Genomic DNA, 144179 nt, shown 5'->3' with positions numbered 1-144179 from the left:
CCAAGTTTCAAAGTTCCGAAGATTTTGTTTAGGGATTGCTGCAGATATGTTACGTTTATTTGATTTAACACATTTGAGTTAAATGAACGCAAATAAGAAAATAATTTTATTGCTTTTCCCCTGTGAAATGGCTCCATAAAATTGCAATAAAATTATTTTTTGGAACTTGTCAACAGGAAAACCCAAAAATACCAACTATAAAAATTATGTTTATAACTACCTAAAACAAATTGGGTAGGCTTTCCTTCTCATCAATAACGATTTGAGAATTTACTTGTAATTTGGAATGGGAAAGTGGAATTACTAATGAGCTTTAAAGTCATAACTCTAGGGACCGGACATATGACGTCACAGTGCAGATGAGGCAGGATATCATATAAGATCATGTTTTTAGCATGTAAATTTTTAAGAAAAAAATAACCACTGTGAAGACAAAAAAAACTGATTAGTAGTTGGAAATGGGGGGTTCAAGCACAGGCGCAGGAGCCAGGAGCCCGCCATCTTGGATGACGTCATCGGCGGCCATATTGGATGACGTCATCGGCGGCCATCTTGGATGACGTCATCATGACCTTTGACCTTGACCTTGTCAATCTATGCTAATCTATGCTAATCTATGCCAATCTATGCCAATCCGTATGCTAATCTATGCTAATCCATATGTTAATCCATGCTAATCCATATGTTAATCCATGCTAATCCATATGTTAATCCATGCTAATCCATCCGCCATTTTATATTTCTAGAAATTTCCACCAACTTCGAATCGTGACGTCACCGTTGCACTTTTCGTCACGGCCGCCATCTTGGATTCGAATTTTTTTTTCGAACTTTTGAAATTCGATGTAATCATCAGCCGCCATCTTGTTTCGTCTGCTGGTGGCCGCCATCTTGTTTTCGTCTGCTGGTGGCCGCCATTTTCTTTTCGTCTGCTGGAGGCAGCCATCTTGCAACGTCATATAGTTCTGTTGGTCGCCACCAGATAGCAGCAGGGATTATTTTATTTTTTTCTTTAACTAAAATATTTTCAGTGCCGAGGCTGGGATTCGATCCATGGGATGTGAAAACGTCCAGGATGTCGTGGTTACGAGGCGGACACCTTGACCACTAGACCACGAGACCAATTGGGGTATGATGGAATAAATAATCTATATATGCCACGTACTGGCGTCAAGTTTTATGATAAAAGGGGGGAGGGTGTCTTTGCCTTCCCAAATGCATGAAATTAAAATTATTATTATACCATCGCCATCTTTAATTCCAGCACAGACTACCAGATGGCGCCAAATTCAAATATTAGTTAGGGAGTCGGCAGGCAGGTGTCGCATGCCGCCATCTTGGTTCTCAAGTTGGCTGGTAGATGTCGCTAGTATCGCGCGCCAAATTCAAACATTAGTTGCCAGAGGCGCCGCCATCTTGGTTCTCAAGTTGGCTGGTAGATGGCGCCACCGTCGCCATATTTTAGTTCATACAATCGATACCAGATGACGCCACCATCGCCATCTTTAGTTCCTAGTGTTGCTACCAGAGTGTGCCACCGTCGCCATCTTTAATTCCTAAAGTTACAGCCGGAGCGCGCCACCATCGCCATCTTTAATTCATAAAGTCGCTACCGGATGGCACCACTGTCGGCCATCTTTAATTCAAGGTATTGTCGCCGGATGGTGCCAAGTTTGAATTTAAAAACCTACAAGTGTTATGCAATGTGTAACCAGTCGAGATAAGTTTGGAACCTGTAGCCATATTATTATTATTTATTAATGTATGTTTATTAAATATGATAGAGTATTTATAAAATATTGGTGTTGTGTAGAGTCTCTCTCTCTTCTCGTAGTGGCGGAAGACATCTCGAAGGTTTGTTAGAATTTATGTATTAAAGCAATCACTCTAGCTGAGGAGACTAATAACTTATAGTTACAATTCAATAATAGCGGCAATTAAATGTTTTGAAATTAAAGCAAACAACGTAAATGTTAAACACATATTTATTTAAATCATATTACAAACAGCAAGGGGTAAGAACAATCGATGATTTAAAAGAAGTAAATAACGAGTAATAAAATCACATAATATTCACACACTACACATCATAGTGACAAAGGCAACATTAACTCGAGACCCAATACCTAAATATTAAGCATAACTACAAGTTACATAGAGTATAATAAACTCTGAAATACATATTAAAGAGAAAATTGATATAAATAACATTATACTTTGCTCAATAGTTCCAGAAGTAATGAACGTACAGCTACACGGGCAATCTCAACAGTTCTTTCATCACTAGTGTTTTCTGTGGAACATACTTGAGTGGTGTCTTCACTGATCGGACCTAGATGACTGAGATCTCGGGTTCGACTCTTGCGAGATGTAGGAAGGCGAAGCTGACGCCGGTGTTTAGGCTGGACTGCTACTGATGTAGTAGGTGCTGGCGATGTAGCACCCATCTGGGTACAGGCAGTTGATGTCTGTACTGGCGAAGTCTGGCCACATGCAGATGCTGGTGGTGACCGAATAGCTGGTAGGTTGAATGCATGTGCGAAAACCTCTTCAGGTGTTGCAGGGAGAACTGTATCGTCTCTCATCATATTCACACTACAATGTCCATAGCCCAGACAGTTGATAACTTCTAGAGGTGTATCTTGAGGTCCTGGGTTTAAAACCTGTTTCACGTGAAACACAGCGTCACATCTCTCCGAAAAATGTTTTAAAACCCCGTCGATAGACTCACTGTAATCAACAGTACCTAGACCGGGCGTTACACTGGAGTATATCATGTTCGGTTGAAAGTTAGACATCTTGGTTAACTACTTCTGCTGTAGGTCCTTACACCACCACAGTTTCAGCTCGACTGCCATCGCACGAGGCGAGGGTCGTATTTAAAAATATATGTATCACTTGGATAAATATGTCTGTTATGCAATTCCATAGAGTAGAGCATTTATTAGAACAGTCCATTGTTAAAATTGTTTTCAGTTGTATACTATACTCTATGAGATGTTAATTGCTGATTCACTTACGTTTATAAAGTTAGACGTTAGATTTGCTCCTAGCATGAGATGCGATGTCCGTGCTGGTCTCCCCACAATTGATGGAGGTGACGGTCTCTCTTTGATTGATGTAGGAGGTGATTGACGAGATGCAATTGGCAGTGGTTCGACAGCGATGATTGGTGGTAACATTGGTTCACGAGCAGGTTGAATTGTAGGTACATCTCTAAAAACTTGATGTGCGGACTCTATTGGCGAACGATCACGCTCAGGGGATCGTCCACACGGCTCTTCACGTGACCAGCGTCGCCCATGTTGTCTGCAGTACTCGATTTCAAACCAATTGTGTAGAAATGTTTCCTCATCCTCTGCTTCACTTGGTATGTCCTCTAAGGGTATGGTCCTAATACATTCACACGTATTCCGCCACAAGCTGTTGAAATCATTGTCATGGCGTGAAGACATAATAACAACCGCACGAACCTTCAAATTGCTTCTTAGCTTACAAATTTAACTGAAGGGTGTGAAGCGGTAGAGTCTACACAGTAGAAAGCTGCAGGATGTGTACCAATGATGGTTAACGTAGGTGGTGTTGTGAATAAACCCGTCACACTGTTCCTTCCAACTAATAACTGCCTCCGGATCGGTGTTGCGCCGCAACTCGCACCTTACTGAGGAATAGTCTGGTTCCGAGCTTATAGTTTCAGTCGCTGATGCAGCCTTAAGCGCTTCTAATGTTGTAGGGAATGTACTGTCAGGTCTTAGATAATGGACGACACAATCTACCTTGTTGCAGGATGTCTCGATGATGTCCGGAGCCTCCTCGTCACAATCACTGGTCCAGTGATGACCGAAGTTGCAGACCTCTAGTTGAAAGTATCCATCCTCGGTGATGTAGTTCACACGGCGAAATCCCGGCGTTACTTCCGCATACTTTGCAGACGGATCGAACGGCATTTGCTTGAATTTGTAGCAGCAGCACTATACCCACTCGACTATGAGTTGACTGCTGTGTCTAGGGTGTTGATGTCAATTTATACCGTTAGGACCCCCCTCCAGTCCAGTCACATGTACCGTTGCTTCCGTTGTTGTCCCCACCGCCTTGCTGACGCCCTCCAACATTCCAACGCGGTGATCAACCATCCAAGCCCTAAGCATGCTTGCATTGTGTCTTGAGATCGGACCTGGACATGTATTATTGCACGTGTACAATTTATTTATTTCTTTCAATGATGGACAGTCATATTCTGCTTGTACATCTAATATTAGCACATTATGCTTACAATAGCTAGCCAGCCACCGTTTCTGCTCTATTCCTACAACCAATACAGGTCCGGTCAGATGACTTGTCAATATGTTGGGTATTGAAGCATAAGGAAAGAGTCCGTGTTCCCAATGTAAACCATGAAAATTTCTAGTGAGCCAAGCATTTGTTTTTTGATGCTTCCTGGTGAGATATCGCCATTTAAATGGAGGTTGAAAGTTACGTGTTATTACATTTCCTTCTTCATCTGCAATGCTAAGTTCCTTGATAATAAACCCATACTGACTAGAGAAGCCTTGGAGGTTTACACATTTCGTCATGGCGGTCGAGACGAGACTAAGCCAATATCCTTTCTAGGTCAGTATTTTAACAGTTTTGTCTCTTGGGTTATACGATACAAGTCTATCATGTAGTATAATCGCAAAGGCTTGAGTTAAAGCAGGGATGTTCCTTGAAGTTGTAACTTCAATTTTGCAATCTATTACATTTGAAGCAATCCTTTCATCCTGGCGAGATACATCAAACATAAACAGAGTTGCTCTGTCTTTGAAACTTTGAGGAGTCAAAAGCGGTGCACATTGCCGTCCATAGAAACTCGACTGGAAGTTTGCATACATGTTATATGCAAGTAAGTAATACCCATTAGTGAAATTGTTTTCTAAATCAATGTAGGGGTAGCTTTCTGAGTTGAGGTATACTTTGATATTCTTTACGTCGCAGTGATCAAATCTCGATTTATCAGCATTAATGGTGTTATGTCTAGCAGTTTGAAATGCTACGATTATATACCGTGGCTTCTCTGTGGAAAAACTCGATTTCACATTCCAAGAAATTGTTTGAGCATGTGGTAAACTAGGATATGATTCTATGCTCCACGATCTAAAAGCTAGGTCGATATTTTTTCCCTTCTCCACCAGTCGAAGAAGCCGTGTTCTTTGGGATGGTGAAACAGTGATCTGTGGAACAAGCCATTCGAAGCTATTTAGAGTTAGTGACACTTGTTGTGGTTGGACACTTACATCTACAATGGCATTAGTAAATGTATTTGCCAATACTATCACTAGCTCTTGCTTTGCATTTATGATAATATGCTTATAGTCTTCTGCGAATCCGAGCAGATGGTTTAGTGGCACACAAATCTCAAACTGTCCAGCTGCAGTAACAGGAAGGCTGTAGTTCTCTTCGAGACTCCACCCTGACATTTCACTAAGTCCATTTTCATCACTTGTGCGTGACAAGTAGTTTTTCACGGTAGATACAGTCCCCACATCTCGACACTCATCAATCTGAACACCATTCAGCTCATATGCTATCCGACTCATCATATGCATTATTCCATTGTTTATAATTTTTGCATTATCCGGTGCTGTACCATCTGCCTTGGTGAAAGTGCCACGTATGCGTAGAATGCTCTTGGAGATTAGAGTGTAGATATCAGCATTTTGTATTGAAATTCTTACCTCAGAGCTTGCTTCATAGGGACCATGTAGGAATGGCCTATAAGAATGGTATTCACTTTTGGTAATGTCATCATGGTATTGTATCGGCTGTTCAATTTCTAAAATACTATCGGCCATTTTGATTAACTTTATACCCCAAATTCTTAAGTAAGCGTACGTTTACACGTGTTAGTCGCTTGAGGTCTCGTGATCCACTGACTCTAGGTTTCGTCACTCCCCTACCTTTATACAGATTAAAGTATTTCACGCCCATATTTCCTCAGATGTAGACGTAAAGTGATTTGTTCGTTTCGAAAGTTAATTAGGTAACCGTCCTGGTCAACAACCCGCACAATCAGTTCCTGTATTCTCTTGACGGTGACTGGAGTATAAATGAGACTTTTTGGTAGTTCCGTTATTTTATATCCGGGTGGTACAAGTGGAGCAAACTCATGTAGCGTGCTGTTTACCTTTCCGTTGAGAAAACTGTTGCCGACGATATTGGTTGTAATACGTATGACGTTCACTGGAAGGATATTCACAGCCAGTGTTGATTCATGTACTATTCCTTCCTTGTAGATTCCAGCTTCAAAGCCAAGCATGCTTCGTAGAGTATCATTTGCACGAAAATCTATTGCTGCATCACTATACATTGCACACTGTAGTGTGTTGGGGTTGCCTCTTAGTGTGAAGATGATGTTAGCTGGTAGCTTTTGTTTCACATACATCTCAATGTCCGCAATTTCATAACTGCCTGTTGGTAGAATCAGCTCGTGGGACTGCTCTTCACCCTTTAAGATATAACGAAAATAATGGTTTGTTTCATGTACATTAGGAATGCTATTATAGCTGTGAAAGTCGACAAGAGCCATTTCCCACTCTCCACCACTAAGTTCCAATGGAGGAAAGTGTGTGGAACATAGTTCCGAACTGTTTCCCGTTAGTATTAACGTAATCGACATTTCAGGTTATACGATTACGTCTCTCTATGTGGTGCCACTTTCCCTCGTTTTTGAACTGTGAGCCTAAACTCTCACTTGTGTTTCTTATATACAGAGAGCAGAAACTGTATGCATAAATGACCACAGTTCCATGAGTTTATTCTCTGCTGCCTAGTATAGTTGTAGGTTATATTTGATGGATTCAAATATTGTCTTAGTTCCAGGGGTGGAGGTAAATCTCCAAAACTATCGTAATATGTAACATTCAGACCCTTCTTGCTAAAGGAAACCCAATGACTTCCAGGGCCTTCAGAGGAATCTAAATTAATAATAGCACATTCGTTATGCCATGGTTTTCTTGGTAGGTTGTTCCTCATAAACACATCTCTAAAGTAGGGAATTTTTAATTTTTTTATTGCTATCTTTAAGTCTACATTGGTAAGAGGTCGTTTCGGTAAGTTATTTATTATTGTTTCTTGTTTCCCTTCTTCTTGCTTCTTGGTTTCTGCCTTCCTCCTCCTCCCATCACTGGGTAAGGTTGCAAGAAGAGGCCGGACCCGTTTTTTGAAATGTGTGCTAGTGCCTGCATTTTAGCATTATGCTGAGCATTTTGACTTAGCAATTTCACCTGGTTCTTAGCAGTGTTAACAGATTTGGCTATGCCTGCAGCTCCACCAATCAAACTACCTAGCGCAGCCAATGCTGGGAAAATAAAGGGCAACAGTCCACCCTTCTTTATGGGTGCTTTCCTATTCTGTTTTTTCTTCATAGGTTTGTGTCTTATGCCCGATCCAAGTTTACGTTTAACACGCATGATTTTATTTACACCCCAAGCCGCAACTTTCTCCCCGAATTTCGTCCCTGAATTCTTTGCAATTTGCGCAGCTGTGTCTGCTAATATACCATCTGCTATGTGTCTGTCACTTAGATTATTGCTTTGCGAATAGCTAATATCATGCTGCTTGCATGCTTTGTCTAGAGAATTTATGCCTGAGTCACCACGTGCTAGTCGTTTCGATAATTTCGTCCCTGGACCACAGTATTGATATCCTGGCAGGTGTAATTCAATTGGTAGCTTGTTAATAACAGAATTTATTAACCCTCCACCTTTCTGTACCTTCCTTCTTGCTCGAGTCATAACAACGAACTGATAGTATTCTTTATAAGTATGCCTGTTTTATAGGTTTACACTCAGTGTCATGGAGCTCGTAGCACAGAGCGAGTCGTTACCAGTATGCATCACTAATGATGATGAAGTAGATGCTTGTGATTCGCGACATGGGTCTTTATTACCCTCAACTGTTCGATGCATAATCGCAGGCCCATCCAACTGCGGAAAAACGTGTGTACTACTGAGTTTACTAGAGGAACCAAACGGTCTTCGGTTCGAAAACGTGTACCTATACTCGAAATCACTACAACAGCCAAAGTACTTGCGCTTAGCCAATGTTCTACGCTCGGTGGAAGGAGTGGAGTATTTTCCATTTAACGATAATACCAATGTGGTGCCCCCTGACGAAGCGAAGCCTAATTCGGTGATTATTTTCGACGATGTTGCATGCGAGAAGCAAGGCATAATTAAAGAGTACTTTTCCATGGGCAGACATGCCAAGGTAGACTGCATATACCTGTGTCAGACATATAGCTGTATACCCAAACATTTGCTCCGCGATAACGCGAATTTTATAGTACTTTTCCGCATGGACGAACTTAATTTACGTCACGCTTATGATGATCATGTAAACACAGACATGACATTTAATATTTTTAAAGATATGTGCTCATTATGCTGGAAACATGAGCATGGGTTTCTGGTGATTGTAAAGGACAGTCCCCTACTTAAAGGACGATATCGTTGCGGTTTCGACCACTTCATAGTTGTGCATCATTGAAGAATGAACAATAGCGTCTCCAAGTTTGGTGGTGGGAGTCTTAAACGTCAGTATGAGTCGTGTTTGATTCCTACATATGATGGACAATGCAGTGCGGATGGTAAACGTTTGAAACGCGTGGCTACACCTAAAGATCCTGATGATGCTGTTAATAAAAACTATGTTGACGGTATTTCCGGATTGATTACTCATGCCTTAAGAACCATTTCGGATGAGTTGAAGCAATGGTTTACTGGACTCAATAGCTCACTCACTAACATGAGAAGTGTACAATTAGAGCTTACCAACTACTTGCATACTATGGAAACGAATAAGCAGCACTCTGTGGATCAACTGAATAAAAATCTTTCTGAAATGCTAATAAAATTAAGTGACATGTTTACTTCGGTGTTGGAAAAAAAGCTCTTTTCATTTGAAGGAAAGTTGCGTGAATCGATTTTGACTAGTGTTAAAGATGTGCTAACATCAAACTTAACAGATGCTTTCCAGACAATAAGTGTAAGTAGCATAGATAACACTCAGCGGTTTACACAAATGGCTCGCACTGTCGATAGCATGAAGAATGATATACATAAATTACTTTCTCTCATCAATACAGGTTCGAAGCCTGCTGCTCCTAAACCAATAGCTCTACCGAAGCCTGCGACTCCTAAACCAATAGCTCCCCGTACTAAGCCTAAGACATCGTAGGATGTAAAGCTGGGTACACAAGTGCAATTGTCCTCACTGTTATCGGTTCGGGTTTAGAGCTATATAAGACTTCAGTTATCTCGTTTGTCTTCAATTATGTCGCTCCAGGCAGATAAGCTAGACCACGTCATTAAGAATGTGCGTGCTAAATATTTATTAGCAAAACGGGCTCGCCTAGAGCGTAATGAAATCAATGAAGCTATTTTTCAACCAATTACTTCCCGACTTGAAAAGGTAGCACCTGCGCCCATTGTGAAACAAGAACCCTTACAATCTACTTTTAAAAACCCTCAACCTAAGGCTACATCTAGTAGCAGCGATGATGATTTACCACTGAATCTATGGTATAGGAAACATCAGAATTCTGAACCTACTACATCAGATGAATCCAATACCGATGAAGCACAAACATATCTAAGTAATTTTAACCCTAGAGTAAATGATGTCATATATGGAGTATATCGTCGCAAAAACAGATGGTTTATAGGAAATTCAGAAATATTCTTTCTCCCCAAAAGTGAGGTACGTGTGAATGATGAAGTTTTTCGGGCTGCACCTGGCTTATACGAACTACTATTCACACGAGATCCATCTGTATACTCCGACATGGCCTTAAAACAGTATAGACATTTACTTGAAATCACGAATGCATATTTTAAAAATAATAATGCTTTGACTGGACAGTATAAGACATTGGAACATCCAAAATTCGGCATTATATACCACATGTTTGGAGGTATCGGGTCGCAGCGGAAAGGTAGTGGACTAGTGCAAAAAACATTTGATTTGAAGCGCAAAAGAGACTATATTTACTGGGATGATCCAAACGAGTTAGTTTCTCGACTTCGCTTGTTACTGGCTTCACAATCAGCCGGACATAGTGGTCACGATAACGAAATACTCTCTATTCTGGAAGAACTGCGTGAAGCAGGTTACATATCATGAGTAAAGCTGGGATTGCCCGAGAGCTTCATGCTCCTGCAAGACGGAACTACAAACGTCGTAAGGTTATAGTGTATGGTCTTAATGATTTATTTCAGGCAGACCTTGTTGAGATGATTCCATATTCACGAATAAACAAGGGCTTCAAGTACATGCTAACAGTCATCGATGTGTATAGCAAGTTTGCCTGGGCCAGACCTGTACAATCGAAGAATGCAGCCGATGTAACCAAGGCTATGGCAGACATTCTGCGTGATGGGCGCATACCGTCACACCTACAGACAGATCTTGGCAAGGAATTTTACAATGCATCCTTCAAGGCTTTGATGAAAAAGCATGGTATCAATCACTACTCCACATTTAGTAATGTTAAAGCTTATGTAGTAGAAAGGTTTAACAGAACATTGCGCACCAAGATGTGGCGTCAGTTCACAGTTAATGGTAATTACAAATGGTTGGATCTTTTGTCGAAACTTATAAGTGAATATAATTCCACAGTGCATTCTACCACGAAAATGAAGCCTAAAGATGTAAAGGATGATCGTCTGCTTGGGACTGTATTCACCAACACGAAGAAGAAAGATACACGCAAGCATAAAGCTAATGTTGGTGACATTGTGAGAATCTCCAAGCAGAAAGGTGTCTTTGAGAAAGGTTTCACGATGAATTGGAGTTCTGAACTTTTCCGTGTGACACATGTTCGTGAATCGGAACCCAGGACCTACTACCTCGAAGACTTGGACCACAAGCCTATTCGTGGTGGCTTCTATGCTGAAGAGATCCAGCCTACGATGTATCCGGACACATATTTGGTGGAAAAAGTTCTCAAACGAAGAAATGGCCAGTCTTTTGTGAAATGGTGGGGTTTCCCGTCTCAGTTTAATTCGTGGGTAGCAGATACAGAAATCGAGAAGCGCTAAAGGTGAATAACACCTCATTTACATTTTTTTTTCAAGTACTTAGTCATGATTATTGTTTATACATACATTGCATTATTTAAAGTATGATTATCGCACAGTAATTGTCTCATGTCATTTATGAAGTTGGGTAGTCTAAATATATATTTGGCTATTCAATTGTTCTAGCTCCTGTAGCATACGCCTGTTTTGTCTGCTGCGGGAGTGACGTCTGTGCTTGGGAAGAGGCTTTCACAACAGCGCGTGTTCGGGTAGGAGGAAACACACAGAGCCACTCAGGGTATTTGTAAATGTTGTTTGTGACATTCCCGGGCTAATGGAATGTGTTGTGCAGGATATTTAGAGCGAGTTCTGGGGTCTCACAGCATCGCTCCACTAACGTGGTAGTCTGCTTCTAACCACGCTCCTATCATCATGGCTTCCACCAGTGTTTACGCGGAGAGTGTTTGCGATTGTAATTTAAACAGTGTTACGATGGACGATGTTCGGGAATTTGTAATGGATGTAGTACGTCGCTACATAGGTATGGACTTTAATGATATACATTACCACCTTACATCCTCCACCCTCAACATTCTCACTGAGTTCCCTGAGGAAGAGGTATTTATTACCTATTTATATCATGCTGTTATGACCTGCATCGAGGCCGCAAAGGAAGCGCAAGAGGTGAACGAAGATGTGGATGAAGGAACGGATAGTGGCTTGGGGGATAGTGATGAAGACGAATTGTAAATTTGTGTGTACTACGACACCAAGGGTTGTTACAACCAGTCTGACATTCAGCATCCTAGAGACAACATCAGCACTGCAGCCTTGCAGTCATACCTGTAGAACTAGCATCAGCCTTGCAGAGCTAGCACAGCTTCACACATCAGTTATCGTGAGTACTGACAAAAAAATGTCATTATTTCTCTGCAACATTCAGTGCCTCACATCACAAAAGGGGTATGTGGTTAAGCAACTTGCAGCAATGTTCATCGAGGACGGTGATGTATTGAGGACCTATGAATACATATTCAAACCACCATGTGACTGGTCCGAACTAGACAGGCTGTCGCAAAGCGAGAATCGTAAACTGACTTATGAAGTGCATGGACTCTCGTGGAACGAAGGTGAAGTGAGCTTTGACCAAATCTCATCAGTGTTATGTGACATCGTCAACCCTGAAGAAGGAGATGTAGTATACGTCCTAGGAGACAAACAAAAAAGTATCTTTAGTGAACTGTGCAGTGCCAACATTGTTGATTTACATAATGAAAGAAACTGTCCTAGCTTCAACAAACTTTTAAAGACTTATGGAAACCGCCTGGATAAATGTATAAAACTGTATGGCAAATTCCATTGCGCCCATTGTAATGTTCAGCTACTTAAATTCTGGCTATTCGACCACCCATACTACTATGTATAATTGGGTCTCGAGTTAATGTTGCCTTTGTCACTATGATGTGTAGTGTGTGAATATTATGTGATTTTATTACTCGTTATTTACTTCTTTTAAATCATCGATTGTTCTTACCCCTTGCTGTTTGTAATAAGATTTAAATAAATATGTGTTTAACATTTACGTTGTTTGCTTTAATTTCAAAACATTTAATTGCCGCTATTATTGAATTGTAACTATAAGTTATTAGTCTCCTCAGCTAGAGTGATTGCTTTAATACATAAATTCTAACACTACCTTCGAGATGTCTTCTGCCACTACGAGAAGAGAGAGAGACTCTACACAACACCAATATTTTATAAATACTCTATCATATTTAATAAACATACATTAATAAATAATAATAATATGGCTACAGGTTCCAAACTTATCTCGACTGGTTACACATTGCATAACACTTGTAGGTTTTTAAATTCAAACTTGGCACCATCCGACGACAATACCTTGAATTAAAGATGGCCGACAGTGGTGCCATCCGGTAGCGACTTTATGAATTAAAGATGGCGATGGTGGCGTGCTCCAGCGGTAACTTTAGGAATTAAAGATGGCGACGGTGGCACACTCTGGTAGCAACACTAGGAACTAAAGATGGCGATGGTGGCGTCATCTGGTATCGATTGTATGAACTAAAATATGGCGACGGTGGCGCCATCTACCAGCCAACTTGAGAACCAAGATGGCGGCGCCTCTGGCAACTAATTTTTGAATTTGGCGCGCGATACTAGCGACATCTACCAGCCAACTTAAGTACCAAGATGGCGGCGCCTCTGGCAACTAATTTTTGAATTTGGCGCGCGATACTAGCGACATCTACCAGCCAACTTGAGAACCAAGATGGCGGCATGCGACACCTGCCTGCCGACTCCCTAACTAATATTTGAATTTGGCGCCATCTGGTAGTCTGTGCTGGAATTAAAGATGGCGATGGTATAATAATAATTTTAATTTCATGCATTTGGGAAGGCAAAGACACCCTCCCCCCTTTTATCATAAAACTTGACGTCAGTACGTGGCATATATAGATTATTTATTCCACCATACCCCAATTGGTCTCGTGGTCTAGTGGTCAAGGTGTCCGCCTCGTAACCACGACATCCTGGACGTTTTCACATCCCATGGATCGAATCCCAGCCTCGGCACTGAAAATATTTTAGTTAAAGAAAAAAATAAAATAATCCCTGCTGCTATCTGGTGGCGACCAACAGAACTATATGACGTTGCAAGATGGCTGCCTCCAGCAGACGAAAACAAGATGGCGGCCACCAGCAGACGAAACAAGATGGCGGCCACCAGCAGACGAAACAAGATGGCGGCTGATGATTACATCGAATTTCAAAAGTTCGAAAAAAAAATTCGAATCCAAGATGGCGGCCGTGACGAAAAGTGCAACGGTGACGTCACGATTCGAAGTTGGTGGAAATTTCTAGAAATATAAAATGGCGGATGGATTAGCATGGATTAACATATGGATTAGCATGGATTAACATATGGATTAGCATGGATTAACATATGGATTAGCATAGATTAGCATACGGATTGGCATAGATTGGCATAGATTAGCATAGATTAGCATAGATTGACAAGGTCAAGGTCAAAGGTCATGATGACGTCATCCAAGATGGCCGCCGATGACGTCATCCAAGATGGCCGCCGATGACGTCATCCAAGATGGCGGGCTCCTGGCTCCTGCGCCTGTGCTTGAACCCCCCATTTCCAACTACTCTGATTTAGAAAAAATAGCTACCTAAATTATTATTAATACCAATACTAATCAACAAATAAGTATATTATATTTCTTGACTTATTCTATCACTTTAAAAAGTATTCTATTTATATTTTATCCAGGCTACTTGTTCTATTAGAAACAAACACTGATAGTTTTCAGAGCGCCAATTAAGGTTTGAATTTCTTATAAGTAAATATTTTTATCATGAGGTAGTATTATAAAATAAAATAAACTTTTGCATATGTCCTTACATTAGTTAATTAAAGCTTTTTACTAGCGAATTTGACCTGATTATTTATATCTTTGTTACCTGTGATTAAAATGCTCCTACCCAAACGACTTGCCATGGATCCCAGAGCAGTACACATTGCGACACTCCGAATGCTCTAGCTATCAAATCGATTACTGTAGACTCCAAAAAATATACATTTAAAAAGATTAATCAATGTGCAGAAACTAAATTTAAAAGACTTTTACGTATGGTCTTTTAAGTTTCTGTAGTTTATATAATTTTTATTTTATTCCAGAAATTCGGTAAAAACATTATTTCTAAATTTGTGTTGTTTCATCTTGCTTATTTTGCATAGTATATATATATTTTTTTACTTCTATACTACCACATATATAATAGGTGTTGTGAAATTTTTTTATTTGTTACCTTAAATGATACAACAAAAACAAGTTTGTAGGATTCATGTTTGTGGAGCACTGCAAGGAGCTGCTATTTATTTATTTTATTTATCGACTTTGTTGGTGGCAAAGTTAAGGGCATACGCCTTTTCTTACACTTAACCACATTAAACATTTACATTTCTCTACATCATCATTACATATCTACACTAATATTATAAACAGGAAAGATTTGTATTTTTTTGTGTGTGTAGGTTTGTAATGAATAAACTCAAAAACTACTGTGCCGATTTCTAAAAATTTTTCACTATTAGAAAGCTACATTCACCCTGAGTAACATAGGCTATATTTATTGCTAGAAAAGATAAGGAAGGAATCTTTACTAAAACTTTAGTAACGTAATCCAATGTGTAAAAAAATGCCATAAAACATCTTATGTCGCATGCGCTGCGGAAACTATTGATGATAGAACAAAAGTATGTCCTATACAATATTAAAGAACATATCAATAACTACAAAAAACTTTGCGATACTATATGTCCAACTATTATAGTTATGTCACAATAACCACTTTTTACATTTTAAAAGTTGATAGAAATACCGACCAAAATTAGACCATGTTATTCATACTTCTGTTAAATTCCTTATCCAAATAAATCATATTGTTTTCAAGACTGTTTCAATTCCTGTAAATTACTTTTTGAATTGTTCAAATCGGCTATTCCAATCAATAGATATTGCTAAATTAATAAATCATAATTCCAACTATACGAACGACAATCGAGTGCCGAACGCTCGCAGCGACTTATTGCACAGTGAGAAAGACAACAATCGTTAACAACTAGAATGCGTAATATAATTTTAGCTCATACTAATATATCAGCATTCAGTTACGATCCACATATTGATTATGCTCTCAGAACAGCATCCAAATCGGAGCAATGAATAAGGTTTGTCCTAAATGTTTTGCTAAAAAAATGGAATGATGAAGCGAGCGGTATGTGCTGCGCGTCTGGGAAAGTTATTCTTTCTAATATTAAAGAGCCACCAGAACCAATAAAAAGCTTTTGACTAATAATCACACATATTCCGCGCATTTTTTAAATAATGCACGTAGATACAATAGCCTTTTTCAGATGACTTCGTTTGGGGCGAAAGAAATTAGAGAGGGAAATTTTATGCCCACCTTTAAGGTAGAAGGGCAAGTCTATCATCTTATAGGTAGCCTCTTACCACCAGCAGGACAAAGCCCTCAATTTCTGCAAATATATTTTATTTCAGAAGCTGACCAACTATCATTGCGATAAAACATGGCCCCTATGCTAAAAATAGATTTGATTAACGAATTGCAGACCGTATTAAATAGCCACAACATGTACATACGAAGTTATAAACATGGTATCGAATTTAACAACCCTGAAAGTTTAAAATTAATCATTCACTCTGATCGCACACCTCTGGCAGAATACCAGGGCAGATATAACGCTCCTTCCATAAATGATGTGGCCATTCTATTGGTCGACGAAGACAAAGGACCCAGGGATATTGTACTGCATGGTAGAGACGGACAAATAAAACGAGTGTCGGAATTGCACCGCACCTACGATCCGTTACAATATCCACTAATATTTGAATCAGGAGACGACATATATTATGTGACTATTCCTCAGCAGAATGCCTTACGAAATAAGACGGTGTCATGTATTCAATATTATGCCTATCGTTTAATGATTAGGACCAACTGTTTTAGCACACTGCATTATTACAAAGATTTGTTTAATCAGTATTGTGTGGATATGATGGCGAAGATGATTTCAGAAAGGTTAAATTTTATTTGCCGAAACCACCAAAAGCTTAGAGCAGATGACTATATTCATTTGAGGGATGCTTTGAACCAAGACGCAAGCGTAAATGCTGCCAATATAGGTCAGCATGTCATCTTACCGTCAACATTTACTGGGTCTCCGAGGTATCTCCACGAAAAGACGCAAGATGCTATGAACTTTTTCCCGGTCAGCGATCTTTCGAACGGTATGACATCATCGCTCGAGTGTTTCACTTAAAAATGAAAAAAAAAAAAAAAAACCTCATAAAAATAATCACAAAAGACGCGATTTTTGGGCCGGTCAAATGTTATATGCTTACTGTAGAGTGGCAAAAAAGAGGACTGCCGCAATGAAAACATGCAAAATATAGTGTAAAATACACCAAAAACGACACTCACTGCGTTTTTTGACCTGTGCAGTAGTGACGGATTTGCTAAAACACTACTCTATCATGAAGTCCCTCATTACTATACATGGGATAACAATAAATTTTCTAGAAGGAAACGTGGCCAAGACGTAGTTGGACAACCCGGCATAAAGAAGATGCGGCATTGGGAAGAGTGTACAGCATTCATCCTTCCCAGTCAGAATGTTTTTATCTCAGGATACTACTTCATCATGTACGTGGCCCAACATCGTTTCAGGACTTAAAAACAGTTGATGTAATTGTTAAAGAAACTTACAAAGCCGCTTGCCAAGATTGATGTTTGCTGGAAAATGATAACCAATGGGAAATAACTTTGAGAGAAGCTTCGATTTCTCAATGTCCGTTAAAGCTGAGAGAATTGTTTGTGGTGATATTATTATTTTGTTTCCCCCCCCGAACCTCTCAACTTATGGGACACTTTTAAAGACGATTTGTGTCAAGATATCAGACACATAGCCCAACAACAAGGTCAAGATTTTGATGTTTATAATGAAAACAAACTTTAGAGAATTGAACGACAAAAATTTAAGATCCTGATAAACATTTGGTTGAATGTACGGGATCGTGTCTCACGGTTATGGTAGCTGTGGAGATAATTTAAATTGGCCGACAGATATTGAGGGTATCCCAGCCGCAGTGTATTGTAAGCATAATCAGCATGTGCATATTACGCCCCTGTGTGAGTCTAAACTATTTCAACTGCTTATAGTGCAGTGTGCTGAGGCGCACTGCTTCCGTCACATCTTATTAATTACGTGATGTCTTTTTTTGTTTTCTTTCACCTCCTGTATCTTTTTAATAGATCCCAACTCATCAAAAGGGAGGTATATAAAATTAAGATATACATAAGTATTCCATGAATACAAAAGTTTACAACACGTTAAGCTACACAGTACAATATTGAGTAGAGCGTGACCGTAGTCGTCAAACCGTGTCTCTTACAATATGTGTTCGCTACACGGGCGAGAAGTCTTATATGTCAAACAGTACTACCTTAAGGTTAACATTGAATACTTAATTCTACTCCTAACTTCGTACACGCGCGTGTGGAGCGTATAATTTAGTTCGGTTATACAACAGTGGTTACAGACTTTAAAGTACATACGTAAATATTACTAGTGTCACAGAAACGTGTCTTTAATTACTTCTAACAACGTATATATTGGAACAGTGTTTCTGCAGGGGTTGGGCGCATCGCGCACATTTTCATAGTGAGCCTAAGCAGACAATATAAGGAAGCGAGGCACGTTCTACGTTAAGTATACGAGAGACGCAACAGAAGAAAACCCGATAGTGCAAAATGTACATATCCTCCTAAGACGGGAGCGGGCCGGTTTCCCGGCCATGGGCGGCGCCGAGGACAAGAACTAGTATAAATGAAAAAAGAAAAATTTAGAATTTTGAACGTGGCGGCCAAACGTAAGCGAAGGGGAATTCAAGCCACTACACACCAACACTCACCCACCCATGACCGGTGACCGGACGCACCACCCGCGACAAACTATTCGCACTAGAACTATGTACTATCTAAGAACGAGGCGAGCGCGCCCAGCCCCTTTATACTCTAAGGAAATTAGTCCGGCGTAATAACACACACATGCATAGTTACAAGCGACAAGCAAAATCCTTCCGCGCACCACAAGCGCCTAGAGAGGGGACACGTTGACGTCAACACTGGAGGGAGAAAAGGAGGGGTAATACTCCGCTCAAGGGACGGCGCACTCACAGGAGGTGAAAGAAAACAAAAAAAGACATCACGTAATTAATAAGATGTGACGGAAGCAGTGCGCCTCAGCACACTGCAACCACCCTCGCTTAAGGGAGAACACACCCCTGACGAAACAAGTGCTGGAAGGTGTAGACTTCGGCAATCGCATACATGCAGGCGGCCAAACGGGAGGGGGGGGGGGGTACGATGATCTTGAAGAAGACTTCCCGTGCCCGCATCTTGTTGCGCAGGCGGCAAACTAGCGCACTGTGCTCCTTCCTTCGACACGATTGCGTTCCGAACAATGCCGTGGCTCCCAGTGTTAGCGCAGTCAACGACTCGGAGCATGTAGTCGTTGAGTCGGGTATCAGAGTTATCAATATACTCGCCACGCCTCACGTTGTTGACGAGAGATTCAATGAGAGGAGTACGTGCGGTGCGCCGATGGGGGAATAGCAACTGACTCACCCCAAAGGCGCGTCTTCAAGCGTCCGAAGTTCCAGCATCCGGGACCACCAGTAGTAAGCGGCGGCGATGGCGAGCACGGTACTGCGAAGACTGCGGCAAGGGGAAGGGGGGGGGGAAAGCGGCGAAGCGTGGATCTCAGGCGGTGACGTACGAGGGGGGGGGGGCGGGCCCGGCCCTCCCGTAGCAAGTCGGCTAAGGTGATCGGCGATGACAAGTCGAAGCGCAGGCTGGGGGGGGGGGGGAGACGAAGCACACGCGAATTGAGTCGGAGTATCGGAAGGGGGGAAAGAGAACTTCACTGTTCTGGCGCATAAGCGGAACACTAATACACAATCTTTAAGAGAAATCAACAATATTTTACTGCCATATCCATAAATATAGATAATAAACTCTAAAAAGATACAGAAGATACACCAAAGTTGTTTCACAACTCTAACGCACATAAGCCACCAACAAGTATACATTGAAAAAGGATTATAACCCCACACGCCAACCACAAAACCAAGCGTACGTAATAGATTACAAATTTACAAGATTACAAAAAAAAATTTTGGAACACGCGCGTGTACTATACTATAAACGATTTATTGTTAAGCATGATACGCTTTTAAATGGCTAACGTGGCTTTTCCTCAGACGCCCTCGTGTGCCGGGTTTAGCCAAGAGCACCGTGTTGGCCCCCAGAAACCTAGAGATCCTATACGGGCCGACAAAGGGGGGGATAAACTTAGAGCCCAGCTTCCCAATCTTTGAGGGGAGCGCAAAATTGCGTACCAAAACAAGGTCGCCTACTTGAAAATCGCTCGGATGTCTGCCAGTATTGTACGCATCGGAAACCCGTTCCCTGGCCCTTTGCAAATTAATTGCCACGGAATCTACGATAGCTTCGAGTGCTGAAGGGTCCCAAGCCTCATCTACGGGAGGGAGTCCCCAGATATTAAGGAGAGGGTGAGCGAAACTGCGGCCCAAAAACGGGACAGAGGGGGGGAACCCAGTGGCAGAATGAACAGCACTATTGAGGCCTATCGAAATAAATTCAATGTCTCGGTCCCATAGAGTCTGATCTTCTCTGTAATAAGCTGTGAACACGCTTTTTAGGACTTTATTCACCCTTTCGGACATATTCCCCTGGGGGAAGTAAGCGCTGGAGTGAACAGGCTTCATGGCCCACTCCATGCACATGGCTTGCCATTCCGCTGAGCGGAAATAAGAAGCGTTGTCCGACACGATGATAGCGGGGGCTCCCAGTATCTGCCAGACTCGCGTCCGAAGAGCGCGAGTTATCGTAGCTGCTTTGAAATTCCGTAGAGGTAGTAGGATAATGAATTTTGAAAAAATATCAACTAGAACTAATAGGCAATTGTTCCCCAGCGTAGACCGGGTTAACGGCCCGAATATATCGACGTGCACGGTGTGCCAGGGGGCCACGGGAGGGTCAGCGGCATACATCCCTATTTTCCCACAAGAGGGGGGCTTGGAAACCTGACAATCATGACACGCGCGCACGTATTGACGTACGTCGCCGCGTATATTGGGCCAGGCAAAATGAGCGGAAATTTTTTGAAACGTTTTCGAGATGCCGAAGTGACTGCCCAGAAAAGAACCGTGAAAGTATTTAAGGATCAGGGGGCGTAGTGAAACAGGTACTAACATTTTACGCGCTCGTCCCGACTTCCCTGTGTAAAAGACGACACCGTTTTCAAAAACATAGGGTACGTCGGCGCCGGCACTAATTTGGCGACGAATGTCACTACAAAAAGGATCTGTAGACTGTTGCTCTTTAACATTAACGTAGGATTCCGGAAAGATTCTACTTGTATTCACGTGAGCCTCGACAAGTGGGCTAGTGAGCTTATCGTCCTCCGAAAGGTGGGTATCAACAGAAAATTCTTCCGGATTGAACATCTGTGAAAGCGAGTCAGCGACTACGTTTTCAGTTCCTTTTACGTGTCGGATAACGAAATCGAATCGGGATAGGCGGAGGATCCACCGGCCCAACTTACCCAGTTGGTTGGGGTGGTTAAACAACCAACTAAGGGCCTGGTTGTCCGTATACAGGTCGAATTCGGACCCTTCGAGGTAGGAGTGAAACTTCTCTACGCCGAAGAGGCACCCAAGGGCCTCCTTCTCGTATGTACCGAGCCGTTTCTCCCCATCTGACAAAGTTCGGCTGGTGTAGGCAATGGGTCTGAAGGAACCGGCGATTTCGTGACTAAGCACCGCGCCCAAAGCTAGAGAAGAAGCGTCCACATGTAGAGAAAATCTTTTATCGAAATCGGGTAGAATGAGGACTGGGGCACTCGCTATGACTGCCTTTAATTTATTGAAAGCAGTATCACAATCCTCTGACCATGTGAAGGGGACGTGTTTCTTCCGAAGCGAATTCAGGGGCGCGCACAGTCGCGCAAAATTGGGTATAAAGCGCGAATAGTACCCCAATAATCCCAAAAAACGCTGCAGGCCCTTCAAGTTCCGGGGGCGCGGGAAGTTTACTACCGGGGATACCTTGTCCGGATCCATCAACAACGTACCCTCGGCAATCACATACCCCAAGAACCTGACGGACTTTTGCGCCAGCGAAATTTTTTCGGGATTGACGGTGAGGCCTGCACCGCGTAATCGCAAAAAAACCTCGCGCAAATGCTGCATATGTTCACCAAAGGAATTGCTATAGATGATGATGTCATCGATATAGTTGAAGGCAAAAACCATTTTAACGTCTCGCAGAATGTGGTCTAGGACCCGGCTAAGAGCCTGACTACCAAACTTTACTCCCATGGGTATTCTTTTATATTCGTACTGGCCCCAAGGGGTAGAAAAGGCCGTGTAGGGTCTGCAAGAAGGGTCTATGAGGCACTGGTGGAAGCTATTGTTGAGGTCGATAACGGAAAAAATTTTGCTCTTTCCCAATTGTTGTAGGGCCATTTCTACGGTGGGCAAACCAAAATTATCGTTAATTATTTTCCTATTTAAGGGAATAAAATTATGAACAATGCGGTAGTCTACGCCGTTTTTCTTAACCTTTAAAAAGGTAGGGGTGCTGTAGTTGGAAGTTGAAGGAGCTATGACGTCGGCTTTCAAAAGTTTGTCAAGAATTTCTCTCATTTTAGTCATCAGTATGGGGTTAGGCTTAAAAAATTTAGACTTAACGGGTTCCACGTCTTTCAAATAGAACTTGTACGGCTGCAAGTCACATTTTCCAATTCTTTTCGTAAGGACATCCGGGAACTCCATACGGAGATCCTGCAGAATCTTATCCTCCGCGGTATCAGGCGTAACTTGATCGCTTTGAAGCACATAATTACGCGAAAGGGTTTTCGAGCACAAGGGCACGTCGAAAAGGGGTTCAAAACCAAAATTGATTTTACGGTTGGCAACATCCACCCTGGCTCGCGTTCTCCCTAAAAAATCCAATCCCAAAATCATTGGAAGGGAAACGTTAGGCACAATCAAAAAAGAATGCCGCCATGAAAACCTGTCTATTTTAAGATGCAGATTTAGAAGAGACGTAGCATGAAGCAATTTGTTATCAGCCAAGCAAATACTTGTGCGAGCGTGTTCGCTAATAGAAAAATGCCTCGAATGGACGCGTTGTAGGAGTTGTTCAACGAACTTATCACTGACTAAAGAGTGAGTAGCCCCCGAGTCTACGAGCGCCAAAATAGAAAATCCAAAAAGGAACACATTAGCAAAGAGCAGGGAATTTTGCACCGAGAAATTACCGTCAGCACTGGGGCCGCAACGCATCCCTACACGCGCGGTCCTCCGGCGTTTCCCGGACATTGGTCACGAAAGTGGCCGGGGCTGCGGCAGCGGAAACAAAGACGCTGGCTGACGTCACGAACGGGTTCAGTGCAATCAGACACGAGGTGTCCGTATCTCGTGCAATTACTGCACCGATAACGACCGCTGCGGGGCGCCGGCCCATTAGATTCCATAGGTGGAGCAGAAGCGGCCATGCGCTGCGTGACGGGTGCACTTACACTCGCCGCGTGAGTTGCGCGAGTTACACTGGGGCTTCGCGGATTCAGGTCTCTCGCGCGAAAAACTTGTCCTGCGGATGCATGGTCCCCAGACGGAACCACGGCGCGCCTACTCAACCCGGGCGCACTGGGAAATTCTTTCGCATAACATTCATGCGCTACAAGTCTGTTTTGAATTTCTACGCTCCAAGCGCGCAGCTCCAACATGGTGGTGGGGACTGAGAGCATCGAACCATGTTGCAGAGTAGACGGAGATACATTCCCCAAAATGATTTCCACTAAACTTTCCTCCAGGAGTCCGAGATCTAGCGCTTCTGCGAAAAGACTAACAGAGTTTATGAAGTCTGAAAGTGACTCGTGGGGCCGCTGAAAACGGTAAACGAATTTGCGTTTACACGTTTCCAGTACTCTGGGCGGGCAAACCAATTTTAAAACATTTGCCTTAAAGACGTCAAAGGAAGAGCCGGCGGTGATAGCTTCACTGAGAAGCGAAACGTACGCGTCGCTACACTTACTCAAATAGGCTTTGAGAAAATCGGCCTCGCTCACCAGCTTCAGGTTATACATCCTGCTAGCTTCCGCTAATTGCATTAGAACCGCGTCCGGGACATTTCCCTCTAAGCGCGGCAGGGTCTTAAGCGCAGACAGGAACATCTTTTGACTAAATACGGGCGCGGCTCTGGGTTCAAGTGCTACGCCGACAGGAGGGTGTATCGCAGCGGCTGCGGTTTCCCGCATGTGAGCAATTACACGTATGCGCAACTCGCGTACGGTCTCGGATTCCCCAACTTCCAGCCCGTGATCACCCAATTAATCCAACAAATCTTCTCTACGCAAAGTGTAAACCCACCCGACGGCGGGGGCGGCTGAGGAACTGGCCATTACACTACCTATCTAGTGGTCACCTGTTAAGCTAATATTACGTTGCTGCTCACCAAGTAAGCAGAGTGGCGCAGGTTGAAACATACCACGATGTACGTTTACTAAAGCAAGTATCCCAGACCCCTCCCATATAGTCGTGATATTTTCCAACCTGCCGGGGAGGAGCATACGGCTATCAATCAGCATAAATAGAGTATATCTTGGTGTAAGGGTAACTGTGCATTAAGGGATGACCACTAGTCTACTCATATACAAGAAAGATTTCAAGTATCTTTTTAATAGATCCCAACTCATCAAAAGGGAGGTATATAAAATTAAGAATACATAAGTATTCCATGAATACAAAAGTTTACAACACGTTAAGCTACACAGTACAATATTAAGTAGAGCGTGACCGTAGTCGTCAAACCGTGTCTCTTACAATATGTGTTCGCTACACGGGCGAGAAGTCTTATATGTCAAACAGTACTACCTTAAGGTTAACATTGAATACTTAATTCTACTCCTAACTTCGCACACGCGCGTGTGGGGCGTATAATTTAGTTCGGTTATACAACAGTGGTTACAGACTTTAAAGTACATACGTAAATATTACTAGTGACACAGAAACGTGTCTTCAGAAACGTGTCTTTAATTACTTCTAACAACGTATATATTGGAACAGTGTTTCTGCAGGGGTTGGGCGCATCGCGCACATTTTCATAGTGAGCCTAAGCAGACAATATAAGGAAGCGAGGCACGTTCTACGTTAAGTATACGAGAGACGCAACAGAAGAAAACCCGATAGTGCAAAATGTACATATCCTCCTAAGACGGGAGCGGGCCGGATTCCCGGCCATGGGCGGCGCCGAGGACAAGAACTAGTATAAATGAAAAAAGAAAAATTTAGAATTTTGAACGTGGCGGCCAAACGTAAGCGAAGGGGAATTCAAGCCACTACACACCAACACTCACCCACCCATGACCGGTGACCGGACGCACCACCCGCGACAAACTATTCGCACTAGAACTATGTACTATCTAAGAACGAGGCGAGCGCGCCCAGCCCCTTTATACTCTAAGGAAATTAGTCCGGCGTAAGAACACACACATGCATAGTTACAAGCGACAAGCAAAATCCTTCCGTGCACCACAAGCGCCTAGAGAGGGGACACGTTGACGTCAACACTGGAGGGAGAAAAGGAGGGGTAATACTCCGCTCAAGGGACGGCGCACTCACAGGAGGTGAAAGAAAACAAAAAAAGACATTACGTAATTAATAAGATGTGACGGAAGCAGTGCGCCTCAGCACACTGCAACAGTACTGAGTTATATGGTCTCGTGATTTTAGGTTAAAAAAATTGGTTGTTAGTAAAGTCGGTTTACGGACGATAGTTTAACGTGACAACGTCATAACAAAACATTGATGAAATGATTGCATACTTTTATGAATAAAATTGAATCATTTTTATTGAATTATCACTATTTGGTATGGACACAAAGAAGGATTGAAATGAAATCTACAATTTAATTGATAAATTTACTTTTATTTGCACTCATTAATTCAAATATGTTTATTACTTTACCGAAGAGATTATTTGAACTATAACTTTTATACATGTTTGCTATTTAACTTCAAGATCGTCTAGAATGTTTTACGCTTTTTCGCAATTACACATTTAACGACGAAGTTTGTTCGTCGTGAAATTAAACGTAGAATTTAATAAAAATGCCCTAGCAGTTAATAAAATAAGTATTAGTAAGTTTAAGAAAGAATTTCGGCTTTAATCTCCAACCCAGACGCTCGTGGAGCGCTGGGGCCGAGATTAAAATTCGTCGAGAATATTTTACGTTTTTATGTCTTCCAGTGCTCAAAATGATATGCAATTGTGGCCCCGGGCACGAAATGTTATTTATAATTCATTAATAATAACGCTTCTCGCGATAAACAAAGGAAAATATGTATTAACGAGTGCCTGGTTACCACGGAAGCGGGTAGATAGCACGATTAGTTCGGTTCGCGTCCGTCACCGTAGATGACAGCACCGTAGGGGAATAATATTATTTCGTTTTTATAATACGAGTTTATAACAAATACGCATCCCAAATACACCAAACGTATTTATGATGTATCACAATATTTTTTTAAATCATTGTGCAAAATATCCCGGGTTTAGTTTGAATTATTATGTGTAACTGTAAAACACCATTGTTCGTACAAAAGAGGATAGATAGCGCGATTCGTTCGGTTCGCGTCCGTCACCGTAGATGACAGCACCGTAGGGGAATAATTTAATTTCTTTTTTATAATACGATTTTATAAAAAATACGCATCCCAAATACACCAAACTTATTTATAATGTGTTACAATATTTTTTAAACCTTGTGCAAAAGATCCCGGGAGTAATTTGAATTATTATGTGTAACTGTAAAACACCATTATTCGTACAAAAACGTATTTGAAAATTCAATATTACTTTTAAATAACCGTACCGATTGTGCTGAAAATCGGTGGACGATCGTTAAATTACATAATATTAATAATTCAAACGACGAAAACGTGATTGAAAAGTCAAATCGATGGTTGTTCCAATCGAGTGGAAGAGAGATGCGGCACAAGCGTACAATGAGCGTAACGGGACACATCGTAGTGGGACAATGTGCGTTACGGGACACTTTTTCGTGCGTGCAATCGGGTTCATCGATTTATTAGACGCTTTCACGTCAAAAATTAATCTTACACAGGAGTTCTGGAGATTCTGAAGTCGTTTTGCTAATTTATCAGTCAAATCAGGAAACAAAACATCGCAGTAATCAAAGTGCGGCATAATTAAGAATTGAATAAGGATGGTTTTAATGCTGGGAGGGGTGGAAGGGGGAGGGGAGAAAAATGTATAAGCATCATAAGCAATGCACGAAGATCTCTATTTTCTTGCTAATTTGCATTACCTGATCCTTCCAGGTTAAAGTTGAATTTATCATAACTCCCAGGTTTCTCACAACCTAAGAGAACTGAATATGTATTCCTCCAAGCGTCAAGTTATTACGTTTAAAAGAAGTTACTTTGGATATCATGAGAGCAGAGTCGATTATTATGGCCTGTGTTTTGTCAATATTCAACATGAGTTTATTGGCACTTACCCATCTCAAAATAGAAGCAATATCATAATATACAAAACTAATCGACTGATTAATATCAGTTGCTTTGGTATGAAGATAAATCTGAACATCTAAACATCATCTGTGTGCATGTGATATTGGCAAGTAATGAGGCATTTAGGTAAGTCATTAATAAAAATTGCAAATAAAAGTGGACCAAGAATCGAACCCTGAGGAACTCCCGCTTTTACAAGGAGCCAGCAGGACAATTCACTATCAAGGACGACACATCGGCAAAGAACGTTAAGATGGGATTCTAACCAAGCCAAACTCTATGAGAGAAGTTGTAGAGAACTGAAATTTTACTTAGTAATAGGGCATGGTCTGCCGAATCAAAAGCTTTACTGAGGTCAAGCAGCGTTAAAATCGTTAGTACCCGCTTATCAATAACACGACGTATATTATCCATAGCATTAATTAAAACAGTAGTGGTACTGTGACCAGGTCTGAAACCTGACTGGAAAGTATCTAAAAGATTTCCTTTTCATAGGTATGTACATGTTTACTGATGCACCAGGTGTTCAAGAGCTTTGGAAACAGCAGGTAGGATGCTTATAGGGTGGAAGTCTTTGGATTATTCTGGAGATTTAATTTTTGGAATTGGTTTAATAAACGAGTACTTCCATATAGTCGGATATTGACCTGTAGTAAGTGTTGCATTAAAAATGTGCTCCATAACAGATACAACAAATGGTGACATTATATCCAGCATTTTAATTTTTTTTTTTTTTGTCATTACAGACCGCATCACTTTTAATGCGACGCAGGGCCTTCGCAACATCTAAGCACGACATAACCGCACGTTTTCTGTGTGATGCACAAGGTTTGCAGCAGAAAACTTTTGATATGTTACTAAAAAATGTTGATTCTACCACTGTTGAAAAAGGCAGCGTTTATATATTTTTTCTTACATTAAAAACCTTAGTTTCCTAAGACCGAAATTTGCCCCAACCCGAGCAACTTTAGGTTCCCGCAGTACAATACACACTACGTCGCTCGGAACCTTTCACTGGTCAGATCAATTGAGTCAGAGCAATATACCATTTTAATGCTTAAGAATCATGCAACAATCTTTTCTAACGTCTTTTAAGTCGGTCCATTCAGGTTTATGTTATCTGTATTTTCATTCATTTGATAATTATATTTCATAATATGAAACATTTTTCAATTATATCACGTTGAATAATATATTTAGATAAATTTTGTTTGGTTCACTACAGTAATAATGTTTACGGAATGCAATATTGTGGAGCACTCAAGAAGCTATTATTCAAAGTTTTACTTTACGTTTTTGGTGTAAAGCACAAGGTTTGCGGAGGTTAATTTAACATGTAACTAGAAAAAGATGATATTACAACTGTACCAAATCTCAGTTTGGGGTGAATATTTCATAGGTTACAAAACCTCGATTTCATGGGAGCGAAAGTCACCCCAGCCTTTGCAGCTGTAGCACTGTCGCAATACGTACACAACAATGCTACACTCGGATCGCTCTAGCGATTTAATCAATTACTCAAGCCTCTTCAAATATATATCACATTTTAGCTTACGAAATATGCACAAATTTTTTTTTTAACGTAATTATTACATCGGACCCTTTATTTTAATGTGATTCATATTTTTATGTCATTGACTGAGATAAAGAAAAAAACACTTTTTTTATTACTTCATCGATTTCTATCAAACCTTTTATACTAATATTTGGCACATGTTTTAACATAAATGTGTGAAATAGTGTTTCTAGATTATTTTGATGCATTTATGGAGAGGCTATGTTAAAAACTGCGTAAATAAGAAACATTTTAATGGACTGTTGTGAGTCGCTGTCATCTAGGACGTAACTGCACGTTTTCGGTGATACGCTAAATGACTACAGCGGTAAACATTCGGTATATATTTAGCATAGTTGACTCTACCACTGTGCAAAAATTCATCTTTGGGCAAAGTTTTCACAAACTTTTGTTTCCTGGGATATAGCTTTCCTGTAGCCTTGTCTGAACCCAGTTAACTAGCCCCGGGGGGAAGGTCAGTGGGTGGCCCTGAGTGAATAGGCGACCGCCGCACGAACAATGAGTGACGCGACTACAATGACGGACTGCGAGGCCCCTTCAGGGCTGAGCACGAGCGAACAGCCGGTTACCACGGTCGGGAGGTCTCTACGACCGACAGCCCCCCTCCCTCCCTAGTGACGAGGGGCACCAGTACCCGCGGGTATTTCATGCGCTCAAAGGAGCACACGTGCCAAAACCGCTTTCGTCACGGCTCCATCGCCGAGTGTCACCGCGCGGCCAAGACTTAAAAAGCCACAAACCTGTGAAAAATTTGTCCAAAGCTGAATTTTTGCACAGTTGTAGATTTGACTATGCTTAATAACATACCGAAAGTTTACCGCTGTGCGTATCACCGAAAATTTGCATTTAAGTCCTAGATGACAGCGACTTACATCAGTCCATTAAAATGCTACCCATTTGTACCGTTTTTAATTTAGACTGTCCATAAAACTACCAAAATAATCTTGAGACTCTAATACAGCCATTAATGTTGTAAAAAGCATAAATTGTTAATATTAAAGATGTGATATTAAGCGATTAATTCATGACATATTATTTTTTATCTTTGCCACTCAGATAAAAATACTATTTACACCAATTTGAAGAGTCCAATGCGAAAAATGTCCAAATAAATGTTTTTGGTTATACCTTTAGCTTTAAGACAGTATATTTATAAAGAGTCTAACGTAATTAGTTGGCTCATTAAAGCGGCCCGAGCGTTGCAGTGTACTGCGGCCGTACTGATCTATCACGGCCACCGCCGTTCCAGCGCGGCATTGCGACACACTGCGTACTGCGACACTCATTCAACTTGGTCTTATTTAGGGATTACTTAAAACATAGCTAATTCATATGAGAGGGTTTATTTATGTTACATGTAATGAGATATGCATTTTTTTTCTTAAATGAATGTTTTTGATACAATAAAATTAACAATAAACGATTTCTGCTTGGAACTTGTAAATGAAAAACTCTAGAGGACCTCTGGTTTTATATCTGCATGGATTTATTCTGTTTCAAAAATTTATTATTAAAAATTATTTTTTTAGCATAACATTTTTTTTATTTCTGATACATCGTTTTATTTTCGATCAGAACAATGCACAATTTTAATGTAGCCTGTATTCGACAAAATGAAAAATTATATATTTACTTCTTTAAAATCTGTTTACTACATAAAAATTGAATAAAACGATTCATCGTAAATGTACTCTGAGTTTTTTTTTCACTTTTACAACATAATTCCTATAATAATAGGGTTTTTTTTCTCCAGAAAATAGATAAAACACGAGTTGTGTTGTAAAATGTATAGGTAGCATTACATATTAATTTTTTTTAATAAGTTAATGTATTCGAGTGCTGCGCCTAGCTGACGTCGTTGGATTGCTAGTGGCAAAGAGCAGTGGTGGATGTTTTTGCAAGATTTTGACCGTATTTTATGACCCTACCTGTGAGAGGGTGTTCGTACTAGATATTTAAAGTACGTTTATTTAAAACAAAATTATTTTCCGGTTAAACAATTTTTTGAACTTTTTTTTACATATTTAAGTTATTTTTATTCATTTCTGATTTTTTTAATTAAAAAAAGTGTGTCTATTATCTTGGGTTTATGTTTTTAATTAGAGGTTTTTAGTGTAAAACCATCATGGAATCCTACAGTATGTATTTTGTTGGTGTTGGTCATATACATATGGAACTTGACCAAGGTATGTTAGCAGTCGTATTTAGGACATTGACATAATGATCGCTTGGTACATAGCATTAATTTAATTTTTTGTTTTTTGGTTATTAACAATATCATTAGGTTTTTTTGGTTGCTTGTTATTAGATATAAGACTAATCAAAGTCGTGTCTTAGTGGATTTTGGGGTAATTCTGAAGGGAAGCCACTACTCCGAAAAAAAAAAAAAATTAAATTTAAAAGAGTGTTTTAATGTTCAATTTTTTAAAACATATGTTTTTAACCATTCCCTTGAAAGGCATTGTGATTATTCAAGTAGTATACCTACATGTAGTTTACCATTTTAACGAGTGGTTAGGTTAGCTACGTTACGAATTTGTGATATCGTGGCGATGGTCAGTTGGGTTAATTTAAATATTTTGTACAATTGGTTGGATTTGACTAGTTATATTAAAAATATTGTGAAATCAAGTTAAAGGTTGGTTTGGTTATGATGGGTTAGGTTAGCTAGATCAAAAATACTCTAAAATAATGAGAATGGTTGGTTGGGTTGAGTTAGCTACATTAAAATACTTTAAAATCATGTGAATGGTTGGTTAGGTTTGGTTAGCTATTGTTTTTTTAAACTTAATTGAAATTAGTCCCAAAGAGCTCACAGCTCATGCTGGGGGACTATACATACTGGTAAATGTGTAGTTGAGCGGTATCTGCGAAAAAAATTTTCAAAAATCAAAAAATACTTTTATTCAGTGCTATTTAACTTCCTCTTTTCATTAAAGCCAGCGGAGATAAGAAATTCCAAATACTTTAGGAGTTATAGAATTTTTTAATTTTGCTATAGAAGACCTGTGTAATAATTAGAGCGCGCCGCCATGTTTGTTATTTTGCCGTGTGTTCGTGAATGCCTAATTAATTAAAATGGTCGATTAGGTGAGGTCAGTTACATTATAAATACTTTGAAACTAAATTGAAATTAAAAATAATGTGAATTAATTTTAATTATTCTTTAGCTTTAAATTATTTATAATGTAACTGACCTGACCTAACCAATCGGGACAAAGGATGAACAGTAGGAACTGACGTAATTTTTTTTTACTTATTACTTGCGCCAAAATATTCAAATAACAAAGAAAACATTACAATTTGGAACGTTAAAAACTCACCTAAGTTGGAGGCGGGTACATTTCTTTTGCCATTAGCAGGAAATGATGTAGTCGTTCACCTACGTCGCGATATCTCCGACAGAACACGAATTCAGCAAGGTACCCGATGTAGTGATCAACTCGTCGACCATATCGAGGTACATTCTGCCTTACTTCCCGCCAAAGTCTCTCTATTCTTTGGGTGTTCGCCCCTGTGTCGGGATCAACGAAGTTCATACTATGATTTACCTTCAGGTGAAGATAATCATGCTGAGAAAGACAATTATAAGCACGCCAACAGTCGCTTATAATTGTTGTTCTAGGCGAAATGTACTTCTTGATCACGCGCAGGAGCGTTCTGCTAGTACGATCTTTGACAGGAATGAGAAAAATGTTATCACTATTTCTCTCGATTCCGCCAAAAACCCACTGACCTTGGATGACTCGCCCCTTATTATTTTTACGCTTACCAATTTTAGCCTCATCAATTTCGACAACTTTCCCCGGCCCACCCATTTTCCCTGCATTTACTTCCAAACTCCACTTAATTAAAACTTCCCTACAAAAGGACGTCCAATCTACGACGGTTTTCAAGGAAACATTGCAATTCATCTGAATGTAATCTGTATTTGGGTGATGAATCGTTAAAAAAAAATAGTTATCTACATTATCGTTACAACCGAAAGATGACTTTTGGAGAAGCACGTGCCGTTTCTGAAAGATTTTTTGAAAGAACAAGGTACCCTTTTAACTTTTTTATTGGCACGAGTTATTGTTTTCAGGTGACATTGAAAAAAATCGCTGTCCTCGGCCAACTCAATTACCGTCCCACATTGGTCGCACTTTACCTCACTACTCAAAACTCCATGATCAACTAAAAATTCAAAAAAAATTTCCAATCATCACACAAATGCACAAAATCGAATACATCCAAGGAACACCCGCCGCATAGCTGACTATTCCCAGAAACACAGGCCATTTCAAAGACAGAATGTAACACGATAATGATACACAAATTCCCAGAACGACTACAACATCTAATGATCAAATGGCACGGATGACAGTTGTAATTACACATCGTTTTGAACAATAAATGAACAAATAATCACCTATTGGTTCATTTGAATTTTGGCCAATCACACAACTATCACGTGACATCATTCTCCAATAAAAAAAAATTCATACTCGTAAACAAGAAACAATGATGAATGCCGCATGAGTGCACAGGTATTGTGTATAAAATTAAAAAAATTCAATATCTCCTAAAGTATTTGGAATATCTTATCTCCGCCGGCGAATTTAAAGAGCATATAATAAAACTAATTTCTGATTTTTTACATTTCTTATAACTATCACGTGACATCTTTCTCCAATATAAAAAAATAGACACACGTAAACAAGAAACAATGTTGAATGCCACAGGTATTGTGATGGAATTTAAAAATTCGATATCTCCTATAGTATTTGGAACTTTTTATCTCCGCCGCTTTTAATGAAAAGAGGAAGTTGAAGAGCATATAATAAGAGTATTTTCGGATTTTTAACATTTTTTTTCCGCAAATACCGCTGAACTACATATGATGAAATTAAAAAATTCGATATCTCCTAAAGTATTTGGATTTTCTTACCTCCGCCGCTTTTAATGAAAAGAGGAAGTTGAAGAACATACAATAAAAGTATTTTCAGATTTTTAACATTTTTTTTCGCAAATACCGCTCAACTACATATTTACCTAGGTACCTACATACTATGTACAACGTATATACAACATCAACAACAACAACAACATAAACACATGTATCCATATGGTTATCAATATCAAAATAGCCTATACACATACATTATTACGTTTTACCACTCACGTCAAATACTAATAAAAGTAATATCTATGATTATTACAAACATGTTCAGGGTTTCATAAAACTTTTAGTAATATTTAGCAGTAATAGTCATAAGAAATTACAAAATAATAACACATATCATACTCTAAAATATTAATTATAAATAGAACCCTTTCTCTGTCTTTTTTTAATATATTTTTATTATTATTAAACTAATTAATTCTTAAAAATTTTTTTCCTTCTTAATCATTAGTCACTATTGCCATTAATGTTTACATGCAAGTAGATGATCTCTTATTTTTTTATAACTGAGGCATATGATGTTTTTTTATTGAAACTTTTAGATACATCATTATAAATCTTAACTATGTTGTTTCTAACACTATTAATACCAAAAGATGATGTACCTATTACATTGCACTATGTGTAATTTACTCTCTATTCTCGTTTGATAGTTATGAACCTCCGAATTCAGTGTGAACAGTGTATTTAATGATGTAAGACCATTAAAATGTTTATATAGGATAATAATAGATGAGTATTTTCGGAGGTCTTTTAGCTGCAGTATGTCAGTTTCGCTATAAAGTTTGATTGTTGGAGTAAGGTAGTCATACCCATACAAAATCCTAGTAGCTCTATTTTGCAATACTTGCAACTCATGCAGATGTGTTTTGTTTCACCACCCCGAGATTACTAACATGTATCTAAGATGTGATTCTATGAGGAAGCTATAAATAGCTTTCAGTAACTTTGGAGATATCGTGCCTCTTCCTCTGCATTATTTCAATAATTGGTGTTATTTTGGCCTTAATTTTACTAATATGTTTTTCCCACATGTGAGTTTGGAATCAATGACCAGTCCATGATATGTTGTTGATGATACTTGTTCAAGTATGCAGTCATTATAAGTTATACCTAGGTATTTATGTTATTTTTTATATCTTTGTTACTTCATTAAAAATCATATCCTATTTTGTTTTGTTAGTATTCACTGTTAACTTGTTTTCCTGAAACCATTTTTGCAAAATATTCAGATCATATTGTATAATTTGTTTCATATCTACATCAGGCTCTGCAAAATAAAATATACTTGTATCATCTGCAAATATAGACATTTTTCCCATCTTTGGAAGTTTCCCAATATCATTGATATACATAATAAACATAATAGGTCCTAGTACTGATCCCTGAGGTACCCCAATTGTAATTGGTTTGGCCTTACTAAGATGATTATTGCAGTCAACATATTGTTCTCTGTTTTCCAGATAAGTTTGAAGGCACATAAGTGCTTTATTGATTATACCGGCAAGTTGGAATTTCTTTATAAGCAATTCATGATCCACAGTGTCTAAGGCCTTTTTCAAGTCTAGAAACAGTCCTGCTGTCTGTTTTTTTTGTCTATGGCTGTTTGTAAGTTAATGATAATGTCAACTGCTGCATTCGTGGTATTTTTTTTTTTTAAGAAAACCATATTGATGAGTTTAGAATTATTGCTTTTTTTAAGGAATGTGATAAGTCTGTTCTTGACAATTTTTTCAATTATTTTACTAACTGGTGATAGTATAGAAATGGGTATACAATTGCCAGGGTCACTTTTACTTCCCGCCTTGTAGATGGGTACTACACGCGCCAATTTGAATTCTTTTGGTACTATACCAGTGGAGAATGAAAGGTTGATAATATCTACTATCGGTTTGATTAGAGAATATTTACATTTTTTGATAAGTATATTACTTATCCCATCACAATCTGGTGTGTCTTTTGGCTGAACTCATTTATAATTTTATTTACTTCCGCATCATTAGTTGACATTATTTCATGTAAATCTGAATTAGAGTTCTGGTTTGTAATAGTTGTTGGTTCAATGGGCCTACTTTGTATTTTTATGGTTTTTATAGCTGAGGCAATATCAACTGCTACATTAACAAAGTAGTCATTGAAAACCTCAGCTGTATCTTTATTAGTTAGAATTGTATTGTTAATAACAAGTTTTATTTCCTGATTCTTAATACTTTTATAGTTAGATATTATTTTATTTATCTCCCTCCATTTATTTTTATAGCTTGTTTCTTCAGTTTGCCGCCTTTTATTTCATGTAAGCAATAGCAACCTATAACAGTATCCTTGGTGGCTATAATAGCTAGGGGTACCTCTGTTAGCCCATTACCTGCTGTCTGCCGGCCCCGTGTGGTGATTACACGTCAAATGGGTGATCCCTAACAAACTTTTGAAATTACTTACTAACCATCCACATTATTTAAAGTATTCTTAATGTAACTAATTTAACCCACCGGACCATTCTCCAGGTATCACAAATTTGTAAGGTAAATATGTAGTGTAGCAGTATTTGCGAAAAAAAATGTTAAAAATCCTAAAATACTTTTATTATATGCTCTTTCACTTCCTCTTTTCATGAAACCTGGCGAAGATAAGAAATTCTAATACTTTCGGAGGTATTGAATTTTTTAATTTTCATAGTTGGGCGATATTTGTTAAAAAAAAATTTAAAAATTCCGAAAATACTTATATTCTATTCTCTTTAACTTCCTCTTTTCATTAAACCCGGCGGAGATAAGAAATTCCAAATACTTTAGGATATATTGAATTTTTTAATTTTCATCACAATACCTATGCATTCATGCGGCATTTTACAATTGTTTCTTGTTTACGCGTATGAATTTTTTTTTTCGCGACGTAGGTGAACGACTATATCATTTTATACTAATGGCAAAAAAATTGTACCCGTCTCTAACTTAGGTAAGTTTTTAACGTTTCAAATTTTAATGTTTTAGGTATTTGTTATTTGGTTATTGTTGCGCAAGTAATAAGTAATAAAAAATTACATGAGTTTCTACTGTTCATCCTTTGTCCCGGTTTGTTTGGTCAGGTCAGGTCAGTTACATTATAAATACTTTAAAACTAAACAACCATTAAAATTAATTTACATTATTTTTAATGTCAGCTTAGTTTGAAAGTATTTATAATGTAACTGACCTGACCTAATTGACCATTTTAATTAATTAGGCAATCACAAACACAAGGCAAAATAAAAAAATTGCGCCGGTCGAATGATAGCACAGGTCTTGTATTACAAAATAAGAACGGCGATATCTCCTAAAGTATTTGGAATTTCTTATCTCCGCTGGGTTTAATGAAAAGAGGAAGAGAAAGAGCATATAATAAAAGTGTTTTAGGATTTTTAACATTTTTTTTCGCAAATACAGCTACATTACATATTTACCATTTGTAATATATAACCTAACCACTTGTTAAAATGTTAAAAGTACTTGAATTATTATAACACCCAATTAGAAACTGTCTTTGAGTCTTATTGTGTATCAAGTTGTATTTTATCATAAAATATTAAAATAAAGAAAGGAATTGGATGGGTCATTCCATATGAAATCAACACACTAAAATAAAAAAATTTACTTGACCACCTCAGAATTTGATGAAATTTGGTGTGAAGGTTGGCCTCATAGAGATTAAGAAAAGTGCCATTTTTTTTCTTTCAAATATCTCAAACAATTTAAAATTACAGCTAGGTATGTCAGTTTACCAAAATCTACCCAAAAAAAATAAACCAACATTTTTTTTAATCACCATAGATTTTCTCCTAATTGAGTTAAAGAGATGGGAGTAGTGTCATTTTACTTAGTTTTAAATGTTCTTTCTTTTGATGTACAGCACAACATACTTGGTTATAGAAAGTGTTTTTGAGAAATCAAATTCAAAATTTTGATTTTGATTTTCTCAAAAAGTGGATTTTTGAAAATGTTAAAAAAATTCCTATTAATAGTTTATACTTTTGGTAAGTGATTCTCAAAATTTCATAGTGGGAGGCTAATGGGTTCATTGTTTTAGCTATAAAATATTCCCCAAATTGTTGTGAAATTAATTGGGATGCTGTTTAATATGTTAATGCTTAGTTTTTTCTTAATACTATCTAGAATTTAGGTGATATACACTATGAAGAATTAACCAGGAGAAATAGCTATAGATAAGCTGAGACACATTTAAGTTCTATACTTGTATTTGGTGTTATTTTTAATTTACATATTTTTATTAACATATTCATAAATTAAAATTGTCAGTATCAATGTTTTGCAAATTCTTTGTTTCGAATAGCATCCAAATATACAAAACTACGTATATTATTGCTGTGGGCATAACAAGGTTAATGTGTATAATGCGCATCTCTGTAATTTCCATCTTAGAAAATATTTACATGGGACTTAAAATGTACACTGACTTTTACAGGTATTGAGTAAGAATTTCACTAAAAAATTTAAGAATAATAATTGCTGAGTATTGTTTGGTTTTAAAATTTTAAAGTTGTATATTTTTGTTCTACTAGTTAAATAATTGCCCAATGCTATATTTATTTTGTCAATTAAATGAAATAACTACCTTTTTTATGGTTACATTTGCATGATAAAAGTATGGTTCTTTGTCTGTGCTGCATAACTCATGAGATTTCTTTTTCCATGCTTTAATACACAGACATGCCAATGTATAAAATGTGTACCTATATAATAAGCTCGTAATTAAAGTTATTTATTTTGCTGTTGGTCATAAAATATTTCACTAAACTGAGATGAAAAAAGAGGTATTATTTCCTAACCGTATAGTATTAAATAGTGTTTTCAGAATTGTTCATAATATTTTTCAACATAATTATAAATAATGAAGTTTCTAGATTATTTTTGTTGGTTTGCCAAGCGTCTAAGAGAGAAAATTTTCATTAAAAGAAATATTTTTACCTGGATAAATAAACTGCTAAAGCTCATTGACCTTCCTTTTTAATGCAGTATTTACTCATATCAAGTATGTGTACAAAAGTGTTTCTACTTGTATCATTGCAACATTGAATATATATGGCAACGCTGTCCATGCTCTGTCTGCGCTGTTTTGCAGTGAGAGGACAAAATGGTAGTAAAAAGTCACTGACAGTGCACTAGGTACACCCTGTTGGCTGGTTTCTCAGTTAGTGAGCCGCTTTTTCGTGCATGCTGTCAGTTTTTCATAACTTTTGTCTACGTTGCTGTTCGAACAACAATTATCCAGCTATAGAATGGAAGAAGAAACTTAGCTTAGCAAGTATATCATCCATTTGTGGGGATATAAAGTTATTAACTACTAGATATGCATTTTTTAAAATGGTACTATACACTTGAAAGAAAAAAAAACTAATCAAAAAATGTTTAATTTTGTAAAAGGCTGACTTCCTACATATCATTAAAGATTAAAGTATAAAATATTTGTAAAAAAATAGTTTTTAAACATTACATCATAATTACGCGATAGCGACACAAATAAAGACATTTTCATGTGGGTCATAAAGTACCATAATTAATTTTTTAGCATTATTTTGAATATTTAAAGTATGTTACACAAATGAAATATTAAAGTATGTAGTACCTCACTTTAGTAAGAATATATAGTTACAATCTTTTTATTTTAATACACAAATGTTTTATCACCAATTCAGTTTATTATGCATTCTGTGTTCAATTTGAACCACCCTCTTAAGTACAAATTAGGGTTAGGAGTGTTAAAAAAAAAAAGTTTACTTATGGTCCTGTTAATATTCTACAGGTAAATAAATAATTTTGAAGTATTGTTTGCTGCAATAATTTTGTTGATATCCAGCTTCACAAAAATGTTTAACCCCATGAATTTTTGTTTTATTCTAGGCATGCATGCAGAGCCTAGTGCGAAAGTTAGTAGAAACTTCCTTGTTACTGAAGAGACATGGCATCTGCAGCAAGATACTCAAACACTGATGAATCAAGACAAGTAGACTGGGGAAGGTTTGGCCTTAATGGAGGTGACCAAAGAGATGGAGGAATTAGTAATACACCATCATCCGTCCAGAGAGCAGACTCTATGGACTTGTCTGGAGAGGTTCATTATGAACCAGGTGGGCGGCATCCATATGGAACCAATGAAATCTTTGCACAAGAGGCTGTAAGTGTTGCTTGCAACCTCTAAGATTTATTGCTACATTTTTGACTAGAGAAAAAATTAAACTTTCTTTTTTAAACCATCATTTGTGATTGATTGTGAAGTTTTAGCCTATGCCATAGGTAGGAGTAAAATGAAACTATGTAAAGATGTGAAGCCTAACTTGATATTTTGGATTTTTGTCAGGATTCATAGCTTTATTTACTGATGCAAAAAAAGAAAGCTTTTGAGATTATCTTTGTTTTTTTTATTGAATGTTATGAGTTGGTTTGTGGTATGAGTTTTTTATGTTGGTGTGTTTTTTTGTGTTGTGTGTGTTTATATGTAGTGTGTGTTTTATATGTAGGTGTGTGTGTTTTATAGTTGGTGTGTGTGTTTGTGGTTTGGTGCATGTGTTTATATGTTGGTGTGTATTTTTGTCTTGGTGGTTGTGTTTATGTGATTGGTTTGTGTTTAGTTTTGTATATTTGTACGTTTGTAGTCTGTGTTTTGTATGTCTGTTGCCAGCCTTCATGGAACAGTTGGCGGAAGCACCAGCCAACTGGAGAGGGTTCTACGTTCGAATCCTGCATATAATATGAGTGTCTGTGGCTCTTTAAATATTAGTATATTAAGAAAGAACATCAAAAATCTAAAAATAAATTATTGAAAAATTTGTGATAAAAATGTGTAGAAGTGGGTAAAACGTTTGTCGTAAAATTTTGTAGATGGTGTAAAAAGTGGTTTGAAAATCATATACCTTTATAAATTCTAAAATTTATGGTTTAAGACAATGGTTGTTCTATGAAACTGTTAGGCCATGTTAAGAGGTACAGGAAACTCCTTCACCACTAGAATTATAATTTATTTTCACTGTATAACTTCTGTTGTATGAAATAAAAGCATTGCTATTTTTTGTGTACACCTATCCCTCACTTAGCACGACTAATTTGTTCCTACAAATGCCCGTGTTATTTGAAATCGTGTTTTCTGAAGCATTAGTTTCCATAAATAGCAAGGCTAATTTATTTGATGTGTTCCAAAATTGTGTAGGAAAATATACTTTACGTAATATAAATGCGTTGAATAATACTCACACCATTTATCTTTATATGCCTCCCATTACACTTTGTATGACAAATACGACACCCCATAACGGGAGATATGTGGTTATTTACTTTATCGTCAATCGGCTGACTGACTTGCCCGCCTGGTACCTAGTGACCTTCAACTCACGTCGCGTACCTTTCCAAACCATACTTTACTGACAGTGAAACCGATATTACTATGAGGATAATTTTTCACGACTTACCACCTCCGGCTAGCTCAAAATTAGGTGATGAGTGGAACATACAGGTTAGTAGCAGGCCACAAAAAAATTTATACACAATGTTCGATGTATTATCTGTTTGTTTTTTTTTTTTTTTTCATGTAAAAATTTGTAATATCTTTTGCACAAACAGAATAAATATTAATTATATGTACATAAAAAAATATATAAAACACGGAGCCATCGCCTGACCACGGCCTGCTCGGCCCGGTGTCCGAACAACGATCGTTCGGCACGGTGCTCAGCCGTTTACAACCTTCCTTCCCTTTGTGCGGGCAGTAACCTGGGCTCGCTGACATAATTTTCAGCCAATCATGGTGCATAGCAACAGAAACTTCCACGAAATGCTTACTTCTGTTCCCACGATGCAGCAATTTTCTCTCTCTCTCTCACACTCCCGTGACCGTGACTCACACGCCTAGTGTGTGAAACAAAGTCTCGGTCGTGGAAATAATGAAGGAGAATCACGTCAGCATGCCTTCCCACTTAAAGATGCCAGCAAAAAAAAATTATTTCTTCAAAAATCAACTTATGCATTTTAAAATTAAAAACAATAAACCCGGTGAAACACTTTACGTCTAACCTGAAATATGAAAAAAATTTTAACAAATGATTATTACTGGATTACATGAGGAAGGCTGTAATCTGGGTTGTTACAAATTACATTTTAATTTTTCAAAAAATAAAGTGCTTATTCACGTATCACCATCTGGTTCACACCAATCCTGTCAGGCCAATGATTATTTTTTTCATTGCAACACATTCATTTAACAACCTTTTCCACGTGAATGATCTGTTCATTTCTGTTCCGGTATCTAATGTCAAATATATACAACCAACAGCATCAGACTTATATAAACTTTTGGTAAGAGTCCTTATTTTGTACGATTGTGTGCACAGATGACTTGCTTAAAACTAAAGTGCGACCAACATAAGCTTGGCCTTCATGACAATCTGCGCGCTGTAATACTTCTATTTTTTTCTCAAATACTTGAACACAATACATTATGAGTCTTCAAGCACGTACAGTTACCGGCATCTGAATGGGCAGATGTTGCTTTTGTTAGAGTGAATTTCTTGCTACTGGCTAGACTGAGTTCACGGCCTGGTTTGTGCCCAGGCGACAACGGTACAGCACGGCGGCATACGCGCGGACATAAAAACAATTGGTCCTTTACACTCCATAGCCGCATCTTAACTTGCCATAGCTGATGTTTGTACAACAGCTGATAGCGTAGACAGACCTGTGCGCACATCTCTTCCCCCCTTCTTTGACTAACTGAATCCACGGCACATCTTTTGTTTACTGAAGCTTAAACAGACTTCGTGGCATCGTGCTCGACTTTTTTTTTTTGCCTGCCGAGATTTTGTGCTAACTGAAATCTACTGACGTGCTATTCAAGACTGGGGCAGTACAATTCACATAGCGTTAAATGAATCCGCGCAATCTGAAGACTTGCTAAGTGAGAGATAGGTGTACTTCAATTTTTTTTCTTAGTCACCAAAAAAGTAAAATACCAAAACTTCCACTCTTCCCTTTTATCTTTAAAATTCCACATATAATTTTTCAGGATTTTATGAAGAACAGGAAAATTTTCTGAAAAATGATACAGGCAGAGTTGTCTGCACTGTCCCCAGGGTCAAAAATCTTACTACATAACTGGTGAAAACTTCTGTAGGTCCTGTTTTATTACATAATTACTAGCTAATCTGCCAGCAGATTTTTTTGTTTTTGGTATTTTTTTGCACTGAAATGTTTTTCACAGAAGCTATTTATTTTCAGAGCTACAGATGCCTGAAAATTTTTTATCCTAGAAATTGTAGATGCAATTGTAACAATTACGCTTCTAATTATGTATATTAAAAGGAAAGCAGGGTGCATTAAATAAAACTAGAAGATTACTGGTTTGAGGGATCTTCTAATGTGAACAGGGAAAGTAGTAACAGAAGTCGTGCAGTTGTTGACTTCTTGAGTGAGTCTGTCTGTTGTCTGTGGGCACGGCTTAAGTGGAAAAATCCTTATCCCACCAGGCTATAATGGCACAGCTCTCTTGGCACCACATTCCTCACCGTCAGATTTTGGCGTGTGCTTGCAGGCAGTCATATACACAGACTGGTGCTCCAGCCTCTGCATGACCTCCAGTAATAGACCGGCCCTAGAAAGACCAGAGGTGGCCAGATAATTTTGCTGAAAACTGCGGCTTAGCACTGCCACAGCCATCTTACTTGAATTCTGTGGTGGTTTAGAAAATATATACTAAAAGTATTTTAAAAACATACTGATATAAGTATTGTTATATAATGAACAATCTTAATATAGCTTATATTTTTGTGGCCAACTATGTAAACAGATACAGAAGAAATTAAACAAATGTTTAGGAAGGTTAACTCAGTATTATTTTTGTCAGTTTCACCATTTTCTGGTAAACAATATATTTGTGAAACTTGAAATTGTTTATGAATTTTGAAACATCAGGTTACTTACTGTTCAAAATTAATTTAAATTTTTACAATTCCGTATGGTGGTGTATGTATTTGTCATATGTTTGAGTGTATTAAAACTTGGATAAATGTATTTGTATTTTAGTATTTTCGTCCCTGTTAGTTTTTGGTCCAGTTTATCAGATTTAGGTAAATGAAATTTTGTATTTAAACATTTTTAGTTTGTGGCTTAGACTTTTGTATATTTTTTACATATAGTTAAAATTGGTTGACAAATTTCACTGCCTTATATGACATTCTGCAAACACTCGGAAAATATGTACCACATTAAAATATTTTTGTTTTTTATTCTTTATTAAAATAACATAAAACATTTAAGTGTCTGAACCAGGTTTGTAATTTTTATATAAATTATTGTGTATCTATACTTCTACATGTGTTATGAATGAAATTTATGGTTTAGTATATTAAAAAAATTTTCAGGTAAAAGAAATTTCAGAAAAGTTTATTCAAAAACACAGCACAGTATTTACTGTATGTTTCAAATTTCGTTGTTGGAAAAAACTGCAGTAATATGTAAAGTAGAGCATTGATTATCCGAATACAGATTTAAACCAAAACATTGACTAACCAAAAGCATTCCAGTTGGCAAATTCAAATTTGTGTGCCATGTAGTTCCACTAGCGGGCGCTAGTGCGAGATTTAGCTGCAAAAAAGAGAGTCCCTGCTTTAATGTAAAAGACAATTTTGGACTTACTTTCCCAAAATGTGTGTGTGTCTATATATATATATATATATATATATCGGGGTAAAGCGATTTTTTTTGAGGGGCAAAAGTTTGAAAGATATTTGTTATTAAAATTAAACTTACAATTTAATTACTAGTTATATAGTACCCCAGCTGGCAAAGTAGGGTGTGGCCCAGTAGGGAATGCCTGAAACTGCCATTTTGCAGATAGGTGTCTGAAAATAAATTTTTGTAAAATAATAAATTTTTAAATATATTTTAATATTTTGAATATACAGTGTAAACTCTTTATAACGTCACTCAATTTAATGACAATTTCCTTAAAACGTCGAAATTGCTTGACTTTGTTTGGTTGACCTTGTTTTCTATTCAATAATACACTCTATATAGTGTCACGCTCACTCTATTTAATGACAACAATACAGCATTATAAATCATTAAGCAGTACTTTCTAAGTTTCCGAAGTTGATAAGAACTGCAGCTGTGTACTTTTTTTTGTTTGCACGTTATCATTTTCGCAGTTGCTATCAGACTTTCGAACTGTAAACATGGCGACTAAACGATAATCTTTGTTTTTTGACAAACAAGTTTTATTAAGCACTTGATGCAGCGAAACTATTAGAAAAATACTTAATATATAATCAAGGTTATCCGGCAGTATCTAAAAATATCAGTAAAATAAATAAGAAAATACAATTAAAATATTGGAGCAACAAAAAACATCAGACGAAGATAACAGACTATATACAATAAGTGTTGTTATTTGTATGAATATTAATTTTCGTGTGTAAAATGTGTACTGTATTAGTAAATACATATTATTTTAGAATAGTAAAATGATATCTTTTATTTCTCTCCATTTAACGACCACTCTCTATAATGCTGAAAAATGCTTAGTCCGCTAAGTGTCGTTATATAGAGTTTACATTGTAGATGAAAGTTGTGCATAATTATTTAACTACCTTTTATTTTCATAAGCACTCCAATTTTTTACTGTTTTATAACAAAAATGTGTAAAAAAAAATTAAGGTTTTTAGTCATAATTATATAATTTTTACTTAAGCCAGAGTGTTATTTTTCATACACGGGTATTTTTTTGTAAGAATTGAGGTTTTTGAAGTGCCCTTACAAAGTTGTGCTCATTAACAATAAAATTAATTATGTTGGATGGTTAATTTATGATAAATAATGTTCATAACTGCTCTTAGATATTTTATTTTAATTTTGAAGGAAATCAACATTTCCTCTTTGTGTTGCGAGGCTAAATGGGAGATAGCTTACAAACAAATTTTAATGATACCAATCTTTGAGTAGGATTTGAACCCACAATATTGAGGCAAGTTGAGTATGCCAACTGAGATAAGCTTCTAGTCTTGCCCATATTATTTTGCATTTATAAAGTTCTTATAAACACAGAATACAACTTAGTAAATGAGGAGATACTAGGTGCAAAATTAGTGTAAGATGTTACAGTTATTTAGAGTTGTTATGAGATTACATTTTTACATGGATTATGTTTTTATATTAGTTTATTAGAAATAAAATTTAATAATTTTATATTTAAAACTATACTAAAATATATATATATATTAAAAAAATTATACGATAATCATTCTTATGCACACAATAATTGTACAAACTGCAAAGAAAAATGTAGACAAACTGTTTATAGAAAAATAATAAAATGTAACAATTTATACTTATTTGTAGCAACTATGACATTTGCATTTCTAAACATGTACTGTCCATGTTGATTAATAGTCGTCCAGTGCAATAGAATTCGAATTCATGTGAAGCTTGTTATTTTAATGTGATTAATGTAACCATAATAACATATTTATCTTTTTGTCTATCATAGGCTTTTTTATTTACTTATTTTTACTATCCAGTTTTCATGGTTTTCATTATGTTCACTTTTTTCTTAAAAAAAAATTACAACTTAGAACCCAAATTTCATTCATCATTTTCATCGTAAAAAAATCAGTTTGAGCTTTCTTTTAAGTAAATAATGTTTGACTGTTTGCTTTATTTAAATACATAGTGGCAAGAGACTATTAAAACTAAATTTTATAAATAGCTGAGAACATTAATGAATCTTGAATACAAAATATTAATATCTAATCTCACGTTGATATTTTGTGAAAATTGTAGTGTAGTAATTTTTGAAACAATATGTTGGTTGAGGTTTTTTTTTTTTTTCAGGATAGCAACCCATGGTGGAAGTCAAATTTTTTTCTTTCTCAGCCAGTTCTTTTTGGAACTTGGGATGGAGTATTCACTTCGTGCCTTATAAATATTTTTGGAGTTATTGTTTTCCTTCGCTCTGGATGGATTGTTGCTCAAGCAGGGATTATCAATGCTGTTGTGATAGTACTTGCTACCGGTGAGTCTAATTTCAGTGTGGACTAAGTATTGTAAACCAAAAATTTTTCGTTTCTTACACTTTTAGTTGATGGTAGACTTTTTTGTGTGGATGGTATAATATTTGCAGTATTATTATTGTTTAGGCTTCACTCCAAATGTTTCTGAAATTGGAATGTAACTGGATTTTTCAAGTAGGTAATGCTATAATAATCTTTAAACAGTGTTCAAATACATTATTTCATGACCTTGTTCGTTTAAACTTCCCTCATGCCTAGTGATTTCTAGTTTACTTGCATCAATTTGAAAAAAAAAACAGTCTTTTAAAATAAACATTATATAAACATACTTAAATAACGTTTTGTTAATTTTTATAGGCCTATTTGTGTTTTATCTACTTGCTGCTCAGTAATTTTTGATGTTAGAGCATGTCATGGGAACCAGCAAGAAACAAAAACAAACAGTTGAGAATCATAAAGCAATTTGGTGTTTCAGAAAGGGAGTTGACATGCCACCTTTGCATAGTAGTATATACCAGCATGCATTTATCATATTCATTTTAATTGGAGGTGCAAATAAGTGACAACACAACCTCTATGCATTTTACAGATGGATAAAGCTAGCTGAATGCACTTGAAGGGTAGAGTCAAATAAAGTTCAATTAACAAACAACACTGACCTGCGAATTTAAACTTTCCGATCATTGCATAATGTTTACGTAGTGATTTTTATATTTCTGGCGTGCTGATTCCGGAACTGAAGTCATATTTTATCTCTCACATCAGGTTTTTTTTTTTTTTTGCAAAATCTAAATGAAAATATGACAAATATGAGACAGGTGCACATGCAATATTACTATTATCACATGTAAGGAATGTTTATTTCTTATTATTTTAACTACTCTGAACACTCTTGTACACTGTTGTACTTATGAACATATTGTAGAAAAATGTAATGTATTTTGTAAACAGATTTGAAGGGGAAAAACAGCCAAATGGACTAAAATGATGATACTTTATTATTATTGTTGTTGTTATTATTATTATTATTATTATTATTATTATTCGGATTGTAACATGTCCACCAACAGCTGACAGCTGTAGTGGTGGGCACGACATATACATACAAGGACATTGGTCTCTGAAGGTACATACACACACCCCTTGGTTCAGCACTACAGAGGAGAATCCGCAACAGGTAGGTATAACCGCAGTTGGCCAACGTACGCAAGGAGAAGGTGTAATGTACCTGCAAAGACAACAAAAAATAGAACAAAATACAAACATGTATAATTTACACAAAATATACACATAAAATTACCCAGAAACACAAACAGAAAAGTAGACAAAAAAAATAATCTACCAATAAAATTATTCACAATTTTTATATTATAAAAAACAAGAATCCACCAATATATTGAAGCCGAGTGGACACTAAGTCCAGTGGACCGCAGCAGAGGTGAGAGATACGGGGGTTTTTTACATTAAAACCCAACGGCAGTGATATAAGTGTTTTGAAAAGAAGCAAAATGAGAATAAGAATGATTTAAAAATAATATAACAGATTTATTTATCATAAATCGCCACTGGGGCGTAACAACATTAAAGCACGACCAACTCACTCCCGCAGGACGCAAATTTAGGATAAAACATTTACACAACAGCATTTACACATAAATAAAAATATCATAAACAGTAAAGCGGAATTGGTGGCTAGGCACAGGCAGTACTCGGCGTGAGCAATTAACTAAAGCCCGAACGAAAACATGGGTCTCAAACACAAGTGGCAATAACATTTAAACGGGCAACAAAGAAAAGTTACAGCGCAGCCACAACGCGCCAGAAAGAGACAATACATAATAAATAGACGTTAAACTTCACAGCCGAGTACATACCTAGAGACGCAGAGCCACCACCGCAGTGACAGCCTACAGATCAGGACGAACCCCGAACGACTGTGTCAAGACTGGCTGAGGGCCGGGCTTATATAGCCCAAAAAACACATTACAACATAGACCGCTGATGAGGTGGAGGGGAAATTGGAGGGGGAGGTCAAGCTGGAAAGGGAAAGAAGGAGAAGGGAGGGGAAAGGAGGGGCAGGAGACTACTGCTTCAATATTTAACACAAATATATCAATAAAAAAAACTTTGCAAGAATAACTAGAATGAAAAGAAAGTAAACAATAATCCTTATAAGGACACTTATCATGATGTGTAATTTACTTCACAAGTTTGCTCGATAAGAGTTCAAGTATGTTGTTATGATTTACTGCGGGTTCGTAAAGGATAGCCCAATTAATTATTTTTATCACACACAGTTTTATTTATTGCCACTACTTATGTCACAAATAATCTAAAATGGCAAATAATCAAATGCACTTAAACATGTTGCTTCCCCAGTCACTCGTTTTCACACACCGCACACCTCGCTGGGCTGCACCTCGGGCGCAACTCTTGCCGCAGCACCCCTCGTGGGTCTCCGCCGCGGGACTCCGTCGCCGCACTCCGCCGCCGCAGACACTTGCCTTCGCCGAGGATGCCTTGCTTGGAACTTCGCTTGGGACTCCGCCATGCCCGCGACACCATTGCCCAGAAACTCAGCCGCGGGAAAACGTACTCACTCCCTGCCCTGGAACCTTCGTCCAAGGACTTCGCCACTCTTCCACACCCGCGGCACTATCGCCCCGGAAGCTCCGCCGCAGGAAGGCTCCCGCCTGAACTCTCTCTCTGAACTCCACTGACTCTCCGGCCAGCGTCCTCAGGCATATATATAAGCCCCGGCGCAATTCCAGAAGTCACGAGAGCGGCCGGGGCCAGTCGCGTCATTCCTCACCGACACGACGGCAGAAATCTCTCGAAACACATGTCTGCGGCTCGCATAACTCCCAGCTGTCCGGTGTCAGTTACGTGTCAAAGGCAGGGCGCCGCGCGGAGAGTGGGGGGAAGGAGGGGGGAAAGTGGCAATCCTTGTTATCTTCCAGGCGCGCGCGGCGCATATCATAATGTGGCAGTCGCCAGCCAGCTCTGCACCTGCACATTTCCCGGCCAATGTCACTTTCGTAACAATATTGAAATTGCAGATTAATCTATAAATGATATCATTCTTATTATGGAAAGTACATGATGTGGACATCAAACGGCTATGGAATTGAGGAACTGTATTATCAAGAATATAATGAGAATTAATTTTGGAGTTGTAAGAGTTCTTTGCATCAAGGTAGGATCTACGATCTAAGAGAGAGGGTAGGAAGGGTGGAGAAAAATGTTTTAGCTTCATAAAATTGATTAGTTTAATTTGTATACTTAAAATTCTCTCACATCAGTTGATTTGATATAATTCCAAACTGCAGAACAGTATTAAAGTTTTGACCTTATAAGTGAGAAATAAAATAAAGAATTGATTCAGGATTGGTCGTATAATAAGTAATAAATTTGATTAAAGCTAGGGTTCTTGAACTAGAGAATAAATAATCAACATCTTGGTGAAAAAACAATTTAGGATCTAAGAAAATACCAAGATCTTTTACAGAAAAGGATTTAGGTAATACAACATTATCTAATTTATAATCAAAAAGTATAGATTTACATTTCCTAGTAAAATAAATAATTTTTGTTTTGTTAATATTGTTACTAAATTAAGTTTACACCAGTAATTAATTGAATTTATGTCTCTTTGAAGGAGAGTAAAACTATTTAATGTATTAATAGGAGAAAATATCTTCAGATCATCTGAAAATAAAACACCATTAGAGTGGTTGAGAACAGAGGTTATATCTTCGATAAAAACATTGAAAAGTAACGGGGAAAGGGTACCACCTTCGGGAAAACTTGAACTAATATTAAAATTGTTAGAGCAACGTTTGTTGATGGAGACAAACCATCTTCTGTGATTAAGATAACTAGCAAACCAATTTACAAAACTGTCACTGAGACCAATGTTAGATAATTTGTCAAGTAAAATTCCATGATTAACAGTATCGAAAGCCTTAGCTAAGTAAAACAGTTGAACTCTATGCATAACTTGATAATAGACAGGATTAGGAAAAGAAATAAGATTGGTGGTAGTGGACATACAATTTCTAAACCGATGCTGATTAAGAGAGAGTTTATTTTTAATGAGAAATTTACTATTTTAAAAATGACTTTCAAAAAATTTTGAAAAACCATTAAGCAGAAATATAGATAACTAGATAATGCCCGGTATGCATTGCAATGCCTCAATAAATTTTTTTTGTAATTTTTTAAACGTATACTAAGCATCTCTCTTTATCTCTCTAATTCTCTATCTCTCTATGTATATCTCTATAACTCTCTCTATCTTTCTATTTATATCTCTATTCTCTATATATCTTTTTAGCGGACCCGACAGACATTGTCCTGCCCAAATGTACTTTTTGTGAGATATGGATATGGCGGTAAGTATTTCTACGCTGGACATTTTGTATCTTCTCATTATACATACCCCTCTTGGGCACGCCACTGCCGTTACCAAAAACCTTTCCCATGGTTACGCAGAATGCAACAATAATGCAAAAGCCCATTGCCATGGAGGCTAATTATCAACAATGCTTAGTTTTTTTTGCTTTTAAAGCGTGTATTTTTAGTTTTTCTTAACTCAGAATCGAGATAAAATATCCAATTGTGAATCTAAACCATCCTCGAATCCCCGTGAACTCACACACAAAATTTCATCAAAATCGCGTACAAACAGATAGGGGTCATTCCATGAGATTTCAACCAGGGTTGGTTGCTGCACATTTTTTAAAAATTCTGAGGATTTATACACTCATTGGTACATGTTTTGAGAGATCAAAACAAATTTTATAAAAATTTATTTCCTATAATTTTTGCGTAGGCACCTGTTTGAAGATGGTGGCGTGTGAAGATTTCAGCATTTTCAAGCATTTACGAAAAATGCTGTAGCTCCTTCAATTTTTATCGTAACAACTTTTTAAAACATACATTTTACTCAGCTCTAAATGCTGTTTAATTTTCGTTATAAGCATTTCCTGCTGTGATAATTAACATATTTTCTGTTATTTTTCAAAGTTTATCAACAAAATTGACTTTTCTTCCAACTTTAAGCCTAAAACCTTCCATGAAGGACATAAAACATTCCAATGATTTCTTGTATGTGTATACTACAGTATTAGTATTATGTGGCAGATAGGTGAAAATTGGGGTGTTTTGAGTCCTTTCATATTTACAGACTGTTAAAAATTGAATATTTCTGAAATTTGCAATTTTCACCGTGATTTTTTACGGTGTGGGACACATGTGAAAAATTTAAAATTTACACAGAATGTAGTTCTATTGAGGTACTTTAACATACATAAAATTGGTGAGGGTGTTTTGCAAATTAAAACCAACAAAAAATCTTGAATTTAGTAAAAAAATCAATATTCACAATACTCTAAAACATTGTGGAAGATCTCGAAATAGACAACACAATGTATTTAACTCAATAGAAAATCCATAAACATAGACCCTAAATAAAATTGTTTGTTCATATTCTCATTATGTTAGCAGTGTGTATAACGTTTTAGTCAATTTTGACAAGTCATAATGTTATTGCCAAACCTAGGAAATGTTCATTAGCACAACTTTAGGAAAACATTTGTTACCAGTCTATTTCTTGAAATATTTTTTTCTGGATTGTAGTCTGTGTGCCAAAACTTCAGTCACTTCATTTCCAACATTTGCATCAAGGCGTCTTCCTCTTCCTGTCATAACTGAAAATTCACAAACTGTTAAAACACGTAGGATGTTGTCGAAAGGCATCCGAACTTGGTCGTTTCTCGATTTAAAAAATGAAGCAGCTGGACCATGAGGATGGTAGAAATGAACATCACAGTCGTCCTCATCCATGTTCACTTGCACAACCTCGGCAACCCACCAGTTTTCATCGTAGATGCATGCAACAAAAGCTCCTTCTTTAATTCCCTGTGGTTTCACCGGGATGAACTGGGAGTCAAATGTATGCTCGACCTTCACATCCTCGTATTTGACTGATTTGGATGTGATAAAACATCTAATACATCCTCGAACTTCAAATGGTAAAAATCTATGCTTCTGTCTTGTTCCTGGGACTGTTTTAGCATTTTTGAATCTATTTTCCAAAAATGCCTCATTTGAAACTATTTCTTTGTTTTTCACATATAAGAAGGCAATTCCATTAATATTTTCTTGACAAAATGCGAACATATCTTCTGCAGTTAATATCTGACCCGTTGTGGTTCTTTGCAAGGAGGCCTTTGAAACAAGGCGTTTGACGGTCCCGCCAATGCCATCGCATGGACTTTTACCATGTGATGTACCAAAGAAGTTCCATTCAGCTTGAAGGTGGAAGTCAATCTCATGATAGCAGAGGTTTATAAGGTTTTTTCTATTTTTGTACTGGGCCCCTGCACCATCCGAAAAGTATATAATTTTATTTATTTGTGGAAAATCCTCTTTCAATTTAGCGATCAGTTTTTGTTGAAAAGCATAAACAGTAGCTGTTGTATGCTCCAAACAGTCACTTATGAAGCAAAAACATTTGGATTCCACTGAGCCTTTCATCTGATCCCTGTAATATAAGATAAAAGGGTGAAGGGTAGCCTGATCATTCACCCAATGGAATCCTTGAATGGCATCTTGCACAAGAAAGGAAAAATTCTCTGCAAAATCTGCAAGAACAATTCCTTCAGTCAAATCCAAGTTCTCTATTTTGGTTTTGAGGTAAGCAGATTGAGTTTTTGCTACAAAATGATGTCTCTTTAGGTTCGTCAGCTTTGTAATTAGATCCTCAATATACTCATCATTAGTTTTAGTAACACTTATGAGATCTGCCCTGTCTGTGTTCACCCACTGTTTGTAAGTGTAAGTGACACTCTCTATAAAGTCATCATTATTGCTACACTCACCACTTTTTTCTTCATCTTCACTTCCACTAAATTCAGAGCCTTCATTCATGGCTTTCAGTTCCATTTGCAACAAATCTGTTAACACCTCTGGTCCAGGGCAGCTGTCACATTCACTAAGCATGCATTCTTCCTTTTCTACATCACACACAATAGATTCAAGTAAATCCTTGTAATTTATGTTGAGCTTTGCCCCATCTAACATCAACTTAATGTTCTGATGAGCAAGGCAGACACAGACAGAGTGAGTGCCACTTCCACCAGCCAACACACACCACCTAGGCCTAAGCTCTGCAAATTTAGAAAATCCAATTTTGTGATTTGTGTATTCACTGCGGAAGCTTGCATACAGCTCTTTCAAGTTACAAAGAACTAGCCTTTTCTGTTTGTGCTCTTTTTGTCCTTGCTCATTTCTTATGGAAATGTACTCTTTTTTACCTGAACAGATTCTGCTGTTGTCATTCTGTTCGTAGAAGTTCACAACCTCTTTGACTGTTTCATTAGTTAGTCTGTTACACTTCTTGTGATCCGTGCCAGGTAGAATTCCATGCTTCTTGACAAGTTTCCTAGTAGTTTTGACAAGGTAAGGGGTAGCATCAAAATATTCACATGTTTTAGCAATCGACCAGGATTTTGGTGCCAAACTTAGAATCTTTACCTTTTCAGAAAAAGAGGATGGTTGCTTGAACTTTTCTTTTAAACAGTTCAACAAAGTACTGTAATCGTCCTCTGGTGGTAGTGTTTCACTTTCCTCCACTGTGCAGATTTCAAGAGAAGTGGAGATTTTTTTCTTGAAAGCTGAAGAAATTTTGTTGGCTTTTGTGTCTAAGGCTCGAGGTCGGTTTTCAATGCTGAGTTTTTGTATTTTAACAGGTGACACACCCAATGTCTCGCAGATCAAATTTGCCTCAACTAAAGTTTCTTCAACAGGATGATAGAGATCATCTTCAGATGATTCCTCTTGACATGTTTGTAAATCCACTATTCTTTTCTTGCAGGAAATGCACAAACTTTTACCAGGAATCAATTTTAGACTTGGATTAAGTATTGAATACCTTGTTGAAAAATTCAGAGATATTTCTTTGAGACCCTTAGAAATGACTTTTTTATGTACACTGAATGGATCTGAACAAGTTTTCCCAAACAGGTGAGAGAATTTTTCCAAATACTTCTTCTCATGGAAAGTACAGATTGTTTCAATGTCACATTGTTGTAATCTTAGATTCAAAAGGCTTTGATTCTTCTCACTTAACTCACTAAACCTTTTTAAATGGTCTGTAATATTTCTACCATAGTCTTTCTTGTGGCAGTCTTCACTCAAATAATGTCCAATTGAACACTTCATTTTAACACAATCATGTAAAATAATAGAAAAACTCACTGTAGGATTTTCATTTCATACATCATCCAAAACAATGCACCTATAGCTATATAAAAAACAAAACAAACACTAATATCATAGATTAAGCATTATGTAAAAGAGTTGCGACAATAAAAAATTGCAAACTTTCATAGAGATTACATTCCTCAACTGGCATTATTACTACCTCACACTTCTTATTTTTTTTCTTTCTGTTTGACAATCTCATTGCTTTGCTGAATGAGAATAAAAACACGCCCTATAGCAATATTTTTATATTTGAAGGAATAACATCACTTATTACAGAGCCACTCCTGTTGTAGAAGTTTTCCTTGTGTGTTAATTACCAGTAGCTTTAGAAAGATTTTACAGAAGAGACATTATGCATTCTCATTAGGTGTTTCAATTTTCAGTGCAGATAACATTAATTACTGTTATTATTTTATTTATACACTGCATTGTATATAAGTGTTCGCAGATCATCTTAAGCATTGTGTTTTCTTATTTGTGTATTGTTAAATTAGCAATTCCCAATCTAAATAAATTCTAATTTTGAGTCAGTGAATAGTGATTTTCTGCTAAATTCAAAATTTTTTTTTGGTTTTAATTTGCAAAACACCCTCACCAATTTTATATATGCTAAAGTACCTCAATAGAACTACATTCTGTGTAAATGTTAAATTTTTCACATGTGTCCCACACCGTAAAAAATTACGCTGAAAATGGAAAATTTCAGAAATATTCCATTTTTAACAGCCTGTAAATATGAAAGGACTCAAAACACCCCAATTTTCACCTATCTGCCACATAATACTAATACTGTAGTATACACATACAAGAAATCATTGGAATGTTTTATGTCCTTCATGGAAGGTTTTAGGCTTAAAGTTGGAAAAAAAGTCAATTTTGTTGGTAAACTTTGAAAAATAACAGAAAATATGTTAATTATCACAGCAGGAAATGCTTATAACAAAAATTAAACAGCATTTAGAGCTGAGTAAAATGTATGTTTTAAAAAGTTGTTACGATAAAAATTGAAGGAGATATAGCATTTTTCGTAAATGCTTGAAAATGCTGAAATCTTCATACGCCGCCATCTTCAAACAGGTGCCTAGACAAAAATTAAAGAAAATAATTTTTTATAAAATTGGTTTTGATCTCTCAAAACATGAACCAATGAATGGACAAATCTTCGGAATTTTTGAAAAACATGCAGCAACCAAATATTTTTTATTTGGTTGAAATCTCATGGAATGACCCATAGACAGAAAAAGTACTGTTTTATTATAGTAAGATAGATAGATTATTCTTACATTTTCGCATCCATGCAGTATACCTATGAAAAATCAGCATGCATAGCCCCACACCTATAACTATACGTATCTGCTGCCCACGACTTTTTCCGCATGGAATTTTGTATTATCTTGAACCATTTAGAAATTTAAACATTATATCATAACAGTTGATACACTTGTAGTAGTTTACTTATGTTCACAAATGATAATTTTTCTCACCTCTATTTCAGTCTTTGCAATAAAAATATGTTACTACCTAAATTTTGAGTAAATATGTTTCTACTTTCAAATGTAATGACGGGAAGACACTTCATAAAATGTCTTTGTAAACCACATTTACTGTTTTTTCCATCTCAAGCTAGAATGTAAAGATTGTCTGCATTACTGACCCGCGAGCAAGCTACATACATTTCATAGAGAGAGAGAGAGTGAGAGAAAGACACCTATTGAATGTCTATCTAACTAATTTTTTTATGAGAGAATATTTTCATTAAATAAATCATGAAATCATTCAACGATAAAAGCTGTTTATTTAATTAAGCGGACGGGTTCGCTCCAAGGAGAAAATTGACGCGGTGAGACCTCGTGGACATAGAGAAATGACACACACTCACTATTTGTGTGGCTATGAAACATGATTTTTTTCTGCAATTTAAATTGTAATATACAAAAAGGGTATTGAAAATTGAAACAAATATGGCGACACTATAAACTGTCAGGATATTTATTTTTTTCTTACTCTCTACTTAGTTCCTTACAATAGCAAAACTTAATGGCTTCTAATAATGCGTTGCAATTTTTGCTTTTAAAGCGTGTTTTTTTTAGTTTTTATTAACTCAGAATCGAGATAAAATATCCAATTGTGAATCTAAACCATCCTCACTATTTGTGTGGCTATGAAACATGATTTTTTTTCTGCAATTTAAATTGTAATATACAAAAAGGGTATTGAAAATTGAAACAAATATGGCGACGCTAATAACTGTCAGGATCTTTATTTTTTTCTTACTCTCTACTTAGTTCCTTACAATAGCAAAACATAATGGCTTCTAATAATGCGTTGCAATTTTTGCTTTTAAAGCGTGTTTTTTTTTTTTTTTTTTTTTTTTAGTTTTTCTTAACTCAGAATCGAGATAAAATATCCAATTGTAAATCTAAACCATCCTCGAATCCCCGTGAACTCACACACAAAATTTCATCAAAATCAGTCCAGCCGTCTAGGAGGAGTTCAGTGACATACACACGCACACAAGAAATATATATATAAAGATAGTTAGAGACAGTTAATCTGCTTCCATTTTTATGAATAGGAATAACCTTTGCTATTTTCCAGGATTTAGGAAAGACTTGTGTCTTTAAACTTACGTCAAATATGTGAGAAAGAAAAAAGGTACAAGTAAAAATGAACAACCTTTAAATAAAAATTTTGGAATACCATCAGGCCTGCAGGACATGGAAGATTTAAGGGACTTAATTCCCCAGAGTACTAGACTATAAGATTGTAGGAACTGAAATAGTATCGCAACAAGGATTGAAGGTTTTGGTTTTGATTAAGAACGTTTGTAGATCCATAAACACTGGCTAAATATTCAGCAAATACATTAGCTAACACAACAGGATCATTGTTGGTAGTACCATTAACTGTAAGAGTAGATTGTTCGTAAAAACCATGTCTGATTAGTGCCATAAATTCTTAGGGCTAGACTTGATGATATTGTTAATAGATCTAGTCCATTTAATCTTATGCTTGATTAGTACTTTTACATGTTTCCTATATTGTAAAAAATAAGTAATAAAACTTATTATTGTTTCTTTTATAAATTTTGTGGAAATGTTTTTTTAGATTTAAGTGCAAGTATAAGCTCCTGAAAGAACCAGCATGGGAACTTAGAAGCTTTTTTTTAGAAATTAATGGGAATAAAAGATTGATATTACACAAACACGTAGCTAGCTGATCAACAAAAAAGTCAACATCAGAAAAATCATAAAATTTAGATCAGTTGTGGTCTTTTATAGAATTGTAAAATCCAATAAAGTCGCCATCTTTATACTGCATCAACTGCAGTTGCAACATGGCGCATTCTTACCTTGCAAGGTGCTTGATGAATTTTTAACAGATAAGTCTACAGTCACGGGATGACTATGAATAGCTGTCTGATCAGATTTATATTTCTTTGGGGGTGACTTGAACATTTTAGTGTGATCGGTGCAGGTCACACTTAAAGATGAAACATTATTAAGGGCTAAATCTAACCCCAAGAAATCAGATCTATTCAAAAATGAAGAATTAATTATGAATGTTCATCATACAGATGACAATAAGATGAAATAGATGAAATAGGCCGAGGACCGCGCACGCACACGTCTGTAGGCTATGAACGCTCGGCCACAACTTAAGCTTCATAACATATTGACAATGGTAACCCCACTGTTTCAATTTTATAATGTCTTGATTTAGTTTAAGTAACTTCTTTGCCTTGCTTTTTGCGTGTCTAGACCCGAGTATCTCGGCAGGTTTCTTTGTAAGGCCAAGATCTCGAACAAAGTCATTTAATGCACTTTCTAGAAAAGTTTTGGTTCTTTTTTAACATCTACAGGTGAGAAATTACAATCAGAGGGAGAGCCAGCCATTTCATTTTCATTTTCAGGTTCAGAAGAGGGACAATACTGTAAATTTTTTGGACGCTGTGGTACTGGTACATCAGGATCATTAGGAACGGGTATAATTGCATATGGAATATTGCTTGGATACATAATGTTAGTTTTGTTCCTGCGTTAAATCCCTTCACATTCACAAAACAGACGTAGCAGTGAATACTGTGGTCTATAAGTTGTCACCACACCATTGGAATTCAGAATGGCAAAGCTGTTCACTCATTGTTCTCCCATTGTTGTAAACAAATTATGATCAACAAGCAAGAAAAACTGAGACAAAAGAGGTTGAAATTATGCTTGCAGTTTCTTATATACCGTACATAGGTGCTATTGCGCCTATGCAGCGCTCCAGAGGGGAGGGAACATATACCTTGGGAGGAGGGGGAAGAAGGAAGAGTGGGTGTAGAATGGCGGTTGGCATGCGGGTGACATCACAAAACAGATGATTCTACTTCAACATAAATGGGTAAAAATTAAGCACTGCACTGAAAAAAAACTATATTAGAGCCAAATCAAGTTAGCATCAACATTGCTATGAAATACTAGTAATCAATAATAGAATGTATTTATATAATATATTTATGTGTAATAACTATAATAAAATTAAAAAAAGTGTCATAAAATACACAACAGTATTTTTTCTTTCAGTATGCAGTGTACAAGAAAATAATAAAAATTTTAAGTCTCTTTTAGGGTATTGTAACATTGATAAAAAATAGTGGAACATTATGTAAAACGAGTTCAGTATCTATGTATTAAATAGTGATTGTAGGTTATTTGGATTTGAACAAAGATATTTAGGAAACTAACAATAGTACATTGATTACAATTTATAAAATCATATGTGTTATCTTATTACCTGTAAACCAAGGTATAATAATACACATTTTACTGTAAGACATGAAGAATAAAACTAACTTTAAATGTAGGTACACAATTTTCGAAGTTATTTGATAAATCATATAAAATTCAAGTGAGTGTCGACCTTGAGGCCGGTTGACACATCACAGTTTAATAAGACAAAAACTTGAGCGATTCAATGTTTGCGTTAGTGTGAAACCGCATTAGAAAATAAAATCTATTGTGTCATTATTTGTTTCCCAGTGTAAGTTTATCAAAAAGATTAACACAGTAAGTCATATAGAACACATATGAGGACAAAAATCTCTTTTAACTAGCAAGCAAAGCACAGCTCGAAGTATAGCTCACAAAGCACAAAATGGTGCCACTCAGCAAAACTTGCTGTGTTGTACAATGTTGCTGGTCTAGACTGTGAGCATGATTATACAGTATTGCCAGATGGCTACAGGTCATCTATTTAATAAATGAATCTATAAATCTTAATTAAAGCAACACACCTCCTAACAACTTAAGAAGTGCATTAGTGCATATGATAAAAAAAACTTAGTATAAGAATTTTAAAAAAATGTTACGTGGAAAAATTAAAATTGGATTCTGTTTCAGTTTGCAAAAGTCATCCTAAAAAACAATATAGAATGGCGCAATGAAACTCGCAGACCAATGTAATTATAAGTAGCATATTCCAAATAGTGAATGCAAGTATTATTTTGTACACCTACCAATTAAACTTTCATGAAGTAGCAAAATTTTTGAGACATTTGGAATTAATTTTTTGTTCCTGCTGGGCTTGTTAGCATTATAGAATGATTCATTTTCATTATAAATTACTGCTTTTGCAGTGCTGTTTGTACACCAAGAAAACCCCTTAAAAAATCAGTAAATAAAAAGGTGTTTTAAAGAGTCTCTCATTAGTTAGGTGAAAAAAATATTTTTCATTAATGCATGCACTTAGTAGATGATGCACTTGGCACATGGGGTGCATTCCCCACTTGCCCTTACCCTCTCAACATACAAAACATTGGCATAAATAATTTTATTACGTTTTTTGATAATTTTTAGTAATTGGTTAGGTTTTCCATTTCAATGTAAATAACAGCTGATTATGTTTCAGAGGTAGTCTTATGTTAGCAATTTGTTGTTTTGCTCTTATTTTTAATTAGTTCATGTTTTTAAATAGGTCTGTTAATTTACTTGTTTTAACTTTTAAAATCGTAAACATTATTATTGCCTATTTGCCTGGTTGGTTAATTTTTCAGGTGTAGTCATATATTTATCGGAATTCATTTTGCTATTACCTTTGTCTGAAGCATAGTGATTCAATTTGAAGGTAAATTACATCATTGTTATAGTGAGAAAGAGAGAGGCAAATGATGCCCTGAAGTGCAAGAGAGACAGACAGAAACAGTGGTTAGCCTAGTGTGGGAACTCAAAGACAAATTTATCAACACAAATGGAAAGAGACAGAGAAGGGAAAGCCCCTGGTTATATGTATGCACGCTTATTTCATTTTTTTTAAGTTGTACTTTGATTGGCTGATTTTTGAAACATTGTCTTAAACTTGTGTATGATTAGTTGTGGGGGTATTCAAGTCAGTCGTCAGTCATTTAATGGTCATTGTAATGAAATGTGATGGTCGAGCGATGGCACGAAAAATAATATAATTATTTAGTTGAAAAGCAAATTTCACTGCTGTGGTTCGGACGATGTTTTTTTTTTTTTTATTTTTTTTTTTTTAATATTTGGACTTTTTATTTAGAATTCTTGATTCCTGTGCTAAGCCTGCAGTGAGACTTGTAAAATATATTTTTAGTCTGTGAGTTCATGTGAAACCATGGGATTTAATAGCAATAATAAAACCTCTTCATTGGACATTAGGGTACCATTTGCAATTTGAATTGTTTTCTTGAATAAACACATTTTTTTTGCATTGTTTGGTGTATAACATGAAACAGTGTTGTGATTGGAAAATGGTGGCCATTCTGCTTGTTTGAATATCCGGTCAGAGGTAATAAAAAGTAGTAAAAATTAGTCATTGTTCTCTAGAGACTTTATTTTCATCTTGAATCATTTAGAGTAACGTGTTTATGAAATTTGAACAGTATATTCTAACCCAACTAATTCAAGTGTTTTATGTATGTGCAGTTCAGGCCTAAGCTAGTCAGTGAGGTTTGGATTGTTGCAAGTTACAGACTAGATTTGTTTATGTTTTCAGTTTCAGTGGTTCTAGTCTCCGTCCTGTCTGCAGTTGGCATTTGTGAAAGGTGTCGCATGGAAAGTGGTGGCGTTTATTTTCTTGTGTCCCACGTTCTGGGCTCAAAGTTTGGAGGTTCTCTTGGATTGCTGTATGTTTTTGGACAGGTAGGTGTAGAGAATGTTTTTCAATATACATAATAGGCTCTAAATGTTTATCTGCTTGTGTTATTTAAAAAATTAATACTAATTTTCATATTACCTTTATAAGTTTACAAATCATCATTGTGATTTTGTCTCCGAGGTGAAATAAAAATGCTACCTGGATTGAAGTAGCCCCTTTATTACAATGTTTTAAAAAAGCAGTGGTAAGTACAAAAATAACAAAAAAAACTTAAAATAAGTAAGAGGATACCATAAAACAAAAGACATTTATTACAATAAGGTGAAGTATTAGCAATTTTATATTTGAACCAAAACTCACTTAAATCTGAACCAAAGTAATCTTTATAGACAGATGACTTAAGAGAATAGACAGGTTGAGCTCAAGTCTCTGTCTTGGGTTCATATGGCATAAACTGAACTGTACTGATTTGCATTCCTATTTAAATTACAATTACTTGGGTTTTCCTGAATATGTGTCCAATGTTTTACCACTGCACCAACTGGCTTGGTATTTACAAATTTTCATTGTGGCATCAATGCTACACTCTTTATTTTCCCCAGACATCTGTTTTTCTCTAGTTTGAATCATTTTCTGTAAGAAGGTTGTAGATTGTACTAATTCACTATCTTTTATAATACAGTAGAGCACCCCTCAACCGGAATCATTGGGGAGAGGTCTATTCCGGTTATGGGAAAATTCCGGGTAAGGGGAGTTGCGGTAGGGCCGGCCTCCGGGCCGGTTGAATGACCTTCATTCAAGCAAGCTGGCAGGCACGTGTTTCTTATCTCTGTGGGTGGGTGCGTGCGTGAGCGAAGAGGATGATGAAGAGGGTTCGGGGGAGGTAGTAGGACTACAGCTGCAGTGTTGTGTTACTTCTGTGTTGACGTGCTAGTGATTCACACTTCCTGGAGAGTGTATAGTCACTGTCACGCACAGTTTACATTTCAAATACACAAGAATAACACTTCAAGCATCTCGTTTAAAAATACAGAGATAGAGAAATACAGGTAAATGTAGACTGTTTAACCACATATTAACGTATAAATAAATATGTACATAATACATATTTGTACACTAAATTATTGTCTACAAACTGAAAGCATCACACGTTGGAAGTAAATGTTACCCGCTATCACGTGTGTCAGTGTGTGTAGTGGGAGTCGATGTACATACTCTCGGACCTGCCGGAATTTTCTGTTTACTTGACATAGTGAAACAATAAAACTACTTATAGCATAAACATCTTTATAGTAATTCACGTCCGACGCGAAAACCAGCGGTGTATTTATGCAATGCGCGGGAAAGACTGGCTATAATTAGCTCTCTGACAGACGTTCGCGCGCGCGCCTACAAGACATGTACAGTCAGGCAAAAGCAAAAACACCTCGTTCCAGTGCGGAAATGTTTTGGAGATGTTTTGTAATATTTCAATTTTTTTTGGAAAATTAGTTTCGGATATCGGGAGTTCCGTTTGTGGAAATTACGGTTGAGGGGTGCTCTACTGTACTGTGAATTGAAGCTGAAATGAAAATAAAAGTTTTACAGTTAATCTTTAGTGAAAAACCAAACTTCAATCAATACATATTAAGTTCTATGATATAAATATTTAAATAATAAAATTATGCCAAAAACATAAATATGTGTATAACTTCATGTTAAGAAATGTTTATCTTACAGCCAACCTTAGGATCAGAAATAATTTTAATTTTTTTTTAAATATTGAGCTCTTAAAATTAACTTAACCATCATAAAAATGTCTCACATAACAAATATTTGAAGAAAACTAGTATAATGGTAGAATAATGAGAACACAATAAGCAAAAAGTGTAAATATTGTAACATTGTGAACTTTTTTTTAATTTGATGTGACAAAACATGAAATGGTTTTTCACAACTACATATATAACACATCTAGGGCAGCCATAAATGTTTTAAACTAAAATTTTTTTTAACTGCTGAGAGAGTTGGAGCTGTTCTTGTAGCAAACAATGTCCACAGATGATCACTTATTATTCATGCTCGACCTGGTCAAACTAACACAGCCTAATTAGATACATCACTTCATGTGCTGGCATCATCCTCTGTTGAGGCCAGAAATCAGACTGTCAAGCTGACTACAATATATATGGACCAAATCCTGGGATTCAGCTGGTATGGGCTGGGGCACATAATTGATGTCTCTGGTTTTACTAGGACTTACAACTGAAGGAAGTCAAAGACCTGTTTTCCTTAATTTTCGTAAGTAAATTTACATAATAGCTTCTGAAACAATTTTGCAAAGTTTAAAATAGCTTAGGAATGATTTTTGACGTGACAACGTCTAATAAATCTATGAACGCTGGCTGCACGCACAATAAAGGATGACTCATTGTCCCGTTACGCTCATTGTTCCATTACGCTCATTGTACTCTTGCACAGCATCTATCTCTCTTCCACTTGATTGGAACAACCATCAATTTGACTTTTTCGAGGCACATTAAACTTGAAACACTCCCATTCGCTTCCTACTTTTCCTATCATCGTCCTATCCTTAACAGAATAACACATATTGGAAGAAGTTAAATAGCAAACATGTATAAAAGTTATAGTTAAAATAATCTCTTCGTTAAAGTAATAAACATATTTGAATTAATGAGTGCAAATAAAAGTAAATTTATCAATTAAATTGTAGATTTCATTTCATTCCTTCTTTGTATTCATAAAAAATAGTGATAATTCAATCAAAATGATTCAATTTTATTCATAAAAGTATGCAATCATTTCATCATTGTTTTTTTATGACGTCACGTTAAACTATTGTCCGTAAACCAACTTTACAAACAACCAATATCTTTTTACTCTAGTTTTTGATTTGGAATCAGTGCTGTATCAACTAATGAGGCTACGGAAAATTTCCATTAGGAATTTATTGGTTCTAATTTAATTGACACCTAAGGGGCAAGGTATGTTTAGTGAGATACTGGCAGAATATTTACGTAACTCTCTCTATCATGAATTATTTGGCTTGTACAAGTATCCTACCCCTTTGTAAAAATTGTGTATGTACTAATTTTACACAATACAGTATGGAACAACAACTAATAATAATAGTTTAACAATTAATAATAGTTTATAGTTTTTGTGTTAGTGGCAAACACTAAAAAAACTGAAAGTTTAAATGGCAGCATCTTGGACATGTTAATTTTGGTATGGGCACCATAATGTTGTTTGCACAGAATATGAAACACGAGGTCCTGTGGTTCATCCTTCATGACATATTTTGTGTAATGCAGGATGCAGCGCAATCTGTGTTCTTCAGTTGGTCGATGTTTCCATACCTTTTCTGGCTGACTGTTTTTTACAACACCCCAGATTGTTTTTCACATGCCGCAAGTTTTGGGCTACCAGGTGTGGTGCACGTGCTACTTCAGAACCTTTTCCAATTCACCCTCCTGGAAATCTTATCCAGGTAGGCTTGAACAGAAGGAGCAAAATTAAGGGTTGCACAATCCTGCTGGAAAAAGTGATTATCGATACTATGGGTAGGGAGTTGTAGAATGAACCACTCATGAAACATGACAAGGTAACTGTGCTGTTGTGCTGGTCCATTAAAGAAATATGGTCTTACCATATGGGAACAACTGCTGCCTACACCATAACATGAAGTGATGTGTTTTCAAGTATTTTGAAAGTGTGGATTTTCTTTACTCTAGAACATAATATTTCGGTAATTGCTCTTGTCCTAATTGTCACATTCATTATTTAAAATCTTCAATCTGTAGCGTGACAAACATTTGCAGCAAATTCTTACATGATCGCTTAATTTCATCATGATCTAATGTTGTTGTGTAGGAAATGCAGTTACAGATCCTTCTGCAAATTCTTTTGTAAACTGAATTCCAGCACTCCCAATTCTGCCAAAAATTTGTGCACAGATGTCATTATTGGAAACTACATGGAGATGAGAATTCGCTGGCTTCTTGTGATCCGTTTCTTTGGGCATTTAGAACATATGCGAACTGTAATATTTATTTTTAGGATAAATTATTGTTTCAAGAAAAATCTGTCACTTTCTTTCGGGGTGCTTTGTTGAATTTTGCATGAAAATCTTCTAAGACCTACCACGAAAAACATTCAGTGTAAGCTTTTCCTCCAATATGATATTATGGTATAAAAAATTCCATTCAATTTTACTTAATGAATTTATGGAATTTTGGGATACTGTATTTTAAGGTCATAAATGGAATAGCCATGTTTGGCTCCAAGGAAATTTTTTTCTCAGTGACATAGTTTATCACTCAAAGTTTGTGAGCAAACATTGCAGTTCAACATCTCTGAAGTTGCTTGAATTTGTGTTTTAGCAAAAATTTGTCTTGGGCATTGATTTAATAACAACTTTGATAAGTAATCCATTCATATAATTAATTTAAAAAAACCTTTATTTTTAATTTTAAATATGTATATTGTTTAAACTTTAAAGCCAAAGAGGAAAATTGTATTTGTGTAAACATAGTCTATATTTAATTTTCATAAGCTTAAAATTTGAAAACTGCAGTTATTTAAAGAAATTGTTTTTTTATTCAATTGCTAGTTTAAGGCTTGCCTGAACATACCTATATTATATGGTACACTTCATTACTTTTCGCCATATTTGAGGTACAATCTAGATTGAGTTTTGAATGCTACACTTTCTCATAGCCAACACAATTTACTTACCAAGTGTGTTCTGTCTTTGAATTGTATGTTATTCTATTTGCTATAATTTAATTTATGCTAAAATAACCTATTTTTCATAGAAAAATATATAGAGACAGTTTTCATTGTTACTACTTTAGTTTCATTGCATTAAACTAAGTTATAAATCAGTACAGATTAATTGTGGATGATAATAACTGATTAATTATTCACATTTATTAATTACTATCATTATAACAGGTGTTTATGAAATGTGTTCTTGTGTCATGCTTCCAAACTTTAACTGGGACTACTATTAAGTATATAATATCTCTTGCCAATGGTACCAGGGTCACATGCCATCCAGTTAAAAATTTTATCATTCCATAAGTTATAAAAATTTAAAAAAATATATATATATTTCAATTTAGCTGCTTTGATAACTTATTCCTTCATTTAAATCTGCATCACATGGTTGTGGATTATGTGCATGCGCATTTCAGATGGTTCAGTGTCAGCTTGCCTGATGGCAGGTGCACCTAGTCGTGCCCAAAAACGTTTTTAATTCTGAAATTCACATGCCATGCAATGGCAACCTTTTATTCAGTGTTGCAGTGTTTCACGGTGTGCATTTTATTTATTTTTTTAATCATACACATTTTTCCCCCCATTTTTACTTAACGTAACTGTAATTTACAGTAAAAGTGAGGTGGAATTAAACATGAAATAATTTTACATGAAAAAGAATTAATTTTATTTTTGTTGCAAATTAAATGGCTGTATAAGGGTTATCTGCAGTGTTTTATCTTAATTCTATAAATATATTTTTTAAAAGTTTCTTTCATCAGAGAATGTGTATTGTGCTAAAATTATGTATCTTTAGAAGAGTGAAAACATATTTATGAATTATTTATTGCATAGTAAAAATGAAAGGTTTTGTTATAGACATGCTTAGCTTTGTATCCTTTGGATGTTTTTCTCGATCTGCCACTGCTAATAAGTTATAATATAAATAATGTAGTAAAATGTTTCATTTTAAATCCAAAATTATTCAAATTTTTTTCCCGTAAAATTATGTTGCAACCCAATGTATGTGGCAAAGAAGGCTGGCACTGGTACTCAGTGAAGCTGATTGCTAATCTCAAGTGACTGACTTGTTGTTCCGGACCAGCCTGAGAAATAATAGGAATGAGTTGTGGATTGTTCACATTACTCTTTTGAGAATTGCCACCTGATGAATTCTGAACCTAATCCCAGGAGTGACAGGCTATTTACAAACCACTCATTCAATTATCAATCCAAGTATGACATAGTTATGCATTTACATTTTATATATAATGTATGCAAATGTATAGTAGACTTCTGGTAAAGAACAGTTGTCAGGGAAAAATCTTTCTAACTAGGTACCCTTAAAAGTGCCAGTGAATAGATACTATCTGCCCCCTCCACTTTTCCATAACACACAAAAGCAATTGTTTGTACATATTTGAAAATAACTGTAATTATGTGCCCATCTCCCTCCCCCTCCCTTAACCATTCCTAAGCTAGCCCACTCAGATGGGATGATAACACATGCAGAAAATGTCCCATCGTAAAAAAAAAAGGGATTTTTGTGCCGATTCCCGAACCTTTTTTTTTTTTTATCTGTATTCAATGAGACAGGTATGTTCATTTCATCTAAAAGTAGATGAATGGAAAATATAACTTAACTACCATGGTTTTCTTATGAACTGTAGGTATTTGCTATCACTTATGCAGTCCTACACCACTTTACCTCTACGAACAAATCATATTTCTATATCCCTCTGATCGCTGACTCAGGGATGAGTATTCCATGAAACCAAGATGTCCATTGGTTCCTCTACTTTTTGGAGACACAAAATACCTTCTTAATTAGATTACAAAGTCACAATCTTACACTGAAACACATTAACTAGTACATTAAATAAGTCTTTAACTTTCTCAAAATGTAATAAGTTAGCCTCCGCCCAATTAAGCTCATTTTTTTATTATTTATAGTCATCCAATTTCTCATCATGCATTAGAACCATACGTCACAGAACAGCCTTGCAGTTGGAGGGGCCGGTAAGCCAGGGGCTCTCTCCCGACTTAGACTGAATTTAAATCTAACAAACCTTTACTTACTTACACACCGACTTGGGAAGCACAATCATCTTTGGAAAATAATTACATTTTCTTATGCAACACAGCACAGCTACACCATGCTCCCACTCGACCCAACCTTAGGTTGCAACACCTACCATTCGATCAGCCAGCTGCGAGATCTGTGAAGCACAGAACACAGCATCAGCTGTCTCGAAAAAAGGCAGCGCTGTACGCTGGATTCTTCAAACAATGTGGCTCAGAAGCATGTTCCAATAATTTTAGTGCAACATAACAGTTTCTTTGACTCAGCATAACCCACATGTCAGTGCCATGGTGACACAACTTACGTTCGCTATGAACAAACATGAAGAAACTACCTAAAATTTACTGTAGCATTACATGACCAAAGTTAGGTGCGCGACAATATAAACTCATCCCTCAGTAGGTAGGTCTAGGCCTCACACATTGTACAGTGCAAGGGAACAGATGACTGGCTTAGCTTACTCCAGCCATCCAACCAATGGAGGGAAAGAGGAGGGAGAATATGCGTGTCGGAGAGGGGAATAGGAGCAGTGCTTACAGTCAGGAGAGAGGAAAAGATATGTCTCTATCTAAAAAGACAAAGACACTTGGCCAGACTGTGGGGGTGTGTTGGAAAATATTTTTGTTGGAAGAAATTTGAAGATAATAGATCTTAATTTTCTTGGAAGACTAATTCCCGACATGATGTGTATGTTTACTGAAGCTAAATCAAAAGGCGGGGATTTAAAAAGACAGTTTAAAATAAGTTTTTTAGCTATCACAAATGGCTTATGGGCTGGCAAAAAATTATATTTATGCTGTGGGCTATGTTTGGAGTGAACTAATGACAAGGGGACATAGATTATGTATAAGTTTGTTGTGTCAAGTAATGCTGATATATATGTGTGTGTGACAAGGGGGCATGTGTGTGTGTGCACATGTGTGTGCATGCTTCATTGTAAAATGACACTTTTGTATAGTTATCTAAGAATTTGAATAGTATTTACCAGTAGGCAAATATGTTATTTTAAAATGATGGTTCCCGTACTTTGATAACCACCTTTGCCCCTGATCCGACCGTTTACTCAGGTGGCATACACTCGTCCATGATATACAACTTGCAATTGCTTTTGTGTGTTCTTTCTTTGCGGAACCAAACTACAGTTATAGCAGTTATCACCTGCTAACTAAGTTTTTATTTTAAGTGTTATTGCTGAACACTTAAAGACCCAAATGCAAAAGAAGCAGATTGAAATTAATTATGTTCAAAGTTTGCTACTCCCAGCAGCAGTGAAAACACACAGGCTATCCCTGGTCTTTCTCCATCCAAATGATGGCACCAGATGAGGGCCTACACCTGTAATTATTGCCCAAATTGTACTTGAATCTTTTTCACTTTTATTTGGTAGGGAACATAATTCTACGTGTGGTGTACCCAAATACACAATACACTGAACCGTGTTATAATTTGCATACTTATGTTTGGGACCTTTTTAGTGTATACTAGTTTATGTTACCTGTATAATTCAAGTGAATTACTCATTTTTATTGTGTGTGTTAATTTTATAGGCTGTTGGCTGTGCATTGTATGTGCTGGGCTTCGGTGAGTCTATGGCACACCTTGTCAATCTGGATTCAAAGTGGGCAGAAAGGGGCTTTGCCAGTGCTGCTGTCATTCTTCTGGGCGTGATCAATGTGGCAGGAGTGAAGTGGGTCATCAAGTTGCAGTTTGTGCTCTTGCTGGTTCTTTTGCTGGCAGGACTTGACTTTGCTGTTGGCAGCTTTGTTCATACAGACACAGGTATTGCACCTAATCAGATCTAACATCAGATTTGCTTTACTATGTCAGGAACTGTTAAACCATGTCCATGACTTATAATGTACTTTATAGTTTCTTTTTATTAAGCAAGATAGTGTGGAGGCTCATGTACACTATTATTTGTATCTTGATTTGAACATCTATATCAAAATGGATGTTCAAAATATAAGAATGATGAAGTATATAGTTTGTTTATTATAAAATGTATTCATCAAAATGCTTCAATTTAGGATACTAAACATTTTCAAACTGTTTGAACTTAACACCCCGCCATGACGTAAATTAATGAGCACTAAGTTGGTATCCAAGTGGTTCAAAGCCTGCTGTAATCATCGAGGTCTCATCGCTCTAAGCCTCTGTGCAAAACCGTGTGATGTAAAACATTATAAACTAAATGTTAGATACCACAATGAACGCTGGTAACAACATCCTGTATCACTGGGTTGCCCAGCAGCACTTTATTTAACAGCTCTACAACAGCATGTTACACGAGTTCCCGCCATTTCGTAACTAACTAGACATAATAACAACAACACAGCATACCAACCTATACTCAGTACATAACACCTCTTCCCTTCAAGATTTTCCCCACTTACCATTGACATATGCAAATACTATATACCATAATACAAGACACTACACTGTAACAATACCATCCACAACTCTAGCCCCATTGAGTTACTTCTGCACATAGTCTTTCAACCTCACTGGTTGCTGTTTCACTCTGTTAGATGCACGTTTAGTACAAGGTGAGTCTTGTTCAGCTTGCCATGTTGCAGTGTCGAACTTTTCGAATCCCCGGAACGGACCTGAGAATTCTTCATCTGCATCCTTACTAGGCCTGTACTCTTCCATTACCGGTGTCTGCTGTTCCCAGTTGCTGGTGGTTACATCTCTAACAGAGTGCCTGACACCCATCGTTCCAAGGTGTGGTCCTGGTGCCTTCAGCGAACGGTGCGCAGCATCACTCCTCTCGCAGCTGATGTCCGCCTGGTCATCGTCGTGTGGACTGAGAACCGGCCATATTTGTTGGTTCCTTCCTAGTGATAGGTCGGCAGATAAACTACCTTGGTGTAGCGCCTTCGAATCTCTTCGACAGATCTGATCTACATGGCGTCTATAGGTCTGCCCCACATTATCCCTCACGACATATATGAATTGCCCTTGTTGGCCAGTGATTGTTCCTTGTAACCATTTTTCGTTCCCACTGTAGCTCCTTACCCATACCGTATCATCCACTTGGAAATGCCTTCCTATACAGCCTGATGATGATTGTGCTACAATCCTGTGTCCATTGTGACCCACAGCCGGTCGAACCTGGTCCAGCACTGTTCTCAGTCTACGTCCCATCAGGAGTTCTGCTGGTGTCTTCTGACCGCCAGCACCTGGCATGGTGCGAAGTGCGAACAATATCCTGTTCAGTCTGGTCTGCCAGTCACCATCACCTAGCTTCTTCAGCTTTGCCTTGATAGTTTGAACCATGCGCTCAGCCTGACCATTGCTGGATGGATGAAATGGTGTTGATTTCATCAACCGAATGCCATTTTTCCGTGCAAATGTCTTCATTTCCACGGACGCGAAGGCAGACCCATTGTCTGAAACTATGCATTCAGGTATCCCGTGGACACTGAACATGTCCCTCAACTCCCGAACTACTGATGCTGATGAGCTTGATGGCACAATTCTCACTTCTGGCCATCGTGAGTAAGCATCCACTGCCAACAGAAAAACTTTACCCTGAAAGGGCCCAAAGAAATCAATGTGAACCCTAGACCACGGTTTTGTTTCTGGTTCCCAGCACACACCCTTATTCTTTGGTGGGTTAGCACGAATCTGTTGACACTGTTGGCATTGGCCTACGAAATGTTCAATGTCTATGTCCAGTTTAGGCCACCACACATAGCTTCGTGCAACTGCTTTGGATTTCACCACCCCATCATGGGCTGCATGTAACATTTGCAGCATCTTCTTCCTCAACACTGTAGGCATTATAACTCTGTTTCCCCACAGAACACAGCCTTTATAGAGCGACAGTTCAGTTCTTCGATTCCAGTATGGTCTGAGCTCTTCTGACACTGCCTCCTTTTCTGACCAACCGATGTTTGTGTTCCTTTGCACCACACGGAGTACTGGATCCACTGCCGTCAAGCTTGCTATCTTTGTGGCCTCAATAGGCGGGTCAGGAAGGGCTTCCAACATTAACACATCTCCCACGACCGGAATATCCAGCTGTGGTGCCTTAAGTGGCAGTCTACTTAATGCATCTGCGTGTCCTATGGTAGTTCCTGGTCTGTAAAGCAATTTGTAGTCAAACATGGACAGCCACAAGCTCCAACGCAGCAGTCTTGGGGATAAAATGTCTGGTGTTTGCTTGGTAGGATCCAACAGTCTCAACAGTGGCTGGTGGTCTGTCACAATTGTAAAGACCCTAGCTGTTACATATTGTCGGAACTTTGTGACACCAAACATAATCGCTAACGCCTCTTTATCAATTTGTGAGTAGTTCTTCTCATGCTTCTGTAATGAGCGTGAGCCAAATGCTATAGGTCTCTCACTGCCATCATCCTCCTCATGTGCCAGCACTGCTCCCACACCATACTCTGATGCATCACACGTCAAGATCACTGGTTTCAAAGAATCATAATGCACTAACACAGAGTCCAACTGAAGAAGCCTTTTTGATGCACGGAATGCGTCTTCATGGGCTTCTGTCCACACCCATTGTTTCCCTTTGTCCAGTAACCGATGTAGTGGTTCTGCCACATCAGCCTTATTGGGCAAAAACCTCACGTAGAAGTTTAAGAGTCCTAAAAAAGCTTGTAGCTCCTTCTTGCACGTTGGAGATGGAGCATTCTGGACAGCTTCCACCTTCTCTACTGTTGGGTGTATTCCCGTGCTGTCCACTTGGTAGCCCAAAAATGTGACTGATGCTACAGCAAATACACACTTCGACCTTTTAAGTTGCAACCCGGCTTCCGCAATACGCTCCAGGACTTGATGGACCCTCAGCCAATGCTGTTCTTCACTGGATCCAATAATCAGAATATCGTCTAGCAATACTACCACACCCTGTATCCCTATCAACAAGGTTTCCATTAGTCTCTGAAAAACTGCTGGTGCACAATTAATTCCAAATGGCAACCGCTTCACCCTGAAAAGCCCTTTCATGGTATTCACAGTCAACAATTCAGCAGTTGCGGTATCCACTGACACTTGTAAGTACGCATCAGCTAAATCCAATTTGGTGAAGACCTTCCCTCCTGCTAAGTTAGAAAATGCTTCATTAATAGTTGGAAGTGGGTAAACATCCTTTTTACACATTGTGTTTACTGTGCACTTGTAATCTCCACAGAGCCGCACCGTTCCATCTGCCTTACGCACAACATGAAGTGGAGTAGCCCACTGGGAATAAGTTACAGGCTCGTACACACCCAGCTCCACCAGTCGGTCTATTTCCTTACACACACTTTCACGTAACGCAAATGCTACCGAACGGCATTTCCGGAACACTGGTGTTGCATCAGAATCTAATTCTATATTTACTGGTGGTCCTTTATAGTGGCCCAATTCCACGCTAGCAAACACTCCAGGATGTTGCCTCACTATGTCTGTCACCGCTGCAGGCTGAAGTGAAAATACCCCTTCCACGGAAATTCCAAGAGGTTCCAACCAGCTACGCCCTAAGAGGCTGGGACCTCTCCCTTCAGCCACTAATAACGGTAACCTTGCAGTTGCAGACTTGGTTTGCACATACACGTCCAACACCCCTAGCACTCGCAGCTTTTCTTGGGACCATGTGTGTAGCAGTAACCTAGCCTCCTGTAGTGATGGTTTCTCTGGCCAGAGCCGCTCAAAGGTATCTTTGCTAATAATCGAAAACCCAGAACCTGTGTCAACCTCCATGTCTAGCTTCATTCCATCCGCATGTACTGTCATTCTTATTGGCGGCTGGCTTTTAGGTGACTGTGACTGGAAATTGAATAGACTATACTCTGACGCTTCTTCAGATGAGTCTCCCTCAAATGCAACATTGTAATTGCCACTAACCTGGTTTCTCTTTGGATTCTTACCCATATCTCTGGCATGGGTTCTGTGCTTTTTGTTGATACATGCCCTTTCCAGATGGCCCAATTTACCACAGAAATTACACATTGTTTTGCGGTGTTTACAGCTCTCTGGGTTGTGTAATCCATTACAACGCCAACAGGGTTTCTGCTCTTGAGGTGGATTTGACCTGTTCAACAGAAACGCCCTTTCGTGGACGGCCCGACTTTTGGAAATGCTTACTTGACTTACAGTCTCAGCTAACTCACGTACTTCGCCTTGTAAATCACTCACATTTCGACTAGCAGTTTCTGCCGCAGTCGCCATGTCAATAGCCGCCTGGAATGTTAACTTATCTTTGGCTAACATTGCATGTTGCACTGTTTTATCACGCACACCACACACTAAACGATCACGCAGCATTCTGTTCAAATCGACAAAATTGCAGTGAGCTGATAGCCGTCGCAATCCAGCCATGTAATCAGCTATCGATTCTCCCTCATGCTGATCGCGTTTGTAAAACTTGTACGTTTCAACAATTTCACTTGGCTTCGGTTCGAAGTGATTACACAATGCCACTAAGATATCCGCTATATCGACCTCGTTTGTTGCCTTCGGAAGTAGCAGTGACGACACCAAGTTGTACAATTCGGCGCCACAAACAGTGAAAAATATTGCCTTCTTTTCTTCCTTATCTGTCACCTTGTTCGCCACAAAGTAATATTGCAGACGTTCAGAGTATGTTTTCCAGGTGTCTCGTCCTGGAACAAACTCTCCAAATGAAGTGAACATAGCCATTGTAGGTTATGATGCGCCACGCCGCACGGCCGTGATGCTAACAACGATATTGCTTGACTTATAAAATCCGTATCCCCTCGTCGCCAATGTTAGATACCACAATGAACGCTGGTAACAACATCCTGTATCACTGGGTTGCCCAGCAGCACTTTATTTAACAGCTCTACAACAGCATGTTACACGAGTTCCCGCCATTTCGTAACTAACTAGACATAACAACAACAACACAGCATACCAACCTATACTCAGTACATAACACTAAACATTCAAATTATTAGTTAAAAAATTTAATATTAAGTGTAATTTTTAGATATGATGCAAGATAGTACAGTAGTAAGACACTGAACATACATTCCAGAAGGCCTGGGTTGAAATCCTGGTATAGCCATCCCAGTTTTGGTTTTCCACGTTTTCTTATAGTCACTCCAGGCAAGTGCTTATTGCAAAATCCCTAGTCTCATGATTTACTGTTTATAGTTACATTGTTAACAAGCCATAAAACCTCAATTGAATAAAACATATTTGAAGTTACTTTTAAGTACACAAAAAATATTTTTTTAAAAATTATGTGCTAAAGAAATTATACCATGTATTGATTGGTTCGTAATGAATGTATTTAATATCAAGTTTATTTTATCTCTGTGGAGAGCATGATTAAATATTTTTGGGAGATACATTTGGAGCACTAACCGTAGCAGCTCAAAATGTACCTCGGACACAGTTCTAGGAAAGAAATATAGGGATGAGATGGAATTAATGAATATGAAAATGGTATGATGGTATGAAAAGAAACGTGTGTCCTGTAAAACATCACATTAAAAACTGACTGTGTTAAAAAAAATAAAAGCAGTCACGGGGGCGATCCACCTCACCAGTATTAGCTCAGTGCATAAACCAAGTGGGAACTGGAGAAAACCCAAGGACCAAAAAACAAAGTTATAAAAATAATATAGAAAAATTAAACTAATGCAGGTGGTAAGACAGTATTTATACCAACTTGCCAGGACAGAAAAGTACCTTCTAGGATCGTGTTCTTATAATTAAGTGTAGAACCAAAAATTTAAAGTCTTAGAAATCAGTTGGCAGGACTCAATAATTTACTAGCTCTTTTTTTCCCTTGGTTTTTAATTTATCTAAAAGATTAAATTTTTGTGTCTCAATTAACAACTCTATATCTATGTTACATGTAGCATGCTCTGGTGTCCCACTTTGCCTCTTTTATTCAATATTTTTCTAGATGATTTCATTAACATGCTTAATTAATCTACGTGTATTCTTTTTTACAGTTGACCTTAAAAATATACAGGAAAATAACTTACCTTCATGTGTCTCACTTGCTTCAGAGAGACATTTCTCTGTTTCTAAGTGGTGTAATGCTAATTTGGTTGATCTCGTAACAATCCAGACTTCCAGCTAGCCTCAGTTGGTCTGAATTGCACATATATAAAATCACTTGAAGAATTATTTCATCCTAAGTTGCTGGTAGTCTGGCATAAAGTTCGGTCTGTGACTGTTAAATGACTTAAAACTATTAATGGTGGTTCTCAAATAAAATAATTGAAATTAATTCAGCCTTTTATTCTTCTCATGGCAAAAAAACCTTACATGACCTTTACAAGGTAGCTCCGAACAATAACCCTCACTCACTTCTGCCTATCGCTACTCACAGTCTTATACCTTTATGAAATAATGTCCCTAGCGACCTCGCCATCTAGGTACGAAACAACATGAGAAACTAAGTCCTGGTGGACCGATGTACAACCCGGGCTTGCGCCGCATGTCTGAGGTTTAATTTATAATTCAAACATCCAAAACTTGAAAAGAAATCAAGGTTAAAACTTAACAGCGACACGGCCCCAGCACCCAGACGTGAAATTATCTGCCTCTATTCACTCATTTGCTTATTTGGTGAGCCACCACTCCCGCACGTCCTTTTGACACAATACTTGAACAACAACAAAAGAAAACGAAGCTACACAGCTGCATGCACCATACAGGGAAGTGGCAGGTTCGTAACCTCACCGACCAATAACAATACAGCTCTTACAAGGACACAACAGTATAAAAATTTCTTAACCCTAGCAACAAGGCTTTTTCTACAAAAAATAAACCATGAAAAATCACAAAGTCATTTCTGATTGGCTAATGCAACAATATGATAACTTTACCGTCTCCCGTGGGAGAGAACCTTTGCCCTTTTTCCCATCATAAGAATTACATACAGAATGCACCAGAATCTCTCAGCACAAAAAAAGAAGTTTCAAAGATTGGCGCCGCCACGTCGCACATCTGTCTGTTGTACTTCCTTTTACCAATACAGTAAACAATGTTCCAGAAACATATTTATAGCTTTCAAATAAATCCAAACATAAAATACTGGTATAAAAACCATATTTGAAATCTATAAAACACTGAAAAAAATGTATTTACTGAAATAATAACCTTGCAAACAAAGTGATGTCCAGTAAAAAACATAGTTAAATGGCTTTTCTAAATAAATTAATTCAATATCAAAATTGTTTACAAGTGTGCCGCAAATTTGAAATAATTGGCACAAATTTATTTTTCACCTAAAGACCCCTAATAGAAACTTTGTTAGCCCATTGTTCATCCTGATCAAATATTTCCAACTAGAGTAGTGCTACTTTTTTCCAGCTCTGCACCCGAGAGCCTGGTGTTATTTCGCCAGCCAAGTATAAGACATCATTTTTCTTCCCGCCTCAGGCCACGAACGCGACAAGTAACAGTGTCAGGCTTCGTGACTAAGAGTGTTTTTGTCAGTGTCCTCCCAGGGTAGCCCTCTTCCCAGAGCTCAGCTTAGGTTAGCAGCTTCAGACATGCCCCATTCTAAAGTTCTAGGGCTGTCGGATACGTATCGGCGCCCTCCCTAACACATTTCTCACGAGCTAGCAGATCCTCCTCCCCGCCATTTTTTTCCAGGAACTTCACCGATAGCACTGACCAGGCTTTGATCTTGGCTCTCGGTGTGCCGAAATCAAGGACATCTCGCTCGTCGGCGAAAGGTCCGTCTTCGCCATTTTGTGGCTAAGATGCCAACTAGTTTACTTTAGTCCGGCGAGTAGTGAGGCCTCTAGCGGCCGCCACCACACCTCTCTCTCTTTTCCATTTAGCCTGACAGAGCGCAAACCTGTTGGCTCCATATGGGCCAGGCTTACTCTAGTCCCTCTTGCGGGACTAACCCCGAGTCTGTTTCGCCTGTGCCCCGACGGAGCGTGCTGCTTTCGGAGTGCCACAAGTTACCTCTGATGCCCCTTAAGTTAGGCTGCCACCCACCTTTGTTATTTTTTCTTTTGGTCGGTGGAGCAATCTCTCGACCACCACCTCCAGCCAAACAGAGGCCACTTCCCCCACTTCCCCCACTTCCTAGTCCTCTGGGCTCCTAGAGCGAGTTTTAACTACATGCAGCCCAAAGGGATGATTGATTCGTCCTTCTGCCGTCACCGTGGTCGTTTCTTTCCAATGCTTCTCACTAGACATCTGCGAATTGTGATTTTTCAGTTTGAATCAAATTCAAATCGAATTTCAAAAAGATTCACGAGTTTCAAATTTTTTTCGAATCAAATTTAAGAATTTTTAAAATAACATAGATCATTAAAACTTCTTAACATACCACCTTTGAAAAACTTATCACATAATTCACAGTTTAAATCAAGTAACTAAAATTAAAGGGAGACTATATTGAAGAAGAAGCACAACCATATTCTCAAAAATTTAAAAAAAAAATTAAAATTTATATGTCTGTAGCACTAACATAAAATCATACTAATTACTGTATTTTGTAAATTTACAGACTGGCAATCATTAGTGTGTAAGAACATTTGACAGTTTTCGTTGGTTATTTTATAAAGTGGAACATGGCTACGCACATTATTTACAGTAAAACTTACTGATTTTCTACTAATAAAAATTTTATTGATTTTTCATAAACCATTACATGACTATAGTTAAAACCATTTGGATTCTTAACTTGAAATTGTAGCAAAGCTTGTAAAAACCCAGACCTTCAGCTAGCTCAGAATTGTTCTAGATTGTACAATTACGTAAAAACATATCTCTAAAATATTTGTGATGAAAATAAAGTATCTCGTACACAAATTAATTTTTACTGCATTTTATTACTACTTCACAAAAATCTACAACCCACATTCACCATCATCTTCAGACTACAAAGCTTCTACACAAAACATCACAAAACCAACTTCGTTTACTTAAAATGCTTTCTATTCCAACTACTACAGAACTGTCCAATAAAACCAAGTTTTTAAATTCTCAAAAGTGGCTCTCCATTCTCTTTTAACTTTTTTTTTCAGGCTGTCGCTCGACCGCTACCTTTTGGCCCCACAACACACAACGACTAACATGTCGATCTATGACTCCGGCTTCTTGTTCACTGGGACAAAAACTGCATTCGTGACACCACCAACAACCAATCACAGAGCAGCTTACAATTACGACTAATGACAAAACATTTTTCGGCCGTGAAAACGGACCATGATCCTTTGCAAAGTCGCCTACTAGAACCATCACGTAATCTATTTTCCTGCGCACAGGTTTTTCTCTAATTCTTACCTGTCTGGCAAATTATTACATCAGCCCACCCTCAGACAAAAACCATAGCAAAAAATATAAAAGAAAATTATATGAATACACAAATTCTTAACCAACCAAGAAAAAAATTAGGTAAAAATACATTCAAATATCTTTTACACAATAAAATAAACAATCTATCAGAATTATTAAAAATCATTAAATAAATGTCAACTATGATCACTAAACATTCTGCAAATGCACAAAAACCTCTCAGAAAGAATCAATAGTTCTTCACCTTCTTATTCCTTACTCAAAAGTTCACACGATACAACAAGGCTTTTGAAACATACTGGTTAATAGTTAGTTAATAAAATTAAAATTAAACCATAGGTGGAACCTCAGAGGCAAGCATTCAAATTTAGTGTTAACACTCAAAAACAAGGTGGGGTATAACGGTGGATCGGTTTAGGGAAAATTAAAAAATAACAACACTGGAATTTGGTTACTGATTGGTCATTGCTTAAATATTTCTTTTCTTTTTATTTTTATTTTTTGAGAAGGCAGTAGTGATGTTTAGTTTGGTTATTGTTAGTACTTGATATTATAGTAATGTAATGGCAACTTGAAATTTACATTATCTATGCAGAACAGTAGTTAGACAAGCATGGAACTATAAGTAGCTGTACGTTGGCCAGCCAAACCTCGCTTACCTAGTAGCTTTACTTTTTATATTTAACCAATAATTCAATTTAAGTTTAACAATGGCAATTCGAGAATCATAACAATTATGGGTAGTATCTTAAATTAGAATAAAATTATGTTTTATGTGTTCTTTTATTTTAGTCTTTTCCATCATATAAATTTTCTTCTTGTCACTATGGTAGAAAGTCCATGCATACAGTCCGTAGAACTTCCAATGTATTACAAACTTCTTACATTTTTGGTTTTAAATTTATCTGCCTGTGAGTGCGAAGTGGAGGCAGAAGAGACGGTCCTGAAGACATAGTGGGCAGAAAGGAGACTGCTTCCTGAAAAGTGAAGCTCGAAATCAGTACTCGGTGCGGGGCTCGTGGTTGTTACCTGTCACTGGGACCCCACTGTGAAACAAACATTTGCTCAAAAGGAGCAGAGTTGTAGGTACTAATGACCAGAATGTGGGGAAGTTCAGTGATCTCACATGGCAGTTGGAAATTCTCTATCGCAATGAAAAGCGGTAGAACGCAGAAGAGATGGTGGCAGTTCCACACGAGATCCAGTGGGAGTTTGCCCGATGACTCCTGCTACCAAAAGTTTGCACGGGTGCCGATAGATAACACGCTGGATGCAGCAGTTATGTGTGGAGCCTGTAGGAAGGGGCTCTGGAAGAAGCTGCTCCCTAGCGGGAAGAGAAGGAGTTAAACAAAACTTAGTACTACAGTGGACTTATAGTTCACGCAAGAGGTTAGCCTGCTCCTGGAGATGCATGGGCGTGGTGGTAGGGATCTAAGGACGGGGTAGGTCATCGTTCTCTCCACAAGTTCTCAGAGAGACAGCAAAAACTGAGCGGGTGGGGGGGTGTGCATGCCTTGTGCCCCGCAGACACACACACCACATGAGGCGTGCTCAAGAAGCACTAAAACAGGAACTGGGCGCCTGACCAAAATCGCAGAGCCCAGCCGATACTCTACCGCCGTCCGTTAAAAGGTGTGATGAGCTCTGCTGTAGCTCCGAACTGGGCAGTCAGCCAAAGACATGGTGTTCGGGAGAAATTACACGCTGGTTCATGCAATGAAGCGAGAGAAAGTGGAATGAGACAACTAGCTCTGCATGGGACTGTAGCACATCGGGCTGAAGCTCTTGGACATAGTCTAACACGACTGGATAAAGTTTAAGTCGAGAGGGTACAGTAGGAGAGACAATATTAAATCAGGGCCTCTAAATACGGTCAAAATTTAAAAAAAAAAAAAAAAAATGATATTGTGCTGAGAAAGCACTGATTGACATCGCAATACCAGAAAACTTAACCAAGTATTATTTCTGATTATATAAACATAATAAATATTTAATAAACTTATTTTGAAAGTGTAGAGAGCAAGTAACCTGGGTTACAAGCTTACAAAAATAGTAGTTAGTGCAAGAGCTGTGTTTTACACATCTCTTTCACAAAACATTTAATTTTGTATTATCGTGGAACCAAATTCACAAAAAGTAACCAAACCAACTTAAAGGAGTTATTACGAAAGTCGTGAAAAAGTTATGAAATAAACAGATATGAGTCTGAAAGTCAGGAAACTTTTATTTCTACCAGCCTTTTGCTAACTTGGATATTTATTTATGATGCTCTACTTCATTCTGTTTGTATTTGCACATTTAATGTAAATATTTGGAGACTGTCAATCATTTGAAAATTATCTCTGAAAAGGTTTGATCTTTCTAACATAAAAATTTGCATGTTACTAAAAATAGTACATCCATTTCATATTACATTTGCACATTTTAATTTTTCTTATTTTGTACATGCATAAAATTACCTTGTGTTATTATAAATGTTGTATTAAAATCTTATTAAAAGTTCTGAAAATGACCCAATTTTGGTTCAGCAGTTATTGTTGAGATTCATTAGATATTAATTGTGACCTTTTAGACAGTTTAAAATGTAATGTGAATAGATATCAGAAATTGACTACACATTCTCAGGGCAACAAATGGAGCACATGTGTATTTATTTAGGTTGACCTTTGTTTTGTTAACATCTTTATGAGTAGAGAACAATGTTGCTTAGAACATTTTGTTTTATACTAACCGTGTAATTTTATAGAAAAAAAATTGGCTTGTTATGTTTCCTAACCTCTTTATTCTAAATGTGTTATGTATTACTGTTATGATCAGTTTTGTTTTGTTTTTGTTTGTTACAGCTAGTGGTTTTGATGGTTGGTTGTCAGGAAACATTTGGAATAATACCTTTGCTGATTTTCAAGATGGACAGAGTTGGTTCACTGTTTTTGGAGTTTTTTTTCCTACCGTCACTGGTGTTATGGCTGGCATTAATATGAGTGGTGATCTTCGAAATCCATCTCTTAACATTCCGAATGGAACATTGGCTGCTATGGGGACGGCGTAAGTATCTGTGTGTGTGTGTGTATTTAAGTGAGAATATTTTAATGTTAGACGTGATATAAAGTAACATTCTAGAAACTTAATTTTTATTTAATTTGGTAATGTGGCTTTGTTCTTACCAGAAAGTGTATATCATTGCATTTTTCAAATATGTGCTAGCTGAAGCAGATCATCTGCTAACAAGATGCTACTGTTTTTATGGGGAGAAGGAATAAATATAGAAGAAATAAAATTTAAATTTAAAAAATATATACATATTATGTGTCTTAAACTGTTAGTAAAATAACTAAACAATATGATAACCAATACAATATTGAAAGAACTAGCAAACTGGAAATTACATTTGTTCCTTCAAATTACTGTAAATAAAAAAATAATGAAATATACTTAGAATATGTTACATTTCCCATAGCAATAGAGTTACTGTTTCTTTCTCACTCGCACTTCCAGGCCTCTTATGCCTCTCTCTTTTTACACATCACCCCAGACACAGTCCCTTGTTCTAGAACTATTATGCAACACGTTAATGAAAATTAAGAACAGCAATCATAATACTAATTACTTTACAAAATTAAACTTATTTAGAAAAAATCTGAAAAAGTAGGCCAAAACAGGCAAACATCCAGTACAGCGGCTTATTTGTGAATAATTACATAAAAAATAGTAACGATTGAAAATGTCTGTTAGAATACAAAGTACATTCTTAAAACATACAGCAAGTCATAAAAATGTAAAAATATTCTTAGCAAGACTTTTTAAGAAATATTTACATTCATGAAAATACGTAGTAGTTTAAAATAAAAATATTTAGCTAGGAGGGCAGGGGTCTTGCAACATTACATTGTTTATCAGAAACACAATCAAATGTATTTCATAGACTTGCAGTCATGAATGCAAAGCTTTGATCTGTATGATATTTTGAGATTTGTCAGTTACAGTTCGCTTGTGAAATCATCGGGGAGTCAAAAAGTATATAGCCCTGACATGCACCATCTGATAAAGCTAGGGCTCACTCAATCAACATAAAATTCACACATGTGGTCTCACAAATTAGAGATGCGTAAATTGGTGAGGATGGCTTCTAAGCACTAGTAGTAATAACATCACCCTTTTGTTTAACATTATTATTAAGAAAAAATGTGCAAAGAAATGTATTTAAATTATTGTTTCTGCATTAATTTATTTGATTTTAATTCAGGCTGCACAAATCTTGGCTGCATTTAAGCATCCTGAGCATATAGCAAATTGTACCACACTGTGGGGCCGGCCTCTCAATCAAAATAGCTTGAATTTGTACATTGTCTACCAGTGAACTAGGAGGTTCCTTGTTCTTTTTAATTTCCAGGACTGTCACTCACCTTGTCACTCTAACAAATTAAAGACAAGAACTGAAACATTGACACATACATAAGTTTCAAACCCTTGAGGTTAGAATTTTGAATTTTATTTGTTTAGTTTTTTGCTAATTTCAGTTTCCTATGAAGAAATACTTAAAAAAATTAGACTGGAAGCTATTTTGTAAGCATTGCCCGGCTGTGGGAATCCAGAAACTGAACTAGCTGTTACATTAATTCCATTCATGAGATTACTCCCACAAAATGCTGTATACAGAGAGCTAAGATGTTGCACTTAAAAAACATATAATAATTATTGGGTGTAATTTTAAATGTACTTGGTCCAAAACTATGTAGTTATTATATAGTGGTTTTAAAATCAAACAATATTTAAGAGTCATATGTGTACACTGCAATAATTACAAAGCTCAGTAGTACCCATGAACAAATTACAATTTAAATAGTTAACACTTAACACAAACAACAATGCATGATTTCTTAGTTAAAATAATGAATGCTGCCTCATGCCAGTCCAATTTTACTTAAAATTAAGAACACCTAAATAACTGGAATGAAAAATATGTTGCACATAAGTTTAAATCAGATGTTCTGTTCTATAGCAAATTAATAGCGTGTATGGTAAAATTTTAACTAAAATAAAATACCTTTAAGTTCTCAGGGATAAATATAATTATATATATTGCTGAAACTATGGGCCTTGTCAAAATATAACTATGCCCCCATGCATATTATATTTGTGCCATGGACTTTGCAGCATGCTAGGGGGAATGGTTAGCAAAGATCAGTGAAAATGGTTACACTGTAAGCACATAAAAACAGAATTCATACTGCATTACAGTGTCAGTCAGTGATGAGCGTAGTTATATTTATACTGAGGTTACTTATGCTATTATTGCACCAATTCACACCCAGTAGAATGAAAAGATGTATGGGGGAAAGTATTAATGGTTGGCAAATAGGGAAGAGCTATTTTTAGAGTGATTGATGGGTTGACATAGCCTGTCGCAGTTAACTTTTGGCTTGTACCCACACAAAAAAACTGCAGCTGCACTTTGCTTTATAAATTATAATACATCTTTTTTTCTATACTGAATTATTTAAAAACCAGGTGGTTGAAAGTGATATTTTTCAGTCTGTGTTATTGGAATTACTGGTCGACTGTTTCTAGCCACGAACTGTTCTCTTTTGCTATTGAGCTGATTATTATCTTGAGAAGTGCTGATATCTATCCATTATTTCAGCTATAGACAAGGGGCGATGTATTGCAAATTGGCAAAAAAAAATAACATTTTGCCCTTTGCATCCTCACTCCACATCTTTTACAACTGTAAAGTCCTCTATTCGTATCTTAATGTGAAAGCATCAGCATTTTCTTCCTAGCAGCTGCCTAGCTATTCGTTAGATGTAACTCTGCAACTGGAAGAATAAAATATTTACGCTTTAGCATCTGTGCTTTGCGGTTGCTGCAGTTATTGTGTATTCTGGTAACAATGGGTGAAGCAAATTATTGTACATTTAGGAAGCAGTACATCACCACACAACACACTGGTGAGCAATAACATACCAGAGGTGCAAAGCAAAATTAAAGCAGTGTTTTTGAAGTTATACTTCTGTAGGCATGTTATTTAAAAATAATGAGAGTGAATTTTTACGATGAGCATGCACCATGAAACAAAATTTTCACAGGAAGATGGCGGACCCACGTGTATGAAATTAAACCCACATATAGTCACTTTCATAAAAATTAGGGGACATACCAAACATATTGATTTGCTAAATGAAACTTAATGATAATGAAACTACCCTGGAATATTGTTACGATTATTAAAAATGAAATAATCGTCGTGGGTAAACTACTGGGTTCGTAAATGGATAGCCCAATTAAAGATTTTACTACACAGTTTTATTAATTGCCAATATTTTCATCACTAACAAATAATCTTCTAAAAATGCCTAGTAATCAACTACACTTAAAAATGTTTATTCCCCAGTCACTCGGTTTTAAACACCGCACACCTCGCTGGGCCGCACCTCTGGTGCAACTCTTGCCGCAGCACCCCTTGTGGACCTCTGTCGCGGGACTCCTCGTCGCACTCCGCCTCCGCCGCCGCCGCCGCCGCCGTCGCACTTCCCTTCGCCGAGGATCCGCTCGACGCTTCGCTCGGAACTTGGGCACTCGCGCACCTGCGGCCTCTCGCCACCCAACTATCGCCGAGAACTGAACTCCCAACTAAACTCGGAGGCTGGCGTCCCAGGCTTATATAGGCCAAGGCACCACTTCTAGAAGTCGCGAGCGCGGCTGGGGCCAGTCATGTCATTCCGCGCCAACCCAACGCCAGATTTGTCGAAAAAGGCGTCGGGAGCTCACGCAACCATTGGTGGATTTCCCACAGCTGCCAGGTGTCAGGTTAACAGTGCCAGAGCAAAGCGTCGCGTGGGGAGCGGTGGGAAGCAGGAATCCACCAGGTGCGCGTGGTACGTCTCACATTGTGGCGGCCACGTGACGTCAGTGGCTGTGCTGGGCCGCCAGCCAGCTCCGAACCTGCGCGTGCCACGGCCCTGCTCACGTTCATAACATTGCCCCCTCCTTAAACCTGTTCGTCCCGAACAGGTAACGCATCCCTTCCAGCATATTCCCTCAAGCGGTCCAAATGTACCACTTTCATACGTCCCATCTTTCCTGTCTGGATCCGGTAAATGACATCATTTAGGCGCTTTAAGACTTCATAGGGGCCTTCCTATGATGCTTGAAGTTTAGGGTACCTTCCCTTTCTTCGTTGCGGGTTATACAACCACACCAAATCGCCCTTCTGGAATCTAGTTGAATTGGCTCTTAGTTCATACCTAGTCTTCATTCAATTCGTCGCTAATCAAAGATTCCCGCGGGCCTCTTTTTGTACAAATGACATTCGCTCCTCTAGATGATTTACATATTCAGTGGTGCTGGTCGGCTCCTTGCGCGGACGACCGAACTTGAGTTCTCAGGGCAGCGTCAACTCCTGTATAAACACAATACTCTTAGGGGTCTGCCCAGTGGAGTCATGGATGGAAGATCTATATGCCATTAGGAACAACTGGATATGTTTATTCCAATCCTGTTGATGCTCGGCCACAACTTTGGCAAGGTGTTCTTCAAGAGTTCCGTTGAACCTCTCCATCATGCCATCGGACTGAGGATGTAGGTCTGTAGTCCTGGTTATTTATTCCCAGTAACCGACACACCTCCTGAAATATTGTTGACTCGAAATTGTGGCCTTGGTCTGAGTGGAGCTCCATTGGTACCCCAAATCTGCAAATGAAGTTGTTGACTATTGCATCCGCAACAGTGGTTGCTTCTTGATTAGGAAGTGCATAAGCCTCTGGCCACTTGCTGAAGTAATCCATTGCTACCAGAATATACCGGTTACCATCTGTAGTCTTGGGAAATGGTCCAGCAATGTCGATGGCTATCCTCTCGAGGGGCTCCTACATTGTATGCCCTCATTTTCCCATGACTCCAGTGTTGTGGCCCCTTTTTAGCCGAGCATGCTTCGCATTGTTTACAACAAGCCTCCACATCTTGGCGACACCTCAACCAATAGTAGCGTTGACGGGTCTTGGCTAGAGTTTTGATCACCCCTAGATGACCACCAAATGTACCGTCATTAATTTCCTTCAACACCTCTGCCACTAGACTCTTTGGAAGGAGTAGTTGCATGATAACTACTTTTCCATTTGGACTTTCCCATGCCCTCATTAGTAGCCCATTCACAATTCTGAAGTAATCCCACTGTGCCCAGTAAGCTTTTACAGCCATTCGGTCACTGGAGATTTCATGCCATTTTGGATGTCCAGTACCACTCTCTAGCCAGCTTATGATAGGTGCCAGGTCAGGATCTTGCTGCTGCGCTGCCTTCAATCTGGCACTATCCCATTTTTCTTCCGAAAACCCGGGCACAAACCGTATATAGTAAGTACAGAGTCCCAGGAAACTTCTTTCTTCATGCTTGTTCTTAGGTTGAGGCTACTCCATAACAGAATGGATCTTCTCAGGATCTGTTCACACTCCATCCTGCGATATGATATGCCCAAGGAATGTTACCTCATGCTGGAACAAGAAGCACTTCTTATCACTTAACTTAAGTTGGGCATGGCAAAGCCTGTCGAATACATCCTGGAGATTTTTCAAATGTTCCTTCACTGTTTTCCCTACTACAATAATGTCATCCAGATATACTAGGCATGTTTTCCAAGTCAAGCCATGCAGGACAAGTTCCATCAATCTTTCAAACGTTGCAGGAGCATTACATAACCCGAATGGTAACACAGTGAACTAGAACAGACCACTACCTGTCGTAAAATCAGTCTTCTCCTTATCCCCTGGGTGTAGCTCCACTTGCCAGTAACCACTCTTCAGGTCCAATGTAGAGAACCATCTGGTGCCAGAGAGTGTATCAAGTGTGTCATCGATACGTGGGAGGGGGTAGCTGTCCTTTTTGGTGATGTCATTCAGCTTCCGGTATTCCACACAAAACCTCAGTTGGCCATCCTTCTTTGCCACTAAAACAACTGGGGAAACCCAAGGACTTGCTAATGGTTCTATTGCACCACTCTCCATTGTACCTGCGATCAACTTCTCAGCTTCTTTTTTTTTGCTAGAGGCAGCCGTCGTGGTGCCTGTCGGATCAGCTCTGCATCACCTGTGTTGATGCGATGATAGACCAGGCATGTTCTCCCAAGGTCAGTATCCCCTGAGGAAAATACATCCTGGTTGTTTACCAGAAAAGCTGCTACTTCTTCTATTTCCCCATCTGTCAGCTTATTTTGGCATCACCTTAGTAGTTGCTCTTGATTTGGGTTTAGTGTTTGCGCATCATGTCTAACAGGTGAGGAAGACTCACATTGGCCTACCCAAGAGACTGGTTTGCAGCTCACTATTGGGTCCACTGGTTTAAGGACCCTTGTTCGAGAGTCGAGGTTGGCCACCCTGACTGGTACAACCTCGCCGACTCTTGCAATGCTTCGCGCGACCAGGAGTGTCTTCAATCCTAACTTCATATCTGGCTCTATCAGGTAGCTCATGTTGCCCCTAGGGTCTCCCCTAATCCTAGCTGCTATTATCTGCTCATGATTTGCTGGAATTGAAACAGTTTTGCTAACTACCACTTGCATTACAGGAACTTCTAATTGGTCGGGAGTAAACGAGGCCACCTCTTTAATACGCAGTACCTGTCCTTAATGTCAATAACGAATCCGTATCGAATCATGATGTCTACTCCTAATATTACCTCATCGGTGATATCAGCAACAAGAAAGGTTTGTGATAATGTCCAAGTTCCAATCCTTAACTACAGATCCAGCTGTCCATGCACAGGTAAGGTGTGTCCGGTTTGCTGTTTTGAGTCTGTATGGAATGGGTGTTCTCTTCAGCTTTTCTCTATTTACAATGTCTGTGCGAATAATAGATGCCGATGCCCCTGTGTCAACAGTAAGTAAACACTGTCTGCCATTGATCCATCCATTGAGCAACAAACTGTCATGGTCTCTACGAAATACGGATACAGGAAAACCCTAGGGGCTACCATTTCATTTAGAGCTGGCATGCTCCCCCTCATACCAGCTATTACTCGTTTCCCTGTTGATCTTGCTTTTCTTCCTGTTGTGTTGTCTTCCTGCATGTTGGACAGTCCCACTTGATGTGTCCTAGTTCATTACAGATGAAGCACCGTGGGCATCCTCCTACTCTTTTGATTTGGTTACCTGGAGTATCATTCAGCAGTTTCTTCAATGCCCTTAGAATATCTACTTCATTAGTGGTGTTTCCAGCATTTGCTGCATTGTAGGACTCCAGTCCAACTCTCCTTGTCCTGTTGCTTGTGTTTCTTGAGGCACTGCGTGCTGCCTCAGTTTTCCAGGGCATGAACCAAGGCCTCGCAGCTCTTCTTGTGTTGGGCCAAACAAAGAGTTTGTTGAACTTCCGCGTCTCTGAGCCCGTCTATAAAAGCACTAGTGGCTAGCTGCTGGCGGAACTCTGTTGGTGCTTCTGGGTAGGCAAGGTGCACGTGTCGCTCGATGTCGGCTTCGAACTCTTGGAGGGTTTCCGAAGATCTCTGTTGACGTGTCTTCAGGGCTGTTCTGTACACTTCGCCCATGTGTCGGTCGCCATACCTCAGCTCAAGGGCCTCTACTAATAATACCCCATATTCTTTCTGGTCTGTAATTGGCATGGTCTGCAGCAGCTCTACTGGAGATCCTCGCAGGGCCAAGATGAGTGCTGTAGCCTTTTCTTCATCGTCCCACCCATTTACTTTAGCAGCTGCCTCAAACTGTCGCCTGTAGACAGACCACGACGATTGGCCATCAAAGGTGGGTGGCTTGAATTTTGGGAGACCAGTTGCGCCTTCCACCTTCACGTCTCCAGAATAACTACTCCGTTTCGTAGAAGATGTAGTTTCCTTGAGCATCCGACACCACTCTTCGGTTACCGCTGATACTCGCTGTTCACTGGCTTGCTCGAGTTGAGCCAGCTGTTGCGCTACTAATTCTTCATGTTCTGCTACATGTTACTCCAAACATTGTACTTTGCCTTCTAACTGGTTGCTGGTTTCATTGATTTTCTTTTTCATTTCTTCTTGTGCAGCAACTATTTCATTTCATATCTCTTCTTCGTTTTTCTTGATGTCCTCTTTCTCTGTCTTCATAGCATTCTTCATCTCCTCTTGGCAGTTATCAATTTTATTCTTCATTTCTCCCTGGCCACTCTTCATTTCATTCCTCATTGCTTCCTGGCTACGCTTCATCTCGTCCAGCCTATTCTCCATTTTCTCCTGATTACTCTTCATTTAATTCTTCTTAAGGTCGTCGGCAGCCATCTTTCTTGTCCACATACACTACAAGCATAACACTACTGTTATTTCCCCTATAAGCTAACCTAATCCACAACTAAACACTAACACAAATTTTAAAAATAATACACTCAAAACTAACTACAGTTCCTAACACTAATTTTACTACCTTAAATGTAAAATCTAATTATTATTTTTTTTAGTCACTATTAACTATTTGCAAATATTTAATTAGGGCTATCCCACTTCTACACCAAAAACTTACAATTATTAAAAATGAAGTAATCGTCGTGGGAAAACTACTGGGTTTGTAAATGGATAGCCCAATTTAAGATTTTTACTACACAGTTTTATTAATTGCCAATATTTACATCACTACCAAATAATCTTGTAAAAATGCCTAGTAATCAATTACACTTAAAAAATGTTTATTCCCCAGTCACTCGGTTTTTACACACCGCACACCTCACTGGGCCGCACTTCTGGCGCAACTCTCGCCGCAGCACCCCTTGTGGACCTCCATCGCGGGACTCCTCGTCACACTCCGCCGCCGCCGTCGCACTTCCCTTCGCCGAGGATCCGCTCGACGCTTAACTCGGAACTTCGCTCGGGACTCTCGCCGCACCCGCTGACTCTCGCCACCCAACTATCGCCGAGAATTGAACTCCTAACTCAACTCAGAGGCTGGCGTCCCAGGCTTATATAGGCCAAGGCGCCACTTCTAGAAGTCGCGAGCGCGGCTGGGGCCAGTTGTGTCATTCCGCACCGACCTGACGCCAGATTTATCGAGAAAGGCATCGGGAGCTCGCACGACCGCAGGTGGATTTCCCACTGCCAGGTGTCAGGTTAACAGCGCCAGAGCAAAGCGTCACGCGGGGAGCGTGCGAAGGAGGGAAGGGAAGCGGCGACCCTTGTAATACACCAGGTGCGCGTGCGGCATGTCTCACATTACGGCGGCCACGTGACGTCAGTGGCTGTGCTGGGCCGCCAGCCAGCTCCAAACCTGCGCGCGCCACGGCCCTGCTCACGTTCGTAACAATATATTTGGTAAATTAAAATAGTCATGGTAAAAAGTAATTTCAAGTTTCAAAAAACCTAAAGATACTGGTATTACAACAATTATAATACATATTCTTTATACAATCTTCTGTCAGGCTTCGTAGCGCAGTGGTTATAGTGCATGGTTAATAGGCAAAAGGAATGTGATTCAAAACTTAGCAGTGGAAATGATTATTTTTTTAAATTACAATTTACTGGATTATACAAATTGTGCAGGTATAAATATATATGAATACATTTTATTTGTTTACCGTATTGCTGTAATATTATTAAATACATAGCTCAGTCCATTGGATTCATTATTTTATACTAGGTCGCTTTATATTCTCTATTTTTATTTAACCTAATATTATATTAATCATGTTTGTTAGGAAATAAATTTCCATGAATACACATATGTAATAAAAAATTAAACTATATAATAGTACAACTATCCTTAAGTACTTAATAATTTATAGTACTCTAATGTGTATGGAAACTATATAGTATTAACTTTTGGATAAATTTTAACAAGGTGGGCAGTTTTTAATGACCTTGTCAAAAATCGGGTCCAAGTTGGGGTTTAGTATATCTTTAAGTCTTTTAAATTTTTATACTGAGACATTTCATTCTATATATTTAACCTTTCGCTCTGCAAATCGAATGATTCAATAGTCAACGTAGTTGTTCCAGTAGTGAATTCTCCCGGTGGATGCGGAACTACGTGTGAGTCATGTTCAAACATTTTGTGATTGATATTGAATACTGGTTTGTATAATTAAAAACATTTATTTATTGTGAATATTGGTGATATAAATTGTGTTAATAAACTTTTTCAAGTATGTTTATATAAGTGAGGTTATGTTCCCATATGTATAACTTATTTCCAGTATAAATTATTACATTATTATTTAATAAATATTTAAAATTAATAAATTAGAATAAGCATTAATCATATTTATTGATTTTCATGATTCATTAAAATTCATCTTGATTATTTGAAAAAATTAAATAATTAATTTTATACACATATGCTGTATTAATGTTGAATACTGAGTATTTATTTGATTTTTTTTTGCTATAGTAAATTTCATATAGTTCAGTGTCTTAAATTTAAAAAAAGTCTAATGTAAATTGTATACACACTATTTTTTTTTCAAAACTTATTGGCATGTGTTCACACTGATCTTCAAAATGTTTTTGAATTATTGTAACAGCTCATACACACAGTTGCAAGTGCCTTGCCTGCACATACAGACAAAGCATTGGCATACACACGATTGGCCATCCATGCTTAACAATTTCATTATTTTGATTTAAAATGCCACTGAACTGTTTTTAGTTCGATTGTAGACTCATATTACAGTAAGGTGCAGTTTATTTTTCCATTTTTCATTACTGAAAATCTGACGTGCTGCATTGTTTTGTGTGCTGGAAACTATAGATTTATATTTTTTGATAAATATAAATTACAAAATTAAAAAAATATAATTTTTAAAAACTTTTACATCAGATCTTGGAATAAAATATTGATTGATAAATGCTTAATTCTTTTCTTGCAGGACATTTTTGTACCTGATATTTGTACTTTTCCTTGGAGCAACGTGTCAACGTGCATTTTTGCTGAACAATTACATGATTGCAGCCAAAGTATCAGCTGTTCGTAAGTAATTATTAAAATTGCTATGAAAACTAAGCTTCAAAGTTCAAATATTTTTAAATTAAAATTTTAAAATTGCAATTAAAATGTTGGTTAAGGGTATAGTGTGACAGGTATAAGTTTTATGGTTTTAGCTCCACTTTATTCATGTACTTTTTACTATTTTCAATTTGCTGGAAATGTTGCTTACATGAGAATGTATATTTATTAAGTCAAGATTTTTTTGGTATATTTTTGGTAAGTACAAACGATTTTAAAAACATGATTTGAGCGAGCAAATAGCAGTTATTACAAAATAAAAGTGGATTCTGTTGTGGTCCATTGTAGCTAAGACTAATATGGATGTAGAATGAAGCTAGATAGAGAACTCTTTTTTACTAGCCGCCATCCAAGAATTTGGGAATTAGAACGTTGGGAAGTGGGGTGTATAGTGCAAGGAAGTCTAACTTGTTGCCATCGCTTTCTTGACCCATCACTTATGCATCACTGCTCCAAAACTTAATTTAGGGTCGGTGTGTATTTTAATCTCTTATATCCACAGGAATAATGTGGTGAAAATGCAGCTTGCCTAAGCTTAACTCCTGCCCTACTACATTGCAGTGCCCACCTCATAGTCGTGTTTTTTTTTTGTTAGTCCTGTCAGTGTTGTGCCTGAATCTAAAATTAACTAGCCTTAACTGTTGATAGGCCTGTTCCAAATAAAATAAAATAAATTAATAAAATAAATACATATGTTTCTAACTAAATGCTTTGAAACAGTAGTCTTGAAGGTCACATTCTCTTTGCCTTTGCCTTTGTTTTACCTTTGTTTTACCTTTCAATATAAAATAATTTTAATTTTTGTGAACTTTTGCAAATGTAAGCTCAACATACATTTGCCTTCGTGTATGTTTAGGAATAGTTATTATATTCAACCAGTATTGGTGTACATAATTTTTTTTACAAGTGGAAATTTCATTGCAGAAGTTTTGTTGCTGTGTGGCCTGTATGTTTCGTCCATGTCAAGTTGCCTGGCGGCCATGTACGGTACACCACGAGTTCTTCAGTCTGTTGCCAATGAAAATGTGATTCCTATTATCCAAGTACTTGGAAGAGGGGTAAGTTTCATGTTTCATACTTTATGTATTGGAAATATAATTTTGTTACTGTACTCGAGGACCTTCTCAAAGCCTCCCAATTAACTGGTAATCATCAGTAAGGTATCTTAAATTCAAATATGGCTAGGGTTTGTGAGTGAAGAATTTTCCAACAATTTGTCAACTGGAAGGAGAATATTTTTATTTTATTTTGATGCAGATATAACCCACAAGTCTACCAAATTCGGAAAATGGCCATGAAGCCTGTAAAACTTACTATCTCAAATTATAATGAAAATGTGTTGAATCATTTTTTAACTTTATAACCAGATCTTGCTTCAATTTTTTTTGTTATTTTATCATTTATTGCAGAAAAAATATAGTATCTATCTAACACAAGCCATTGAACTACGATGATAAATTACAAGTAATTACAGTCTATTTTTTTAAAATTATTTTCTCATTAGTAAATTTTAGCTAAATAAATTTGAAATTCCAGATTGTCCTGCCTAAAATTACATGAGGTTTCAAGTTAATTTTTTGCTAATTGCAAAATCTTAATGATTTATTTGATCACTTTCCTACTAATATTGGTATTACAATTTGTGTGGTAAATTACTACCATTTAAACTGAACATCACAAAAATACTTTTCTTTTTTAAGCTATATCATTAGTTACTGAAGAAAATGAAATAAATCTTTTTTAATTAAGAATGTTCTTTTTTGCTGCCCCCCCAATCCCACCCCCTCCCCTGATTTTTAAAGGCCAATTATATTATAAAAAAGGTGTTTTCAACTTTTTTTTATAATTTTTCATTGCATTTTAAGTTTACTTAAAATGTGATTTGAAAAAACTGAACACTTGTTTGACCAAATATCGCATGTTATTACAAATGTATTTTAATTAGCAAACCATTCTTTCATGGCAAGTAAAGTACAGTGCTGGACATTAAAATTGCAACACAACGAAGGATGCACTAGAAGGATCCCATGTTGTGAGGAATGCGTAGGGTATGGTAGGACAAAGACGTGCTTAGTTGTTCACCACAGTGGAGCAGCACGTGTGCCACTAGTGACACACGTGGAGCAGCACGTGTGCCACTAGTGACACTCTAATAAGTGGTATGTAGTGGAGAGCACTGAGAGTTAGTGGCATTGTATTTTGCTGCTGTTTATATGCACAAACAAAGCCACATCAAAGAAGACAATAATTTATTAAATCTTTCAGAGAATCATGGCCTATTTGAAATTTGGATTATCCTACCATGAAATATTAAAATTAATACAACCACAGTGACATGTATATAGGATCAGTGGGTAAAGAAGGGACAGGCTGAGTGACATATGTGAAGCTAATGGCCCCATCACACAAATAAATGGGAGGATAGACATTGGTGTGCATGGTGACTATAAAACTTATTTACACCAAACGTCTTCACTTAGGAGCTTAGACAGTCTGTGCACCGGTGTCCCCATGTTCTTTACATTATACAGACCTTTGTATAACGTGTATTTCACCCAATTAAAATCTGGTTGTACTAGTTCACATCCAGTTTGTTGGTACAATTTTAATGACCAGTAGTTTAGGTACCATTAAACAACAGAACAAAACTTAAAATTTTAACAAGGGTATAGTGTATTGATGATATTATTATTATTATTATTATTATTATTATTATTATTATTATTATTATTATTATTATTATTGCTGTTGTGATGTTTTATGGTTGTCAGTGATTTGTAACTACCTTGAATGATAGACTTCATGTGTCAGTTATTTTAGAGAAATAAACAACATGAAACTTACTTGATACGTGATACAAAAGGATGTAAATGTGATTTTAATTTTTTAATTTTATTAGATTTTCTTGCATTTTCATTAAATTTTTTGAGTAGCAAATAAATATTTTAGGACTCTGTTGTGAGGAAACAATATGTTAACAATAGAGGCAACCACTTATGTGTTTAATTATTGGGATTCCATTGTAATTATGTCTTTATTAATGCAGGAATTCAATTTTTATTACTGAGAAATGATTTCTCATTTTAGAAAAGCATTGGGCAAAAAAATATTTTTGCACTGATTATAATTATGCTCCGAAGCAAACAATGTTGAGTCTTATGCCCATTAACAAGCTTAATGAATTTCACCCATGAAATAATAAAGAATCTTGGATGCTTCAGATTTTAAAATAATAACAGGGCGATGAATGAAGGAAGTAAATATTGTTAATCTTATGGGCCATTTACAACACAACATTAGCCATACATTACATTCGAAAACCTCTTTTCTTACTTTAAAATAACATCCCTATCTTATGAATCGCCTGCCTCTGGATTTTAGTTCATGAATTGATCAAACCTCAGTGTTGTAGTTTTCCAAGTGCCCGCTGCATAGGTTACGTTGCAGCTGTTTTCGCTTGCGATGATGTCACCCATCTTCTGTCCCCATCAGATGGTTCCCGGATACGGTGCTATTGCGGCATTATGATTCAGTTCTTCCTTTGCAGCCCGGGTTATCACCTTTCTCATTGTTATGAAGCTAGCAATAGTATTTTAGAACACTAGTCACCCTCAAGGTTGTTAACCAAATGACTATAACTACCATCTCGGAAATCCGAGTGATATCCCCGATTGCTGGATGTGGATAGTTCAGTAAATATTTCCCGCCGGCACAAGCCTTGTCTTGGTTACCTCCAGAACTTATTCTTTCATGCTGGCAAACCTAACTTTTACTTCCGTCCACACAGTTCACCATGCTCGTTGGCGACCACACAACGACTCGCTGCTGTCAGGCACACTTTGCATGCACCATTGCCCCGCAGTCCACAGTGTTGGGCGTCACGAGCTGGCGCGACATTCAAAATAGAGCAGTCTGTTTCAATCTAATAAACTAACAAGGGGATATTATCTTCACTTTTGGGCTGTTATTTCTTTCTTTCTTAACACGTACTCCTCTTTTTGTTAAATATATGTTATTTTTACACAGTATCATTTTGCTTGGAAATATGAAATTTAAATTTTTGATTTTGCAACATTTAGTACACTTTGAAAGAACATTTTTTAAGTATTAAAGTGAAAATTTAGTGTGTTAGTGAATCCATAACATGTACCGAAATCATCACTTACTGCTTTAGGATTTTTTTTTTGCTTGTAATAGAAACATTTGTGACTTTTGTGTAAAGTTAATAAATATAAACAATAATATCTGGGTATGCAAATGATGGTGTATGAATATTTTATAAGATTTATTTCAGTGAATGAACAATAGTGCAGACAAGCAATAACAAATGCAGAACTGTCAAAAGATATTCCATCTTTTCCTGAATACAATCTAATGTCAGAAAATTCATTTACCCTCTTATTGTTTTTGTTTTCATTCCAGCGTGGTCCAAACAAAGTTCCTCTCTACTCAATGGCTGTAGTTGCTGTCATTACAGTGACTTTCATACTTGTTGGACAGATCAACACCTTGGCTCCAATTGTTACTATGCCATTTCTTTTAACCTATGCTTCAATAGATTATTCTTATTTTGCTTTGGCTCAAACATTTGATATTCAGCACAAAAGGGAAGAAAGATTCAGGCAAGTATTTAATTAGTTTTTTTCTTTTTCTATGGTAGTAAAATAATTTTTAAAGCACTCTCTCTACAAGAAATGCCACAACAAAGAGGCATTGAGAACAATGCTACTATGTATTGGGTAATGGTGAGGACTGTCATTATGTATAGCATGTTCTTAACCAGTATTCATCAGACTTTGCATTATGGCATGTGCGTCAATCTCGCATCCAGGTAATGAGCATTCAGCATAGCCTGTAACTTATACACCTCATCTCAGCTATTGACTTGTTTATTTATTGTTTGTTAACCAGTGAAACACAGCAACATTCCATAAGTCTTGCCCTTTAATTACATGTGAGAGGTCACATGTATAAAAAATAAAGATCAATATTGTTTGAATAAAGCAACTTTATGAAAAAATGTACATTTCACAAAGAAATGCTAGATGATGTGTAGCTGCAGCAGTATGTGACAGTGGTGTAATAAAGGTGGGGCCTCATGGTGTTCCGTCTTCCTCCAAAATTTGGCATAAAGATACTTTAGTACAATTTTACATAGGAGGATTAGAGGAACACCAGCTTTGTTATTGGAAAAAGCTACATTCAGCAAGCTATACAGGGTTAAGTTTTGAACCAAGCAATTGGAAATACGTAGACTTTTGGTGGTTGAAAACTGCATATCTTATAATAGAGATGTTGAAGAAATGTACAAGACTAAAGTAAATTACTGCACAATCATCTCTGAACCGTCCACATAAATTAGATGAACATATAAACAAATAAACATAAGTTGGTAGGTATAAATATTAATACAAATGCAAATTTATATTGGCAGAATATATTTCTTGCTGTGCTCTAGCATGTAACATTTTAAAATAAATGGATATTCCTTTTTTCATTATGTGCTAAATAACCAGGTTTTTGTACTCTGCAAAGATGCATAGAGAGTGTTCTAATTATCAACGTGTCTGTGCCAGTAAATGTCCATAACTTGGGACACAGATTAATAATACCAAAATATTTTATCACAGGATTTTTAGGTTTGATCTCTGTGACTGTGTGGAAAATAAATAGTAAATTCTCTAGTGTAAACTAATATATTGAATTAAAACTACAACTCACTTTCATAACTCTCTCTCTCTCTCTCTCTCTCTCTCTCTCTCTGTGTGTGTGTGTGTGTGTGTGTATGAGTGAGTGTGTGTGAGAGTGTGTGTGTGAGTGAGTGTGTGTGTGAGTGTGTGTGTGTGAGTGTGTGTGTGTGAGTGTGTGTGAGTGTGTGTGTGTGAGTGTGTGTGAGTGTGTGAGTGTGAGTGTGTGTGAGTGTGTGTGTGTATATATTACTTAATCATTCCTGATGATCAAGTTAGCTTGTGTGCATGCACTGGAAAAATTTCTTTGTTTTTTATTGATGACCTTAGTAGGTAATGTCTATTTTTAACATACTCTTAAGATAATGGGTTATAAATATTTAAAAAAACATAGTATAATTTAAGAAAAAGCTGTTGCAATTATCATTCTCAGTTTAAAATTTTAATGAATGTATTAGTAATTTTAATACCAGCATTTTGTAGTTTCAAATTCAAATTACACCCTTTTATGTTAGTTGGTCATAATTGTAACGTTTTATTAATTGACTTTTATTTCATCATTATTGTATACAGAATACAGTCCTATCGAAGTTCCAGTGATCTGAGGCAGCAAGCAGTTGGATATGGGACGACTGAACATGTTGCCTCTGAAGCTGTAGACAGATTTAATAATGATCTAGACTATCTCTTTCCAGAGAGAACTCATCACAGGAGAACTAATGTAAGTAGTGTATGGATAGCCTTCTTTGTAATAAATTACAAGTTCTCTAATCACCTTAGCAATTACTTTTAATATGATTAAAGCATTTATTATTATTAATTTTAATTTTTTTTGAAATACTAATTAATATTAAAAGTAATGGTTATATTTTAGTATTTGTTACATTTTTCATGATTTTTGTTATATATTATATACATGTTAATGTGCAAAAGTCTCTCATGATATTCTTTCATATCAGTATGCATATGAGATATACAGACTTCTATTGCTTTTTTTTTTTGTGATCTCTATATTATGTATTGTATTTTTCATGTGTTGGATTCTAGGTAGATGTGGCTGTGAAATAGAGGGTTTTTACAGGGCTCTTTTGCTTCCCCATTTAATAGTTTCTTTTGCTGTCTGATCTCACCCTTTCACCCATATGTCTTTGATGACGTTAATTTCAATTATTCGTTGCACCAAATTGAGACATTCATTTTATATATATTCCACAATCTTTGGAAGCAGTAGATATTTTTTGTTGGAGGAGTGTTTCTGCACGTATCCATCATGGGCTAAGAAACCAAGCAACTATAAAATGTTGGACTGGAATTGGGAGGACCTGGGTTTGAATTGTGGTCCAGCATTCCTTATTTTAATTTTCCATGGTCTCCAGAAATCACTCCAGGCAAATGCAATCAAATAATATTTAAATAAATTAACAAATTTGTTTTCCATTATAACATTTGCAAAAATTGTGCTCAAGGTTCCCCAGGTGTCTACAGGTTACAGGAATCACAAAAGTTATGAAAAAGTAATGAAATTGAAAGACTAGTCACGAAAGTCATGAAAAAGTCCCAAAACAAACATAATATTGCTGGTAGTCAAAAAATTTAATTTCTAGCAGCCTTTTGCTTACTTGAGTTTAGTTTTTTTGATGCCTCACTTCATTTGAGGGTCTCACATTAAATATAAATAGTTAGAGACTGTCCATTTAAATCATGTACCAAAATTTGTATGTTCCTTTAAACAGTGGATATAGTTCTTATGATGTTTAATTTCGCTTATTATATATGAATGACCCTGTTATACAAATTAGTTGAAAGAAAACTTCATTTTATGGTTCTGAAAAAGTCCTGGTGTGGACACCCTGGCTCCACAACAGCTTACGGGTATGCGATTCTGCTTCTTGCTGATTTTGTGCCTGTGGTCTAAAGCTCAAGTATTTTTACTTTGAAATCATAGGGTGAAAAATTTGGTTAGGAACAAGGTATTTATAGGACAGCTAGTGTACATCTTAAATGATATGAGAAGTTCAAAGTTGACTGTCAGGTTTTGCAGTTATAGCTTAAAGATAAGTATTTCAACATGCTTGCTCCCTCCAGTTTATTTACAGCATTCCAAAGTTAGTGTATGGTAGTTATGTTACTCTTCAAACTGACATAAAATAATGAAACAACTTTTGATGATCTACACAATAGTACTTTAGTGCAAGTTACAGACTACCACCATAAATTTATTGCTGCTTATCAGTATAATTGATTTTCTGGAATAAAATTGTAGTGGAATGATAAAATATGTTAATCAGCCAAAATATTATGGTTTCTGTATGTAAGTAATTATTTTTATTCATATAAAGACTCTGCTGACCATAAAATTTCAGAAAAAAGACATGAATGAGAATTTTTAAAATATTTGTTTGTTTTTTAGGTTTATTTATGTATATATTTTTTAATTGATACAGTTGAAGAAAAGGTTTTAATAGTATGAGAATGTCTCTTAGAATATCAATTTGAGTGTTGTCATTTAAAAATTTAAATTGTATGACCCAACTACAGAAATTTTATTTTATTTAGTTTTCAAGCAATCATTCTTTAAAGGAATACAATTTTGTAATGCTATGTAAGCAATGAAAACCCTTAACTTTTGGTTTCAAGTGCATTATGTAGTTGCACTGATCGGCTTAACCATTATTGTTGTTGTAACATATTTTGGCATAAAGCATTAGAATGTGTGATAATATTGGCAGTAAAAAGACAATAAGATAAAAATTAATAGTATGTGAAGCTTGAATTGAAACAAATTTATGGTTGCAACTTAAGTTCTGAATAACAAAACTTACAGAAGTTCTTAACTGAAAGGAAAAATAGGCATAATATTATAGTACTTTTACAATGTATACATTCATGCAGGTTGGAATACTTTGAATGTGATTTTTATGTGAAAATTTTATACTGGTTCTTTATTTGTGTTATTTCAACTCTCATAGATAATTTAAAGGGGATTCAGCTGTTGGTTATGCTTGAAAAATCTGCCAACATAATTATTTTGGGAATTTTGGAAGATTGATTTATGTTATAGAAAATCAAATGTAAATCCCTTTGGTATACATACATAAAAAACTGTAAAATTGTACTGTAAGCACTGAGGATAAAAGAAAAGGTTTATAAATAGATTATGGAAACATAATTTATTATATAGTTGAATTTGAACAAAGCGTAAAGTCCCTAAAAGGTGCACAGATGTGTCCTATTTCTACTGGAGATCAAATATGATTGGGGGATGTGAGTGCATTCTGCACAGCATTGGTATATGATGCATGTCATGGGAAGACTTATTAACTTATAATAAATAAGTGTACACAGCAGAACAATCACACTAGATATTTTTATTATTTAATTAACAAACAGATTTAACTAGCAAATTTTTGAAATGTAAATAATGGTGGTTAGGCTGACTGGTTTTCAATTAAGTGTGTGAGTTTATTAAAGTAAATACAACAAGCAGGCAAGACAGACAGTATACTCAGAGTTAAATATGCCTGTCCGAACATAGCTTACACGTGGGTTTTTAGTTATCCTTGTTTTATTAGGGAGTGAACTTTTCTTGTACAAAAAACTGTTCCAGTGGGAGTGGTTATTTATTTGGCGGGAGCTTAGGAATATCTTTGTAACTTTGCCACCAATGAATAAGTACTATGGGATTTAATTATAAAGTTTTAAGACTGCGTCTGTAATTTCAAAATGGCAATAATTACATAGTATATTGTGATGGATCTCCTTAAAGTAGTCACGTTCTGACTGATCTCACCAGCTCCGACAGTGTTGCCAATTTTAGAAGTATTCCTGGTTTCTAAAAATTTTTATAAACCCTATTGCTTCGCCCAGTGATTTCCACTTGCATTATCTCAATGAGTAGATACATGAAAATAAGCCTGAAAACGTACTGGACTAAGGAAGCCAAGAGTAAGATCTACCAGAGGTGGAAAACAAGGGGTAAGCATTCAAAATTTAGAAACTTTACACTTAAGAAAAAGTGGGGTGTAAAGGAAGGGATCGTAATCAGCTAACTTAAAAATAAAAACACTGTAATCAGGTGTTTTAATGGATAAATTTAATATTGAAGTGTTTTCTCTAATTTTTTTTGGTGACATTTTTTTTACTCTCACTAAAGGTATTCTAGCCACATACGACAACAGATTTAATAACATGATAAAAGAAATAAAGAGTTACCTTCCAATCAGGAAGCAAAAAAAAAACTGTCTGGTTAAACTAAATTCCATAGAGATCATATTAAGAATTATATAATTTAACAATAATATTCTGGTTTCAAAACTATCTGAACATTAATGTTAGGTTTAAATCACCCACAAATCATGGTGTAAACTTTTTCCCTTAATTTGATTAGCAAGTTAGGTGATCTGTTCTTCATCTCGAAGAGGTTAGTTTATTTTTTTTACATTTTAGTTGTTAAAACTTACCTGGAAGCAAGCGTTGATGGGCGGAAGTAGAGATGGTCCAGACATGAGACAGAGAGAGGGAGCCGAAGGCTTCTCTCAGAGAGATATTGTAGGTCAAAAATTGGTGCTCAGAGGTTGTTTTCCTATCACTTGGACCCCACTGTGAATAAAAGTTCACAGTGTGTGTTATAGAAACATCAGGGCTAGAAGGAGATCAGGCTTGCAAAGAGCTAGAGAAAAGATAACTTAGTGGATGCTACTCACCAGAATGTGGGGGTAGTCAGGAGTTCGGTAGTCCATATTAGGAGACGACCGCAGTAGCGACAGCAAGAACACATAAAATCCAAAAAAAAAACTAATACCACAAAATAACTTTAAAAGGGAACAGAGAAAAATATGGAATAACCCCTAGGTCTCGTGACTACATAGCATGGCTAAGCTACCACTTCTTGCACAGGAGTGATGTGGCAGGCCGCTGAAGTACAGTCGATGGAGCACCGTGCGGTGAGTATAGAAATAGTTTGATTACTCCCTTGTGGGCCAGAAGAATCCCCAGGGGGCCTCAAAAGGTGGGGGGGGGGGGGGGGGGTGAAAAAAGGTAGGCGGTGCTAATAAAAAAGGGGGAAGGAGAAATGATCTCCTGAGTGGCCAGTGTCCTCGAGAGTTAGGGACACCAACAAAAGGCTTTGGCCTGTTCGACCTATCGTTTGCGCGAGCGTAGATAGGTCACACGCCCAATAGTTCGCGCGGCTACCCATTGGCAGTGCGCCACGATGCAGAGGTCGGGCCTGGAGCCATTAGTAAAGGACTTGGGTAGAAGATGCTGCTCCCTAGCGGGAAGCGAAGGTGACAATTGGTACTTAGTACCGGAGATTGCCGACAGATCACGCATGTGGCCAGTATGCGCGTGTTGAAGCCATGGGCATGTCCAAAGTGATCAGGGAGGGAGGGTGGCCAGAGAGGTGGCCAGTCAGTAGTTGTCGCCGGGTTCAGGGTTTGGGGGGGGAGGGGGGGGTGTTAACATTATGCAATGCCAACAGACATTTTAGGATCGACATGCTTTAGGCGAGCCGAACCTGAGCTATGCACCTGACTGAAATCGCCAAGCCAGCCGATACTCAACCGCTGTCTGTGACAAGGCGTGCTGAGCTTAGCTGTTGCCCCAACACAGTAGCCAAAGACATGGCGCATAGGCAATATTACACTTTGAATCATGCGGTAAGGCGTGAGAGAGGGGAAACAGTGGGCCGACTCTGCATGGAAACGGCAGAGCGTCGGGTACAAGCGCATAGACAGTCGAAGACTAACTTCTGGTCTGCAGTTTTTTGCACAATGCCTGTAGAATAGGAAAAAACCACCATCACCACCTTCACATTCAACTGACTTTTGTCGGCTCAGACATTTATCTCCGTAAGTTGGTTTTAATAGTTAGTGCTTGATCATGTTATTTACATTACTGCTATATGGTTGGCATGAAATTTTGATAAGTGCATTTATTTAAAAAAAATGTATTTTCTTTTGTACAAGGAATTCTGAAATTATATACACTTCCAGCTTTTAGTTGTCTTATACATTAATATGTGAAACATGAAATTATTACAACTTTTTTCAAACATGCTTTTTTGCCAATTTGATGTAATTTATGGCACATTGAAATTTTTAATTTTTCATTGAAATTAATTTTGTTTTAAGATTTTGTATGGAAATTAAAATTTTTTTGTTTTACATTTTGTTTCTTAAAGCATTTTGGCCTAAAAGGTTTAGTGAAGTCTTTATCTTTAACTAGTTCACAGTTGCTAGTTGTCTATAGCTCATGTTCACATTTTATTTACGCTGGTCCAAACATATCCTATTGTTTTCTCGACCCTGGCAAAATGCCATTTTTGTGCCAATTTTTGGCCACTTCATTTCCATACTTTCCCTGCACTAAAATTGTCTTGCTTTCGGCGCCTATGTCCTTTTCTGCGAGCTGGCAACATCTTGGTGGTGTACTGTGTGTCCTAACACATTTTCCTATTTTCTCGCCTATAACACTACTCCCTCCTGGCCGTAAATATATCAAAGTGAAGCCTTGTACGCACTTCAACGTGACAGCACACACTTCAGTGTGTCTTTGAGAACTACTTCTGAATATCTTTCTGCTGTTCCACGTGCCGGACGTACCCTGCCGTGCCTCCATTTCCTGTTGTGCTATCGTCATTGCCAGTTGGGCCTTGCATTATTAGCACCTTAATTTGTGTTGCTTGATGCAGAAGTTGTGAGCACTGCATTATTTTTTATGCAGTGGGTTTTACCATACCCGCCCGGTTGGTGGTCAGTCTACTAAATTCAGTCGAGTGTTGATGACGTTCCTCCATGCCTTCTACTCCGTGTTCTGTGGCGTCTTATTTTCAGCTACAGCTAAAGAAATAAATAATTTAATTTACTGTATTTAATATATAAAATCGCAGAATGAACTCTTTGGTAAATAATACGAGGGCCATTCAATAATTAAAGAGACAAATTGATGTAAGAAATAACAGTATTTTTACAAAATGAGACATTTACTAGCTTTTTTATACCTGATGCAAAGAAGTCTTTGTCTTATTTGACCCACTTACCCACTTACCCACATATTCCTTGAACCTCCTTGTTGTTACTGAACTTTTTTCCACGTAATGCCTCCTTGAGTGGACCAAACAAAATGCAAGTCTGAGGGAGCTAAATCTGGACTGTAGGGAGGATGAGGTAGTATCTCCCAATCCAATCCATCTTTTCAATGATTTCTGGGTCAGCTTCGCAGTGTGAGGGTGAGCATTGTCATGTAGCAACATCGCGTCTTTTTTTTTTAAGATCCTCGACTTTTTCTCTTTTTGCTAATTTTACTTTGTTCGTCAGTATGTCTGAGTAGTAGGCACTATTTATTGTACGCTGATCATTCAAATAATCACAAAGGACGACACCTTGGGCATCCTAAAAGACAGTCAACATGAATTTTCCCACAGATGCTTGCGTTCTGAATTTCTTTCAGACAGGTGAGCTGATGTGCTTCCTTTCAAATTTTGTCTTTTAGACTTTGTTTCAAAATGGTTAACCCAAGTTTAATTACATGTTAAAATCTTTTTTAGAAAAGGGTCACCTGCCCTTTCATAGCATTCTTTCAAGTTTGTACACACTTTGAGTCTTGTTTCCTTATGTTGTCAACATGAATTTTCCCACAGATGCTTGCGTTCTGAATTTCTTTCAGACAGGTGAGCTGATGTGCTTCCTTTCAAATTTTGTCTTTTAGACTTTGTTTCAAAATGGTTAACCCAAGTTTAATTACATGTTAAAATCTTTTTTAGAAAAGGGTCACCTGCCCTTTCATAGCATTCTTTCAAGTTTGTACACAATTTGAGTCTTGTTTCCTTATGTTGTTGCATTAAATCTTTCGGGACCCACGTTGCACTTGTTTTGCTGTACTTCAGCTTGTTACTGAACTGTGTCACCACTTACTGCAACTGTTTTTGCTATATGTTCAACTGTAGGCGCTTCACGAATAATGTTGTCAATGCGAGTTTCAAGCAAAGGAGTTGATACTTCAACTGGCTGGCCAGAACTTTGCGCATCAGTCACTGAGGTTCGACATTTTTGAACTGTTCTACCCACTTATAAAATTTTCCACAGTTTATACTGTTGGAAGGTAATTTTCATTTTGTTTATTATGTTGGCACTGGTAGAGGCAATAAGAGTGTGTAATAATAAAAATATAATATGAATAAAAGAACAAGAAAATGTTATATAAAATGGCGTATGTATCTTGTGGTTGATTGTAATATTGGAACAAGATGTATTGTGATGTGATATAAAATAAAGTGAGTAATAGTATAAAGAGCAGTGTAATGATTAATAGTGAAAAATCCACACTTCACTAATAAATAAGATAAAAGGTGAATCAACAGGTTATGGGCCCAGGGAGTGTAAGTGTGGGTAGGATTGCGATCGTAAAACTTAGTGTGGCATGTGTAATATGTACCTAACAAAAGAGTGAAAAAAAAAAAAAAAAAGAAAAAAAACATCAACGTAATTATGAAGGAGGAGGAAAGCGTTGAAAAACTTAAAAACATTGAGAACTTTAATGTGTGGAAGTTCCAGTTGAAAATAATACTAAAATCTCAGGAACTGTGGTCGATAGTAGATGGCAGTGAACCATATAATCCTGAATCGAAAGAAAAAACTTTGTGGATGAAACGTGATGCTGTAGCTCAGAAGCTAATAATTACCACCATCGAAAAAGGACCGCTTATACATATAATCAACTGTGAAGATTCGAAATCAATGTTTGACAAATTGTGTAAAATTTATGAACGGGACAGTGAACAACAAAAATATAACCTATTACAGGAGTTTTTCAATTTTTCGTATGAAAAGAACCTGGACATTGCCACCAACATCAGTAATCTTCAAAATCTTTCTCACAAACTGAAAATTCTGAAAAATGAAATCACGGAGGAGATGATCATTTCGAAGATTTTGTGTATAATACCTGAACAGTTCAAGTATTTTATAAGCGCCTGGGAGTCCATGCCAGATGACAAGAAGACTCTATCTACCCTAACCTCAAGACTTATAGCCGAGGAGATCAGAAATGAGACTATGAACAATACCGGTACCGACAATGTAGCGTTCAAAACTGAAATAAAATGCTTCAAATTTAAAATGACTGGTCACATAGCTCGAAAATGTACTAACAACAGTTTTCGACCAGGGGTAAGTAGGCCTAGTAATAGTAATAATGAAAGTGTAAAGAGATGTTTCAACTGTAATGACATTGGGCATTTTGCTTCACAATGCAGAAAGAAAAAATCGTGCTCAATCTGTAAAAAGAACAATCACTTGGAAAAAGACTGTTTTTTTAGAAAGAAAGATAAAAATACAAATCAGGTATCCTTCCTTACCTCAAACAAACTTTCTTCTAATATAAATGTAGATGCTAAGATTGAGTTTGTGATTGATTCTGGAGCAACCTCACATATGGTTAATAATAAAGAAATAATGAAAAATGTAGAAAAACAAAATGTTGAAATAGGTGTAGCAAAAGTAACTCAGACTATGAATTCAAATTTGAAAGGTAATGTTATTACTGAGGAGTGTAACTTGAGTGATGTATTATATGTTCCCGATCTAAGTAAAAACCTAATTTCTGTGAGTGCTATAACCTCAAAAGGTGGTTCAGTTAATTTTATTGATGACAAAGTTCAAATTAAGAAAGGTGATTGTATCATAGAAGGTCAGAAATTAGATAATAATTTATATTCAGTAAATTTAACTATGAACTATCAACAGGTTAGTCATGAAAGTAATGTAGCTGTAAAGGAAAGAGATGCTCTAACATGGCATAGAAAGTTAGGGCACATTGGTTTTAAAAATATGAGTAAGCTTTTGAGTATGAGTCATGGAATGGATGTTTGTAAGAAAAATATATTGGATACGTCCAAGAAACTGTGTGAAACCTGCGTGACGGCTCGCCAAACAAGGCAGCCGTTCAGTAGTATAAGAGAAAGGGCTACTAGACCTCTTCAGATCATTCATACCGATCTTTGTGGGCCGATAGACCCAGATACTTGGGACAAGAATAGGTACTTCCTTGTACTTCTTGATGACTTTACTCACTTTGTTATGGTATATCTGCTAGAAAAGAAAAGTGAAGTGTTTGATCTTATCAAACAATACTCAGCTGAAGTAGAAACAAAATGGAACTCAAAAATAGGTCGGTTTAGGTGTGATAATGGAGGTGAATACACATGTAACAATTTGAAAGAGTGGTGTAAGGGAAAAGGGATTGTCCTTGAGTATACTGTTCCATATTCACCTGAATTAAATGGGAAATCTGAAAGAATGAATAGGACTTTAGTTGAGAAAGTAAGGGCTCTTTTATTTGACTCAGGGTTAAACAAATAAATGTGGGGAGAAGCTGTTAGGGTTGCTGCCTATCTGATGAATAGAAGTCCCACTGAAACTCTTGAATGTACTCCATTTGAAAAATGGAATTCAAGAAAACCAGATCTTTCCAGACTCCAGATTTTTGGGAGTAATGCTTACAGTCATGTACCAGGACATTTAAAAAAATTGGACAGTAGAACTAGAAAATATATATTCATTGGGTATACTGTGAATGGATATAGGCTGTGGGATTCTAAAGCTAGAAAAATTGTTATTTCTAGAAATGTAGTTTTCTCAGAACAAGTTCAATGTCAAATACAATCCGATGTTAGTAATAAGAGTAAAGTACAAGTAAAACTGATAGATGAAATTCCTGAGTGTGACAATGATGATTCTTTAGTTGAAATAGTTGGAGAGATAAGAGGAAATTGTGAAAATAGGAATCAAGATCAAGTAGTAAATGAACCTATACAAGGAAATGTGAATCAATACAATGAAGTAAGACCTCAAAGAAATAGGAGAATTCCTGTTAGACTTAATGACTATGTGTTGCTTACTTATGAGGAAGCTATAACAGGAAATGATAGGGACATTTGGAAACAAGCAATTAAAGAAGAAAAAAGATCTTTATTGAAGAATAATACTTGGGAGTATGTTAAAGAAAAAGATCTAGACAATTCTAAAATAATTAGTAGCAAGTGGATTTTTACTATCAAAGATAATGGAAAGTATAAAGCTAGACTGGTTGCTAGAGGGTTTGAACAGGAAAAGGGCATTGATTACCATGAAACATTTAGTCCAGTAGTCAGTAATGCAGCCTTGAGACTAATTTTTGCTGTTGCTGCAAATAAATGTTATAAGATGATTCAATTCGACATCAAGACTGCATTTTTATATGGTAACCTTGATGAAGACATATTTTTGAAATTACCTGAGGGGTTTGAAGAAAAAATAGTAAAACTCAAAAAAGATTTATATGGGTTGAAACAAGCTCCACTGAAGTGGAATCAGTGTTTTTCAAAGAGTTTAACTGAGAATGGATTAAATGCTGTTAGTGTTGAACGATGTATTTTTAAGACTGGAGATTCGAAGATAATCTTAGCACTTTTTGTTGATGATGGTATTGTGATAGGAGATAATGAAGTAGAAATGAAAAGATTGTTGATTAAATTGAGTAAACAGTTTGAAATAAAAATAGATTATAAACCTAAATATTTTTTAGGGATGACAATTGATGAGAAATCTGATAAAATTATATTGAAACAGTCAAAGTATGCTAATCAAGTAGTTGACACGTATAACATGACTGATGCCAAAGTATCTAGTATTCCTATTTGTCAGGCACATAAAAATTCAATTACTGATAGAGTCAGTAATTTCCCAATGAGAGAAGCAGTAGGCAGTTTGCTTTATCTATCAAGTAAAACTAGACCTGACATTGCATTGGCAATGAACTTTGAAAGTAGACATCTGGAAAATTTTTCAAGTAATGATGTTATGAATGTGAAACAAACCTTGAAATATCTGAAAGGATCCATTGATAAAGGTATTTCTTATATGAAAGATGATAATAATAGTAATATCCTTGAAGCATTTTGTGATTCCGACTATGCTAATGACATTGAAACTCGTAAAAGTTTATCTGGGTATGTAATTTTCTATTCTGGAGGGCCAATTGCTTGGTGCTCAAGGAAGCAACCAATTGTTGCTATGTCCAGTACTGAGGCTGAATATATTGCTGCCGCTGATTGTGTAAAAGAGTTGTTGTATCTAAAATGCTTACTTGAAGACATACTTAACAGGGAAGTAAAAGTAGTTATGAATTTGGACAATCAAAGTGCTATAAAATTGATTAATAATGGAGTTTTCAATAGAAGGAGTAAACATATTGATGTACGTTATCATTTTCTTATGGAACAATTGAGGGAAAACAAAATTGAAATAAAATACATTGAAAGTTCAAAAAATATTGCTGATGGTCTAACAAAACCACTTAATACAATAAAGTTTGAAAAATTTAAATGTGCTGTTATTGTGTAGATACTTTATCTTTATAATTGTATATTACAGATGTTGACTTAATATGTATTATTTTTTTTTATAAAAGGGTGTTCTGAAATGATGTAACTTGTAAATGTGATAGTAAGATGTGATAAATTACTGATAAGTGATTTTTTTTTTTGTAAATCTATTTTGTAAAAGCAAAATTGAAAATTAAGGGAGGATGTTGGAAGGTAATTTTCATTTTGTTTATTATGTTGGCACTGGTAGAGGCAATAAGAGTGTGTAATAATAAAAATATAATATGAATAAAAGAACAAGAAAATGTTATATAAAATGGCGTATGTATCTTGTGGTTGATTGTAATATTGGAACAAGATGTATTGTGATGTGATATAAAATAAAGTGAGTAATAGTATAAAGAGCAGTGTAATGATTAATAGTGAAAAATCCACACTTTACTAATAAATAAGATAAAAGGTGAATCAACATATACAACTTTCACCATACTTTAAAATCATTTGAGAAGATATTTTAGATGGTTTTTCACCTCAGAAAGCAAAAAAGGGATCACTAAACATTGTTCAACGATTGTGGAAACTTCAAGTGGACACGGTATTGTTAAATACAATATTGAGGTTATAAACAAAACAGTTTTTATCCATCAGTTGTTCTCAGCTCATCCAAGTAATGCCAACCTAAAATCATGAAAGTACAAAACTCCTCCTACAAACTGTTTAATTTCTACATCAATTTGTATCTTTAATTATTGAATGGCTCTCGTATATAAAATATGATACTAATATTAATGTTAACATTTAATTTAAAAGTACATTTTTTATGTATATATTTTATTTTGCTTAGCCACATTTTAAGAGAATTTTTTAAATACTGTATGTGTTGCATCTTCAAATACAATGAAGTTTAGATGTCTGCTTGTTATTTATTGTAAAACCTGCTCAACGTGAAGTTATCTGATCCACTAATAGTTTCTGGAAGAAACTAAAAGATTTTAATTTAAGAAGGTTAATGTATCTCCAAACTCTTGGATTGTAAATATTTATCAGTAATGAATCTTAATAACAAAGAGAGAAGTGTCAGTTTATTCATAAGTTTATTCACAATTACTTGAAATTTGGTCATGTACATTCCAAACAATTATTTTTGACATATATTATTAAAACTCGGATTGGCCCGGCTAAAAGACGACCACACTTGAATTTTCACAAAAACACTTAATTCTTTATTGAAGAAGTTAGGTAGAAAATTTAGGTACATATTTTTGTTAGCTGTCACACAAAAACCAAAACACAGTCAGCCATTACATGGTACCCACAACAGATACATGGGTAATTCTCTGCCAACTTGGACTTTTGAGTCCTCAAAATATTTTTACGTGATTTCTTGTAATATGTTCAGGTTTTATATGTTAATCTATTGAATATGGCAGTTAGTCTTCTATGTGTAAACATGTAGGCGTGGAAGTTAAATATATTTGCTTGTTGACATATAAAAGTACATAGTAACAAATGTCACTGCTGTCCCTTGTTCGAATCACAAGTTGTAACTTTAAATGCATAATTTTGTTAAATTATTTTCTTTATATTATGACAATTAAGTTTTATTTTAAATATTTGAATATGGAATTAAAGATCTAATTACTTATTTTTTACAATATATTTCTTTATCTATTTTTAAAAGTAAGGAAAATTTGAGTCCATTTAATTTATGTCACTGCTGTCCTCAATGTTATTGCTTTCAAAAGACTGGCTAGGAGTGCAGCATGTTACTTATATTATCTATGGACCGAGTGGCAGCCATGTTGTTGTGAGAAAAGTGCTTGTTCAGTGGGGTTGTCATTTTCTGTATGAAAATGTAATATTTGTTGAATTCGAATAGTTAAATGTAATTTAATGGTGTCACAGCTGTCCTCCCTTTTGCTATGGTAAGTTTTTGCATTAAGTAACCAAAGTATTGTTGTTTTAATAGGTGTTTATATATTTTTCAAATAGAACACCCTGCAATGTTTTCATTATAACTTTACTTTTGTTATGAGCAGAAAATTGGCAGATTGTCACTGCTGTTCCTTGGTTAAATTCAATGAAAGGGGACAGCAGTGACATAAAAGGAACAGTAGTGACATACCTAAGTATAACAGTTGTGTCTTACAAAATTAAATAATAATATTCATGGTATGCCTGAAGTTTTATTTTCATAACAATTAATTTACAATATTTTTACTATAAAGTTTCTTCCACGTGATCAAATTCTTCAACAAATAAAGTAGCACTTTCTTCAATGAAATGTTGTTGGAATATACAGAATGTGTGATTGACTCAAATTTATTGAACAGAAAATTACGTAATTGGTTTTATCGATCAATTATTTTAATTAAATTTTTGGAGTCAAGAAAAATCTGACTGTGTGAAAGGCTCTTTATTATTTGTTGTTGAAGAGTTTGTATATGGATGTGTGGGGACAAATGAACAGCAATGGTACATGCATAGTATTAAGTTAATAATGTGCAACTCAAGATATCTATGCTCTATAGGATTGTTTTAGGAGCCATCTGAAGAAAAAAGGAGTGTCATGAGTAATACTCTTTCAAGCATAGAAAGCTTGAAGAAAAAGTTAATGCAAGCTCGTGAGGATGCTTACAAGTCACGAATGAAGATGATGGATGAAAAACATGAAAATAAAGGAATAAAGTAAAAAATCAAGTATTATGAAAGAAATAGAAATGGACAACAGTTACAAAACAGTAATTCTGATGATAAAAATGACAAAGCAAAAGTTTCCTACCTTGGTCAATCAAATCCTGGTCCTTCAACATGTAATACCCGAAGCTTTGGTAAAAAACAAACAGAGTCATTGTTAGTTAATGATCCTAAACATACAACTCCCAAGAGAGTCGTCATTGCTAAAACAAAAAAAAAAAGAAGAAGAAAAAATCTATCACAAGTGGAAAAAAAGAAAGCATATGAGCGAGAAAAGAAACGTAAACAAAGGGCAAAGATTTATGCTGATGAAAACTTGCATGCTGATTTTCTTCACACACAAAAGCTGTATTACCAAAAGAAAAAAAAAGGAAGGTAAAATTGTACCCATTTCTGCAAGAAGTCAACGAGAACAGACTTTGGAAAGAAGAAAGTGGAAAGTTAGGCAACATAACCATAAAAAAACAAGAAAGAAGAAAAATAGTTATTGGCTAGCTGCACACCACCTGCTTCACCTTCAGAATTAGGCATTACCAGCAGTCAACATGATGGGAGAAGCTCTTCTGGAAAAAAAAACGAGCAAGGCGTTTAAGGGAACAACTTAAAAAAGAAAATAAGAGACTGAAAGAAAGTGTTCAAAAGTATAAACGGCAAGCAGAAAAATATCGTAAAAGGGTTGAAGAGCAAGAAGTAAGAAATCTTCAAATCTCTCTCCTTCCCCAAATAAAGTTGTTAATCAAATTATAAGCAAAGGAAAACATGAAGTACAATGAAACTTAAAGTTGGCCGTCTGTGTTACGAAGCAAATTAAAGCTAATTACAAGTCAGCTTTGCGAAAAGAAAAATCAGCTATTTCAAAGGTTTTAGCAGGAAAAATACTAAAAAAGTACAGAATGACAAATGTTTTGAAAAAAGTAATATCCCTACATCATTATAGAGCTGCCAAGAACATGCCTTGCCTGCTGCAAAAGAAAAATGGGAAATGTAAAGAGAAAATGGAAATGTTGAACACAAGTGTTCATGAATTTTTTTGTGATGATAAGATAACCACACAAACAAAACACCAGGTAAAAAAGATTTCATAACATTAAACAAGGAAAAGAAGAACAAAATATACCTAATTGACACTGAAAAACTTACACAAAAAGTTCCTAGAGAGAAATGGATACGTTCTTGGATATTCAACCTTCTGCAAGCTGAAACCTTACTTCGTTACCCATCTTAAAGTGAATGCTAGAGATACGTGTGCCTGTGTTAGGCATTTAAACATGCAGTTAAAACTGATGAAATTAAAGCAGTTGCGGATAATTGAATCAGACAACATGGACGAAGTTACAAGATCTCTGACTTGTGATGGCAAAATGTCTCAAGATTGCATGTTGGGAAAATGCGAAAAGTGCAAAAACAAAACTCTTCAAGTTAAGGACTATGAGAAGAACGAAGAAGTTTTTAGTCTTCCCCCCCCCCCCCCCCCACACACACACACACACACACACACAACATATATAGCACCGAGACAACAATGGCAGAGGCTGGCATACAGCATGGCATAAAAATATGTCTTTGCTAGTTATTATTTTGCAAAGGAACGCTATGGTACTGATTGTTTCTATTCTTATTATGAAAAATGGATGCATTGTTTTATATTCAAGATGTTGCCGAAATTATTTTGTGGGTTTGCTTTACACTAGAAACTTTTGTTGGGTACACTGTAGTGTGATAAATTATGATTATTTGTTGGGAGTTCAATGATTGATAACAGAAGCAACAGAAGTGCTTAAAATGCTGACTCTTGAAAGCACCCCAATAAATAGATAATATCAGCAGGTGAGTGAAATTGCTAAGTAAAAAAAAAAAGTCTTAGTGAAAATGTAAATTTGCTAGGAATGTGCCTGCTACTGGCACTGAAATGCAGGAAAGAACTTACAGGGTAACTCTTACCATTCCACTGGTTACTCATTTGATTTAGTTTTTCAGGCAGAGGACACTTTTTCTCACAGTATAATATACTAGGTATTCTTTATGTTAATAAGGCATTCTGCTCTATGTGCACAAAAATACATATACATTTTTATATTTTGTTAGCCCTTATAATTTTGCAGGTAGCATTTGTTTAATGAAGGTCACTTTAAAAAATTTTGGTTGGTTTGGTACTTATTTAGTAACTGTTTTAAAATTTTAAAATAACATTCGAAGGTATTACGATCTTCATCAAGAAAATATAAATAATTAATTTCAAATAATTTCAAATTCTTACTTGCACAAAAAACCTTGCCATGAAACTTACTTGCAATGGACTATTTATTTTTCCAGGGTTCTTTAGGTCCTGGAATGTCAAACACACCATCCTTCGACGAACACCTGTCAACCAGGAATGAAAATGAACACACAGAATCTGATGAAAGCAAAAACAGGCATATTCATTCCAAGACTAACAATTGGTATTCTGTACTTTGTAACAGATGGTTTTCTCTAGTTGGGGTGAGTATATCTGTGCGTTATTTTTAAAACATGGAAATAATTATTTGAACTACTATAGTTTTTTTTATAGGATGTAAGAGAAATTAAATTTTTTTAGCATTTTTTTAAAATATAATGAACTTAATTATTACCTGTACTGTTATAAGGATTTTTTTATAGATCATCATAATAAAATATGCACAATGCAGTTAAGTATAAGATAAGGATTGAATATAAGCTTTCTTCCAGTTGTTTATGGGTCTGCTGCCACATTGTGATATTACTCCCACCTCCAGTTTGGACGGGAGTGCCTCGTACCCTAAATGTTAATTAAAGTAATGATTGTAATTTATTTTTGATTTCCAAGGGCAACGTTATTTGTTTCACTCATCAATCATTTAAATACATAATTTTCAATAGTTTTATTATTTCCGAGTTGACCTGAAAATCTTTGAATGCTCCCTTTAGCAATATTAAGTTTTTGTAATTTTTAAATTTTCTAAACACAAATATTTAAAAGGATTTGTGTCAATCTAACATGTCTTAATTTAGTGAAGCATTTTATGCCTTATTCTTTTAACATATTCTGCATGATTTTTGAATGACCCAATGGTCTTTGTATTTTGGCATGGGGATGCCATCCAACACCCTCAGTGGACCACTCCCCCCCCTCCCCCACTTCCAGTCAAATTCATCACCACCCGAGGCTGAATGCTTCAAGCACCCCGGGGACATTCATTGCTGCACGTTACTGATAAATTCATTTCGATCAACATTAAATATATTTAAACTCTTTTTTCATCATCGGGGCTCACCTCAGGAGGGCAACTGCTTTATTTATTTAGTTGAAACTCTAATTGGAACTCGGACATTAATGCAAGGTATCATACAGCCACACATGGTGTGTTGGACCTCAAGAAATCTGATTTGTGCTTCATTGCAGTTTTTCTTTTTTATTATTATATTTGGTTTTTGTGTTAACTTGGATGTAGTACAGAAGCATGAAGCATGTAATAAATGAATCTTGCTGGAACCATGTGTTTCTCTTCAACCACTTGGGAATGCGTTGGAATTGTAGAGGCCTGTGGAATGTCTTAAGAGCCTACGTGTTTATTAACATCTAGCATGTCCGAAGTTGCAAGTGGACAAGGTCTTTTGTACAAGGCATTACTGTAAGGGGTCAGGTCTTCATTTCTTCCAGAACTGTGCTATGGCACACCCTGAGTCAAGAGTTAGAACTGGGCCCATGTCACCCTTAATCACACAGTCGCATCCATAACAATACAGTAACGCACTCTCACTAACTTATGCCTCATGACCCTGTGGCAGATGTATGGGTTGAAATTATTAGTTACCAAATTGTCTGAGTACTCGCCACTACAGTGTTCTCCTGGCCACAGTTTGGTCTGGGATAAGGAAAGATATCCCATTGCATGTGTAGCAGATTGTTGGTTATCAAAGTTACAGTGCCATTGCTCACAACTGGATGCAATTGCAATTTTACTTCCAAGTTTGTGGGTTCCAAAATACCAGAATCCTGTTTTTAAGAAAAACCAATGCATGTTATTTAGTTTTCTCTCTAGATAACAGGTTAAAAACAGTACCACAATTTGGCTAACCGAAATCCTACAGACTTCAGTGGCAAAAAAATCTCAAGAGTTCTTTCAGTCTCTCATGAATATTCAGACATGGATTGATACTTTTTTTGCTATAGTTGATGTCCCCATGCCTCTCCATGTGCATGCATACAATGATCATAACCCCATAAGACATGTGGAAAAATGTGTTGCAACTACAGATTAAAATTTGAATGCCATTCATAAATGTTGTAACAATCCAGGTTACTGCCCTCTCCACATTCTAAATAAGTTTATTTATAATTAGGACTTATGTATGGTTAGGTTTTTGGGTATGATTTAAATAACAGCTGTTAATTTATGCATTTGCAACATGTTTTATGAATATAATTTATATTCATTTAATTCTTTTTAATAATTTTGATGGTTTGTTTTGTAACGTAGCATGTTTCCGGCCCACTACTTTTAATGAAATTTTAACTTAGAATGTTTTATGTTGCTTATGTTTTCTTTAGGTTCCATAAATATTTATAATCATGTTTCTTCTATTATGCATAGGCATTTAAGATATCTTGTTTTTACTAAAATAAATATTAATTGAACATGATTAATTTTTGTTAGGTTTGACCTAAAGTTTGATTTTTTTTAAGTGAAACTTCTTTGGGCACGATGAGAGTAAAATTTCAAGGCTGAAATTTTAATGCAACTTTTTGTGAAACATTGTCGTGAAACGTTTCTGATCCGAAAAAGACAGAGAATAGGTACTTGGTAAAAGAGTTATACTTTCGAGTCGAGGTTTAAATTGCCAAATAGTTTTCACTTCTAACATGTGTACTGAGTTACATGTGCTCTTTTTTTACTATTTCTTTGTTTGGTTAGTTAAAATTAATGTACGTGTTATTGGAATTTTGTGGTTAAGTTCAAAGTTCTAGAAGGTTTAAAAAGAGAGAAAGACATGGGCGAGACAAGTGAGCAACACTCCTGCACCAGTAAGTTATTTTTCAAGCCCCAAGTTAGTGCATTGTTGGGAAAAACCCAGCGCGTTGTCACATAAATGTGCAGCAGTGGAGTAGAAGTTTCGCTGGAAGTTTTCTCATCAGCCAATCAGGACTAACTATGCTGTGGTGTGATTGTGTCTTTCCAGACTTATGTAGAACAATTTTAGCAGCTCATTTTTCTTATATGGTCATGCACCTGGTTCTGTATTGGTATTGGTCGGCTGACCCACGGAATTGCCTCCCCTTTTTTTTCTACCTTTTGTGAGGAAAGGAAACTTCGTTGTTCAACTAGTGGCGCTTGATCATTGTACCAACTGGTCGCATCATTGTCAACTCGCCAAATTTCTTTATGGAATTGTGACGGGGTAATGTCATGCCTGTTGGTTGGGGCCAGGTAAAATTATAACCTTTTTTTATTTATCATTTTTGTAATTTAATAACTAGAAATTTACCCCAGGCGTCAGCACCAGCCCAGGATGGCCGTGATCACTCCTTAGGACAGAGTCCCGAAGTAATGTACTTCACTTAAAAATTTAAATGAAAGATGACAGTTAATTTTTCTTACTCAGCGACGGAGTCTGTGTGAAAGGAAATAGTCTGTAACTGGAATTGTACTTGTATGTAATGTGCCAATCATGTGCACTATAGGCACCCTTTTTTTAAATAATTGAGTTTTTTTTTAATATTTTTACTTAAATTCTTTGCTCCCTGCTATTTTATTCAGCCCAGTGTACGGCCGAGCAAATTCTTTTTTCAGCGTGTTCCCCCCCCCCCCTGCCCCCCCCCCCCTCACACCATCCGGTTCACAGCTTCGCCAATGCTACATTGTGACTTGGAGTGCTGCTTGAAGCACCCCGGTCCCATAACCCCCACTTGCTGTCATGTACTAAGTCTCGTTACACGAAGCCATTTCGTGACCAAACTTGCGGGGGCAAGCAGACATTCAGCCCCTGGTGACTTCCCCGAAGTTTCGCTATCAGCAAGCTTGGACAACCAGCCTGGTCAAATTCTCGGTGCGACAGACACGTCGCGGTGTTTCGTCGCCTCGGTTCTCACGAACCTTGCAGAATTTCCCCCGCTCTCGCCTGTCCCCTCGTCCAGAACCCAGGCCGTGTCATTCACTGGTCATAACCTCCCCTCCTCCCCTCTAGTCCAGGAAGGTCATAACCCACAGCCGCTCTCACACTCTCGTCCGCACACCCTGCCGGCGACGAGAGGAAATAAGATGCGCCGGACTGCTAAAAGACGTATCCGCGATTCATCTAGCGGAAGCGAGACACACTAACCCCTCCCTACCATCCTGGCTGTTCACCTAAGGGCAGCACTGTCGCGCCCATAAGAACAATGTTCAAGCTGAATCGACGCTCGACCTGACCGTTCTCCGGGCGAGTTGAGTTCCCCACTTCTCTGTCCAGAGTGCGCTGGCCAAGGATGCCAACTTCGAGTGTCTATGGCGACGAGCGCCGATGAATACCGAAGGAGCCCCCCCCCCCCCCCCCCCCCCACCCTTTTTCAAGGGAGACTTGGCCTTTTGATTTAGCGCCCCAAAAGCGCCCCGAGGGCTTTTTTCTTAGGGCAGCCAACCGCGAATGTCTCCGGTCAGCTACTCTCCTGACTTACGCAAGAATTAGAAGACCGCCGATCAATCAATTGGAATGTAGTCTACTACAGTTAAGGCCTCAAGTGCCTATTTACTATTTTTATCTTTTAGTCTGTCCTAAGTAGACGCCAGTTAATTTTTTTTTCCTTTTTCTTCTTCCAACTTTCTTCGTAACCATCATGGTTTCCAAAGCCAACCGCGTGCTACCGCGTCGGTCTACGAGGCGGCAGCCAGGCAGCTGAGTTCTCCCCGCAGTGGTGAGTTTTAAGGTTTTACTCCATTTCCACCAATCCCGGTGGCGAATTCTGCCACCCTACCTAACGCCTGCATCTGAGGTAATTCGTACCGAATGGCCTTTGTTGCAGTGCGGGTTCGAGAGCACCCCTGGAACCCAGTTTGTTCTAGAACATCCCACATCAAGATTTTGGCCCAACAGTTTCACAACACCTGGTGAACGCCTTCGTCATTTTACTATCTCTCTCTTCTCGTCGTCCGCGGCTCACTATGCTTGACCGCCAACATATATATCAAGTCTACCTTACACCTGTGCCTGTTTTTAGACTTTTTTTTATTTTTTTTATTGTTTTATTTTATATTTCTGAACTGTAAATTTATTATTTCAAGTGCTAGCCAATGCAACGAAACAATTTTGTGTAATTATGTGTTAACCTTCATAAGTAACCCCGTTGAGGCCCGGGCCGATGGTCAATTGTTTTTCACCTTTTTTAAATAATGTTGTGTTTAAATTTGTAATATGCAAACCATATAAAAGTTATGAATGCACTGTCAAAATAAATTAGAAAATCAATGAGAATTTAATCTGAATAAATCGAATAGCTTGCCAACCAAACCTCGGCTTCTCATTTATAAGCCTTACGATCCACACCGCCATCTGTAAGCCCACAGGGGCGGTAATAAATTCTTGTTCACCCTCCTTAGTGCCCCTCTGAAGTATTATTGACTTATCTTTTTATTATAAGTTTATCTTTCCAGTACGTTTCCAAATTTTTGTATCTTAGAAGTTTCTCTAAGAAATTACCTAATAGTAATTAGCGCACTAAGGAGAGGTGTAACAGTAAGTTGTGCTTTACTATGTATTTATTTTATTAAAAAAATGCTTAAAAACTCTTATTTTAAAAACAACTGAATACAAACTTTTATCTTAAATTAATATTTCATCCTTAAAGTTGGTGAAAATACTTACCTCAAAACAAAACTTCAAAGTCGTATATTAATATCATAAACTTTTCAATTGAATCAGGTAATTGTTCTATTCCAGGTTGCTTAACCAGGCCAGCCTGGGATGTAACAGTTAACTTTATCATGAAAAAGTTGTTTGAAAATATTTTACTAAATTTTTTTTCTTACTTATTAAAGTTTGTATGTGCTCTCACATTTTTTCTTTGGTATTTTTTACTGTGGTTTTTTGTTTGGAGGCAGTCTGATGCAACAGATTTGCCAGTTATTTAAGCATTAGAAGTGACTGTCATGTGATACTGTAAGTGTGGGAAAGATTCATGACTTAGTAGAATTTCTGTTGCTATGTGCCCGTGATTGGTGGATTTTTCTATGTGTACTGTTTTGTCATTGGTCATAATTGTAAGCTGCTCTGTGATTAGTTATTGATGGCATCACGAATGCAGTTTTTTCCTGTGGGCAAGAAGCTGGAGTCGTAGGTCGCAATGTTTAAGGGGAGTTTTAATGCTCTATCTTCACAAGGTGTCTAGTGACCGGGAAAGCCGGGAATTGTACGGAAATTATAACTGCCAGGAAAAATCCGGGAATTGTAACAGGAATTTTTCATAAATCCGGGGATAAAAACAAAGTTTTATTAAAACGTGTTATGCTGCATTTCATTTCTGGATCATCATCGCTGACCAACAAATACCGTTAAAAACTATCAATAAGTTTTAAGTGGGACGCGAGTCTTCACAGGTCCATGCGGCGCCCGGAGACAGCGCGATAGACTTGGCAACACTGCTTGTGTGACTCACCCACGCGAGCGCACGCACACACACCAGTTCACAATCTCTCGTTCAGACGTCTGGCGCCGTCTAACAGCATTCTGCCGCCGTTTTCCGCTATCCAGTGTTTGTGTTTCGTTGCAATGCGTGTATGTGGATTATTAAGTATTTACAGTAAAACGTAAGTACTGCTTTAATTTTCCAAAGTGGAATATTTGCATTCAGAGGTGGCGGAATTTGTTGCTAATAATTAGAGACCTGAAAAAATCGCGATCGCGATAAACTCTAAAAATAACGCGAGTTGTAATGTTTTGAAGTTAAAAGCGATTTCATAATTTTTTCAGACTTTTTCACGAATTTCTACGAATTTTGCATGAATTTGTGCATTTTCACGTCTTTCCCATCTCAGAATACAACACCAAAACCACCCGATATCGTCACGTACCAAGCTTAGCTGAAAAACTACACGTTGTGCATCGAAACAGCGTTACGTATGCCTATTTTAACCGCTGCTGATTTTCATAACCTCCTTTAAAATGTCCGGGAAGGTTGCTGTCTTTTGATAAGTAAATTCAAACATATTCTGTTTGAATTTTTATACTCTTTAAGTTTTAAATTTAAAAGGTAAACCAATTACAAAACAGAATCTCTGTAAAATCTTATTTAAACATTTGGTTTCGGTTCAGTTTTTTTTTAATTATATGCAGTCAAATAAAATTGCAAATAAAAGTAAAATAACCTCGCTTTTTGTTGCAAATTTTGCGAAAAATAACACCGCTTTTAAGAAAAAATAACCACTCTTTTTTCAGGTCTCTATATAATAATGTATGCATTGACAAAACACATTTCTTTGCGTTGTTTGGCGTTCAGTTTCCTTGCAAAGGTCGTATCCCTATGCCTAAGCAAAATTAAATACTTTTCCAACAAATAAGTTACCTTATTTACCCGTGTAAACGCCCCATTCTAAACTTAAAATATTTTAGAGAGAAAATTTTTAATGTTCTTTTGTTTACTCTGGAAGGCACAGTACTCCATCAAACTGCGTGCGCACATACATTTCACTAGTCAGTAATTTTGTGAACATAATTCTTTTATTGATAGCCTCATTGATAAACGTAATAAATTGAAATAGTGATAATAGGCGGGAGAAAATAGCTATCCGTGCGTGCGCTTGTCCCGTTCCTGGGTAAACATACTGTATTTCTTTTGTACAAATTGTAAACACAACTTTGCAATTTTCGTGCCTTGTAGCTTCCAGAAATTATATAAAATTTACTATCTTGCAATATTATGTGGTTTGTTGAAACATTTTTTTGTCCATCACCCGATGTCTGGGACATCGAGGTCTGAGATATATAGGGTTTACTGTATACCTGACAATACCTGCTACAGATATTAACATTTTGGCCAAAAAGAATAAAGATTACACTACATATTTGTTAGAGACATAGTATGAAGCATTCACACGAGTAAATATGGTAATGAAAAATTGAAGTTACCTAATAGTAATTTTATAATTTTTAGGGACTTGAAATGGCTCGTCGGGTGAGAGGGAAAATTTCGTTTCAAACGGATTGGAAAGTAGAATTCCCTTGGGTTGAAGACATCAAGGATGATCGTCACTCTGCTAGGTGTGCAGTCTGTGGGACTACTTTTTCCATTACTTCCATGGGAAGAACAGCTCTTACAAGCCATGCCAGTGGAAACAAGCATAAGAAAAATGTGAGTAGTGTAGATAAGACAGCGCCAATTCAAATTTGGGCTACTACATCTGCCCCTGAAACATCTAAAGCATCTGAACCTTCACCTTTACCATCTTCATCTGTAATTCAACCTTCGTCAGCTGCTGTTATTCCTGGTGCGAGTATGAATCTACCTGCTGAAGATTCGTTAATCCCGAAATCTGCTTCTACAACCCGCTGTTTGGATAATTTTCTTCTTAAAGACGATGTGACTCGTGCCGAAGCTTTGTGGTGTCTTGAAACGGTGATGAATCATAACTCCTTACGCAGCGCTGCTAGTAGCGTAAACATGTTCAAGCGAATGTTTCCCAACGATCGTGTTGCAAACAATATGAAACTTCAAAAAGATAAAATTTCATATGTCATAGTTTATGGACTTGCTCCTTATTTTTATGATAAGTTGAAAAGTGTTTTGAAAGAGTGTGAACATTTCGTGTTGGGTTTTGATGAGAGTGTGAACAAAATTGCACAGAAACAACAGATGGACTTGTCTGTCAGAATTTGGGACTCAAATGTAAATAAAGTTATGTGTAGGTATGTAACATCCATCTTTTTGAATCACGCTACAGCTGAAGATCTCTTACAAGCCATGAAAACTGGCTTGGAAGGATTTGACATGATGAAGATTATCCAATTATCAATGGATGGTCCTAACGTAAATTTCAAAGTACTTAGGCTTTTACAGCAAGACAGCAGATCTGACCCAGAATCCCCACAGTTACTAGATATTGGTTCTTGTGGTTTACACACAGTGCACAATGCCTTTAAGACAGGCATCAAGAAATCTGGTTGGGAGATAATTGAGTTTCTTAGAGCCCTTTACAATTTGTTTAAAGAGGCTCCAAGTCGACGAGGAGACTATACAGAGGCTTCAAACTCACACGTGTTTCCTTTGAGGGTTTGCTCAATTCGTTGGATTGAAAATGGCAAAGTAGCGAGGAGAGCAATGGAAATATTGCCACTTGTTGAAAAATATGTCAACATAGTCAAAACCACAGCAAAGGAACCATCTTGTAATAGCTTTTCTGTTGTATGTAAAGCCCTGCAAGACAAACTCCTGCAAGCGAAAATAGCTTTCTTTGAGGCACTGGCAAGTGACGTTGAACCATTTTTGGTAGAATTCCAGTCTGATTCTCCAATGGCACCATTTCTTTTCGATAGTTTGACATTTATTGTAATGACTGCTATGAAAAGAATTGTGAAAACCGAGATTATTGAGAAAACTCCTCTTCACAAAATTGATGTTTTCAAACAGAATGCAAATAAGACTTTTGTAAATCTCAAGGATGTGAAACATGTTGAGCTTGGTTACAGTACCCGTGCAGCACTAAGGAAGTGTAAGAATGCCTCTGAGAAAGATATTTTAATTTTCAGAAAAGAGTGTCGGAATGTCCTGCAATTTTTTGTGAGTAACTGTTGCTGAAGTCTCCTCTGAAGTATTCTCTTACCAAGGCTCTTACTTTTTTGAACCCTTATCATATTTCTTCCAAAGATAGTTGTGTAAAACAACTTACTACTGCTCTTGACCACCTCCTTACGGCCAATCTTCTGCCAGCTAGCACTGTTGAAAGGGCTGATAGAGAGTACAGGTTTCTTTGCTCGCAATCAAATGTCATTGAAGAAATGAAAACCTACTCTAAGTCTGAAACTCGCTTGGATACCTTCTGGGTGCAGCTTATAGAAGGAAAGAAGGAATATGAGAACCTCTTTAAAGTAGTCAAACTACTTTTAATTTTGTCTCACGGCAGTGCTAACATCGAACGAGGATTTTCAGTGAACAAAGAAATTTTAGTCGAAAATCTGAAAGAACCATCACTCATAGCCCAGCGTCGTATTTTTGATTTTGTTAGTAATGAGCCGGGTGGACTGATGAAGCTAGACATTCCTAAAGCCATGATTCATGCAGTGAGGAATGCTTATTCCATGTACAGTGAGGCACTTGCAGAGCAGCAGTGTGCAAATAAGAAAATTTTCAAGCTAGCGGAAGAAAGAAAACGTGCAGCTACTGAGATCAAACAGCTTGAGGCGAAGAAACTCATGTTGCTTGAGGATGTACAGCGTGCAGTATCTGCCATCGATGAGAAGGTGAAAGATCTTAAAAAATAGTATAGGGCTGTGTATTGCATGACACTATACAGTTAAACTTCTCACAGTTTTGTACTAGTGTGACTATGGACCAAACAAGCTGCAAGACAATTACTATCGAACCAGGACAAATGAAAAATTCCAATGTTTTAATAATGAATTTGAAGTTCCAACATTTCCAGTGAGAAGGTAGGCCTGCATATGTCTTTGATGTTTATAGCATCTTTAGATGATCATTTTGTTAAAATGCTTTTTCTCATTACATACAGTAGTAATTTAGTAATTTATTGCATTTGTTCAATTTTGCATGTACTATCATGATTTTGGGGTAAAATTTTATCGCGTATGATTTACATGTATTCTTTTCATTTTTGATATGTACAGGAATGTACAGGAATTGTACAGGAATTTTTTCTGATCATTTCCCTAGACACCTTGCTTCACAATGTTAAATTCCATAACTTCATGTTCTTTTTTCTCAGAAACTACTTTATGGAACAGATTGAAATTAGCTCACCATAATCTACTATGGTTGTTTAGTACTTTAACATAGGGGTTTCCATTTATTATTGTTGTAAAAATAATTATAATTTTATTTCAAAAAGTCATAAATTTATGTAAATATTTCTGATAAATATTTTTTTTCCACAAAACATATTGTGTTTAGAGCAATATCCCTACGTTAAAACATTTAATGTAGTGTGCACAGTGCATGGTAAAAATTTGAGATTTTTTGGATTGTTAGAAGTTGAGATAAAGGAACAAATGCATTGAAAAAATGATTTCACAGAACATTGCATTTTAAGTTTATCGCGCGTTGTTTCACTAATGCATCCCTGAACCATAAAATGGATTGTCAGGGTCTTCTTCTTGTTTTAAAATCTCTTCTAACTTCCTCTTTGCTACGCTTTGCTTTGCTATGGCGACAATTTAATCTTGGTAGCTGATTCCCTTCCTTCAACTGTGCAGTTTTCTTCAGGTGTCACAATTACAGCATTTGCATATGCTGAAACTACTTCTGTTTTTGTTTTACCAACATTCTTTCTCTTCTTGAATACTCTTGAACTTATAGGCATTTTATAGGCTATAATGTACAGTAACACTGAGATGAAGTTGGTATAACAGTACAATAAACAGAAGTAAAAAAAAATCACTTTTTGACAACAAACTCCATACATAACCTAAAAAAAAGGACAATAGAATATTTGGAGTTTGTGAAAATCAATAAAGCTACAGGTTTACAAAATTATAAAAATAGCAATACTACCAGTTCAAGAAAATTTCTTGACAGTAATAAATCAAACTGAAACAAAAATTAAATATATTTTTTTATGTATTTACTATTTGAACCATTATGATAAAAAAAAATTTTGCACACTAACAAAATAATAAATACATACATTATAAAAATTAGAAATACATTATTCACATACAATTAATCAATTAATTAATTATTATCTCAAAATCTAAAACTGAAAAAGTAGTAAATTACTCAAAAATAAAAACTGTAATTTATATCGTGACAGCAAAAAAATTGCATGCATAACCTAAAAATTATGTAAAATCATAACTGGTACAAACAATAAAAATCAATATTGATACAAGTATGTGAAAACATATAAAAGTAAAAAAAACCAACCCAGGAAAACTTCTGACTGTAAGAGATAAAATCTTGGAAAATTTTTTTTGCATTGTTAAGAATTAATAAACACTATGTATTATATATCATTTTAAACGTTAGAATTCAGGCTATACGATAAAATAAAAGTCTTGAAATCGATTTTTTTTTTCCAAATTTTTTTATTGAAACTCCCCTAGTGGCAGCTCGCCAAATTTAAATAAGTATGTAGTGTTCATAAGAATTTCACGTCTGTGGTCTGGGCCGTGCTGAGTAACATTCTGTCGGATAGTTTTTCAATTAAAAGTTTTTGACCACAGGTGGTAGCGTAGGCCCAACTAGAGCTGTTGATAGTAAATCGTTGGCCATACAGACAAGGCAATTACCTATCAGCCCTTCTTATGGTGAGTTCTAGCAACCATGGAATTTACACATCAAATAGTCAGGAAAGATTGTGCCTAAGTAATGAATTGAGTTGTTTTCACAAGTAGAGTTGTTTTTTGGTTTCTGCAAGTTTTTTTTTTTCCATTTACTTGTTTTTGTGGTCTGAAGATGGCAACCATTGTGACTTAAGATTTTTCGTGAAGGATTAATAAAAACCATTAAACATCAGTAATAGTTGTCAGAGAGACTTTATTTCAAAGATCGGTAATCGTTAGAAACATTTTTTTTTCTTGGAGCTTAAATAATATTACAATATTTAATCCAAATTTCTCCAAATGTTGATGTATGTGCAATCTAGACCAATTTTGAGCTAGCCGGAGGTCTGTATTGGCATATTGTAAGTTATCATGACTTAAATGAAAAACATATGGAACTGCATTAAAATTTGTGAGTATAAAATTTTTTTTTTAAATTGCTTTGTGTACTTTAGATTTACCCTAGATTAATCAATATCACTGGCACAGTGTTATCTTGTCACTGAATTTTCAAATCATTTTCCTCCAAACCAGTGGGAGTGTAGCTATGGAGCTGTGTCCATACCTGTAAGTTTGGGCACTGTATTAATGTGGCAATAACAATATCAGCGACAACAATAATAAATTTGACATAAAATGTTGTCTGGGATGCAAAATCTTTTGCTAAGCGTGTACCAAAATTATAAAGAAGCTATCAGAATGTGTGCATTTTTACTGCTATCAAAAGAAATTAGTGGAAAATAAAAATCCTTAGTTTTAATTTACAGATCATGTGATATTCAGGATTTCAGTTTATAACACTAGTTTAGCCATACTCTTTAGAATTATATCTTTTGTAGTTAAAAAAGTCAAAATATATGGACAATATTTGTTTTATAAAATCATATGATAAATGTATCATAAATATTGTTTGCAATGTTCGCAAGCAGTACATTCCTTGTGTAAGAGAACATTTTTTTTATAGATGTTCCTTAATTAATGTTCATTGACATAGATTCTTATTTGTTTTCAGGCAGTGGTCAAACTCCTTATTATGTTTCTGGTACATTGGGGATATGCACTGGCAAATATTGCTGTAGTGCTTTTGGTTTTCTTCTACGTAGGACATGCCAACCCTGCTGTGAAACCTGGCCTGGCTACAGAGTTCAAGTTTCTACACTGGCTGAAAATGTGCTTTTTGAAGCTAGTTAGGTAATATCAACCACAGTTACATTACGTCACCAATTAAAGTTGTAGCTGATTTGTTAAAGATACAAGTCTGAATTAAAAGAACTTACTGAGTTGCAGTAATGTATAAATGCTAATGTTATTTTTAAAGAATCTATAAATACTGTTATTATTAAGTTTTAAATTTTTGGGGCTACTATAATTTATGTAAAATTTGCATTCTAGTCTAGATAACAAATAAATGGTGAGTGTAGAGTAAAAATGTAAATTATAAATTGAATATCAACAAACAGTCCAATGGAAGTTCTCTCAATGTATATTTGCAGGATGATTGATTGATTTTGTAACAAGCTTTTATAAATGATAGAGCAGTAGTATGAACAACTTTTATATTGAAATACATTTCAGGAAAATTTAATTTTACAGTTACAGGGATGATGTACATTGTATCGGTTATAAGTAACATTGCAGCAAAACAACTCATAATTTTAGTTATTTCATTTTAAAAGTTGATCAAGCATATTTGTTTCAATGATATTATGATTACAGATCAAACACTAGTTTTAATAAAAAATCGCAGGCTTGGTGGCCATTTCTTTTGGGTTTTAGCCGTGTCAATAGTGACTCTTGATGCTGCTAAAAACTACAAGCCAAAATACCTCAAACATCAGTACTCAGTACAGGATTTATTCTAAACGAATCCTACCAGCCTCAAAATAAGCTTGAGAATATGTCTCCAGGCATATTTTTTTTGATAGTTCAGGACTTGATATGGGTATTCAGAGAGATTCTTTGTGGTAAACCACAGCATGCTGTTTAAATGACATCTCATGCACACACATACAAACAAGCACTTTTGGTTGACACGATAGGGATGGAGACAATGCTTAACAATATTTTTTTCTCTTATGATTTAGATGTTGAGATGTGTATCAATAATTAATCAATTGTTTTATTCAATGATCTTTTCGGTACTGACGATCCCATTACCATGCTAGTACAGTAAACTCTCGATTATCTGGTTGACGGGTTATCGTGCTTTATTTTTTTATGAAGTTGTAAAAAAAATGACGGGGTGTAGCTACGCCGTGACTGCGCTGCGCTATTCTGGCTCAACTCCCCCCCCCCCCCCCCCCCCCTAATTTTTTTTTTTTTTTTTCATTTTCTTTTCACAGCACCCCACCACACTAAAAAAAAAGGTCCCTCTACCTCTTTTACTTTCCCACACTCCTGATGGCTGGAAGAGGCATTTTTCACGCAGTTATTTACATCAGTTCTCCCAGGCACATTTGTTTTTGTAATCATGTCTGGTAAAAGGAAACGTAAAGTGCTGACAATAGCAGAGAAGTTAGAAGTTGTGGACAGGTTAAAAAAAGGAGAAACTGCCGCGAAATTAGCACAGGAATATGAAATTGGAATCCAAACCGTGCGAGACATTAATAAAGCAGCCAGTAACACAATAGGAGGGGGAGAGCATCTTGAAACCGCCGAGCGAGAGAGAGAGAGAGAGAGAGAGAGGGAGCATGTTGTTCGCCACCAGACACCCCTTCCTCCCCCCACACCCCCACCCAACAACAGCCTTCATTCTTTCTCAACAGCTAGGTGCGAGTCATGGTCCACAGCCCCGGCGCCAGCATAGCCACGGCCCTCTCTCGCTTTGCAGCCTTTGTTTACTGCGTGAACCTTTTTTCCTTCCAACTAAGCCATTTAAATCACTCTTTCTTACGAAAGAGCCAACAAGGAAGCACTCGTAATAACCAGATTAGTTTAGGTTTACTATTTACGTAGTCAAACTGATGGTGCATTTCAAAACTCTCGTAACTTCGAAGGTCTCGTAGTATCTCATACTCGTAGTTATGACTGTAAAGTGCATCCTAATTTTAATAGGCGGAATTAACAAGAAACAATATCTTGCCGCGCGAGGTAGAAAAATAAAATGCAATAGCTGGAAGGGGGGGAAAAAGGTGTATAATATTGTGCTGTGGTTCAGACACTTATTTTGTAGTGACCCCGGATAATAGGTCATTAAAAGGGTGGAGGGAGATGCTGAGTTGAGACTGCCGCCGCTCTCCCTCCCGTAGCAATAAAGGGGACAGGAGAAGGATGGTGGCAACACAGTGCCAGTATTGTTTACGGTCCAATAAGCTGGGACACGGTATACAAAGAATTTGCTTGTACTCATAGAATTCTACTGAAGAGACATTCTTTTGCCAGTAAATACACCATTTTTAAGTGGTGAAACGGATTATCCGGGTTTTTTTATGGGCATTCAATTATCCGGGCATCGGAAGGTCCCAATTAACACGGATAATCGAGAGTTTACTGTATGTCCTTATCAGCAAACAGCTTGGGAGGGGTAGCCGTAAAAATGCTATTACTTTCTTCGTTCAAAACCTTTTTCATTTGTAGTGTGTTCACAGTTTCGTGGTATGATTAGGTACAAGAGCAATACCAACAACCGACCATGCTTTCTACAACCAGTCAAGGCTGGTTTTATTCATTGATTGCCCATTCCAGCAACCTAGGTTGCATACCTGGCTCTATCAAAACTTATAAATCATAAATACTACCTTATTTAACACAAATATATACTTATTTGATGCTTGTGAAGAATATTTGCCATATACTTCTATATGTGTGTGTGTGTGTGTGTGATTGTATTTAGCCAGTGGACGTACTTTTAAGAAAGGCTACCTACTTTTATTTGCTTAAATTTGTTTTCATTGATGCAATTTGCCTTAAATGTTTTTGCAGGAAACGAAGTCAAGAATATGAACAAATTGTTTTGACACCTAGCTGTCCAGAAGTTGTTGTAAATGCATCTCAGATAAATGAAGAAAATGAAGATTTTGCATCTCGTAAAAGATACCACCATTCCTCAAATATACAAGGATATGTGGCAGTTGAGGATGATGAATAAATTGCTGCTGTGTTACTGTACATTATTTTTGCTATTGGTATAGTGATTTAAAGAAAAATAAACTAACACTTATTTTTATATAAAATTTTGTGACTTGCAATAGATACAAGAAAACATTTTTATGTGGTTTAAAGAGAGTTAATTTTAAGGGTTGGTCAGAAACTGATTTCCACTCCCTCAATGCCAAACATTCCTTGTCCTAACCAATATTCACCCCTTTTTGCTGATTATCAGAAATAGCCTACAATTTAAATAAATGTCCTTTAGTAAAAATAAGCATTATTTCCTTTATATATATATATATATATATATATATATATATATTAATAAGTGTACTAAATGGTTTCACTTCAATCATTAATATAAATATGCTCATCACTGACTCACTGACTGACTCTTTTTTCATGCGCTTACAGTGTAACATTTTCATTGCTCTTTGTTAACGTGTTCCTTTTAAGCATTGCTGCTGAGTCCATGGTGCAAAGATAATATGCATTGGGGCATAGCATCTTATTTTGTAAAGGCCTATAGTTTCAGCATTTTTCAGTGATAAAGTTGCATGCCGTGGCTTAGTTTGCCACGTTTTGGCTGCGTATATCTGTTTAATATAATTCAAGTTGTTGGCCTCCACTTGTAAATATGTATTTACCAACCACTCTTGTTCATTTTTCCAGCGCTGATGATAGGATTAAATTTATCGCGAATAGATGTTAAGGCACATTTGAATTGTAGCATGCTAATGTTGCAAACTCTGTTCAGTTGAACACCTTCATACAAATTGCACTGCCAATATGGTTGCTATCCTGGTGTATATTGAATGGAATCTACAGCAAGGAACATTAGTGAATGACCTGAGACAATTAATATGCAATGTAGTTTTTTAAGAGGCTCTTCATTAAAAATAATTTTTTTGTCAAATTGTTTTTGTCGTTTCATATATATATATATATATATATATATATATATATATATATATATAAAGAAATCAGAAATAATTTTCATTTGCACAATATTAAAAGAAATAGAATTTTTGATAAATAATGTGTGTATATTAAATTAACATGTTTGTTAAATTCGTCATTTTTCAGTTGGCACCTTAGGCACCTTACAACTAGTAATAAATAAAAAAATTCTTTATAAATATGGTTCATTGCTGCTCTTTTCAGCTATGCATGTTAATGTTTATGCTCTCTAAATTTTTTTTCCTAAGATTACACAAAAACACAATTTTTGATGTGATCTGGCAGCAATGATAATCTCTGGTTTCTCACATTCATTTGTTAAACTAAAAGAAATTTGCTCATAATTTCCTGTTTTTAGTTGTGCACACACACTATCCAAATTGTGTGTATTATTTTTAAAATTATGAATTTTTTGCAATTTTAAAATATTTATTAAAAAATATTGAAAAATATTTTATACTTATACATGTACTCATATTTTGAGACCAAGCTTTAATATCAATTTATATTCAGTAGTAATAGTTGGTATCAGAGCAATCCTATTGGTCTGTGTTGTGTATCTGGCAAAAAAAAATGTTGAACCTGTTTAGCATGATGTCTAAAGCAACCAAGCATTTTTTTCCGCCAAATTGTTTTAGTGGAGGATTATATTAGATTTTTCACTGCCATGTGTTAAAGCTCCTTACAGTATTATTTTCATTATGTTCAAAACAAATGTTTTTGATTATGCATTCATTAATTACCTTCTAGATATTTTTTTTTTAATTTCTGTTTATCTTGGCATTTTACTCTCTTATACTCTTTTAATGTTCTTGTCTATTGTTTATATTTTTTTTCTGTCTAAACTTACTTTTAAAAAAATGCTGCTTGAATTTTCTCTCTTGTCTAGACAATAGATTTTTAAAATATTTTATTTTTAAACATTTCATGTTGGCTCAGCTATTTCAATTTGGTTTCAATGTAAATATTTTTGAATGGAATTGATTCTTGGCTTCATGTTTTTTCCTGCAATTTTGGTTTGTGTTTGTTAATTTTTGCCAGTGGTTGCTATTTTTGTGCATGTTATTATTATACATTTTATACATAAACATTAACAGTTGATTTTTAAATATTTAAATACCTTTTAAAATGTATTTGTATAGGGATGGTTTTTTTATACTGTGGATAAGTATAAAATACAAATCTGAACTTCAGTTAATTTTTACAAGTAACTGTAGACAAATTTTGCAAAGTATCACCACCTATGTTATATTTAAACTTCACAGATCCATATATGTGTGCTGTGGTTTATCTTAAACTGGTTTACATTTTTAAACAATCCCAGATGCCTACTTGTTTTGTTGGTGTTGAAACACAAATGTTTTTCATTTGAAACCATGTATACCAGATGTTAGGAAACTGCAGGGCATAAATTTGATTGGTGGGAGAAAATGCCAAAACTAACAAATTTTGTTAAGGAATGTATGCCCAGAAATGAAACCTTGCAAAGTAACAGGCATGAATAGTAGTGAAAAAATTGACTAAGAGGGCATGCTTTCGCAGCATCGCGATGCTCAAATGCTCCACGGGAAGCAGGCGACGAGCTGGCTCAGATGTTTAGAGTTTTTTGAAATGCACTAGCAACCAGTACACCAGCCCCTCAAACTAACGCTCTAATTCGTTCCAGGAAAATAGAACGCTAATCAAATACGTTTTTGCCATAAGAGTGCATGTTGTTCATAATAATTGGTTCTCCAGCCACTGAAATCCGTTTGTTTACTATTCCTTATATGACATTTATTTCGTTTAAATGTATGTATTTACATACTGTTAACACATCTAAATACAATTTAAGAAAAATATAAATGTATAAATTGCATTTAAAGTTCAAATAACCTAAAATTATACTATATTTAAATGACAGGCGGCATAATTGAACTGTACATAGCCTACTAACCTCATATTTCCTTACGAAGCACGTGTATATGTCACATTTTTTAGTTAAAAATAATAATATTTTTAACATATAAGCTCTGTTTGAATGTTTAAGAATAGAGAAGAATAAATTTTACATTTTATATTAACAAAATGCTATCTTAAAACAATAGCGTACATAAGGGTATAAAACGAAATTCGCAACTGTTTTTATAGCATGCATGTCTGCCAACTTCAACACTAAACAACACACAAAAGTTTTATTATTGTTTGTGTGAAGGTCCTACATCGTCATCATCACAGTATACTTTCGGTTTTTTCTTAAAAAAATGAGTCAATTGAACATTGTTTTGCAGCCCTTTTGCCTTCCCAGTATAAAACTTTGTAGCAATTTAAGGAACTGTCCATGCTTCGAATCACATTTGACCTTCTCTCGGTGTTTGGGTCGTTTTGCCGCAATATTTCAAATCCCTTCTCAAAAATTTGGAGTGCCTCATTAATAATTTTGGGCGTTAATGTAGGCATAAGCTGAGTTTCATCATCACTTGCCTCTTCTTTGTACGCATTTTCTTGCTGCTCTGCGAAAGCGATTAAGTCATCATTTGAAAGACCATCAGTATCATTTAATATTATTTCTTCGACATCGTTAAAGTCCATGTTAAGTCCCACTTTGTTTCCTAGGCTAACAAGTTCACTGATTTCCTTAGTTTCGTCAAATCCATGGAAATCCTGTACACATTCTTCCCAAATCTTTCTCCAAGCACATCCAGTGTAATCAATTGCATCTTTGATATTAAATGTTCTCCAGAAATCCCTCAGACTTGGTGCATTTTCCCCATTGGTTATCCTTACAACTTCTGCTAGCATTTTTCTCATGTAGTACCTCTTGAATGTAGAAATTACCCCCTGATCCATGGGCTGGATAAGTGACGTGTTTGGTGGCATGAAAACTACTTCCACAAAACCAAGCAGTTTTTCTAGTGTTTTCTTAGATGGGTGACCTGGCGCCTTATCCATGAGGAGTAAAACTTTCTTTGCAATATTTTTTCCATCAAGATATTTCTCTACAGCGGGACCAAAGTGGTTCTCATACCAATCAAGAAAAAGAGCTTGTGTTACCCATGCTTTTTTGTTGGCCTTCCATGTGACGGGAAGATGGGATTTATTCACATTCTTTAACGTCCTTGGATGTTCTGAATGGTAAACTAAAAGAGGCTTGAACTTAAAGTCTGCTGCCGCATTTCCACCCAACAACAATGTCAACCGATCCTTAGCTTCACACCTGGGGCAGACTTTTCTTCTTTGGAAATAAAAGTTCTCTTCGGAAGCCGTTTCCAGAAAAGACCAGTTTCATCAATATTAAACACTTGATGGTCTGAGTAGTTTCCCTTTTCAATTATCTTTTGTAGTTCTGTCTCAAATTGTTGTGCACCTACAGCATCTGCACTCGCAGCCTCGCCCTTCATGGATATGCTGTGAAGATTTGAACAATTTCTGAAATTATTAAACCATCCATTACTGGCCTGGAATTTCTGTGCATTGTATTCCTCAGGGAACGATTCCTTTAGGTCTTCATATAAACTACGTGCCTTTTCTTTGATAATATCAGCACTTAGTGGTATCCTATGCTGTGCATTGTCATCAGTAAAAATAGTTAGCAATTTCTCCATTTCTACCATTATGCTCGGGCGCGCCTTTGATATTTGTGTTGCTTGGGACGGTGCACATAATGCCGCGGCCTCTAGAATTTTTTTCCTTGTTTTTTAATATTGTCCTCACTGTTGAACCGGGAAGTCCCAAGGCATTAGCCACATCAGTCTTTCGCTCACCAGAATCAATACTTTTCAGCACATTTAATTTAAACTCTAAACTAAAACGTTTCCGCTCAGTTTTCTCGACACTCGAAACGAACCCGCACTTTCACTCGCCATATTTTCAAAACTACTAATTTACGTAACACAGGATAAAGTATGTAGTACTTATTAGGTTTAGTAATTAGTTTATATTGAAATTGATTCTAAAACAAGAGTAACTTAGTATACGCACGACTAGGAGTCAGCGCAGCTTGTCATGCAAGATGTGAACTAGCCTCGAAAGCTTCCGGCATTTCCCACTAGAGCTGCTACTGAGTTGCAAGACGGCGAAGTATGTATAAACATTAGCTAAACACACACGTAGGCATCGGCAAATGTATTTACGAAATATTATTTACTGTGCAATTTTAATTAGGCTTTAAAAATATGCGATGGAAGCGAATAACTATTACATAAAAAGGTAATATCTTTTTTTGATTCGTCATAATGTTTCTCTTACACAAGTGCCATCTTATCTTCAATTTGTTGCATTTTGTTTGTTACATTGTGCACTTATGAAAATAAAATAAATTATGTGGACGAGAAAGAACGCTACTTCGAATATATGACCGTGCTACTTCAAATCATGCCCTAATTAATTGGCGTCGTTACTTCAAAACAGCGCTAATAGAACAGTGTTACTTCGAGGGGCTGGTGTATTCTGGTGTACAGCACAGTGGATGGTTGGTTGTGATACATTTACATGTTTGACTTAGGCGATAAGCACAGTGTTGACTGTTAGTGAGTTTTGATTAAATATTTTATAAACAGCAACGGCATGACAGATTTACATTTGCAGAGATGGAGGATATGTTAATGGTGTACGGGGAGGCGAGATGAGTTGCAGCAGGAGCAGTGTCCCTTAACCAAGGGCCAGGGCCGCTGAGAGAATTTGTGGGCCCCTGGGCAGCTGGGGTAGTAGGCCCCCTTCCTTTTTTTTTTTGCATACCACTTCTACGTACTATGTATACCATAAATATATATGGTATCGTACAATTGCATCCTTTATTTGATCATACATAACAATTTCCTAGTTACGCAAAAAAAAAAAGAGCATTTGCATGTATTATCTCAGTGCACTTTTACATTGTTATTCCCATCAAAATACAAATAATAATTAATTTTGATGTATATATTTCTAAAAAAAAAAAAAAAAAAAAAAATCTTAAATGGTAATCAGAAATTGCATTATTATATGAGTGTTTAAAATACATAAGTATAATAATTTATTCTGAATGTAAATATTATTAAAATAATGTAAAGTAATAATCAATTTTATTACTTCGAAAACATCAAACACACAATAATTTTACAGTATATTGACAATCATAAATTTGATTTTCTAATCAATGTGATCACCAATGCAACGTTTGTAACTACTGGTGGAGAAAAATACTACTACGACCAAACATTTATTCTGGGAAAAGGAGGGGGGCGAAATGCTACTCTCTCCCGCCTTCTTTCCCCCCCCCCCCCCCTGCATAACAGCACGGTGGCGACTCGCCCGTGCTGCCCTCCTGTTCCGACGTCCCTGTAACGTTCCCATTTCTGCTACTACGCAAGTATTTTGGTGTGAACTGAATGTTACAAGTACCTACTGCTCGGTTAGGTTATTGGTTATCGACTGTAGTTTTAGGAACATATATATATATAACAAGATGTTTTAATAGCAGGGGGGAAATGTTTTTCCAGCCATTTATTTTCCACTTCCCAGCCGGGCGCCCGGGCCCCTGGGCATTTGCCATTTGCCCCTTTTGCCCCCCCCCCCCCCCCTCTCGGCGGCCCTGCCAAGGGCACTCTCATAACAGGCATGTACTGAATAGGGGGATACCAATAATATAGATGCAGCTCCGTTAGTGAAACATTGGATATAATTTCAGTTCACTTTAAAAATTTTCTATCAGTTTTCCTCATGCTGTTGAATAGAGATTACTTCACTTGGATGAAAATACATGGAATACATCCTCTTTAATGTAAAATGTTATGTGGGGGAAGTCACAATTTGTGAGAAAAGAATTAAAAGAAGCTAAATTACACATATAATAACTTCATGTATTTCATACTTATATTCTGGAATCCCTTCACATAAATACTATGATAAAAGTTTTAAAAGCTCAGGTATGTATCACTGCAAATAAAACTAAGGGAGCGAGAGCCATTTTTAATTTGGGTTGTGTCACAAATTGAGCTTTAGCTTGGTTAAAACACTATTCCAAGTTGATGAATCAGATAAAATTTTTAGGTTTTTCCATCTTACAATTATTTTTATGTTAAGTTTAATGAAAGATAGTTTTATTGCCACAGGAAATGTATGGCACACTCCGATGCTGAAGACTGTTTTGATATTTTGGCAAGTTTCTCGACATAAACAACAGTTGTTTATCTTTGACCAAGTAAATACATTAACAGTTGTTTATCCTTCGCTAAGAAAATAAATAACCAGTTATTTATTCTTCACCAAGTGAACCACGCGAGATAAGATACATAGTGGGCAGTTACGTGCAGCAGTAAACGTTAACATACATGCTGATAAACAGGTGTCCAATCTTGCAATGTCATGCACCTTAAGAATTTACATTAAAACAATTTTACATAAACTGCATGGTGTTTTGTAACTGGGTAGGCAGCTTTATCGAACACTGGCTGTGTTTAGGTTTGTGTAAGAAGCCAAAAATCATAAATTTCAGGTTGCAGAAAAGAATTAAATGCCAATGAAGTACTAAAATGATGTAAAAAAAATAACATGTACTTTGAAAGAGAGAGGACACAAAAAAAAACCAGACAAAAACAACTAAAATGTTTCAAATATTTTGATCACATGGCTTTCATCAGGAGTGAAGACACCATGTACACACAATGTATGTGTTTTGTCTAATTTTTTCAAGTCCTGTCTCTTTCAAAGTCTATACCTACTGTTGTGGGTAATTTTCTTTGAATTGAAGCATTTTGTATTGATTTTGTTTTTTTTCAGTGAGTAATAGTGTTTAAAATTTGAAGTGAAATGTGATACAAAATAAGAAAACAAAAACAAGAAACCTTAATAGTGTACGTTGTTTTAGGGTAGTACTTATTACAATTTTGAGTGCCAAAGTATGTTGTATGTTCCTAATAGACTCTTTAATATATGATACTACTTATTTATAATACAGGCTGTAAATGCATTTATTATTATTATTATTATTAGTTAGGTTTAGTTACAACAATTTAATCAATTTTAAATCTTGAAATTTCTGGTATGGCTATAAACGGGGATAAATAAATAAAAAACAAGCTAACATTCACAATTTTAAGAATGAATTAACTTAATGTGAAAAGAATTAAATTAGATACTATTTATTTCAAGACTAACAAATGGTAAAAGTATTCAAGTCATAAAAGATCATTAAATAAATAAATATGCAGAAAGGAAAGAAAAATTAAACAAATAAAATTCAGAGTTATATTCTGGAGTTTAAATGCAGAACACAATATTCATAACCCACTATAAAATTATATACATGCGGTAGTTATAAATAAATTCCTAGTCTTAACATTTATTTAAAAAAGACATTAAGGTGAAAAATTTTTATGTTGCTTCCCACCTGAAGCAGGTCAGCATGGATGGAGTAGGGCTGATGCTCAATGTAACAGCTGCCCTACTCATAAGATATGTCTGTCATAACGCACGAATACATTTGGTGGGAAAAATCACGTAATTACCTAAGGAAACCTATCTATAAATTGAACCAACTATAAATACTATGAATATCTCTTGCTGAGATAGGGGCAAAAATGTGAAAAGAAAACTTGAGAAGCAAATTAATAAATGAGAACTTACTGTAATTGTTTCTTTGCTGCACTGTGTTGTGTAAGCACCTAGGAGGCATACCTTTTTCAGATATGTGCACCTGAAAAAGTTCTTTCTGATTTGCTTTGTGATTGTTTATTACTAGATGTGGCGCTGAATAATTTCTTTACAGTTATGGCTCTCTGATTTTATTAACTTCATCACAATGAAAACTTTTGTGGTGTTTAATTTTTCTAACGTTTCCTTTTTGTGTGTGTGCAAAACAGTTTGCTCTTATGAAAGCTGTTTTATAACAAAATAAAATTTTTAATATCAGTGTGTATTTTTTTATTTATCTTGAAATAAAAAAATTTGTCAAAACATTCAAGTGTTTTTGCAGAAGTGAATTTTAATCTAAAAAATTATTTTTTTAAGTATAACCCATCTTAACATTTTTTAATTAGCCTAAGCAACGGGAGACACTGCCTTTTATGTATATTGAACTCGGAATGTAAATAAATCCTTTGGATTTGTATTTAACATGATGTGCAAATCCATGTTACATTCTGGTTCATTCACTCACTCATAGTGGTTTTCTATAGCACTGTATACCCTGGTAATTATTTTTTTTGTACTCTAAAGATGTATTTAAAATGCTACTTGTGAAAATTTCCACACTGAGAGATAACTTCAAAATTTAATGTGCAAATTTTTTGGTGCAGCATATTTTTAACTTTATTTAATGGCATACAAGAATATTGTGATGCAGAAATATGTTAGTAGGAAAGTTGCAAATGTTGATATATTGCACCTGTGTATAGTTTTACTTCCTCTTTTATCCACCAAAGTGGATAGAAGAGGAAATGAAACACTATATAAGGTCCCTCCTTCTTTCTTTGTCTGTAGTTTCATTACTGGAAAACAAAACAGTCCAAACTGTAATATATTTTACTTTTTATTAATGTTATCAATGCTATTGATACCATATACTTTGACTGTTTCAGATACTAAGCTAAACAGCATGACTAACATGAAGGTAATATTGCTGAAAATATAGCAAAAAAATTGTTTGAATTGTAACTGAAATGATACGAAACCAGTGTTCGCAAAAATTCCATGTTGCTATATCCATCAAACTCTAAATCAATTCAACTTATTTGAACATAAGTTTAGAGTTTGAGTATTGGTTAAATACTCGACTCCAATACAAAACTAGAGTAATCACGAATTCCTATATGTTTTAAAACATTGAAACTAAATATTTTAACATAAACAGAAAAAGTAACATACCAGCTTGAATAGTTCCTTAGTTCATATTTAAAAACTATAGTTAGTGTAATAAATGTAACATTATAAGCCATTTATTTCCAACTTAAATTTATATAATGTCTAAAGGACAAATGGATTACAAGCCCCACCAATATATTATAATTTTTCAGGGTAGGTCTTTACTTTCTGCAACAATGCATCTTCAAGTAAACCTTGAATGGTTGGGCAATATTTTATCAAAATTCTTTGAGTCTAGTAGTTCATCACATTTAAGTATATTTCATTTTTTCCTGTTTTGTATAGGTTTGTGCTGGATCCCAAAATTCAGAAAAAGTTTTGGGATCACCAGGTTTTTTTTTCCTGTCTGTACAGAAAAAATATTCCAGAAATTTCCAGGATTTTTTAAGATTATTTATGTGGAGGGTTTATATTTTGTACTACGTTCAGCGAGCAATGTTAGACAAAACTAATAAAAATTATAATAACTGTGCAAGTGGAGTTCACGCATGACAGAAGTGAAACTTCTTGCTTTTTATGTATAGCTAGAGATAAATTATTTTAATTTACGTATAATCAAACTATCCACATAAAAATTAATGATAATTATTAACTAAATTGCACTAATCAGTAACTCTTATTCACATGATTAAGTAAATTATAGATTCTTTAAATAAAATTTTAAAAATATGTGAGCGTTAATTGTCAGCTGTTACGAAAACAGGAGTAGACAAACACAAGCAGTGTTACGATAATTCCGTATCATCACTGCTGCATCATTTATACCTCTCCCCTGCCGTCTTCCCTCTAGTCCAGGAAAGATATGAAAAAAACGTGGACAAATTGC

The 144179-nt window shown here is 36.5% G+C and overlaps 2 protein-coding genes across 6 annotated transcripts; both read left to right on the top strand.

Moving 5' to 3' along the window:
- The first annotated feature begins 30744 nt into the window (after positions 1-30744).
- On the top strand, positions 30745-141157 carry LOC134529393 (solute carrier family 12 member 8). 5 transcript variants are annotated; one of them, XM_063363413.1, is made up of 13 exons: positions 30745-30834; positions 39714-39987; positions 46686-46866; positions 62129-62274; positions 70622-70853; positions 83159-83360; positions 94140-94240; positions 95201-95334; positions 98699-98898; positions 100537-100684; positions 117335-117502; positions 130497-130675; positions 133406-141157. In XM_063363413.1, the coding sequence occupies exons 2-13, from the start codon at positions 39772-39774 to the stop codon at positions 133569-133571; spliced, it is 2073 nt and encodes a 690-aa protein (XP_063219483.1). In that variant the 5' UTR covers positions 30745-30834; positions 39714-39771; the 3' UTR covers positions 133572-141157. The 5 variants fall into 5 exon arrangements, with proteins under 5 accessions (XP_063219483.1, XP_063219479.1, XP_063219480.1 ...); XM_063363409.1 differs by lacking the exon at positions 30745-30834 and adding an exon at positions 30918-31060; XM_063363410.1 differs by lacking the exon at positions 30745-30834 and adding an exon at positions 31058-31105.
- Positions 122928-130490, top strand: LOC134529394 (uncharacterized). Its single transcript, XM_063363415.1, has 2 exons — positions 122928-123801; positions 125145-130490. Exon 2 carries the CDS (start codon positions 125154-125156, stop codon positions 126783-126785), a length of 1632 nt encoding a protein of 543 aa, XP_063219485.1. The 5' UTR covers positions 122928-123801; positions 125145-125153; the 3' UTR covers positions 126786-130490.
- Positions 141158-144179: the final 3022 nt, after the last annotated feature.

The sequence above is a fragment of the Bacillus rossius genome, chromosome 2 (assembly GCF_032445375.1).
Source record: "Bacillus rossius redtenbacheri isolate Brsri chromosome 2, Brsri_v3, whole genome shotgun sequence".
In the NCBI taxonomy this organism is placed as follows: Eukaryota; Metazoa; Arthropoda; class Insecta; order Phasmatodea; family Bacillidae; genus Bacillus; species Bacillus rossius.
Note: the sequence above shows the minus strand (reverse complement) of the source record. Positions and strands in the feature narration are given on the sequence as shown.

Bases quoted from the DNA above. Each gene is read 5' to 3' on its own strand.
- LOC134529393 (XM_063363413.1), top strand. From the start codon at position 39,772: ATGGCATCTGCAGCAAGATACTCAAACACTGATGAATCAAGACAAGTA. The intron at 95,335-98,698 runs GTAAGTTTCATG...TTTTCATTCCAG, and splicing joins TCCAAGTACTTGGAAGAGGG to CGTGGTCCAAACAAAGTTCC. The intron at 130,676-133,405 runs GTAATATCAACC...ATGTTTTTGCAG, and splicing joins TGCTTTTTGAAGCTAGTTAG to GAAACGAAGTCAAGAATATG.
- LOC134529394 (XM_063363415.1), top strand. From the start codon at position 125,154: ATGGCTCGTCGGGTGAGAGGGAAAATTTCGTTTCAAACGGATTGGAAA.